Source organism: Anabrus simplex, chromosome 10 (assembly GCF_040414725.1).
Source record: "Anabrus simplex isolate iqAnaSimp1 chromosome 10, ASM4041472v1, whole genome shotgun sequence".
In the NCBI taxonomy this organism is placed as follows: Eukaryota; Metazoa; Arthropoda; class Insecta; order Orthoptera; family Tettigoniidae; genus Anabrus; species Anabrus simplex.
In genome coordinates this window covers 122,571,877-122,716,055 of record NC_090274.1, presented here as the reverse complement: position 1 = coordinate 122,716,055, position 144,179 = coordinate 122,571,877, and the positions used below count along the sequence as shown (strand labels likewise).

Below are 144,179 nucleotides of genomic sequence, written 5' to 3'. Positions count from 1 at the left end.
CACACAAAAATTCCTAAAAGAAGAAAATATGAAAATGCTATGTAAATGAGGTAATGAAATGGACGAAACAGTATCTCATATGCAGAAATCTGTTACTACATTTAAAAAATAAATTGCAACCAAGTCATGTAAATATTATACATATAAACAAATCACTTTGACAAGTACAGTTCTTTTAATATATTTACATATGTACCATATTCATACACAAAATCAAGATCTATATGTTATTTATTAATGACGTTATTGTATGTTTCACACATACTGATAAACGGAGACTGGAGTTACCAACATAATTGAGTCCATAAAGTGTGCTAGCCTGAGAAGAGAAAAGAAAACAAATGATATAGGCGGAAACGAACAATAAGTGGCTGTGCTGAGGTTGCGGACCTCTTAGTCTAAAATTTTTACTTTGATAACAATCCAAAAACAGAATGAAAACACTGTGTTGAAAATTATGGCTGACAGTGTGTTTTTGTAGAAACGCCAACACCATGAATGGCTAGGACGGGAGCAAAATAACTTGAGAAACCAAGTTTGAGAGGAAACAACGTGCCAGGTGAAATGCATGTGATAAGTGATGGGAAAAAGCCGTTGAATTTAAAATTTTTAGATTAGCATCAGTCTTAATTTTTTCCTCAATTTAGCGGCCCCTTTCTCGAAGATTGTTTCTAATGTTGGCTAGGTAATGTACTGATCTAATTTGTCGAAAGCTTTAGAAAAATATGTGTATATTACGTCGACCTGTCCTTGATTATTCAAAACGGCATACACATATTGTATAGATTTCAATAGATTAGTCTAGTTGATCTACCTGTGAAAAAACCATGCTCATTAATATGTATACCGACCCTCACATGATTAAATATACGCGTGTACATTATTTGCTCAAATACTTTAGCCAATGCGCATAAAATACAAACAGGGCGATAGTTTTCAATATTTTGACTGTGGCCACATTTAGAACTGGACACACTTTCGCTATCTTCCATACATTTGGAAAGGTTTGCGTTTTTACCACAATGTTATATAAGACTCGTAAGGGGAAATCTAACGCATTCAAACATGCTTTCAGTAGGTACGGCAGTATTCCATCAACACCACATGGCCTGCTACGTTTTAACTTTTTAATAGCCAACATATATTCCTTTTCATTCCCGAATTCTAGAGATAACGGATAATTAACATATAAATCAGATGTGTCAGGAATATCGTAGGTTGCTGGAGGTTTCGAATATATCGATCCAAATAAGTTTGCAAAGCTATCAGCTATAGTTTTGTTATTATTAAGTAAGATATTGTTAAATTTCATGCCCTGTAGTAAACTTTCCTTTGTGCTTCTTTTGCATTTCATATAGCTCCAGGACTGATTGACATCACTTTGGATATTCTCTTCAAGTCTAGATATATAATTCTTATAGGATTTATTGTTCATATATTTCGTTACTCTCCTTAACTGGCTAAATATCACCCTACTATACTCTGAATATTTCCCTCGCATTCAATAGATTTTCTACAGTTTCAGGTTATTTATTGTGTCTTTAGAAAACCATGGAGTTTTTTCTTTGTGTGAATATTCTTCATTGGCACCGTTTCAAAAAATACGGAGTGTACCTGAGCATAAAAACACTCAACAGCCTGGTCAGCGTTTGTAAATTCTACAATCTTAGACCAATCCATTTGCTCAAACATTTTATACATTTGAAAGAAATTAGCCCTTATAAAGTCAAATAAATGCTTAGATTGTTTAGGTTGTTGTGAAAGATGGCTATGCTCTCTGTTTAATAGTAGTGTGACCACAATTTGAGGATGATAACGATCCTCCTTAACTAAGGGGAACTTATCTCTATGTACTGTTAATGTGTTAACATTCGTAATAATAAGATCAAGTGTATTTCCGTTTGCATTAAAAGTATTATTGACCAAGTGCAACTGATAGAATGATATGAACTCAGCTAGAGATCTATGTCAGGGCCTCTCAAATGCCCAAAATCTCACGCGTGTGAATTAAGGCGCAGAGATCCTGTGCACAGTACATCGGTCCCATTCGGCTTGGCTCGGACCAACGCTTCTTCTCTGGGCTACTCGGCTAAGCTCGGCTCAACTCGGCTCAACTCGGCTGGGATTTGGAGCGCTACAGAGCAAGTGAGGAAGGGGGTGACAGGCGGAGCGAGCGAGACAGGCGTGGGGAAAGAGAGAGACAGCGCTGTTGCTCCAAATCGAGGAGAGAGGGTCTGCACTCTGGGCAACCAAGCGAAGTCGTCTTTTGCACCGTGCACAGTGCATTCACCCATGCGCCAGGTGCATGCACTCTGAGAGGCCCTGATCTATGTGCAGGTCCAAAATTTACAAGATTACTTTGCTCGCCAGGAATTAATGTCAAAGTCACCAGCTATAATAAGATCTAAATTTAAAAATGTCCTTATTAACTTCAAACAGCCTATCGAAGTACAAATATGTTTCCAATTTGGATGCAGGTGAAAAATACACTGACATTATTACATAACTGTGACCATTAAATATAATTTTTACAAAACTGCCTCAGTATCACCAAAATCTAGCGCTATTTTTGTTGATACTATAGAACATTTAACAGCTATTAATGCCCCTCCTTCGTTCTTTGTTCCTATACGATCCTTTCTATACACATTAAAATCCCTACTAAATAGTTCGCTGTTAGCAAAATGAGCTTGTAACCATATTTCCCGTAATCAACATAATGTCGTACTCTCATTCACTATTGTTAATATAAAACTCCAAAATTTTACTGTTTAACCCTCTTACTTTCTGGTAGTAAATATTAATTACATTGAAATCATTTTTCTGAAAATACAACAGCTACACAGTCTCATTTAATCCATTCACATCGTCATGGGGTTTTAGATTAAACACCTGCCGGTCACCCTATCTTTTTGGAGTTTAACATTACCTTCATGATCTAGCCATAGAAAAGTATAATTTCTCTCCTTAATTTTTCGAGCTTGTCCAAGGATCTTTTTTGTAGGGACATCAAACCGGTTTATATACACCGTCTCGTACTCATACAATCCGAGATGAGACGCATTAAAATCCCTTTTAATCGTGTGTTTTTGAATGAGTTCATTCTTGACACTACGGTGTAAAAACTTCACTGCAATGGCACCTGAAGCTTGATGCAATTGCCTCTTCAATCTATGACATGCACCAATCGATTCATTCTTGATCTCCACATTTAATACTCGACCTACAGGTTTAACAATTTCATAAATATCCTCATTAATCCGTTATATACCTAAAATTTCAACAGTGTTACGACGACCATACTGACCGAGTTCATCTAACTGTAGTTGTTTGTCCTTTAGTTGCTTCTTAAGATTTAAATTTTCTTCTCTTAATTTCTCCATGTTCTCCATGCATTGATTTATTACTTCTGACTGTTTTTTTTTTAAAATAATTGTTGCATTCTCATCCAACTTTTCGTGAGCTAACTCCAAACTTTTGCTTAACTCTCGCTCAACCTCTACACTTGATTTCTTAACCTCCGCAATTTCTTCCTTCACCTCAAGTAAGAGCTGATAGATGTACCCAATAGATTGCGTTGTTGCTAGTTCCAAGGTATGTACACTATTTCGAGTTTCCTTTTCACAATGAGCACACTTTCAAACTTGAATTTCAGATTTTAAGAAATTTGATACAACGTCTCGTATACTAACACATTTGCAATGGAACCAACCATGACAGTTACTACTCTGAATGTTAGGATTTATATCTTGCCTAGAAACAGCCTTCTGACATGCTACGCAAGAGCTCATGGTGGTGAGGAATGGTATCACGATCGATATAGAAATCGATTGTGTAGGCTCAGGGTAACTCCACTTCACTACTCTTAGGAAATATGTTCAAGTTTGTAGCACTTCACCTCAGTGTTAATATACACAGATTCGCCCCCAAATGACTTAAAACTAACCGGTAATACATCACTAATTAACATCTAATAACAATCTAATACGTACATCAGTTTTTCACAGTTTCACTTCGTTATTCAATTTATGTACAACCATAATCACAAAATATTGAGAAGCACTACCGTCATACACCCTCTATTCAGCCATAACCATGTTGCCATATCTAGTTTGTATAGAATTAATTAGGCTGAGAAAATGTCATCTAATTCTCAATATCTTACAAACACCCATCCATCTTCCAGATTTGGTAAACTGGCTAGGTGAGGGGTAAGACTGTTGAAAACTGCGTGGTCATCAGCAATGAGCAGTCGGTAATGAGCAAGGGTCAGTTATGCATGACTTAATGAGCAGGGTCTAATAAGCAATTGCAAATGATCAGGGGGCAATTGAACAAGGGCATATTAGCAGTTACTATTGAGTGTGGGCTAATGAGCAGTGACTAAAAAGTGTGTATTAATGAGGTGTGCATTACAAGTTTATTTGTACATTTTATGCATCTATCTCCTTACAACTCAGCCAAGTTTTTATTTATGAGTATTTGTACAAAAGCCTGTACAAAAACTTGAAAACTCAAGATCGACCAAAAATGATTAGAAATGTTACGTTTTACATCTTTAGTTATGTAGCATTTTTCAATAAAAAGACTACTAACGCTGTTATACAAGAATAACATTTTCCCCCCCCTAAACGACCATTTTGCCTAGCCTGCTATTTCGGGTGTCTCTCTTGCTTTATCCAGGCTTGAGACCTGCTCTACAGATAGAGTTGGAGGTAACACCCTAAGAGATGTAGGTTATTGAAGAGTCTGCAACATTATAGTGTACTGTATGCTACAGAAAAAAGAAAGGTACTGTACTGACTGTATGTAAAATCTATTACATTACCCACACAATGTAATTCTTGCTCAATTTTTAGAATCTCTGCTTCATGCTTTGTGTAATGACAATCTTGATCCGCGCTTATCTCTTACAAGCGTTCTACGGGTAGGTTGGGATCTTGCATCTACATACGGAAACAGAGGCTTGTTAATGTTCCGGACTACGTGCAGACACTTGATATGTAGAAAACTGTATTTATCTTGCTTTGTTGATAAAAAGGAGTTGGGACCTTCTCGGACGTCTCGTTTTTCATTGCCTTCTTCATTTTGTACCGCATCCTTTTGCTCTCCTTCTTTAGATGTTTGCACTGCAATACAAAATAAAATTAAAAACTCCGATTGTAAATACCATTCAGATTATCTTTTTCTTCCTCTTCTTTATCTTGCCTCTCTTCCTCCTGAGATGTGAGCATAGGAACGGAACTTGTTGTAAATCTAGACAATGAAGTAGAGTTTGAAATGTTGTTAAAGGTTTACTATTCATAAATAAATAATTATCTGGTAGAATACTTTTGAGATCTTTAAACTTCTTTCTCGTTGGAGTCTCACTACAAACTTCTTCATGATGTGTGCCGTTGGAAGGATTGTAGAAGAGTCTCTTACTGTGTTTGCACCGAAAAATTGCACTACGCGACTTCTTGTTGTAACCCCCCAGAGGAAGGTTCTTCCACAATCTTTGCAAATATAAAATATTTTGAAACCGTATGCCTAGGTGACTAACTGTGGTTGTTACAGCAAGGGGTTTATTATTTAAGGTTAGAAAGTTTTGTAAGTGGGACGGTATCTACATTTACGATTAGGAAAAATATACGTTTTTTGCTGACATTAATTTTGATTTGTCATAGACTGAGCCATTGTTCGAGTTCATTTAAGGTGGTTTTGTGACGGGGTTGCAAGGATCAGTTATTGGATTCCACAGCCAGTATTGCTATTTGTTCAGCAAACTGACACAATGAAAGTGGGGGTATAGGTTGGGTAATATTGATACAAAGGACATATAAAAGTGGTGACTGGGATACCTTGTTGTACTCCTGATTTAATTGGAGAGGTATAGGTAAATGTGTTTTAGATACTGATTTTGGCTAGGAAATTGGTGATTGTCATTGGAACTGGAAGATGATGGAATTTAGTCCGTTGAAAGGCAGTCTCAACATCAAGAATGGTAAGGGCTGCGCATATTTTTGTAGGTAAATATTTTGTGATGGATACATAGATATGAAAGACATGGTCATACATGGAGTGCTGAGGACAGAAACTGGCGTGATACTGAGGTATGAGACGTAGGGGGTCGAGATAGGTGTGTATACAGTGAGCTAAGATGATTTCTAAGATTTTAGAACACTCTATTAGAAGATTCGTGGGTCAATATGAAGTTCATTGTGATAGTAGCTTTTGGGGTTTTCAAAATGACAAATTTTTGGTATGTACCCAATTTGGGGGAGGGGTGGGGAAGATTCCTGTATGGAGAATTATGGTGTATACTTCATTTTGGAGTTGTAGGAAGGGATGTGGAGCTTCTCTCATGTGTCGGTAAGTAATTTGATCCAGTCTAGGGGCAGTGTTCTTTTTGGTCCTGAGTGCGTCTTTTATATCTTAGACTGTAATAGGAGCATTTAGGGGATGTTGGGAGTCAAGAACTGAATATTCCGATATTGCATCGTGGTCAGCGTGGTAGATATTGAGATCGGAAGATGGTGAGAAAATTACTTTATAATGATCTGCAGAAATGTCAGTCATTCTTTTGTTTTCACTGAGTGCAGATTTGTTATGCATTATTAGGTAATAGGGGTAGAATTGCTTTGCTTGTCTGTAAATTGAAGCTATTTTGGTTCCACCTTTTCAAAACTAATTTATTGATGTGAATTATATCATATGCGGTTCATAAAAGAGTGGTACTAGTTTCGACACTAATTACGTGTCATCATCAGCCAGTGATCAATTAAACAAAATACAAACATCCAAAAAGCAGTATCAAACTCAAGGCACACTTACAGTAGTGATTAAAAATTGGTTAAAATTTTGGTACCAAAATTTGGAACGAGATTACGGTAAAAGTAAAATTCTTTAATATGTAAGGTGAGAAACTCAGTTGTTAAGTCCGTACACACAGGAGATATGATTCAGCTTGAAGCATATAAGTCATTAAATGTTTGTACCTTTGTCCTCTTAAAAGAAAATTGCAAAACATATGTCATTCATATGAAGAATAACTCTTGTTTGTATAATGTGTGGCATTCGTCAGTCTTAACTCAGGTGGTTCCACAGAAAATACCATGGTCATATGAAGATCTTATTTTGAAACCATGTTTGATTCCCAGTTCGATATGGGACCATGGAAACCTGATGAAAGAATGAGAAAATGATAGCCAAATTGGTCATGTTGGAATTACAAACGTGGAAGGAAGAGTAGAAAAAGGTTCGAACTCTTCTCTTCCTGAATATTTGGGTCACAAGATCGAAGGTATGCCTTGTAATGTTCATGGGAATATTTTAGTATTTGGAGTGCTTAGGGAGACAGGGGACGTTTGCATAGATGGAAGGTGTGGTGAGGAATGTGGAGTCGATTGACAATAGTTAGTGGGGATTATAATTTCTTAACTTTATCTTGTAATTCATGCTGTGAGGTAGGTGTTACAGTATTGCATATTATGTCTGATATTGTTTGCCTGTATGCTACCCAATAGTTTCGTGTATACCGTATAACATTTGGGGATGTTGGTCATGTTGCTATGGGTTTGTTAGTACATTTTTATGGTTAGAAAGGCAGGGACATGGTCATTTCCCATTGAAGGCAGCATGGTGATGTCACACTTCATTGCTAGGTTAGAGCTGGGGATCAGAAATTCAGGGCTCGTATTTGGTGTAGGGCGGGTTGGGGGAAGGAAAGAGTAAGTATATCATGTAATAGTTGATCGTAAATGGCTCGTTGTGATGTGTATATGAAGTATTCTTAAAATCTGTGATCGTGATGTAAGTACTGTATTTACGATCAGTATTTCCTAAAAATTTCTGAGGTGCGGATAGCCAAAGCTATATAAAATGTAGCTAAAGCCATTAATTGATTTCCAATAGTGATTTCTATTTTTAAGTTTTCAGATAGATATTCCAGACGTGCCAAGTCTCCCGATTTGAGCGGGAGACTCCCGATTTTTCATCGTTCCTCCCGATCTCCCGATCGCCGGGTCCGATCTCCCGATTTTCAGAGCAATATCCGTAATTTTCGTATTATTTTAAACTCCCGCGTATTTCCTCGTTCTATCGATATATGGCTGAGTATGGCTGGTCGATAGTAGTTCTAATAATGAAACCAGATGGCAGTACGGGGCACGGTGGCTAGTCATGTGCTGCTCTTTGATCTATAATACAGTCATTCTCTTTGCAAGCGAGTCAAGCGAGTAACATTCTCTTTGGAGTAACCTAACCTCAGAAGTAGCACACCATAGTTGTTTTACCCGTAGAAGTGCTCGTGTTGTGCCTTAATATTTGTTTTGGCCAAAATGTCAAAAAAGAAATATGATGCAGTGTTTAAAAGTGCTTATAGGGAAGAGTTTCCGTGTTTGAGTGAATCCAGAAAGGGACCAACGTTCACATTCTGTACTGTATGTAGGTGTGAATTTTCAGTTGCACATGGCGGGAAATGCGATATACTCAAGCATATGCAAACGAAAAAACATAAGGAGAGTGTCCAGTGTGTAGAAAGAAACCAGAAACTGAACTTTTCATGTAAAAACCAAGATGTAAATCCTGTGACGAATGCCGAGGCGTTATTTACGTCATTTATAATAGAACATAACCTGCCTGTAAATTGTGCCGATCACGCCGGGCCTTTGTTTCGCAAAATGTTTCCTGATTCGGAAATCGCTAAACGATATGGGTGTGCTAGAACGAAAACAGCGGCTATCATTACAGAAATGTGCATGGAAGAAAGGAAGAAAATTGTATCACATTTGCAGGTGAATGCATTTTCTGTTGCTACTGATGGTAGCAATAAAAGCGACTTGAAGATATATCCCATTGTTGTAACATTTTTTAGGCCTGAACTCAATGAAATTCAGAGTTGTCTACTCTCTGTGCCTAATTTAGAAGGGGATGCTACTGGAGCTAACATTGCCAATCTTTTGCTCTCAACTTTTCGGGAATTCTGCATTCCATTAAAAAAACTGCCTAGCTCTTGGTGCTGATAATGCTCCAGTAATGGTAGGATTAAAGAATGGTGTGGCATGATGTTTGAAGCGGGAAAATGGTAACATAATCATCGTAGGCTGCTCTTGTCACCTAATTAATCTTGCTGCCGAGAAGGGTGCGGCGTGCTTGCCCGTAAATGTAGATGAAAGTATAATTGATATATTTTATTATCTGGAAAGGAGTGCAAAGAGGAAAGAAAAGTTCAGAGAATTTCAGACTTTACACAACACTGAGATCAGGAAAATTCTGAAGCATGTGCCTACTCAATGGTTATCACTAAGAAGGTGTTTAGATAGGATTTTGCTTCAGTGGGACCCTTTGGTTACATTATTCAGGAGCGAAATTGTGAGTAAGGATTCTCAGATGGGAACTTTGAAGATTTACAAAATTCCTAAGCTCAGTTTAAGTGCAGATGTGTCTTGTTTGTCTGAAAACATTAAGGAATGTCATAACATTTCACCTCACTCCTCAGTTAAAAGGAAAACCCAGTCATCAGGTTCACTAAAAAAAATGAAACTACTGATCACACTAAGAGCCATGCATTGTCACGTGAAGAACGACTTTTCATGTTCCTTTCATCAAATTTACATAAATCTTTTTGCCATTTTCTCTCAAGTTTTATGGATATCTTTGAGAATCCAAACGTAGCTCTTCAGTCAAGTATGCCGCACATCCACTTATTGAGGTCAGTTTTGGAGGAACTATTGAAGAATGTGATGGCAAGGTTTGTGAAACCAGACGTTATTAAAAGATCCTCCTCTCTCCTTGATGTAGATTATCATACTCCAGCAAATCAAAAGGATGATTGCGATTTGATGATAGGGAACTCTGCGTTTGTTTTAGTGAACACCTTGAAGTCTGAGGAAAAGTGCGTATTCTTTAAGTCTGTTAGAAAGTGTTTCTCTGCATCGTGTGACTACATGGTTCACAAATTTCCATTCAAAGATGAAGTTTTAATTAATGCAGAAATTGCAAATATTTCTGCTATAAGTAAGGCATCATTTTCTAGCCTTAGATTTTTCATTAACAAGTGTCCGAACATTTTGACTAGTGAAACGGAACATTTGGATAAAGAAACTGATATTCTGCACTCCCAGTTCTGTAACTTTCAGCTCGAAGAAACAGACCTGGCAAAAGGAAGAATTGATGCTCAATGGGCATTGGTAGGTCAGATGAAATCAGCTGATGGTGTACTTAAATATGACAGACTCTCTAAGGTGATGCTTGCTATTTTATCAATTCCACATAGCAATGCAGAATGTGAAAGGATTTTTAGCAGAGTCACAAAGACAAAAACACAGTTCAGATCCTTGCTGTCTGAACAAACTTTGGAGAAACTTTTAACCTTGAAATCAGTTCAGCAAGGCAAGTGCTTTGAGCAAAAATTTAGTTCCGAGTTTCTGAAGAGGGCTAAGTCAGCTACTGGTGTGTTGAACAACAATTAGTCATAATGTGAGTGATCACCATGTTGAAGGATGAGAAGTCACATGTTTCTACAGTTCAGGTATGTCCAGTATTTAGTATTCACATGTAAATGATGAAAAAAATATATATGGGCAAATAGAATTGTTAATGTATTGAATTATAATGAATTTGTACAATTTTGCCATCAGTGATGTGTCGTAATACGTCGCGATTCGCTGCGAAATTTCTCCTGATTTTTCACATTTGAAAGTTGGCATGTCTGATATTCCTTTAAAGAATGATAATGTTGTTCTGAAGGGATGGATTTATGAGTACCAATTGCTACCCCTCCGTGACATCTATTGGGCAGCAGTCACTTGACCCTTAAAAACACACATCAATGTAATAAACATTCATTTACTACAACAGCGGACTAGGATCAAGGAGAAATAACGCACACTGCACTTACGTTCCAGAGAAGTTCCGTCGAAGTGAGTCTGTAAAATCAATTGCGCCGCTAGCTGGATCTGATACAGAACGTCTGGACGTTGGAATGGGACAATATTCTGGAGCTCCATAGTGATGATTTTCAGAATGGTCTCAGTGGAAGTAGGGGATGAGTGGGAGGGGAGGATGGGGCAGGAATGTCAAATGGTGTGATATGTAACACTTTTTCCAGGAGAGTGGGACAGTGTTGATGTTTACCCTCGCATTTAGCTGAGAAAGGTGGATGACCTTCACTGAAAATGTTGCATTTGAGTGATCCCTTTCTCGTGCACGCACTTGAGGTGTGTTGACCACTACAAATCGCACATACATTTTGAAGAAAGCAGTAGTAGGATGATCATAGAATTGGAAGCGATCGCAGTGTCTGTGCTGTGGTCAAGATATCCAAGAGACCTCCACATCATGTCGCTTCACGTAGATCAGGAAACCATCCCTCAGAAGCTGGTTCATTGTTTCCATAATCCGGGACAGTATACGCATCAGCTACTACTCAATGTCCGTATTGAATTGTGATCACTTATATCTTAATGGTCCACATTTCCGATACTATATAGTCTATACACGTTCCTTAATATAGGATTGAATAGGTGGACCGTTAAAACAGAAGCTCAATTGTAATAGTGATACTGATCAAGAGTCGAATCTCATGATGAACCGATTCTCTTTAAAAAGATTATATCAATCCCAGTTTGCTAAGTGAATATGAGTGTAGTTTTTGTTGTAGTTTCTGGGGTTCAAATCTCTATCTCAGAACTCAGAGATTCAGCGTTTTTTCTTAATGGAGGAGGTGAGGAAGGCATTTATTTTTATCTGAATGGATGGAGTATAAATTTTAACAGCAATTCATTTAGGTCTATTCGATAAAGGTATAAGTTTGATTGTCTGTTAAGAGGTTCTAGAGATAAATCTGAGGTTTACTCAGTTTTGTAACAGAAACGAGTACAGAGTAGGAAGAGGTCATACACTATTCTGTCCATAAGGAGGAGGTCAAGCGCTACTTAGTCTTTGAGGAGAAGGAAGAGTCACATTACAGTGGCGTTATGTTAACCAGCTAGCTATGAAAATGTGAAACTACTTTAAAACAATATTCATAACTGCGGATTCAAACTTACCATCTCTCGGGCGGATATTCTTGGCTATAGGATCTAAAAACATGTAGCAAACTCGCTCCGTGGAGGAGGAAAGCACGCCGAATCCGGTTTGCAAATAGACTGATGCAGCATTGAGCGTTGCGACTCGAAAGTTCTCCTAAAGTTCTTTGTAATCCTACCCTGCATAGTGAAGTCATTATAACATTATCAATCGGATCCACTGATTCTTTTGAATTCATGCGAATTTTTCATCATCATTTTATTTAGATTCTTGTCAATGAATATTTATTGAAGTTTTAATTGTTTTATTTTTTTGCACCTCGTACCAATAGGGTCTGGTTACCAAGCGGGCTGGCCCCTTAAACCAGAATTATGATCATCATCATTGATCTAGTCGGTGACCGTGTTAAGTCCGACTATGTGAGGAAAACCATCGGTTTTCATTACTTGTGAGTAGTACTGTAATCTGTGGAACACCATTGGTCTGTGTTACCTGTGAATGGTATCACATGCCATGTGTCTATATTACCTGTGATTAGTACAACCATATGAGGAAAATATGGTTCTGCTTTACCATTAATTAATACTATTGCAAGGTTCAGTGACATGGATTTAGGACCCTTTTGGACAACAAGCATTTTCTCTGAAAATAAGCCATTGTGTGTTGGATCCACTGATTGTCTTTGATTCATGGCCATTTTGTCATTGTCATATGTTTTAGATTTTATTTCACAAAACCAACAACAACAACAATTCCTTTAATTGCAAGTGTTGAAAACTTGATAATCATAGCAATTCTAATTGTAGAAAGTTCAAACAAACATTTATTATCGCCGCAAATTTATAAGGGAAAAATAACCTTTCGTATCTATATTTTTGCTTCTCATTTATCTAAATGGTGTAAGCAACACAAGTGCCCTCGGTACAATGGACCCTACACCTTGTTGGTTTGTAAAAACAAACTATTCCCAATGATATAATTGTTAGAAGGTCTGCAATTGTGCCACCCACTGAAATATTTAATTAAGTACAGCTTGTGTAGCGGTGAAGAACACTTCAGGGGAGGTTGTACTACTACTTAAAGATTGTTTGGACTGGGAGAGTCATTTGTCCTTAGTGTCTTGTAGTTTTTTTTGCTAGGGGCTTTACGTCGCGCCGACACAGATAGGTCTTATGGCGACGAAGGGATAGGAAAGGCCTAGGAGTTGGAAGGAAGCGGCCGTGGCCTTAATTAAGGTACAGCCCCAGCATTTGCCTGGTATGAAAATGGGAAACCACGGAAAACCATTTTCAGGGCTGCCGATAGTGGGATTCGAACCTACTATCTCCCGGATGCAAGCTCACAGCCGCGCGCCTCTACGCGCACGGCTAACTCGCCCGGTGTAGTTTTGTTACAAAGCTTGGCATTTGTACTAAGATTTGATGGCTACCTATATTTGGTATAGGCAATACTGATGAATAGCCTGGATGATCCACATGCAAAATTGTTTTCTTCTCTAATGCGTCAGATTATACATTGATGTTGAACTGTGCAATTGTGAATACAACCACAACCTGACAGAAAATTGATTGTTCCAGTTGGTATATTGCTCGCGATGTCATTTTAAGTGTTAGGATATTTAAGCAGCGTTCTGCTACTTATATCTTGCTAAGAGCTGAAGTCTGCTATGAAATTTTGTCTTCTAGTACCTTGCATAAGAAAGGTTATCTCACCTTGTTAGTTGACCAAATTTGGTTGGGGGTTGTCGGTCACCATCCCTGAGTTTTGTGTTAAGAATTGCGCCACGGTTCGGAGTGCCAGGGGTATAATTCTTGATTCTCTTTACACAAAATTGCAAAGGTTTTGGAAGCTTGAAGGTCTCCATCAACCATTTTTAGTCATGAAGAAAGGGCATGTGAAGAACACGGGTAATTCTACCAGGCTTAATGGCAAATTTCCTATTCGTCCTGAAAGCCACCTGTAGCTCATCCTAAGCATAATGCTGTTAAAATGGATGAACACATTGAAAATACGTTTGCTAGAATACCAGATTTTAAACAGCTGTATTTAATTTTCATGCGTGAATACTGTGAAAAGGGACACACGGAAAATGTACCCCTTGTGACTTCTAACTCATTATGCTTTCATATGCCCCATCATTGTGTGCTAGTCCGACTCCGTATCTAAATGGTTAGCCTGCTGACCTTTGGTCACAGGGGTCCCGGGTTCGATTCCCGGCAGGGTTGGGAATTTTAACCACCCTTGTTTTATTTCTCTGGCACTAGAGCTGGGTGTATGTGTCGTCGTCGTCATCATTTTATCCTCATCATGACGCGCAGGTCGCCACCTGGCGAGCCGAACATATCCTCGGTCGGACACTCGCGGCACTAAAAGCCATACGCCATTTCATTTCATTTTGTGCTCAAAGATTTTAGCATCACAACTAAGCCAAGAGTTGAATTTGACAGATGTTGTGAATATTGAAATAGGATAGCTTTGAACTCTTTGTAAATGGCTGACCCTGAAATTTAGCCTTACTTCCTGTCTTTTGTTTTAAGTTTCATAAGTTATATTGTTACTCATTCAGCTGATATTCCTAAGATACTCAAATTTGTGTTAATACATCCTCACCATGGCATGAATCTTCTGATGAAGAGATCAAGGACTACCACCTTACTACTGTTACAAGTTCTGCCCCATTTGTTGCTCTGAGATTTCTGGTTCAACTTGCTGACGAACACGCAGAATCTCACCCTACTGCATATTCTTATTTTTACGCTGATGTGTTGACAGGTTGAAATTTCTGAGGAACTTTAGTCTCTTCCCGGCTTTAGAGTACACAAGTGTGTCACAGAAATTGGACGTCCAATTGTCCAGAAAACCTGGCCAATGTCCCTGTAGATGATAGGGAAATCTTGCCAACAAGTAACCTCACTAAGGATGAAGCTATTAAAGAATTAGGTGTTAATTGGCATCCTAAATGTGATGAGTCTCATTTAAAATAAAGTTGCAGAATGCACGTAAGGAAATCACTAAGTGAAGCATTCTCACAATAATTGCTCCCATATAGGACCCTCTTGAATTGTTTGGATGTGCTGTGCTAAAGTCCAAACTTATCATATATTCTATTTGCAATTGGAAATTATATGGGCTTATGAGTTAGAGCCTTCATCTGATATTATTGAGATTTGTTCTGCTACGTAATGTGATAAGAAGCAATCATGGTACATATATTGTGTTTACTTCAGTTTATTGTATTTGATTTTGTTATCTTAATCATAATATGTAATAACTTTTTTCTGTTTTCAAGATTTGTGAACGTTGCATTATTGAATGGAGGTCCAGAGGGTACATGTAACAGTCGGTGCAAGGTATTGAAAGAAGGAAGTGAGCTAAAGTGCATTTTGCCCACTCATAATGAATGCAACTTACACATGTTCTCTGACTCTGTTCCCATTAGCCAACGGGCTCTCCGTTGTAATGAATGTGGTTCTAACTTTTCTCGTAAGTCGTATCTTCGGCGTCATATGCTCACACATATTGAGCAGCGTCCGTTTTCTTGTAAACAATGTGGTAAGAAATTTTCTCAGAAGAGGGTACTTGCGCGTCATCTGTTTACACATACCGATCTGCGTCCACACTCATGCGAGCAATGTCGTAAGACGTTCGCAGCGAAGTGGCTTCTCAGGCGCCACCTTGTTATACATAGTGGTGAGCGACCGCATTGTTGTAATCAATGTGGTATGAAGTTTTATGACAAGTCTAGTCTTCGAAAACACCTTCTCACACATACCGAAGAGCGTGCACATTCTTGTAGTCACTGTCATAAGAAGTTTGCCCGAAAGTCGCATCTCCGGAGTCACCTCGATACACATTTTTGTCGCCAATGTGGTGTGATGTTTTCTCAGAAGTCGCATCTTCGGGAACACCGTCTTACTCATGCCCGTGATTGTTCATGTGATCAGTGTGGTGATACAGTCTCTCATTCATCAGGCCTTGTGAAACACCTGTGCACACACAGTGATCAGCGGCCGTATTCCTGTGCTGAGTGTGGTTCTAAGTTTACTCGAAAGTGGGATCTTCGTGAACACCTTGTTAGACATACCGGTGAGCGTCCACATCCCTGCCAGCAATGTGGTAAGAAGTTTTTTCAGAAGTCAAGTCTTCGTCGTCACCTGCTTGCACATACTGGAAGGCAACTACATTCCAAGTGATGAATGTGGTAGAAAGTTTTTTGAGAAGTCGTATCTTCGGCAATACCTACGTATGCATTGTGGTGATTAAGGCAACTATTCAGCAACACATCCGTATGCATACTAAACAGAGTCCACGTTCTGGTAATGACTCTGCGAAGAATTTTTCTGTAGAAGGGATTTCTTCGACAAGAGCCGTTGACCCATACTCGGTAGAGTCAACATTAATATAATCAATGCGATACTTAGCAAGTCCACTCTGCGAGACACAAGATGTATTTCAGCTCATCGACTGTGTTGAGAACGATGTGTGTATAAAAGTTTTGGTCTATATTGTGAGTTGAATTTGCACTTGCTTATGTATATATTACTTTCGTGAAAAAAGAAAGGGTGGTTAGACACGTCCACATCAGTGTGTTCAATGGGGTAATATTTCAACCGAATTGAATATTCTACAACACATTTTAGCACCGGGCGAGTTGGCCGCGCGGTCAGGGGCGCGCAGCTGTGTGCTTGCATCCGGGATATAGTGGGTTCAAATCCCACTGTCGGCAGCCCTGTACATGTTTTTCCGTTGTTTCCCATTTTCACACCAGGCAAATGATGGGGCTGAACCCTAATTAAGGCTACGGCCGTTTCCTTCCAACTCGTACCCTTTTCCTATCCCATCGTCGCCATAAGACCTGTCCGTGTCGGTGCGACGTAAACCAATAGCAAAAAGATACATTTGTGCGATTAATGGATAGCGTCCACATTTTCGTATTGGATGTGGTAAGAAATTTCTTAAGGAGTGCAAATGGGATATACAGTATCTTACACACACACACACACACACACACACTGTAATATATGTGATGAACTAATGAAATCATTGATAACCATTTCCATATGAGTAAAATAATCAAAAAATACTTAAGCGCCTTATGCTGGTCGCTATTTGTAATATAATGGTATTAATTTACCATTACAATATTATTAAAATAAAATCAAATATGAATAAAATAATCACCTCACGCATGGGCATCAAATGAAATCTACTTGAATAAATTATTAACATAATTAAAATAAAATAAATTGATAAAATAATATCTCGAAATGTGCGCATTATAAGCGCCTGAGTTCACCAGAATGGATCCCTCGAATTTTAATAGAGCATGATAATACCTTCTCTCCCAGGGTGTGTACATAAGGCTGTGTACTGGTACATCATCTTCAGGCCTTCTGAAAACGAATTAATAGGTAGGGACTTCAGCCAGCTTCATCAATAACTCAACTGATTCTAAAATAATTAACTATATTCTGACAAATACCGTGATGGGTACCTCACCAACACTCCAAAATATACATAAAATACACTCATAATATAACGTTGGAAGACTCCACATTTACACAATAAGCAACAACAAAAAAGATAGGTAACCAGACGCGAGGACCAAGCATTGAACAAAGCACATATGTAGATAAGTACCCTTCACTGTCTGTGTATGAACACAACTTGCATATTCTCATTATTGGCAGTTGTTATATCACACTGATACTGTGTTCACTGACTTCTTTTGCTAATGGCTTTACATCGCACCGACACACATAGGTCTTATCGCAACGATTTCACTGACTTTAACACTTTGTTTAAAGATACATCACTCGAGCATCACACGCTATTTGTTCCATAACATAAATTGTGGAAATTCTGAAATACAGCACCCCATACCACTCACCAACATATAATACAAAGCTGCCTTAAATGGTACAATACCAGGTGCCTAAGCAATCCACAGTTACTGGTTATTACCATACTTCACAAACACTAAAACCAGGTTCCTACAAGTTACATCTCCTGTCCTCCGCTGTTTAAAGTCAAGTCTTCTCCACCAAAGTTTGAAGTCCAGGCCATTATGAAGCCAAGGCCTGTATGCTTCTCGCCGTTTGATCACATGCCTATATAGACCTCTTACATGATACGTCTAGATTGATCCTGGCAATCCAATCACGTGTAGAATATCTTGTCAAGACCACGCCCCGAAACTCTTCCGGATCTCATGGCATCAACAAGGCCACCTCTTCATACTCAGGGCTATTTACATGACTCAGCAATACTTTCCGACTACAATATCAACAAGGTCACCTCATCGGACTCTGTGATGTTCGCATGACTCATACAAATTTCCGAGATGTAATTAGCACTGTTTCCCATCCGTTTGTACAAAACAGATTACTCGTATCACATGTGGATGTGGATGTGGTAAACGGTTTCGTACTTAATGAACAACTGCTTAAAGACATTTTAGAGCCTCCGTACTCTAGTGGTGAGCGTTTCCCCTGATATCTCGTCTTCAAACACACCTGCCCACGCATATTGCTAGGCAGTTACAAATTTGTGAAGAATGTGTCAGTAAGTAATTCAAGAAATCTAATTTTCGAACGCACAGGGTCACTTATAAGGGGAAACGTTCACACTGGTGTAACCAATGAGCATAAAAGTTTTAGAGAAGAGGCAATTTGGAAAACATCCGGTGAGTCATCTCAAGCAACAGTCACAATGTTGATGTCAATTTGATGGTAAATTTTCTCAAGCGCTCAATGAAACTAAATATGCCGACTTGTGGTGTGAAACGGGGACGCGCTTCTGAAGAATTTGGTGGAACCTCCCTCACTCCTGTAACGAGTGTGGTAATTTTTGTAAACACCTATCTCAGTCTCCAGAATAGATGCTTCTGTATTATAAGTGCGGTAGTGGTCTTCGTACAAGTTTCATCTTAAGAAGAACTCACACGCTAACACTGCAGAACGATCAAGCCATTTTCATAAATGAATTAAAAACGTTTTCCCGCATGACTAATTTACTGACAGACCCGTGTAGCTCACGTTAGTAAGCATCTACATTGATGTTATGTTTGTCGTTTGTTCTTTTTGTAAGTACATTCGTAAAGAACACAAATTTTGACCATATCGGTAACGTCCATGTTCTTATATGGTACTTTTACACGTTATTTTCTGGAATTCTTACATTTAGAGAAGATTTTATAGTACGGCTACACCCTTGTATTCAACGTGCAGATATGTTTATGTCTGAAGTCTGATCTTGTTTGATTATCAAACCCTGACCCAGATTATGTGATAACCGGAAATATTTAATCCAACAGCCTTACATAATTGTTCTGATACCTGGCCCGAATGTTAATGTTACGATGAACGCCCATCCATAGCGATGTATACAATAGTAATTTTTCAGTGGTAAAATCGTCGATGTTTCCAGTCCACTAACGCTCTCTTCTCATGTATACAGTGCCATGTTTTTCTAACAGGTCTTTCCTAAAACAACAGCCGGGATGTGTGGCAAAGTAACATTATTGTTATTATTACATAACAGTCTTATCTCTCTCTGAAGTGTCGTGGAGTTTTGCTGTGCTTGAAAGTTTGTTTGCCCAATAAGTTCTCCTTAGTGCCCTTCTATATACTTACTGTGGAGTATGGCTGTTCAGATGTTTGATTTGTAGAAAGATCTTTAAAAGTGTAATTATGAGAAAACAACAGTGGAAGTAGACCTTTGCTTCGTTGTATGAATAGAATAATATTGTTGCCGCTCAGCGACCTATAGTTCCACACTTTGAGCTCGATGACACTCCAAAATACTGTTATGCACGTGTATTTACGCTATAATAGTGCTCCGTGCACTATTATAGCACCAATTATTAAGTTTTCTGACGTACATTAAATGTGTAGTCACCTGTATTGTTTGTAATTGTGATGTACAATATCATGAGGGGCGGCACGATGGGCACAAGCAGGTAATTCTTGTTTAAAATGTTATGTTTGAAACGACATAAGAGGAGTAAATACCCCCGTACTGCAGTAGATGAGAATTTCAAATATTAGAGATTTGGAATTCATGTGCATAAAAGCAAGACAAATACAACTTGGGATAAATGAGCAATAGAAATTACACACAAGGATATTATTATTTACTTGCCACTAGTCGTACACAATTCATGTATACTACCTGTTACCGCGGACAGACATTTTAAATGTAATATCATGTCACATAAAATTTACATCATTACATCTGTAATTGATGGTAACTTTAAATATCAGGAGGTAAATTGTAATTCTCAAAGTTATCCAACTTATTTTCCATTTTGTATTTGTTTATAAAGAAGTAAATCAGGATATGTGGTGCAATGGCTATTGAATCTTTTATTACCTCCTAACTGTTTCATAATTTATTATTTCCCAAGTAGAGTTACATTAATTTTATAATCTCGAATAATTTTGTCGTTGACAATTATTATTATATTTCCGTTCCATGTAACATTATGTTAGATGTTTACCGCCCTTTTTCTTCAAAATACCCTGCATACCTTTCTGATTACTTGCAAGATGAGGAATGTAGCTTTTAATAGTAAGCTTTCTTACTGTAGTGCTAAGGGTTTTTGTCATACCTTAGTTTTTTCTGGGTAGCTTTCCTTTGGGGAAGAGCTTAAATTAGGTTTAAATACTTCAGTCTTAAAATATTAGTGTGTTTCTGAGTTTCCTTCCACTGAAATTCCTTTTTCTCCTTGATCATCATGAAATGTTTGATTCGGTTAATGTTACCTTGTTGATAGTTGAAGCCTGAGACGTTTTTGATCAGGCAATGAATAGTCTATGACAACATATAAATAACTTTTTCCTTATTAGTTATAATATTTTCTAAACTACAGTAATTTCTAGTCGACTGAACATTAAGCATATACGTCTCTACACTCGCGATTACTAATATTTACTACGCATTAAATAATACTCACTTAGGCAATCCATCAACCATAGGAGGACATGCATTAAACCAATTATATACTAGGTAATTAGGAAACTTAAAATCGCCACAATGAATCATAAGTGATTGATATTTACAGATTTATGTAGACGAAAGTGTGCGGCTACTATTCTCCTATATAAAATAATAATGATTAGTACTTACCTCGTACCTATCTGGTGATGAACATGGGCCTCGTAGTGTCTTTCATTGGTGATTAGTGTTTCATGGCGATAATATTAACTTTAGGGACGTTCATGGGTCCGTTTGTGATATCAACCACCATACCTGTGAGGCGTTATTCTTGATAGGTAGGAAAATGCGCCGCTGCTACATAAAACATTGGGCTATTTAGTAATTGATCACTTACACTTCTCCCAACTAGCAGGCCGCAGGCAAGTTATGGTACACTTTTACCGCGAGACACTCTATCTCAAGAGCTCCAGCTTTGAAAAAATACCAGCTAGTGTTTGGTGTGCTATGTTGCCTCAATGGAATTAGTCCGTCCACTCTTAAGCAGATATTAGATAACACCTAATGGTCAGCTGGGGCCGATTACCTTAAATGTTAAGACCCTCTAAATAACAAGTATCATCACCATCATGGTCTTAGTTCGTACAATCGTAAGTACATATTCCTTAGTACAAATTTTATAAGCTTGTCTAGTTCAGCGCCCACATTAACGGTTGCAATTCTTATTGAATCTATTTATAAATCCACTGTTACCACTGTTAGCGGTTTACATCATTGCCTCTCAAAAATTGACGTGTTTCACAATTTTTATAAAAATTGGTGTGTACGCGAATATTACGCGGTTGTTATAATGTAGAAAAGAGTTATAACTCATAAGGCTAGCCTTTTTAATTACGTAAAGCGACGAATTCCAGAACAGTGATAACTGTTGGAAGTGCTTGCTAAAGTGAATTCACCAGCTGTGGTGTTGTTACAATTCCCTAGGTAGTAGATGCTAAACTTTGACAGAAAAATCTCAAAAATTCGTTTTTTGAGTTGTTACTCTTTCGTTCTCAGCCACCGTAATTGTATCATGGCTGTTTTGCCTTTTTATTTCGCCCATATCTGGTGCCCGTGCTGGATAGAAATCAGTTGGGTGGGTTTTCCAACGTTGAAGCATCTCATATTTTCCCCCTCACAATTCACAATTGTATTTCCCCGAACAAATTGAACAAGCTTGGATTATTAAATTTCTGTGACGGTCTCGCTTGCGCGTTTCTCTCTCACACAGTTGCGGGCCCTGCTTTTCTACCTCGCTTAAGAAACGGAGCCTTCCCTCGTTGTGGGCTACTGGTTCACGGACTGGTAAACGAAATCGGCGCGATCAAAGCACTCCGTATTAAGTCCTTGGATCGTTGTCTGGTAGGGTTCAATAAATTCATTAAACTTCTATAAACATGACGTAATTTTCTCTTGGTGAATAACGAAATTTGCTCTTTGCTTCCATCCAATTTTAATGTCGCTTATTAGTAAGGGCATCCATATTGAATTGTCCGCGTGGCGTGGGGCTCTGATACAACGATGCGAGATACCACCTCATCGTATAGTTACAAGATGAGGCACTTGGTTTGAAGCTAAGTTGTAATAGGCAGAACATATCAGTTAAATCTCACAAGTTGTTCACTGAATGCTGGATATACAGCTGCCATTGCAATCGCACAATAGCTGAGTTCAATCCCAGCGTATCATTAATACATGGAAACGTATGCCTGTTTGTTGTGGAAATATGATGGACGAATTTAAAGATGACATGGAAGATGAAACGAAAGTATTAAAATGTAGGAAAATTTCGAAGAGTATTCATCATCCTGCTCAGCCTGTACTTACTACATGAGGCAATTGAGTTAAAGCTGTCTTGTATTAGGCAGAACATTACAGTAAAATCACGCAAACCATTTATTCATTAACTTTTGAATATCCAGTTGCCTTTACAAAGGTACAACCCATGAGTTCAGAAAATTTGTATGACAAAGATCGATTATGTATATTTGCCATAACCTATAATGCGACTGGAAACGTCTGGAGTTATAATTAACATAATTGAGTTAGCAGTGAAAAAGTAACACGACACCGGATATGAACATATTTTGAAGTGTTGTACAATGTGGTCCGTGAAGTGACTAACTCTTAAATTACGGTAATGGACCTTTCACTTTCATAAATTTAATTTGTCTTGATGTTAACACAGCAGATTTCCTTTGATAACATACCTACGTACGTACTTATAAATCGTAATTCTTCACCATGATGGAGACGATTACAGTGACACAGCTATGAATTCGAGGACCGTGTGTACGAGGACCTTAAGAATGAAATATAAGTGTACTTTATCGAGATATTTCTCCTACTTGCAAAGCTTCTGGAGAGCACTCCCGAGTTCCCTACACTCATCATAGAACACCCAAGTCTCAGTTAACCTGGAATGTTCAGGCATGCTGTCAAGTGATGATTAACAGAGGACGAGTAATTGAACCTTCGATATTTTTCAGTGAAGTTATGAAGGTATCTATCATGTATGTATTAAGCTTTACTATTTAGTTTGGGGTAGCTTTGGGTTGTTGATTATCAATCCATCACTGCGAGTTAATACGTGTTTTAATTCAAACATTTCACGTAGCAAGAAAGCAGATCACTCCATCCCACTATAACAGCCAAAACTGCAATGAGAAAATGAATAAACGTATGTACTTTCTACAGCGGGTGTAAATTCAGGCAACTCGGCGCCTCCGAAAAACCCTAAACATAGTTAGTGTGACGTAAAGCCAATGATATTATTAAATTATTTTACTCGGACAAATTGTAGTTGACTCCGTGGCCCTGAGTTGAGACACCAAGCCTGCGAACATAACAGATCATATCCTAACAGTTGGCGAATCTACCCATAAATATAAACTTTATTCCTGCAATCTTGTGCGAGGAGGTTTGATTACCCGGAAGAACGTATGATTCATCATTTCTCTCATATAGGATTTTGTGTTAAGTTTCAGTGCCGTGTTTAACATTCAAGCTGACAACTATTGGAAATGTAGTCAGATGTCAGAGGAAAGAACATGAGAGTTTCCGTGAGAATGGATAAAATGAACACTCGTTCTTTTCATCTTGGATTTTGGGATAAAAACCTGCCACTGCATGTTTCATACGGCTACTTTGCATTTATGGTGTGACCAGTTTTTACACTGAGAAATAAGTATGCAATTATTGCTGTCTGGAAAGCAATTCCCAGCGTGATCATTTCCTTGTGTCCTAGAATTTTAAGTCTTGTTTCTAATTTGTTGGTATTAGTTATTACATTATTCCCTTTCCAACAGTAATTGATGCAATTTCATTTATTTATATATTTGGGTAAATGGCTCCTCGGAAAAGAAGGCCTGATAGTATCGCTGTCCACAAGAGCTTTCCTCCAGTCGTGATGTATATAGAAAATATGTCTATTTTTAAAATAATTAAACTAGCGTTCAAACTTTTTTGATTTGCAAATTGTAATTTCGGCCCTGTTTCAGCATGCACCTCCACAGTGAGTAATACCTTTTTTGATCGATAAACTTCTTCATGAAGAGATATTTACTTCTTTGCAGACAGCACGATTGTGTAAACACGCTAATACAGTAAGTTGTGTGATGCAGGTTATAGTGTGTCTGTTTCAAACTGAATACAGTCCGCAAACAGCAAGAGAGTTCATTCTGTAAACGTAATCGGTTATTCAGCTTGTTTATCAAGACGTGGAGACCTTGTCTCCCTTGATCCTGTTTCTACGCCTGTAGGCACCACGTTCTATTTTATTATATTGTACTTTGTTGGCTTTGAGAAATGACATACTTGAATTAATGTGGATTCTAAAAACATTCATATTTCGGACAAGCACACGACGGCAGGTGTCTCAAACCAACTGACTCACTTTGGCACTGCTGCTCGGCTATTTTACTCTCCCATCATATCTGTCACGTTCAGTCTTATCAAACTTGCATCTTTGCTACATGCACAGATCAACCGATGTGGTCTTTTTGATCATTAATGTTAGTCTGCCGTGCAGCACCGATGATAATGTGCTGACACTATGTTGAAATCCGCAAACAAACGAACGTCCGCTGCCCCTTCATAGTAAGTGTTTCGATAATAAAGAAATGTATGATTATTACTTTGTCCAGAACTATGTGGGAATGGATAGCTTTAGGGAATGTAGAGAGTAAGTTTACCTACTATCAATAATAATAATAATAATAATAATAATAATAATAATAATAATAATAATAATAATAATAATAATACACTGGCGGAAAACATTTCCAAACACAATGAAGTTAGGAATGTAGCATACGGATATGTTGGCAATATATTTGTCAAGGTAACATATTAAATTGATTTTAGGTACAAGACTATATGTTAATATCCGCGCGAGAAAAGCCATCGCAAATATGCAATGTTGGTCCATTAATAATTGGTGTAATCGCCTGAAACGTGAATGCAGGCATGAAAATGTGCATGCATTGTGTCGTACAGGTGCTGGATGTCAGCTTTTGGGTTGGATTTCCATGCCTTTTGAACATGGTCGATCAATTCAGGGACGGTTATTGCCGGTTGTGGGTGACACTGAAGTTGTCGTCAAGTGATGTCCCACACGTGCTCGATTTGGGGCAGATGGGAGGATCCAGAGGCCAAGGCAACACCTCGACACCTTGTAGAGCACGTTGGGTTACAACAGCAGCCTGGCGGCGTGCATTATCCTGTTGGAAAACACCCCAGGGAATGCAGTTCACGAGCGCCAGCACAACGGGTCGAATCACGATACGGACGGACGTAAAGTCCTCCCCACGTATTACCCTTTCTCCCCTGTAATGTTAAGGTAGTGATTTATAGTTACTTTTCTTGCTGTTGGGCATTTTGCTGTTATTTTTCAGTGTCGGTAACCATACAGTTTAGGGACCCTACTTGTCGATACGACGACTTACATTTACCGTTAATCTGGCACATTGGCAACGTTCAATCACTGTTCTAGCTTGAATTGCGTATTGCCAATGTTTTACTGTTAAAGCCACTAGTGATACATTTGCGAGTACAGTACACTGACTTAGCAAATGTCATGGGATAGTCATCTAATAGAGTGGGGGGCCTCGTCTGGCTCCGCGAACTGCAGTGAGACGCCGTGGAAGTGAGTCGACAAGTCCCTGGTAGCCCTGTGGACGCAGCTGACACCAAATCGTTTGCAGAGCGGCCGCCAATGCTGTTCTGTTCGTGGGTGCAGGATCCATGGCACGGAGCCTGCGTTCCAGGACATCCCAGATGTGCTCGATAGGGTTCATATCGGGGCTCATGGGTGGCCATGGCAGTCGTTGGACCTCCGCTGCATGTTCCTGGAACCATTCCCGGTCGACGTGTGAGCGATGTGGCGGCGCGTTATCATCTTGAAACACCGCAGATTCGTCTGGGCGCTGGAAGGCCACAAAAGAGTTGGGATGTCTCCGAGCAGCTCAACATACCGCGTACCATTCAAAGTCTCTTCCAGAACAACTAGGGGGTCATTCCATACCAGAAAAACGCACCCCAGACCATAACAGAGACACCAGCGCCCTCGACCACACCATCGAGGATGGTGGGATCCATCGCTTCATGTGGTCTGCGCCATACACGGTGCCTCCCATCGGCATGTTGCAGTTGAAATCGTGATTCGTCCGACCATATCACGTTACGCCATTGTTCCAGTGTCCATCACTGGTGACTGGCGACAAATGGGCGTCGTTGTGCCCGGACGTTGGGTTAACAGTGGCACCCGTATGCGGCGCCGGCTCCCATACCCCACAGAACGCATGTTCCTACGGATTGTCCACTGGGAGACGTGTCTAGCACGGCCTGTGTTGAACTGAGCCGTCATTTGTTGCACGGTTTCCCGTCTGTCACTATTGACAATCCGTGTCAGATGTTGCCCGTCACGATCATCGAGGATTGCTGGACGGCCGGTCGTTCGTCTGTTGTGGACGGTGACACCCACATTCAACCATTCACGATGCATCCTGGACACGGTTGATCGTATGAAACCAAATTCCCGCACCACTTCCGAAATCGCACTTCGCATCCGTCGGGCACCTACCACCATACCCCGTTCGAACGGTGTCAGCTCACGACGACGTTCCATGTTACACCTGTCACATGCATATCCACTGCTCACAAGGTCTCCTATACAACTGCCCCTGGCACAGGGGGCGTGTGGTGCGCAGACAACACACCTGCGCATCAGTGCTCCGCTATCACATGACATTTGCTCAGTCAGTGTACAGTATATTTAAAGCATATTTTCTTTTTCTGTGGGATTGTAAATCTATTTGGCTAATGCCAGGTAAGTCGAATAATTGTGATATGTTCGGATAATGCATTTTATAACATAGTTTGTGTGAAATGGTGAACACATCAAGTTTTTAATTACGTTCCTATTTCGTCCCATGCATACGTACAGAATTTGATTGGGATGTCTAAGAAGGAAGAAAAATCTGCAAGAACAGCTCCTAAAAGGACAAGAGTTTCACAATTAATTGGGGGTAAGTGTTTATTTAAATTAAATTTTGTTCCTATGATAAGATTCTGACAGTGGGAATCAGTTGACATTGAAAATATTTCGTTGTGAACCTAACCTAACCTAAACACGTCTTGTCTCGACGTCAATACGATTTACAGACCCAGCCTTCGTGTATTGACATACTGCATACGTGTATGTAATATATTTGCTCATATGTATTAACTTAACGTGGTTTCGTTTCAGATTTCTATTCTGTTTACCAAGTAATATCTGCCACCTGGGTGACTCTCCTAAAGGTAGGTAGGTAGGTAGGTAGGTAGGTAGGTAGGTAGGTAGGTAGGTAGGTAGGTAGGTAGGTAGGTAGGTAGGTAGGTAGGTAGGTAGGTAGGTAGGTAGGTAGGTAGGTAGGTAGGTAGGTAGGTAGGTAGGTAGGTAGGTAGGTAGGTAGGTAGGTAGGTAGGTAGGTAGGTAGGTAGGTAGGTAGGTAGGTAGGTAGGTAGGTAGGTAGGTAGGTAGGTAGGTAGGTAGGTAGGTAGGTAGGTAGGTAGGTAGGTAGGTAGGTAGGTAGGTAGGTAGGTAGGTAGGTAGGTAGGTAGGTAGGTAGGTAGGTAGGTAGGTAGGTAGGTAGGTAGGTAGGTAGGTAGGTAGGTAGGTAGGTAGGTAGGTAGGTAGGTAGGTAGGTAGGTAGGTAGGTAGGTAGGTAGGTAGGTAGGTAGGTAGGTAGGTAGGTAGGTAGGTAGGTAGGTAGGTAGGTAGGTAGGTAGGTAGGTAGGTAGGTAGGTAGGTAGGTAGGTAGGTAGGTAGGTAGGTAGGTAGGTAGGTAGGTAGGTAGGTAGGTAGGTAGGTAGGTAGGTAGGTAGGTAGGTAGGTAGGTAGGTAGGTAGGTAGGTAGGTAGGTAGGTAGGTAGGTAGGTAGGTAGGTAGGTAGGTAGGTAGGTAGGTAGGTAGGTAGGTAGGTAGGTAGGTAGGTAGGTAGGTAGGTAGGTAGGTAGGTAGGTAGGTAGGTAGGTAGGTAGGTAGGTAGGTAGGTAGGTAGGTAGGTAGGTAGGTAGGTAGGTAGGTAGGTAGGTAGGTAGGTAGGTAGGTAGGTAGGTAGGTAGGTAGGTAGGTAGGTAGGTAGGTAGGTAGGTAGGTAGGTAGGTAGGTAGGTAGGTAGGTAGGTAGGTAGGTAGGTAGGTAGGTAGGTAGGTAGGTAGGTAGGTAGGTAGGTAGGTAGGTAGGTAGGTAGGTAGGTAGGTAGGTAGGTAGGTAGGTAGGTAGGTAGGTAGGTAGGTAGGTAGGTAGGTAGGTAGGTAGGTAGGTAGGTAGGTAGGTAGGTAGGTAGGTAGGTAGGTAGGTAGGTAGGTAGGTAGGTAGGTAGGTAGGTAGGTAGGTAGGTAGGTAGGTAGGTAGGTAGGTAGGTAGGTAGGTAGGTAGGTAGGTAGGTAGGTAGGTAGGTAGGTAGGTAGGTAGGTAGGTAGGTAGGTAGGTAGGTAGGTGCATTTTATCTTAGAACTTGAGTCTGCAGTTAGGGCAGTGGCAGATTCCCTGACGTTTTCACTGCGTTCCATTAGTGGTTCTTGAATTTGACTTCTCCACTCTTAAGGGGTCTGTTGGTTATGAAAAAAGACGTGTAGTTATTCACTTTAGGGCAACGATTAACTTTAGAGATGCACTTCAATTGAACCAGTGTATGTTCATGTAATATTACTGGATATTGGTATCAGCAAATTACTTGTATTCTAGGTCTATTTATTAGGTTCATTCTGTATTGACATTATCCACCTGAACCAGTGTATATCTGACTGTTGCACACCTTCTGAGCTTCCTATTTCTTAGTGCTTGATATAGTGTTCGTAGCATTTACATTTCTTCTAAAGTACTAAGCATGAGTGGTTATAGTAATATCATTAATACAAGTGATCATGGACTTATAGTTTACAGGTGCTGATTTGATATTTGCCACAAATTTGAAGAGAAGTCAAGATTATCGTGATGCTAAGAACAGTGAGAAATACATGATAAATTTTAGCATAGAGTAGTGTAAGTAGCAATTCATTAACTTCATTCACTTCATCCTCAGGTGACTGTTGCATTGTAATTGCTTTCACTTCAAATAAGACATCTTTTTCAATCATTCAACAGAAATAACAATTTGTGTTTGTTAATATCCCTGAAGAAGGTGGTTTCATATTTTTTCATGCTAAAACTCAAAATGTTTACAGGTGCTGATTTGATATTTGCCACAAATTTGAAGAGAAGTCAAGATTATCATGATGCTAAGAACAGTGAGAAATACATGATAAATTTTAGCATAGAGTAGTGTAAGTAGCAATTCATTAACTTCATTCACTTCATCCTCAGGTGACTGTTGCATTGTAATTGCTTTCACTTCAAATAAGACATCTTTTTCAATCATTCAACAGAAATAACAATTTGTGTTTGTTAATATCCCTGAAGAAGGTGGTTTCATATTTTTTCATGCTAAAACTCAAAATGTTTACAGGTGCTGATTTGATATTTGCCACAAATTTGAAGAGAAGTCAAGATTATCATGATGCTAAGAACAGTGGTAAATCTCAGATGTGGGTGGAAACACAATTAATCGTAGGATTAAGAAATATAGGACCGTGTGCATTGTGATAGATAATGTAGCATATCTCTGTAAGCTTTTGGAGCATCAACTGACAATGAAATGGAGGAAGGATCAATTAGTGGTAATTATAATAGACTGAATATTTTCTGCTACTGAATTATATTTAATGGTGTTACAGAATTTTATTTTTACTTTTCCTTTAATTTACAATTATGGGTGAGGCACAATTGGGGTGGCTCCACCACAAAACTCAACAAAAGATGACCTGCAAAGGATGTGTCATATGAATCAAAGTCACATAATGAGGTACAGTAGCATCTAAACATAACTTTAAGTAGGCTAATTTTGTTTCATGTATGCATAACAATATTTCTCTTTCTTTAACCATGTATATTGTTCATGAAATTCTGCGCAATGAAGGCCATACTGTGAATGAGAGGAGGACGAACAAGTTGAGGAGTTAGCTGTACCGTTGTAAGAGCTATTTCATGAGATTGAGGGTTTTCCAACTTTGCTGGAAATTAATACATTTCTAATTGCCCTGTCCTTTCGGATATAACAGCGTTACATTTGAGAATTGTAGGGAAATGTTACCTTTTTTGGTAAACACAGCTATTTTATGCTGGTACCCCAGTCAAAGTGTACAGTACGTGCACCGTTTAGTGATACATTCACACCCTAGTGCTGAATCGGTCGACCTCGGTTATCATCGAGATTCGTATTGGCAACCTTTGAAACACAAACTATGAATCGCTTATGATCGCTGTGCGACATCTGGCGTACGCTTTACGTACTAGTACTGCTGTTGTTTGCACAGCAAAGCCAAACTATAGAATTCATGCTAGGAACAAGATTGGCATCGAGAAATGTTTTATAATGTTGTATGTGTGACACAGTTGTTGGCGTAAGATAATAAATGTTTAGAAAATTCATATTGATCGTTCATACTATCGATTCTATTCAGATTTCGTTTCCATTCAGTTGGCAGTATAACGGGAACCGGGAGAGCTCTCTCCTTACTCTTCACTCCGTACAAAGTAATATCGCTAAAAGGTGCGCGGACTATACTACGCCTGGTTCTTATTAAGTGTTATGGTACAGTTACAATAAAAATTAACTTTGTTCCTTTCAGAATAATATTAAATCATGTTTCGTCCTCATTGGAGAAAATCTTCAGCCATCAAAGTTCAAAGAAAAGGAAAAAGAACCGGTCGAGTTGCCCCTGCGGTTAGGAGCACGCAGCTGTGAGCTCGCATCTGGGAGATGATGTAGGTTCGAACCCCACTGTCGGCAGCCCTGAAGATGGTTTTCCGTGGTTTCCCATTTTCACACCAGGCAAATGCTGGGGCTGTAACTTGATTAAGGCCATGGACGCTTCCTTCCGATTCGTAGGCCTTTCCCGTCCCATCGTCGCCATAAAGCAAAATAGGAATAAAAGAAAAGAGAACAAGGTATATTTAAACTTTATCTCTTTCTTTTATTCCTATTTTGCTTTATGGCGACGATGGGACGGGAAAGGCCTTACCGAATCATTACGCATGCATCTAGTTTTTTGTAGCATTTCCCTGGTATGAAAATGGGAAACCACTGAAAGCCACTTTCAGGGCTGCCGACATTGGGTTTCAAACCCACTATCTGGCAGATAGTGGATACTGGCCGTACTTAAGCAACTGCAGCTATCGAGCTCGGTGCGTCTAGAATGGTGGTGCTTGGATCACCCGAAAGATAAATTTACAACTACACAGTCAATACCGTGTAACTAATCTGTTCCTTACCAACCTCTGTGCTCTTCTCGAATCGAATCACTACTGATCTTCGTTTAGGGCAGTCACCCTGGTGGCAGATTCCCTATCTGTAGTACAATTGCACTCTTTTTTTTCAGTAGTCTCCCATGATGCACCCTGTCAAATGCCTTAGGCAGGTCAATCGCAATACAATCCATTTGACCTCCTGAATCCAAGATATCTGCTATATCTTGCTGGAATCCTACAAGTTGAGCTTCAGTGGAATAACCTTTCCTAAACCCGAACTGCCTTCTATCGAACCAGTTATACAAACATATCTGTTATAATCAGAAAGAATGCCTTCCCAAAGCTTACATGCAACACATATCAAACTTACTGGCCTGAAATTTTCAGCTTTATGTCTATCACCCTTTCCTTTATACACAAGTGCTACTATAACAACTCTCCATTCATTTGGTATAGCTCCTTCAAGCAAACAATGATCAAATAAGTATTACAGATATGGTACTATACCGCAACCCACTGTCTTTAGTATATCTCCCAAAACCTTATCATTTCCAGCTGTTTTTCTAGTTTTCAACATTTGTAAATATCATTGTTATCATAGGTAAATGTTATACTTCTTTAGTATTAGTCACCTCCTCTAAACCAATCCAGTCTATTCAAATAACACCATTATAAAAACATACAGCATACATAACGCACATTTTACATGTATAAAAATGCATTGTGGTATTAAATTGATATCTGTCGTTAATGGACTATAGTTGAAAATTCTTAATATTGTATGTAGTAACACATAAAGTATAGGTTAGTGTTTGTTAAATACAGTACAATTATCAATCAATTACCTGAAAATAAGTCATAAAATATATGTTCAACACTTTTGCTGAAGGCTGTGGCTCCTATTAGATTGGGCTAATTTCGAGGGGGAACATTTCTTTGAAGTTTTGAAAGCTGAATGTTGGGCTTGGTTTCATAAAGACGTTAAAAATGACGGAGTATCATCGTTAGTCCAGCATCAGCCTGGTTAGCCTGTGTGCCACCTTGAGTTGAACTGCATGGTGAAAGAAAGATGTACCATGTGCGTTTATCATGATTTAATGCCGTTCTGAAAGGTTAATTTGATTTCCTATCATCTGCATGAACCATGACTTGCCGATACATTTCAGCAGTATCTGCAGTGAAGGCATTCTAAAACTTAGAATGACAGAGTAAAGATCCAACCATTAATATATCATTCTATGAAATATTGTTAGTTATTTTAGCAGATGTAACAAATACAACCCTCGTTTTTGTAAGTGAGCTACTAAGCTTAAAAACTGGATTATGGGGTAGATAATAGCTTCCACCTTCATTCCCTGACCTTAACCATTTGCCCCATGGCCTCTTACTCATGAAGAGAGTTAGTACTCGTGCTTAAGTGAGGGCTATGTACCGAAACCCAGTTCTAGTTGAGTTAGTCTTGATATAGCAAGTTTGAAGGAGTTTCCCAAAACCTCAGGTTTCTGCTTGAGGGGTAAGCGAAGTATAAATCTACTGTAGCATCCCTAGTGGTATTCTCTGTAAAGTGCCTTTCTGTGGCTCTCTCTTTTCTTGTCATGACTACAGAACTCTGTAGCTGGGTATCTAACCTATCCTGTGGCTTCAAGAAACATGTGATTTGAGTAAGACATTTCTCTTACCTCTGGTACTAGTGTCCAGCAATAATCCATCCTAGTTCAGTGTCTTTAAGAATCGGACAATCTGGTGATCGAGTTCTGTGACGAAGTTTCAATAATGAAAATAAATGTTGTGTGCCTATTAACAACTCACTGCGGGAAGAACTTGGGGTCAGCAAGTTCCAATGCTCGTGCTGAATATAGAGCTAACCACTCTACCCCACCAAGTGCCAAAGCCTTTACCTTTCACCCTTCCAATGGCCTTCATAGCTTTACTTACTCCATGGCTCTACGGTCCTTTAAGGACCTTGGCCTCCTTGACCACAGCTCTCCAGTCGTCCCGATCTTCAGCATGCCTACGCCACTGCCTGAATCCAACGGTCCTCAGATCAGACTCCACATCCTCCATCCATCTCATCCAGGGATGACCTCTCCTTCTGCCTCGAGGGTGCCCTGTCAGTGCCTTCCGTGTAAGTCTTCCCTCCTCCATCCGCTGCACATGCCCCAGCCATCCAGTTTATTCTCATTTTGACTGAAGTCACCAAATCCAACTCCTTATACAATAATATAGTTTCTTCATTTGTCCTGATTCTGTATAAATCTCCCTCCTTCACGGGTCCAAATATCTTCCACAGTAATTTCCTTTCCCACACATTTAATCTCACGTCTGTGGCCTCAGTCAATACCCATGCCTCACTCCCATACATAAGTACGGGTTTAATTGGTTTTTTTTGTAGAGAGTCAGTTTTAAAATGTTTACTTCCCAGAAGAGGGTACAGTGTTATGTAGGATCTGTGGGCAGACTTAATACGATGTACAATATCTGTCTCAACTGATGTTATTACTGTGCCTAGACATACTGCTTCCAAGGTGTAATCATCCACTTGGAGTTTTTCGGTGTTCCATCCACTTCTATTCATTACCATATAGGCTATTTAGATTTAGCCTTACTTATCTCTAAACCCAAAGATCTAGCCGCATCTTTCAGCTCCCTTAAGGCAGTTGTAAGTGCCTCGTTACTCCTAGCAATTATCACCACACCATCTGCATAAGCCAAAACTTGGATCAGTCTGTTATAAATATTACCACCCGGATTAGTAGTTATTGATCTTGCAGCTTTCTCCAGCACTATATTAAATAATACCGGTGATAAGGGATCTCCTTGCCTTAGGCCTTCATCGGTTCTGAAAGATCTTTACACACTTCCCTGTACTTTTACCTGACTTCTGCTGTTCTCCAGGTCCATCTTAGTCAATTTTATTAACTTCTGTGGGAATTTAAAATACTTCATTGTTTCCAATAATATCGATCTCTTTACTTTGTCACAGGCTTGTTTAAAAAATATAAAAATATGTCCTAGTCGAACGTTGTATTTGTATATCTTTTCCAGCGTCATTCCGTGGCGAAAATATGGTCCGTCATCGATCTTCGAGGTCTGAAACGAGCTTGGTACTCCCCTATGATTCTTTCTCCTCTACTACCAACTCTATTTGTTATGGCGGTAGAGAGGATTTCGTACTCTATACTCAGTAAAGATATACCTCGATTTATTTATTTATTTATTTATTTGTTTGTTTGTTTGTTTGTTTGTTTGTTTGCTTATTTATTTATTTATTTATTTATGTATTTATTTATTTATTTATTTATTTATTTATTTATTTATTTATTTATTTATTTATTTATTTATTTATTTATTTATTTATTTATTTATTTATTTATTTATTTATTTATTTATTTATTTATTTATTTATTTATTTATTTATTTATTTATTTATTTATTTATTTATTTATTTATTTATTTATTTATTTATTTATTTATTTATTTATTTATTTATTTATTTATTTATTTATTTATTTATTTATTTATTTATTTATTTATTTATTTATTTATTTATTTATTTATTTATTTATTTATTTATTTATTTATTTATTTATTTATTTATTTATTTATTTATTTATTTATTTATTTATTTATTTATTTATTTATTTATTTATTTATCGTATGGCCCATACAATCAAGTTGAGTTCAAATATAAATTATATACATATTTACACAACAAGAAAACAATGAACAAGGAAAGGCTCCCTACAACTGAATGTCAAGATCACTGATCCACTGTATTGCTTCTGGAGTTGCCTTCAGAAAATCCACTTTGCTGCCTGTGTATGCCCGCGTTTCACACTCTCTCACAATATGATGTATGGTTTGTCGTGCAACTCCACAGTCACACGCGGGTGTCAGCAACTTGTTCCATTTAAACAGCATGTCTCTGCATCTGCCATGGCCTGCTCTTATTCTGTTCAGAGCAGACCATGTTTTGCGTGGTAGTTGGAATCCACTTGGAAGTTTGGCATTCGAGAACATACTGTGCAGGTGCGTCTCCGTTGCTGCTTCCCATCGTCTTTTCCACTCTGTACTTGGGTTGAGCCTCTAGCAACCATGTCTAAGGCGTTGCGTAAAGTTGGATGGCGTGAACGTAATCTGTTTTGTTTGATAGTTCGTAGATCTTCATGTACAGGTAGATCGGGGTTCCTTAAGATTTTATTGAATTCCTTGATGAGAGCGGTGGATCTGCGTAAATCAGATGGCATTATTCCAGATAGAAGCGGGAGCCAATGAGTTGGTGTTGATCGAATTGTGCCAGTTATTATGCGCATAGTGGAATTCAATTCAGTATCAGTGAGTCTTGTGTGATGACTCTTCATCCATACTGGAGCACAGTACTCAGCACTTGAATATACCAAGCCTAAAGCTCAAGACCGTAAAACGCTTGTCGAAGAACCCCAGGTAGTTCCACAAAGCTTATGAATGATGATGTTACGTGTTTTCAGTTTCTGTACAGAGCCCGGTCTCTATACTCTTCCTCCTTCTTCTTATCCCTTAACAGCTCTACATTATAGACCTTGCTCTGCTCAGCTCTGTTCCTGGGTTCTAATTGCCAGTCTTTCTTGGAACTTTATCTTCTCTAGTATGTGATCTGACTCACTATCTGCACCACGTATGCTTTTCACATCCGTAATATTGGAGACATGTCTCACATCTATCAGCACAATGTCTATATGGTTCTTTGTCAGACCATCCGGTGATATCCATGTCTCTTTTTGGATCTCCTTATGGGAAAAACATGTGCTCTTAATCACTGCCTGCGTGGCTCCTTCTTATGTATAGGACATGTATTTGCTACTGTACAGTCCTCTGGCATTTTACCTGTTTCCCATACCTTTTTAATTATATTATGTATTCTCCTCACCAACACTTCTCCTCCAGTTTTACCATTTCTGCAGTCATGAGGTAATTTCCTTGGGGCTGTCAGAAAGTATTGTTTCGAAACGTTTGACCATCTTTCCAGAATTTGTTCTTTCCGAACAATCAGTCTATCAGTCTCATCCTTAAGCATATTCACTCTAGGTTGATATCCCCTCTTTACTTGTCCAACCCCTTGGAAGAATTTTCTACCTTGTTTATTTTCAAAATTCTTTTACACTTCATCTAATCTCTTCCTTTCTTCTGTTCTTTTCTTGTTCCTTATCAATGTATTTGCTATTCACAGTTTCTCTTTAAAAACTGCCATATAATTTTGAGTGGGTCTCTGTAGCATTCTTTGTCGGGCCAGATTTCTCTCTTCTAGGAACCTTACCCAATTCTTCGTCATACCATTTAATTCCATTCTGTTTCCTTCTCTCCCCACTTCCTGCGCTGTTGTATTTATTGCTAGCTTGGTTTCTTCCCACATTTTATTGATGTTCGCATTCCCGTTTCTGCCCATCTGAAGTTTTCTTTGTAGCCGGTCTCTATACTCTTCCTCCTTCTTCTCATCTCTTAACAGCTCTACATTATAGACCTTGCTCTACTCAGCTCTGTTCCTGGGTTCTAATTGCCAGTCTTTCTTGGAACTTGATCTTCACTAGTATGTGATCTGACTCACTATCTGCACCACGCATGCTTCTCACATCCGTAATATTGTCACACATCTATCAGCACATTGTCTATATGGTTCTTTGTCAGACCATCCTGTGATATCCATGTCTCTTTTTGGATCTCCTTATGGGGAAAACATGTGCTCTTAATCACCAGCTCCTTGCTAAAGGCAAAAATCAATCAAATTCCATCCGTTCTCATCGGATTCTTGGTGTTTACTGTGATATCCTGCCACTGGGTGGTTTTCTTCCTCTTTGCCTCTTTTGGCATTGTAATCCCCTAGGACAACTTAATATCATATTTGGACAACTTGTCATATACTTCTCACATTCCATGTTCCAGTATATACATATCGTTGCCATTTAGCACGCTTTAGTCATCGAAAGTTTTGGACCGTCTGGTTATCTCTATTTGGTTTCTGAACAATATGTAGTTCTGTAGCGGTGAAGTTGTTAGCCCCACGCACCAACCTGGAGGACCAGGGTATCACTCTTAGCCTGGATCATCACTTTAGACCTGTCCGGCTTGTGTGGCCCTACCAGGAGCATATGCTCCCGCCGGCGAAGCTCTAAGGATCATTTCAACACGCAAGCCTCCAAAATACACGGTCAAGGTGGTGACACCATCGGGAGGACGGAGATGGCTTTGCTTTTTAAACACTAGTACTCATTCATACCCTCTGCTTTGTAATTCAGCTCTTCATGTGTAAATTACTCTATATTTATTTTGTATTCCGTACCTTTGTTGTTGTTATTATTATTACTACATATCCCTTAAAATGTAAATTAACTATTATTTAATCTAGTAAATTATGCTTATTTCATGTATTTCATTGCATATTGATATTGCTATGACAGCATGGTTTCTGTATGATGTAGATACAGTATAAAAGTATTTCTTCCCAAATAGGTTTGTTATACACCCCCATGGATGAGGGACGCAGGTGAAGAATACACCCACGGTATCTCCTGTCGGTTGTAAGAGGTGACTAAAAGCGGCAACGAAGGGATGATTGTATTAGAACCTTGAAACTACTTGTGATTAGTACCATCACGTGGGGAACACCATGGGTCGCCTTTACTTGCGAGTAGTACCACTATGTTGGGTACACAATAGGTTTATGATTAGTAGCAACATAAGGTGAGTGTATAGGTTTTCCAGTACTCGTGATTAGTACCATTGTGAGAAACACCACGTGTTTGGGCGTTGCCTGTGATTAGTACCACTATATCAGCGGCACCGTGGGAGGAACACCATGGGAATACCGGCGCCCGTGATGAGTACACCTATGTGAGAAACACCACAAGTCTGCGTTACTTGTACAAAGTAGAATACTTGTGAGTATTACCATAATGTGTTGAACACTGTGAGTTTACACTATATCTTTTTAGTACCGCAACATGACAAATACCATGGTTCTACTTTACTAGCGATAAGTACCTTAATGAGGGGCCGTTGACCTGAATTTTGGACTCCTTTAGACAACACGCATCCTCAATTCAGGATTGTGCTTTAGAAGCACTCACTTAGTCAGTGATACTATTGCTTATGATAGTTCCTGAACTGGATCCATTGATTGTTTTAAATTCATGTCCATCCATTCATTCTTCATCATCATGTTTCTTTTCATTCTGGTCTTTGGATTTTGAACTTTTAAATTGTCATTACAATTCGTCTCATTTTGTTCCATTAGGGGCTGTTGAACTAGATGTTAGTCCCCTTTAAACAACAAGCATCATCATCATCATCATCATTAGTGTTCTGCCAAACGGCAGGCCTTCACATAGCAGCTCTCCACGCAATCCTGTCTCTTGCTGCCCCTTTTTTCCTCATACTTGTATTCTATATTTATACTGTCCAGCATCTGATATCTTCTCCTTCCCCTTTGTCTTTTTCCATTTACCGTTCCTTCTATAGCATCTATAAGCAAGCAATCTCTCTTCATCCAATGACCAATCAAATTGTGCTTTCTCTTCTTGATTACATTTAATATATTTCTCTCCTCCCAACTCTTCTCAAGACTTCTTCATTCTTTACTTTTTCTATCCATTGTATACTTTCCATTCTCCTCCAAATCCACATCTCAGATGCTTCCAGTCTTCTTTTATCAATGTCCAAGTCTCAGCTCCATACATTCTCTATCCATGCCCCCACAAAAAGTCTGCTCTTCTTATTAAATGCTTCCTTCGCAATCGCAGTACAAGTTTTCACCTCATGTCCTCTGTTATTACACTTCCCAAGTATTTGAAAGCATCCACCTGTTCTATTATTTCCTGCCCTAACTTTATAGTTGTCTTCACCTTTCTTGTTCTTATCACCATACATTTTGTCTTTTTCTTATTATTTGCCATTCCAAATTCTTCACAGACAGCATTTAGATCTGTTAGCATCGCCATCATAGTTCGTTCACTCTCTGCCTTTATGACCATGTCATCAGCAAATCTGATATATTCTATTCTCCTACCACCAACTTTCACTCCTCTTTTTCCATTCATCCATTTCTGGATAATCTCTTCCAAATACATGTTAAAAAGTATGGGGGAGAGACAGCAGCCTTGTCTTTCTCCCCTTCTAATTGTAGTTTCCTCTGTCATCTCATTCCCTATCTGCACTCTTATCTTCTGCTGTAGATACAGATTCTTGATCAGCCTTCTCTCCTTCCAGTCAATTCCGTTCCTGCTTAGAATGTCCATTAACTTTTTCCACTGTACTCTGTCAAAAGCTTTTTCCAGGTCAATGAGCATAGCATATATTTCTCTTCCGCTTTCAATGTATCTCTCTCCTGTTACGAGATCTTTTTTTCTCTTACCTGATGATATTTTCTCCACTCCGATTTTGTGCTCCTTATACTACGCGGCGATACGAACTATCTGCTTGTCAACATGTCTTACTACTGCTCAGACAGTAGCCTTTCCTTGCGCATCCACCGTGACGTCATCGGCCTCTAGTATGTTCTAGATAGCGCTCCCCTGCCATATACACTGACTGACAGTGACAATGCAACACCAAGGAGGAGTGGTTCGAAAGGGATGAAAGTTGGGGAAAATACAGAGTCGGCACGGACGAATAATTGATGTTTATTTCAAACCGATATGCAGGTTACACAATGCGCACGGCATCGACTCAGCAGGATGTAGGACCACCGCGAGCGGCGATGCACGCAGAAACACGTCGAGGTACAGAGTCAATAAGAGTGCGGATGGTGTCCTGAGGGATGGTTCTCCATTCTCTGTCAACCATTTGCCACAGTTGGTCGTCCGTACGAGGCTGGGGCAGAGTTTGCAAACGGCGTCCAATGAGATCCCACACGTGTTCGATTGGTGAGAGATCCGGAGAGTACGCTGGCCACGGAAGCATCTGTACACCTCGTAGAGCCTGTTGGGAGATGCGCGCAGTGTGTGGGCGGGCATTATCCTGCTGAAACAGAGCACTAGGCAGCCCCTGAAGGTACTGGAATGCTGCCGAATTTGACCTTTCTCCATGCCGACGCCACACTCGTCTGCGGTGACTATCACTGACAGAACAGAAGCGTGACTCATCGGAGAACACGACGTTCCGCCATTCCCTCATCCAAGTCGCTCTAGCCCGGCACCATGCCAGGCGTGCACGTCTATGCTGTGGAGTCAATGGTAGTCTTCTGAGCGGACGCCGGGAGTGCAGGCCTCCTTCAACCAATCGACGGGAAATTGTTCTGGTCGATATTGGAACAGCCAGGGTGTCTTGCACATGCTCAAGAATGGCGGTTGACGTGGCGTGCGGGGCTGCCACCGCTTGGCGGCGGATGCGCCGATCCTCGCGTGCTGACGTCACTCGGGCTGCGGCTGGACCCCTCGCACGTGCCACATGTCCCTGCGCCAACCATCTTCGCCACAGGCGCTGCACCGTGGACACATCCCTATGGGTATCGGCTGCGATTTGACGAAGCGACCAACCTGCCCTTCTCAGCCCGATCACCATACCCCTCGTAAAGTCATCTGTCTGCTGGAAATGCCTCCGTTGACGGTGGCCTGGCATTCTTAGCTATACACGTGTCCTGTGGCACACGACAACACGTTCTACAATGACTGTCGGCTGAGAAATCACGGTACGAAGTGGGCCATTCGCAAACGCCGTGTCCCATTTATCGTTCGCTACGTGCGCAGCACAGCGGCGCATTTCACATCATGAGCATACCTCAGTGACGTCAGTCTACCCTTCAATTGGCATAAAGTTCTGACCACTCCTTCTTGGTGTTGCATTTGCTCTGTCAGTCAGTGTATATACTCCCCGTTTACTTCTTTCGCCCATCAGCTGTGATTCAACTTTGTATTAGGCAGTGGGAGCTGGACCCCTGAACACGGCTAGACCGTGTCGATTTTAACTTACTTCGTGCATCAAAACTGACTGGTTGAGCAGATACCTTTTATTTCTATCTCATTTTCATAAAAGGCCTTATTTTCCTGGTTTGTGCTTTGCCACATGGTGTGGATTCGAACATTAATCCCTTCAGGACTTATCATAGCCTTGGCGCACTTAACCTTGCAATTAAGACATTATTATTTGGAATGTGGTGGCCAAAGTGCTCTGGACTGGCAATATAATAGTGCTTCCTGAACCTCACGTGTGGTGTGGTGAACTTTGTTTCGCGTCATTTCGTGCTGGGGACTCGGCAGCCTGATCCCTGCTCGATTTCCCATCCCTTTGTTGTTATTTCATTATTTTTCTTTTCCTGCTTTCCTTACCCCCCACTTTTCCCTTTCCCTTGTTAGTACAACTTAATCAGATTGTATGAGAAACACTGGTATATTTCTGGTCTGCTAAAACTGTTGTATGTCTCTTGTTTACATTTCGAACTTTCTGGTAATTGCCCCTTCCCAGTGCGTGTGCTAATGCTTTGCGGGACAAAATGTTATGCTACCTGTTCGCTCGTTAGTCCAAATGCATCCCTTGTTCCTTTACCTCTCCTGAAGCCATACTGTTCCTCAGAGATACAGTTGTCTAGCCTACCATGAAATCTTCTGTTCAGTACTCTCAGTAATACTTTGGCTGCATGTGTGATCAGACTGATGGTTGTAAAATCTTCATATCTCTTTGAATTATTTTTCTTTTCAATCGGTACCATTACTACTGAAAGAAAATCATCTGGCCATTCGCCGCTTTCATATATCTTATTACAGAGGAATGTTAGCTCTTTCACACCTTTATTTCCAAGACTTAAAAAGCTCTACCGGTAATCCATCAATTCCACTTGCTTTGCGAATCTTCATTTCTTTCAGAGCTTTTCCTACCTCCCCTTCCAGAATGCTGTATCCTTTTTCATCTTCTATTACTCTTGTCTCATCTTCTATTTCTATACCATTTGTTCTTTGATCACACTCTTATAGGCACTCGACATACTCTTTCCACCTTTCCCTTACTTCTTCAGGTTTATACACCAATGTGCCATCATTTCTTTCTATTTCCATACTGGTCTTGCTTTTCCTCCCTTCAAATACCAGTTTTGAAGCTAATTTATACATCATTTCATATTTCCCTTCCTTTTCTAGTTTCTCTATTTCCTCACATCTCTCTTTCATCCATGTCTTCCTTGCTTGATCTGTTTCTCTCCTTAATTCGTTGTTCAGTTTTCTGTACATTCGTTTCCCTTCCTCAGATCCTACATTCTTCCATTTCCTTCTTTCCTCCATCTTGCTCAGCATTGTATTTGTGACCCATTCTTTCCTTATTCTTGCAGATGTCCTTTTCCCAAATACTTCTTCTGCAGAATCCGTGAGGATTTCTCTCATCATCTTCCATGTCTCATTTGCACTTTCTTCAATAGAACCTCTATTCCATTTTGACATAAATATGTCTTCCAGCTCCTTATCTTTACCACATTCCTTTATAATTTCTAAGTCAAAATATTCTCTTGGTTTACCCTTTCTCACTTTTTTCAACCGCACTTGCATATCTCCCAGCACCAAGTTGTGGTCTGAATCTATATCTGCTCCGGGGTACGCTTTGCATTCTTTAGACAGTTTCTGTACCTGTTCTGTATCATAATATAATCAATTTGATACCACTCACCATTCAGCCTGGATGTCCATGTGTAACGCCGTCTCTTGTGATGTTCGAACAAGGTGTTCCGAATCACAAGTGAGTTTTCTTTGCAGAAATTAACCAACATTTCTCCCCTGTTTTTCCTGGTACCCAGTCCGAATTTTCCAACTACTTCTTTTCTTCCTTCACCAACCACAGCATGTAATGGGGGCATTACAATAATGCAGACATTTCCCTTCTCTTTTACCATAAGTTCTTCAATCTTTTCATAGTATTCTTCTACTTCCTCGTCCTTGTGTTGGCTTGTTGGCATGTAAACTTGTATTAGAACTGCATCCTCCTCGTCACCCTTTAATCTAATTATCATCAATCTATCATCTATAAGTTATAATCCACCTTTAATATTTTGTTCTTCAGCCGATTTCCTATCATAATTGCCACGCCATTACTACCACCTGTTTCATTTCCTGAATAAAACAACCTGTAGTCTCCACTTTCTACCTCACCACAGCTTCTCCATCTTACTTCACACATTCCTAAGGCGTCCAGTCGATTTTTCTTCATATCCTGTTTCGCATTTTCCATCTTGCCACCTTTTAGCAGTGTTAGAACATTCTATGTTCCAATCCTTATCTTCTCTTCCTTCTACCTACAGTAACCTGCTTTGATCTTCCTTTCTCATCTTCCTTCAATTTATCTTTCGTTTGTCCCATTGTCTCGTAGATCCGATTGAGGTGAAGTTTTACTTCTTGAATCATTTACACAACGAGCTATACCATGTGTTTCCTGGGAGTTATAATGTGGTAGTATCCCGTTACTTTCCACATAGGCAAGAAGCTGCCCAACCTAATGTGACCGAAGATGTTCACGTCCATTGCAATGGCGCCAACAAGTGCAGATTCCACTTCCTAGGCAACGCTGGTGAGAGCATGCAGAGTGCCCGTCTTTGTCATTGTTTCCATGGCATTGATGGCAAATAAAACAAAATGGGTGGCACTTAGGGCAAATGCAAATACAGTAAATAAATACATCGAGTGTCCCTCTTAGTAGTGTATTCTATGGAATGGAAACAAAACAAGATGACTAACGCCTACGGCATAAAAGGCACATAGACTTATGTTATAAACCAATATAAATAGATCACAAATTCAGCAGACATCAACACACACTCAATATATGCCACAGTGTCACAAACACTACCAGGAAGCCGCTAACTAAGCACAGTTCCCCTCATAAATGGATATATGATGCACTAACATCACACACGATCCTGCGTTTGGCAGCCATCTTAACAGACTAGGGAAGTATATTTTATTAAGATACATAATGTTCTTACATATATGTATAATTGAATGGCCATTTCTTGTAGTGGCATAGCTGTAGAGTAGAATGTATTGTTTCTTTCATAATGAAGTGACGTAAATTTAAACAACTTGAGTGACCTAATGCGACTATCATTTAGTGCCCGGTTACTTGTGATTACGGTTATGTCCGAGGTTATAATATTAAGATCATCTATTATACGTAAGATTTAGCTTATAAATACGTGTCTTACCGCGAGTTACTCGGAATTTTCTTCACGTTTACGGTGAATGGAGGAATGCAGTGTCTTCATTAGTGAACCATAATTGTATTGCACGAATACTTCGTGAGGTGACTTTATTTTAGTATTTATTTGTAGAAGGTCTTATGCATGATAATACAATACGTGTTGATTGCGTAATGGCGAATGTTTCGTGGAATTAGTGTTGCGTTTATTGCGATACATTGGTGATGATAAAAGAGATTCTTTGGGAATGCTTGTGAATTCTCTTGGGTAATTAAGTGTGAATATGTATGATGTGCTTGAATATGGTGAATAATAAGGACAGGGTCGTCCATGAAGTGTTTTATGATGAATTAATGTTGTTATGGTAAGTGGTTCGTTGAAAAATAGATAATAGGAGTGTGATAAATAATTATTGAGATTTAGCGATGGATTTAAACGCTCGTCATACAATTAAGAACCCAAAATAGGCAAGCAATTGTGTCGTTGTTATTTTTGCGGTATAAGATGTCCGAAGGTCGAGAGTAGGGTTGTCATATGATCTTCAAAACACTGTTTCTCGACGAGATACGATGCAGATACCATTTAATTTGAGGAAATGGTCACTAATTAGACGTCTTCAACATTTAATAAGCATATATGTGTGAAGTGGAAGGTCGGATTTATTGAATTATTGTCACCTGGTAGTGGATTGTATTCTTGCGTAGTTGCTTATAGTATGTTTCCTGTAGATAGTGCGCCTTCAAGAGTTTCTTTCAGCAGGGCAGTGCCGATGGAAGCAGTTACTGTTAATCATTCTTTTGGATCATTAATGATTTTGTAGCGGCTAGATATTGTGTTCTATTTAGGTGGCTGATGCGGATTCCTGGGACATGCTGTTGTTGATTGAGTTATGTCGTTATGAGATTCAATTATTATGTGGTTTTTTTTTACACTGTGTGCACTTTATGGATACTTATATTGAAACTTGTCACCATTAGAGAACTCAAGTTGGTTAGCAATTAGGTAATTTCTGAGATAATGGATAAAATGTAGGGTATTTTAAGATGAAATCTTGGATAAGTGAAGATAAAAGCAAGTGTAGTATTTAAAAAATTTTTGAATGAAATTTTATTCGATCCTATTATTTATTGCGCGCGGAAAATTAATGATAAATAATGATGATTTGCCTTCAGCAAGTTCTATATTCGTTTCCATCAAATTAGTATTTTCAATCAAGATTTAAATAATGATGGTTTTTAAGTATTTAGCCAACAGAGACTTTCTTTCGTCCATCTAGCTATTATCTAATCATCATACAATGTATCATTATTGTATTAAGTTAGGTTTTGATTTCATTAAATTGGCAAAAGGTCCTTCCAAGAAACTAACATTCGTTTTTCTTATTTTAATGAGATATATTTAGCCTTGCGTAGTTTATTGAATACTATTATTACTATGATCATGAACGTCTTGCGTCAAATGCTAGTCAAACTGCATAAACAGTAGTTGAATGTCCATGCCCTGGGTGGAGAATTATGCGTCACGACTGACTTTAGCCGAGGCTTATCACAAAAACCTACGAACCTTCTATATCCCCGGGCAATGGACGGGTGTAATGTATATATTTACAGAACACATAAGGAAGAAATGAAAACAGAAGTGTGTTTGTACATTTGAAATGACCAATGGAAGTATAACTTTCACTTACCAAATTCACAGAACAAGATACATAAGATGTCTGCGAATTTCACTAGCTGACGAGTGAAATACATCCACCATTCCGTTGATTTCATTCAGGGAACTTAGGGCCTGCATAAACCAAGAGTCCCTGTGTGATTCCGTTCTGCACCTGGGTAAGTGAGGGGTGACAGCCTGTCGGGTGTTGCGGGAACATGAATTGGTAGCAACTGGAGTAAATTGCGACAGTCAAGGAAATTACTGGTACATTTGTGTATGAATCGTGCGTTCACATACCTGCACTTAGTTCTAAGAGACTCAATACACATTTTTGTCGATGACAGCGTGATACACAAATACTTTTACGGATCCATTTTGAGAATCTGATCTGTACTCGCTCTAAGGCATTAACTAAGTATTGTTGTGAGGGCATCCACACTTCAGCGCAGTACTCGAGACTAGGTCGTATAAGCGAGAAATACAGGGTTTTCAAAGGGACAACATTTAAAACTCCTGCAATTCCTTTTGAGGAAGCTTAACATTTTAAATGCCTTGTTAACGGCATTTAACACATGCGCATTGACATATGGATCATTTTGATCGCTAAAAATAATAGCAATATCGTTAATTTTATTAACACGCTTCACTTCTTGATCTTTTATATGATAATTGAACACATTGACTTGCGATTTTCTGGTCAAGGATATCGCAGTGCACTTTGAAATATTTAGTGTTAAATGCCACTTTTTGCACCAATCACTAATATTATTTATATCAGACTGTAACAATGCACAGTCACACATCTTTTTAATTACCCTGTAAAGTTTAAGGTCATCAGTATAGAGCAGGTAGCTGCTGGAATGGATTTGTGATGGCAGATCATTAACAGATAGAAGGAAACTCTAAGGGCCCAGGAGTGAACCTTACGGAACGCCATACATGCGCTGATAATGACGAGAAATGATACCCTCGTATTTTACTGAATACTTCCTGTCGTAAAGATAGCACTTAAACTATTCAAGCAAGCTTCCATGAATGCCATATCCTGACAACTTAGTCAGAAGAGCATTATGCTTCACAGAGTCGAAAGCCTTTGAAAAGTCCATGTACAAGGCATCAACCTGCTTGCAATTGTCCAGAGCTCTAGATATGAAGTGGGAGTACGCAGCAAGATTGGTGGTAGTTGAGCGTTTCTGGACAAACCGTGCTGGTAATATTAGTTAAACTGCTGACTGCACTGTACAAGGCTTTGTACTTGACTTTCCGCTACTTTGGAAATGAGTGAATGAAGAACTACTGTTCTGTAATTGACAAATACAGGTCTGTCACCTTTCTTAAGGACTGGAATAACATATCCTTTCTTCCATTCGGACAGGTAATTGCCTGTACGAAGAGACCAGTTGATTATCGTGACTAGTGGGGTTGCCAGCTCCTCAGCACACTTATGTAACACAATTCGTGGAATGTGATCTGGACCACATGGCTTCTCGTATGTATCGACTTCAAGATGTTGCAGAGTTCCGATGCCGAAGTTACCACTGATGATAAGTTAATTTCCCCGAATTGTTCGGTGTGAGAATTACAGGGAAAACTGGCAGGATGGAATGTTTTGAAAGTGTGAGCAAAATTATCCAGAATTTATTTCAGTGAGCTAATTTCCTTGTCTCCATTAATCATCATAGAGAGTAGCCGCCTAGATTTTGATTTGCAATTGATAAATTTCAAAATCTTTGAGGATGTCTGATAATACACCCCTCAACAGACCCGACATAATCCCTATACTTTCTCCCCTGCGTTTCTTTGTATTCCCTTCTTAGCGCCGGGAATTCGATATAATCTGGGAGAAGTGAAGACTTTGCAGCTTGTTTCCTTGCTCTTTCCTTTGCCCGCATTTTGTCTGTAAGTTCGGAATTATACCAAGAGGGAAGATGCCTAGTCTTCATTATGCGGGAATGTACGGCGTCCTGAAGAGCGCTGTGCAGTATGTCATAAAACAAGTCAACTGCGGCATCAAGAGATGGACAGGATTCGAGCAAGTTCCACGGACAGCGCGATAAGATATTTCGTAGATGAGAAAAGTCTGCTTTTGTCCATACGAATAATGCTTTTGTAGTCTGCGGTAAACGAGGAAGACGGGAAATATGAAGTCTGAGTTCAAGCGCGGAATGATCTGATTGTACTAATTGTTTTGTAGCTTCACACAGGGGATTATTAATGACTTTTTCAGACACGAAAGCCAGGTCCAATAAGTTATTTACTTGTGTTGAAAAACTGCAAACTTGTCATTTTGTTTTGCTACGCGATTGATTCGAGCTACAGTTTCTCGAAAGTCTGTCAGCCGTACTTTCACCTCGTCCGTGGGCAGGTAACAGCAGACTATGTAAAGCGCTCGCCCAGGGGAAGGGGTTGGCTTTCACAACAACACACTCCCAGTTTCCCGCTAGGTCGGATCGTTGCACTGGCCCGTAAGCAGAGTTCACCTCTATTAAAACCCAACCTCTCTTGCTCCCACTAGTAATGATATTTTGCTTATCTTGGCGGAAAGTAACATAATTGTGGTGCAGTACTTCACTATTGTCGATTGAAGAGTCGAGCAGTCGTAATGCATGTCACTCAGAGCGACGTTAAAGTCCACGAGTGATTTGTTAAGACGACAGACATTCTGGTAGTAGATGTTAAGGCTGGTATTTACCTCACGACAGACATTCTGGTGGTAGATGCTAAGGCTGGTATTTACCTCGCTACAGACATTCTGGTAGTAGATGCTAAGGCTGGTATTTACCTCACTACAGACATTCTGGTAGAAGATGCTAAGGCTGGTATTTACCTCACTACAGACATTCTGGTAGTAGATGCTAAGGCTGGTATTTACCTCACTACAGACATTCTGGTAGAAGATGCTAAGGCTGGTATTTACCTCACTACAGACATTCTGGTAGAAGATGCTAAGGCTGGTATTTACCTCACTACAGACATTCTGGTAGAAGATGCTAAGGCTGGTATTTACCTCACTACAGACATTCTGGTAGAAGATGCTAAGGCTGGTATTTACCTCACGACAGACATTCTGGTAGTAGATGCTAAGGCTGGTATTTACCTCACGACAGACATTCTGGTGGTAGATGCTAAGGCTGTTATTTACCTCACTACAGACATTCTGGTAGTAGATACTAAGGCTGGTATTTACCTCACGACAGACATTCTGGTAGTAGATGCTAAGGCTGGTATTTACCTCACTACAGACATTCTGGTAGAAGATGCTAAGGCTGGTATTTACCTCACTACAGACATTCTGGTAGAAGATGCTAAGGCTGGTATTTACCTCACTACAGACATTCTGGTAGAAGATGCTAAGGCTGGTATTTACCTCACGACAGACATTCTGGTAGTAGATGCTAAGGCTGGTATTTACCTCACGACAGACATTCTGGTGGTAGATGCTAAGGCTGGTATTTACCTCACTACAGACATTCTGGTAGTAGATACTAAGGCTGGTATTTACCTCACGACAGACATTCTGGTAGTACATGCTAAGGCTGGTATTTACCTCACTACAGACATTCTGGTAGTGATGCTAAGGCTGGTATTTACCTCACTACAGACATTCTGGTAGTAGATGCTAAAGCTGGTATTTACCTCACGACAGACATTCTGGTAGTACATGCTAAGGCTGGTATTTACCTCACTACAGACATTCTGGTAGTAGATGCTAAGGCTGGTATTTACCTCACTACAGACATTCTGGTGGTAGATGCTAAGGCTGGTACTTACCTCACGACAGACATTCTGGTAGTAGATGCTAAGGCTGGTATTTACCTCACTGCAGACATTCTGGTAGTAGATGCTAAGGCTGGTACTTACCTCACTACAGACATTCTGGTAGTAGATGCTAAGGCTGGTATTTACCTCACTACAGACATTCTGGTAGTAGATGCTAAGGCTGGTATTTACCTCACTACAGACATTCTGGTAATAGATGCTAAGGCTGGTATTTACCTCACTACAGACATTCTGGTAGTAGATGCTAAGGCTGGCATTTACCTCACTACAGACATTCTGGTAGTAGATGCTAAGGCTGATATTTACCTCACTACAGACATTCTGGTAGTAGATGCTACGGCTGGTATTTAGCTTACTACAGACATGCTGGCGGTAGCGGCTTTTCAGGTGCATGAGGTACAGCCCGGCTGCACTAACATTTCTCAAAACAATTGTCTATCATTTTCTGTATCCCTACATTTTCTGTTTAAAACATATTCGTTGAAAAAACCGAAGAGTGCGCTCTATATGTTGTGATTACTCAACATGCGTAGCGCTCATAGTTAAGCAACCACCGCTGTTCGCTTCACTTACGAGTTCTGCGAACCGAGTGCAGCCCTCTCAATGCTCAAAGCAGAGCGGGCTGACTTGTGACGTGTTACACAACGGTTGCCATGACAACGCTCAAGACTGTCATGAGTACGCATACGGTTGTATTTTGCGTGGTGCAGACCAGCGAGTCTCTGGGATATTCGGCTGCTTGGCCCGAGCTGGGACGATATTATCCGAACCCAACCGAACGTGTAACCCGCCCTCTCTGCTTAGGTTGAACACATGCGGGCTCCTACAGCATTGCTGCCAATATTGGTATCTAAATCTCACGCTAAAACTCAATCAAACAAAGATGCAGTATATTTTGTCGCGAGAGTTATGGCTACTGTTACGCCAGCTGTGAACGTGTGGTGCACGGAGTATTCTTTCATAGTGAAAATAAATGTCCGTTGTTATAATGTGAATCGTGGCCGTGTGGCGGATTAATTGTGAGTGAACTGTAAATAACATAAGCGCATTTGAAGAGCATTTAGTAGCACAGCTCACACGGTGAGCTTTTGGCGTTTTCATAGTTACTATGTGAAGCGTAGAATAATTATTGTCGTATGGATGTTTGGAGAGGAAGTGCGTTTGAAATTCATTAGGGATATAAATATGTAGTATTATAGTATTTAAATATTTTCTTATAGTGTGAAAGAATAGTGTTCCCTCCAAAGCGTGCTTAACATGGAATCCTCTGTGGATTTAGTTTGTATTTTAAGAGAAACTCCGTTTTCGAAATGGAAGAAAGAGGATAACAGAGAAATTTTATCAGTCAATCGTCCCCAGCTAGATTTGACATATCAGAAAATAACAGGTACTGCCTCCGGAAAGATGCACACACGAACTTTCCAAGTACCTTGGTATAGTAGTTATCCGTGGTTATGCGGTAGTCATTATTTGCAGAAACACTTTTGTTGGCCTTGTCTTATTGTTGGAGTGAAACAGGGAGTCTGGAATCACACAGGATTTGAAAATATGTCCTGTGCTACTAGGTCTTTCCAAAAGCACGAAGGTTCCCCGGAGCATATAAAAATGCCGTGGGATTTAAAGAACTTGAGAAGAATCAGAATCAAATTGCTGGTGCTTTAAGAAAAATGCTCGTCTATACATCACAAAATTTAATGAGAATGTGAGGCTTAACAGACTTTTCATGCGATTGCAAATCGATGCAATTTTATTTCTTTCGAAGCAGGAAATGACATTTAGAGGCCATGATGAGAGCGGTGACTCCTTAAATAGAGGGAATTTCAAAGAACTGTTAAAACTTCTAGTTTCCAACAGCTCATTTGAAATGCAGGAGCATTATGCTTCTATAAAGAAAGTTTTTAGCGCAGAATCGAAAACTATACAATGTGAGTTGATAGACTGCATCTATACCTTCATTAGGGATGCTGTGAAAGAAGAAATTTTAGAAACCTCTTTCGTTTCACAGTTCAGGTCGACGATACAACTGATATCAAAAAGAAATCGCAGTGTTCGGTGATACTTCGGTATATTATCCACAAAGGTGCGCTAGTTGAACGCTTTCTTGGTTTTTTGAAGTTAGTTCAAACCGTACGGCGATTACTTTATTCAGCTTGCTGCAGACTGTATTGAGTGAAATTTCCTAGAAAACTAAATTGATTGCTCAGTGTTATGACGGAACTAGTGTCATGGCAGGTCATCTAAATGGTCTTCAAACTTAGGTCAAGGAGGATGCCCCTCAAGCATTATTTGTACATTGTTCGGCACACTGATTAAATCTAGTGGTACAGCAGAGTATTCCCAACATATCAGAGTGCCGTACATTTTTTTGCGAGTCTTGGTGGTATTCTTTCATTTATTAATTTATCAGCCAAAAGAACTTTCGTCGCTGATTCAGTAATTGCGAAGCGAGTACCATCTCGTGTGGATACACGTTGGTCGTCACATGGGAAACTTTTGAGCGTGGTTGTCGAGGAGTGGGAGGGATTGAAATACATCTTTGAAAGACTCATGTACGATCCTCAGTCAGACGAAGAAACCATTCGCCAATCAGAGGGGTTGTTTAATAACTTTAATAGCTTCCAGTTCACATTTTTATCAATAGTATTCAATGACATTTTGAGCTTGCTAATATATTATTTAACGTGATCCAAAAGAAGTCTCTGGACGTTTAGTTCTGCCTCTCAAAAGTAAGACCCACACGGTAACTGATACTAGGTAAAAGGAATGAAGAAACATTTAATACCAGTTTTCGTACGACTGAGAAGGAAACCAAAATTGAACTAAAAAGACATTGTGGTTTAAAAACAGAAAGTGAAATTTTTCTAAACTATCGAGTACTTTATTTTCAGATACTGGAATTAGTCTCCGTAGAGACTGATACAAGATTTCAAGATATGCAGGAGCTCCAATTAAGAGATAGCTCTAAGTTTGAAGAATTTTCTAAAATCCTCCCTCTTGATGGTCTAGAGAACTTAAAAATGTCTTATCCCACGACCTTAGACAAACAAAGGTTAAAAAATGAACTTCAGTATATCTATTCTGATTCCACCTACAAAAATACCAGTTTGGAGGAAATAATTCTGTCGCTCAATAAAAATGAACTCACGGACGTTTTCAAAGAAGCGTATAAATTATTAATTAATACTTAACATACCGTCTACCAGCTCCTCAGTAGAAAGAAGCTTTTCGTGCCTTAAGCGGATAAAAACCTCCTTAAGGAATTCAACATCGCAGGAGAGGTTGACTGCGCTGGCAACCATATCCCTGGAGAAGTCACTGCTCAGCTACTTGATGGATACAATGCCCTTTTACGATGATATCATTGATACGTTCGCTGCTTCAAAGCACCGAAGAATAGATTTCACGTACAAGCAATAGACGTTACCGAATGTAATATTTGTTTTTTAGTTAATGTTATAGTTACATTGTGCTTTTAAAAGTAATTGCATGAAAATTACACAGCGGATATTTGTAAACCATTATCATACCAAAAGATCTCCCCGATCCCTTATTTCCTCCCAGCTAGATTATCCAACACGCCTATTCAAAATGTAGGCTACACATTTACTGCAGATGCGAGTGCTGGGCTGCACCAAACTTACAACCCACGAGCCGCCACTGCATTCTGGTAGTAGATGCTAAGGCTGGTATTTACCTCACGACAGACATTCTGGTAGTAGATGCTAAGGCTGGTATTTACCTCACTACAGATATTCTGGTAGTAGATGCTAAGGCTGGTATTTACCCCACTACAGACATTCTGGTAGTAGATGCTAAGGCTGGTATTTACCCCACTACAAACATTCTGGCAGTAGATGCTAAGGCTGGTATTTATCTCACTACAGACATTCTGGTAGAAGATGCTAAGGCTGGTATTTACCCCACTACAGACATTCTGGTAGTAGATGCTAAGGCTGGTATCTACCTCACGACAGACATTCTGGTAGTAGATGCTAAGGCTGGTATTTACCCCACTACAGACATTCTGGTAGTAGATGCTAAGGCTGGTATTTACCCCACTACAGACATTCTGGTAGTAGATGCTAAGGCTGGTATTTACCTCACCACATACATTCTGGTAGAAGATGCTAAGGCTGGTATTTACCCCACTACAGACATTCTGGTAGTAGATGCTAAGGCTGGTATTTACCTCACTACAGACATTCTGGTAGTAGATGCTAAGGCTGGTATTTACCTCACGACAGATATTCTGGTAGTAGATGCTAAGGCTGGTATTTACCTCACGACAGACATTCTGGTCGTAGATGCTAAGGCTGGTATTTACCTCACTACAGACATTCTGGTAGTAGATGCTAAGGCTGGTATTTACCTCACGACAGACATTCTGGTAGTAGATGCTAAGGCTGGTATTTACCTCACTACAGACATTCTGGTAGTAGATACTAAGGCTGGTATTTACCTCACTACAGACATTCTGGTAGTAGATGCTAAGGCTGGTATTTACCTCACTACAGACATTCTGGTAGAAGATGCTAAGGCTGGTATTTACCTCACTACAGACATTCTGGTAGTAGATGCTAAGGCTGGTATTTACCTAAATACAGACATTCTGGTAGAAGATGCTAAGGCTGGTATTTACCTCACTACAGTCATTCTGGTAGTAGATGCTAAGGCTGGTATTTACCTCACTACAGACATTCTGGTAGAAGATGCTAAGGCTGGTATTTACCTCACTACAGACATTCTGGTAGTATTTGCTAAGGCTGGTATTTACCTCACTACAGACATTCTGGTAGTAGATGCTAAGGCTGGTATTTACCTCACTACAGACCTTCTGGTTGTAGATGCTAAGGCTGGTATTTACCTCACTACAGACATTCTGGTAGTAGATGCTAAGGCTGGTATTTACCTCACGACAGACATTCTGGTTGTAGATGCTAAGGCTGGTATTTACCTCACTACAGACATTCTGGTAGTAGATGCTAAGGCTGGTATTTACCTCACTACAGACATTCTGGTAGTAGATGCTAAGGCTGATATTTACTTCACTACAGACATTCTGGTAGATCGAATCACGAATGAAGAGTTACTGAATCGAATTGGTGAGAGGAGATGGATTTGGCTAAATTTGACGAGAAGAAGAGATAGAATGATAGGACACATCTTAAGACACCCAAGACTTGTGCAGTTGGTTTTTGAAGGAAGTGTAGGTGGTAAGAACGATAGGGGTAGACCAAGGTATGAATATGACAAGCAGATTTGAGCAGATGTAGGATGCAGTAGTTACTTAGAAATGAAAAGGTTAGCACAGGATAGGATGGCATGGAGCGCTGCATCAAATCAGTTTATGGACTGATGACTCAAATAAGATGAATACCAAGGAGGGTTCAGAAAAGGTCGCTCAACAGCTGAACAGATCCAAAATCTGAAAACGATCATCAGATATTGTACACTAAGATCCAAGCAGTATGTGTCTGTCTTTGTGGACTTTAAGAAATCGTACGACTCCATTGACCGGGAAGTCCTGCTAAACATCTTAAATTAATTTGGAGTTGATTTGAAACTGCTGGCATTAATTAGAGCTACCCTGACCGATACAAAATCCAAGGTGAAGTTCCACGGTTGTCTCTCGCATTCCTTTGACATCAAAACAGGAGTCCGACAAGGTGATGGGCTATCCCCGATACTCTTCAACTGTGTTCTTGAAAAGATCATCAGAACCTGGCGGGTGAGATTACAGGAAACCAACTACAGACCATTGAGAATAGGAACCAAATCCAAGGGGATCGCAACAGACTGCTTAGCATTTGCCGATGATATTGCTGTTCTCTCAACCGACATAGAAACCGCTAGAGCTCAAGTTGAAATTTTAAAGGAAATTGCCGAACAAACTGGTTTGCAGATATCGTTCGAGAAAACAGAAGTAATGACTAACATCTAAGAGGCTCCACCAAAACTCCATACTAAATACGGGGACATCACACGAGTAGACAAATTCAAATACCTGGGTGAGATCATCATGAAAAATAGACTGGACAAAGAAGCACTTCAGGAGAGAGTACGCAAACTGGAAATAGCCTACCAAACATCCCGCACAATCTACAACAAAGAATGCCTTTCGCAAAACACCAAGATACGTCACTATGAAACAGTTCTGAAGCCAGTAGTTCTATATGTAGCCGGAACCCTGTCTCTAAATGCCAACAAAGGACTACTTGAAGAACTGGAGAAAAGAGAACGCAAAATTGTGAGAGGAATCTTGGGATCAAAGTACAGAAATGGAATCCATCAAAAGAGATCCAACAAGGAAGTCTACAGCAAAATAGAGAAAATTACTGACACAATCAGGAAAAGACGGGCACGATTTTACGGTCATCTGAAAAGAATGACAGAAGAAAGTTAACTAAAGAAATCTTTCACTTTTTTGATTCAAACCCCAAAACCACAATTCCCTGGTTTGGAAATACCAAAGAAGACCTGCAAATGCTACATATCTCAGCTGAAGACGCCTTTAACAGAAATCTCTTCCGCAAGAAATATTGACGAACGGGCTAAACCGAGACGAGCAACCGAAGAGAAGACACGGTGCCCCTTGGACAGAGGAGCGTAAGCAGGCCCACTCACAAAGAATGAGGGAAATTTGGGCTCTAAAGAAGGCCAAGTTCAGTGTCAAATGCAACAAGACTTAACGTGGTCCTTGATGGCCGCAGCGAATTATATATATATATATATATAATAATAATAATAATAATAATAATAACTGTACGGTTTAATTTCTATTATACGACGAATTGGATCTTTAAATTCAGCCAGTTGATCCCTCCTTCGATGGCTGTCCACATACGTTACGAGTTATGGACCGGCTGTCGTATTATTTTTCTCCCCTGCAGCAACTAATGACGAATTTGTGTATTGTGGTCTGTTTATACACGGAGAGGTTAATTTTCTATTATAGATCCTCTGTGGGCTAGATATAGCCGGACATTATACCCAGTACTTGGGAGTTGTTAGCGGTAATACATCCTTTTGTAAATTCAGCCTATTGTCCTGAATGATAGAAATTAAATTTGTACTACATTAAAATCATCGGTTTTGTTTCGAAGTGTGAGGTAAGTTGTTATATGAGACGCGTATTGGCCAGTTGTACAGCTTATTCCGTTCATTGTGTTACATATTTTCTTTATTGAGGAATCGTGATTTCTATCATTTTACACTGTGTTCACAACCTCTAACGTATTGTCGGTAATGTTGAAGTTTCAATAATTTACTTTTACCGAACATACAGATCTCAGCTGAGAACCGCAATAAGTTAATACTAATCTTTCTGTTTCAGCATTCCAGCCTACATATTTTTATATTTAATACTTTTAATTTTTCTTAAATTTTACGCTTACTTAAGCATTAAAAGTGTATACTTCTGTAACTAGCTTTCTTCTTGAAAACTCCTGGCCGTTGCCTTACAAGTGCCGGCAAGTCATGTGTTGTAACAATGTACCGTGCAATTAAATTTAGAGAAATGAGGAATTTTTCTGAAGAGCTACGCGGATAAGTTTCAGAAAGAAATTACAAGATGTAGTGTATAATTTTAATTATTGTGTTAATGTGTTATTTACCTCTGTGTGCGATTTGAGTTTTACTTTACACTGTCGGCTGCGAAAGATTGTAGTAGGGTTCGAAATCTTGAGATTTGTTCCGTTTAGGATATCTGGAATATTATCTGAATATGTAAAATTCTTGGTATATACCGGTAAGTGTTGTTATGGAGATTCTTCTGTATCACATCATTACTCCACAACACAGCTGTATCCAGTAATTAGTCCTTATGTTTTATTTATCAGTAGAATGTCTCTCCTTCTAAACATATTTCCTGATAATTATTGGTGTGTAAAATATCTTTTTCAGGGGTGAGTGGCGGTGAGATTGCATGGGTTCGAATTCCGCGATGGGTAGCGCAGAAATTGCTTCCGTGGTTACCCCATTTTCTCATTAATTAGCCTTAATTAACTCTTCTATCTTCCTAACACCGAGCTCGATAGCTGCAGTCGCTTAAGTGCGGCCAGTATCCAGTAATCGGGAGATAGTGGGTTCGAACCCCACTGTCGGCAGGCTGAAGGTGGTTTTCCGTGGTTTCCCATTTTCACACCAGGCAAATGCTGGGGCTGTACGCCAATTAAGGCCACGGTCGCTTCCTTCCCATTCCTAGGCCTTTCCTATCCGATCGTCGCCATATTATCTGTGTCAGTGCGACGTAAAGCAAAAAAAAAAATCTTCCTAACCTTAGCCCTTTCCCTTCGATATGTCCGGCTCCATGGCTAAATGGTTAGCGTGCTGGCCTTTGGTCACAGGGGTCCCGGGTTCGATTCCCGGCAGGGTCGGGAATTTTAACCTTAATTGGTTAATTTCGCTGGCACGGGGGCTGGGTGTATGTGTCGTCTTCATCATCATTTCATCCTCATCACGACGCGCAGGTCACCTACGGGTGTCAAATCAAAAGACCTGCATCTGGCGAGCCGAACATGTCCTCGGACACTCCCGGCACTGAAAGCCATACGCCATTTCATTTCCCTTCGATATGTTAGTGCACTAAATTCAGGCTCTGGAAACTGTACAAGGCAGTTACTTGCTAGTAAAACCAGTAATATATTAATAGAATAAACAGTGATGGCCAGAACAAGTAAACGTGGCACACTTTAGTTGTGGCCCCTACGTTGCAATATACAAAGTACAATTGATCATAGTTTCCTCAATAGATGTGAAGTCTGTTTCCTGGTAATGAATAAAAATTTATGCAGTTGGCCACAGGAACGAAGGTTGTATTACATGTGTGAAACATTGTAGTATTCATTGTTAGGGCAGTGTGTTTACTTTTACAGTAAGATATCATTGACTAACAAACATTACTATTGGGTGAAATGAATTTTGTGAGGCATCCCTCAAGGTATTCAACGCAGACAAGTTTTGTACCACCTGGGGAACAAAAACCTGCTAAATATTTAAACCAATTGTTTTGCACAGAACTCCTTTCAAGGGGTGCACTGGTAAGCTCCCCTAGGTCTTAAGACATGACATGCACAGACAAATAATGAAAGGACACTTAAGTAAAGGTTGGTGGCATTATTCAATGAAATGAGCTAATAGCAGTGTTGTATAAATTTGTGTCTTCATTTCAACAGATTCCTTTTCTTCATTTTCCATTTCCAGTCTTCTGGGTAGACTTGTGAATGAAGGACATCCTCAGGTGTGTATCTCTCCTTTACCATGTCCATCCACCTCCTTCTGGGCATTCCCTGATGCCTTTCTCTTATTATTTTCTGTGTAAATACTCGCTTTGGAACACTAGCCTGTTCTATTCTCACCATGTGTCCATACCATTTAAGCTTACTGGTCTCTATCTTGTCTTGCGGTTTAGGGATTCCAATTCTCTCCCTGATTTCTGTGTTTCTGATTTTATCCCTTCACGTCTTCCCTGTTATTCATCCAAGGAATTTCATCTTGGCCTGTTGGATTCTGCCTTCATCATGATTTTTTCTTGTGCATGTGTCTGCAGCATATATCAAAATCGGTGTGTAATACGTATGGTGCAATTTTTTTTTTGCATTCCTCTGGTATGCCCCAGTTTCAGACTATACATCTCACACATTGATAAAACACATTGGCTTGTTCAGTTCTTTTTCCAATTTCATAATTTTTCTCTCCATCTTCTGCTATTTTTCTTCACATATACTTGAAACTTTCCTTAACATCTAATGGTCTTCCATTTACTTCAATATTTCCAATTTCCTTTCTATTACCTCTTGTCACCACTATAACCATGAACTTCTCCCCACTTATTTTATTACCATATTCCTCTATCTCCTGATTCCATACAGTAACTTGTTTTTGTACTTCCATTTCATCTTCTCCCCGTATTACCTTTGCCTCATTGGTTCCCACTTGTGGATTTCATCCATGACTGTAATGAAGTGTAGAGGGGACAATACACATCCTTGTTGAAGTCATGTTTCTACTTTCAACCATTTTGTTTGTCCTATAGTTGTCTTCATATTGATTTCTCATTTTTCATTTTTGGCTTTTATAATTAGTTCTCCTCTCCCTGCCTTCTTTTTTAATAGTGCATTGAAGACAACTTGTGGTACACAGCCATATGCCTCCTCAATATCTGTAAATGTCATCACTAAATCCTGCCTAAACTCGCATCTTTTCTACATCACGTTCTTTAGATTAAACGGAATGAAAACCTTAATAATTATGTTTGCACTGAGGTAAAGGTGAAACATGGAAAATAAATGGTGCCGAGAAAAACAGAGTGGAAGCCTATGAAATGCCGTGTTATCACAAGTTGTTGAAGATCAGATGAATAGAACATGTCTCAAATAAAGAGTTAGTGAATCAGCTTGATGAGAGGAGAATGGTTTGAGAGAATTTATCCTAATAAGGAAAGTTTTGATAGAACAAATCTCAAGGCACTGGAGCACAGTTCAGAGGATAAAAATGGTAGAAAGTTTCCAAGATATGGACCAAGGAGATCAGAGTGATATGCAAACGAATTAGTCACTGAATTCTTCAAGAAATTTTGTGAATTTCAATCACAATCATCGTATGTTGGATTTTTAGAAAGAAAAGTCAACATGCTGTGGTTTCAGTTCCATATGAAACTGTATATTATATAGCTATAAATAAGAAAAGTTTTAAAGTAAAACCAGGGGACTATGATCTCGATATCGACAGATATGTTAAATTAGATATCCTATGGAGGTGATCATTGTATTAGAAGCCATTTAAAACTGGACGTCTTTAGCTATGATCATAACATCCGTCATAGAAAACTTGAAGTCCATAGGTACGATCACGGTCTCAACAATCATTTAAAATTTTGAGTCTTTTTGGTATAATCATATTGTTGACAGTCATATAGAATTACAAGTTTGTTGCTTAGTCTGTTGACAAATAATGTAAGTAGCAATGACAGCAATTAGGAAATATATTTTTCTGGCCTGTGTTTCAGTGTAAGGTCATTGAAAGTAATCAACGATCCCCAGTACCTTCTAACTACTTCAGTGGCAGTGTAAAATGGAGCTGGAAGTAAACATCAAAGAGGAACCAGCCTGGCTTGAAGGAACAAGAAATGCATCACTTGTAAGTCCCATTCCAGATAAATTTATAGAGATCAGAATTTAACCCTTAGTAGCTGAATAAATTTGGTACCACATAATACTGTGTAGTAAAAGGGGAAAGAGCATAGTTGACTATAGCAAAGACTAGACTGCCTCAAGCATCTGTAAATCGCAGTATGTTGTGTGACAATGTTTCATGCTTACTTTGTAACCTTGAAACCTATTGTTGTATCCCATTATATGGCCATCTTGCTGCAATAAATTCTTATTAATAAATTTGGTCAACTCTTAGGAATTACAAACAACAGTAGTCGTGGCATAAGCCCCCAGATTAGAGCCGTTGAGTGGACATTTGGCCTCTAGCATTTACTAGTGGACGGCAGTGCATTCTTTGTTTGATAGTGGCAAAAAGCTGAATTATTGTTGTGGGCTTGATAGTGAAGGAGCCTAGGTTAGGTCCAGGTAGTGACAAATTTGTGATAGGCATTGTCTCAAGATCGAGTCTTCAGTGCATTTCATGTGTTAAGTACCCATTGACTGACTCTGTGTTGTTTAATTGTTTACCTCTGTTGGTTATTGAAATTGATTTCTGAGAGGTGTATGGTTATGAATTTATTCTGCATGGTATGGTAATGAAATCTTTGTGGGATTGACATCATTTCTTGTCATATGTCAGCCAATTGCAGTGCTAGTAGTTGCTGAAGTGATGGAAAATGGTGAGTGCTAGATTGAATTAGGTTATGATCAGTAGATCCCTGGCTCGCATGGTGAACACAATTTTCGCCCAAAAGAATTCCAGATAAGATTTGCATCATTTAAACTTCTGTACAATGTCACTAATGTTTGGTGAGCATGTAGTAAATTCTGCCGTGGCAGTTTGCTGTGAGTATAGCTCGTCTAAAGGAAACACACTGATAAAGGCGGAGATGCCGTGGAATTGTTTTGAGAAGAAGCAAGATATTTTCATCATCTTTCCTTGCTTTGTCTGTTGCTACTCTAATCACAGTCCATTGCTATCCTCTGAGTGTGGATTTCAGTTCAGTGGCTCTTCATCTGATAGCTCAGATGGTAAACTGATGACTTGCTAATTTTGTGTTGGCGAGTGTGATTTGGGTTCTGTCTAGAGGTATGTGAAGAAGCTGTATTATCACAGCACATGCTTGTAGTTGTACTAGCATGAAAGTGAATTCCTGCGCATCATTCTGGCACCTCAGAGTCTTCGAAAACCTTGAAAGTTGGAAGAGAGATGTTCAGTGAATAACTGTGACTTGACGGTGATAATTAAAGTCAAAATTCTTCAGTTAATGCACACTATTGTCAGAATAAATGTGTGTTTGTTGAGTTCTAATTTACAGGCCCTACAGAAGGTAAAGGTGTGAAAATATCAAGGATGTGAGCATTCTGCTTTGTTATGTTCTGTGTCAAACTTGAACCTGGCATATGAGCACACTCCAGATGAAGAACTCTAGGTTTGATAGTTCTTATAATGATACTGCTTCAAAGTTGTACAGATCTCAAAATGATGTTAAAGAATTGTGTGCTATTATCGGAAACTGTTGGTGAGTGTGTTAATGTTTGGGTTGGATTAGTCTGTATTTTTTTCTGTCTGTATCAAATGTACTTTGTTTTAGGGGTCACACCTCTTCTATTTTCCCCTCTGATTAAAATAGAGGATGGTTGGCCCAGTTTCCTTTTTTAAAATAATATCCTCCAATACTACTGCTCCACCATTATCACCACATGGTAAAAATTATTACTCCTGTCTTCATTAGTGTAGTTGAATCACATATCTTTCGTCAGTGTTTTTGAGACTGGATACATCAATCTGCTAAACAGAATGTCAACACAGGTATGATTACTCTGGGTTACCCTCACATCTACAAACTGCTGGAATATATTTGTGTTAAGGAAAAAGGAGATTTGCCTATGGCATATGAGAGTTAAAATCTGAATGTGATTTCTTTCAAAATAAGTATTTTTCTTAGACATTGAATTCATTTAGAAAGGCAGAATAGTAATTAGCTCATTTTATTTCTCAAATACATGTCTGTGTCTATGTTACATAGAGAACCATGTCTAAGGGATCTAGAATATATGATATCTGGGAAAATTCAATTTAATGTGACCCTTCATAGTGGGCTCCAACTCTTTGAGGATTTCTGGCACATTAAAATAACTTTTCTTTCCTCTTTGTAGTTATTTTCCTCCCTACTTTGTGCATGTTTTTCATCCTTTATTTACATCACCTACTGTTCTCTTTCTTCTATATTGAATAGGTTAAGTCAGTATGTTCTAGAATTTTATACTTGAATACACTTTTATTAATAAATTAACTTATATTAGAATGTAAGCTTTTGATGACACTCCCTCCCCCACTTCCTTTCATACCGACGAGGTTTTATGAATCCATGTGAGATTAAAAGGTCTCGTGAGAGTTCATGGAAGATCTGAAATTGCAGATGTACACTACAACACTGCTGATGGTGTTCTCATCCCCACAGTTCTTCACAGAACACTGCATACCATACTAGAAGTAGTAAAATGTTTCATTTGTAGTTGCTTTGAGTTTGGGCTATGTCACATCTTTCCCTGCTATATGACTGTGATGAGCCTTCTTCTTGCATGTTCGTTTTTTATTTTCACACTTGCAAGCATTGAAATATGCTGTTTGAAACAGAATTGTATCAATGCAGCATGTAGCCCCTGTGATCTCAGGAAAACCACAATATTTAGAAAACACTGTAGGGAAAGTTTCCATATTGTCAAGTGAAGGGAACTTAATTTAAAGTGAATAATTTTCTCTTTTCCCGTAATTCAAATGAGTTCAAAAAGAATTTTAAGAACTTTTGAAGGAAGGAAGAGATTGTACTTTCAAATGAAATTCATTTTGGAATCACAGACATTCGCCACAATTAATTTGATATTAAAACTTCAAGACGAAAGTGAGTCCATTTGTTAACATATTTTTCATCCAGCAATTAATAGGTAAAATGCAAGTTTTACTCAATGAAATGAATAAATTTTGTCTTAGAAATCGGCTATTATTTCGATCACCGTATACCTCTCTCTGTACCTGCTCCATAAGGACCGTTAACCCATTGTGGAATCTCATGCCCTTCTTCCTTATTCCATATCTTTTCCTGGTACAGAGAGGGAAGGATATAGTCGGCTCCCAGTGAGTGGCCTCGATTTGTATTGATGTATAGATGGCGCACAAACTTGATTTGGAGCTGCGACATGCAAAGTAATCCAGGTATTAAGTGGAGTTACATGAATAATTATGAACACGAAGTAACATCAACATGGACAGATTTTGTTCCAACACTCGAGCGCAAAATTGATTACACCTTTAGTACTTCGTGCTATTGGAGCTTCATCAAATTTTAAATATTTTAAAGTGGTTAATCCCTTCGCTTTGTTCGCAGCCATTGGAGCACTTAGGCTGAGTATTATTGACCAAAATTCAAAGATAGAATTAACACTCAGATGGTGGTGTCCAGCACACAGTTAAATATTAAAATTGATCAACCAATGCTGAGATGGAAGAATTAGCTATCCAAGAAATTAACACCAGTGAAAAGATGGAGCCTAGGTTTGTGGAAGGTCAATCCGCTCTAGAGAGGAGATTTGCTGAAGCAGACAATACCATTAACAATATGCTCAATGAATCAAATACCAACTTAGAGCAAAGATTCAAGGAAGCAGGTGCATGAATTGAGAAGAGATATTCTGACTCCAGTGGTAAAGTAGAAGCCAAACTCGGTGAATAAAAACCCTATTTCTTGAGAATCTTGAAATTCTCAAGGAAGAAATTAGAGCACAGGATGTAGCGCATATAAGATGGTCTGGCATAACCGCAGGCTTCATAGCCTGAGCCACGCCATATAAAACAAGTCAATAAATCAATAGAGTCTGTAGATTGTGACATTAGAACAGTTCTTCTATCAGTTCAATCGTTCGCTTCCGAATTAAAGGAACTCATATCTGAATTTCAAGAATCGCACAGCCACATATTGCAAGGTCAGATTAAAATGGCCCAAATTCAGGAAAAATTCAGTGAATCATTTAAGTATGATATTAGTAAAATCAATAACGAAATACGGCTTATTAGAACTAGCCAAGGAGAATTTGATAAGCGTTTCACTGGACAGTTAGAAAACACAAATAACAGAAATGTTAATGATCTCTACAAGCTGAAATCTGTATTTCAGTCTAAAGTAAAAAGAGATGACACAAATTAAGCAAAAGGAAAACCTATCATTTTCATCAAGCCGTGCTACTTAAAAGGATATGTCATATACAACAACTCTTATTAAGATCCAAGACGACAAACCAACTAAATTTTCCGGACGAGTTGAGTACACAGCCCGGGAAATTTTACGAAACTTTTGAAGATTATTTACAGACTCTAAGTTACCGGAAGGCAGAGTTCTCTCGTGGTTCATCGCATTTAAGAGTAGTTTTGATACCTACGAGGATTTTAAGAAAGCTGTTCTAAACTGTTTTTTGGATACGGAAACCCAACATCTTGTAAAAGTGCAATTATACTCCAGAAAGTATAATTCTTCAGTCAATACGTCCCGATACTGTGATTATCTTCTCATACAACTTAAGAAAATGCAATTTCTGGATGCTCCACTGCCGGATAAAGAGCTTATCCAGATCATGACTTTGCAATTCCCGTCCCATGTACAGGAGATACTTGTAACTGCTAACATTCGGACCATAGAACACTTGTATGCCACAATAAGGAGACCTGATACTGCTAACAACCAGTTAACTCCTAAAGGGGGCAGGACTAAAGATATTTCTACCAATTCTGCCGAGATTAGGACGCCTGATTGAGAGAACGTAAAACCGAGAGAAGAGAGGCGGAATAACACAACCTCTCTCAGTAGGTATCGTGGATTTCCAAGACGCCAGAATCGTGGTGAAGTTCCCTATAGGAACAGACCTTCTTGGAGAAAACAGGAGGAAGCTCCAGAAGAAAGAAAGTATTATAGAAGAGAAGACCTAGAATGCAGGTGGAAAGAAACGAGAGAATACGCCAGAGAAAGAATCAAACCTAACGATGACCCTGGACAACTTCGTTGGAATACCAGCAGCATATCAGAGCACAAGAGAAGTCTAGTCATGATATTAAATGTAATCACTTTAATTGACTCTGGAGCGCAATCCTCACTTATATCTGACAAACTGATTGAGTCTTTGAAGAATAATAACGACATTTTGCTATTCCAGTTGCATAACTGAAGGTCCAAGGAATAATTCCAGATAAAATATCAAATGTAGGATGCAAGCTTTCGTAGAATTTTACATCAGTGGAAAGTCATTTGAGCATATTTTTCTTGTAATAGCACGTATCAACTGTAATATTACTTTAGGGTCAGACTTTATGATAAAATATAGAAGAACCATAAATTACGACGCCAATCTTGTAAGTTTGAGCAATGCTGATTCTCTTGAGCTACAGCTGGTGGATCATGGGGACATAGAGACTGAAGAGATTGGAACCCCTGCCGGAGAGGTCAGTCGTGACTATGTATTACCCGCTGAATGCGAGGATGCACTAGCCGAAGCAATGGTTGTTACGAAGGGTGAACCAGAATAGGACAAAGAAGAGTCCGTACTTGACGAAAAGTCCATAGCCGGTCCCTAGAATTTTATATCCTTATCCAGTGTGGCTGAAGACCCAGAACTCGTAGCCGAATTAGGGAAAGCTGGACAAGAGGTATTCAATATCTATCGAAGTGTATTTGATGACCAACTCGTTGAAATTAAGGGTTTCGTATATCACCTTATTGTAACTGATCATTCCCCTTATAATAGAAAGCCGTATCCGATTCCAAACAAGTTTAGAGACGAAGCCAAAGTCCTTATCCAGCAAATGAAGGAAGATGACAACATTTCGCCTTGCGTTACGCCTTATATCAACCGACTGGCAATTGTTCGCAAGTCTAACGTTCGTATTAGGTTATATCTTGAGGCTCGCGTCTTCAACGAGAGATGGGTTCTCGAATATGATCGTCCTCCTCTATTGAAAGACATCATCAGACGATAGCAAGGATGGATGTTATCCTAGGGGGTATATACAAGGTCTCCAACCTCAAGATATATGTCCAGAAACAAAAACGAGCAAAAGGAAATCCTTCGAGTTTTCTTTAGCCACTGAGGGAGGAATATGTACTAGGAAGCATTAACGGCCTGGAACATTATTGTGTAATGTCAATTAACTGCAACGATACGGCCCGACGTGCGAAGAACTGCAACGGCACGGCTCAGGCAGGCAAACAGCGAGCTATTAACTTCAGAACTTCCACGTTGGAGATTGACGTCATGATCACGTGAACAACGCATGATTGCTTTAGAACATACGAGAAGTACTTTCACTAACATTTTATCCCGCGGAGATATCAAATAATGACATACACGATCTTGTAGTCCATGATTTAAACATCAACATGTGGAAATTTTATTAAAATTGGCCCTCGGATTTAAAAGTTATTCCACAGTAAAAAATGGAATTTTATCGGAAGGGGAGGTAAGCTAACACAGCTGCACGATATAAAAGAACAGCAATCACGTACTCTGCTTCAATTATCTTCGGACTTGTAGTCCAGTGAACAGTGTCGGTCTTAGAATTTTTTAATTATTACTACAACTTGGTAATCTCATCATTTTTAAAGTGTTCAACAGTGCTGGTGATAGTAACTTACCTTACATTTTGGACTTTAACTCGAGTGAACTGGACTATATAAAACTTATAATTTTCTTCTAGACAGAATAACTTAAAACATTTACAACTGATAAACGTGTGCAAGTTAAGGACATTTTCTTGTAAAATAATGCCTCGTTTACTAAAGCAGGCTATCTCATAATAGTGCTTTAATATACACATCTAATGACAATTTTGAACTATCAACGTATTGAATCTTTCGTCGCGAGTGCGTGATGTAGTACCGCAATCAGGACTTGTAAACAATCGCGAGATACAACATTCCGTCATTTGAATAGACTGTGATCTCAGTGTGAAAACACTTGTACATATCCTCCCACTGCTATTTTAAACGACGATTTTCAGAACAATAATTATCAGCAATTTACTGCTGGTGTGCACTTAAGACGATACTGTGTTCGTAGTCTGAAGCAGGTCAGATAAGACACTCGGTAAGTTTTACTAGTCAGTTGAACTGTTTCGTGTTGTATATCCAGCCAAAAACGCGTTAAAACCTGAGTGTCAATTATATTCATGTCTACCTGTCAATGTGGGATTGATGACATGGGACATGGGACGTGGTCTCAACTAGGGAGTTTAACGTGGTACCATGGGTGATGACATCACGACACCGGCTGTCAAACATGCTATTCGCTGAACCGCATATCTTCACAAACCATTCCTGAATTCCAGATTATTGTTGATATGGGTGTTTTTCGGACTCTTTTTGAATTCCACAAGACTATCTTTTCATTGGTGGAATATTAGAATCAGTGGTTTAGATAGCAGTTCAACAAACAGTTTATTCACTGTTACTGGAAATCATAATATTCCAACAGTATTATCAGAATATTTAAACTTCTATTCGTAAAGAAATTATAAGATCGAACTTTGTAAGACGAATCTCTTTGCGATATCCTTTTAAGTGTTAAATGTTTAAAGAGAGTCTAGTGGAGACTTGCACAATTTTAAGTGTTAATCATTTAGAAAACAGTGTAGGGAAATTTTCCATATTGTCAAGTGAAGGAAACTTAATTTAAATTCAATAATTTTCTCTTTTCCCATAATTCAAACGAGTTCAAGAAATAATTTTATGAATTTTTAAAGGAAGAGGTTGTACTTTGAAATGAAATTCATTTAGGAATGACAGACATTCGCCACAATTAATTTGATATTAAAACTTCAAGACGAAATTGAGTCCGTTTATTAAAGTATTTTTTGATGAAGCAAATAACAGGGAAAATGCAAGTCCTACTCAATGAAATGAATAAATTTTGTCTTCAAAATCAGCTATTATTTCGATCAGCGAATACATCTCTCTGTACCTGCTCCATAAGATCCGTTCACCCCTTTGTTGAATCTCAAGCCCTTATTCCTTATTCCGTATATTTTCCCGATACAATATATACGATTTAGTGTTAATGACTATGGCAGCATCCTTCCAAATTCTGTGCGAGATGGCCCCAATTCCATCTCTTCTAGGATATCTTCTGATATGACTAGAAAATATATCTAATTTTATATTTGGTTTTCAGTCCCATTCTTTCTCTAACATAAGGAGTGAAGAAGCCCATTCTCAGTACAGACTTTGGTATTAACAATCTTCTCTCGCTAGAAATCTTTCTTAAACAGTAGTGAAATTTTGAAAGTAACTGTAACACTGGCAGGTAATGAATTATCATGTTCATTTGTTGGTGACTGTATTTGTAGATACGTGTTATATGCATACCTAATATGCCTTATTTTCCACAGGAAAATATTGAACATGTATCAGATATGGTAGTTCTGAAAAATGAAGTTAAATCAGAGTTAACAGAGCCAGGGTCAACACAGGAAAATACTCTTGAGGTAATGTACATAATTTGATAATCCATCTACAGGTAATGAAAATAGTTTAAAAATGGCTCAACAGATATCAGTTGTTAACCCTTCATTTCAATGCATACGATTGATAGTCCTATGGAAAATATACTTTTTTATGAGATTGACTGTTTACTTCGCTAATTTTCATTTTCCTTCAAGTTGTTCCACGATCTTGCTTTATGTATTGTGTAGCAGTTAGGATTACCCGAAAGACCAGTACCGTGTTATCACTTGTGACCTGCTATCATTCTTACTAATACTTTTGACTTCGTAAATATTTTCGAACACAGAGTTGCTATAAGATACATTTTTTTTACTCTTACTGGACACTTTACTTGTTGCATCCAAATGAAACACATTTTTAATCTTATTGATTATATTAATTATTGATTTCTAGATCATACAATTATTTGTAGGTATAAGTTGCATGGGATATGTTTGCTTACTATGAGCTATCACTTTTATACTACACATATTGTAGCCATCTCGTGGCAAGCAAAAATATTCTTATTCTTCCTAATATGGTCTGTGGTGTTACTAGTGTATTGTGACTTATAGTATTACTTAAACTTGCAATGAATAAATAAACACTTCAGGAATGAGAGCCTTTCTGTTTCATACTTCATAATGGATACTGTTTGTGAATAGTCCTTGTATGTTGACCGTTACTCACCTGAATGAATCCGTCACAACCAGGATCACTGCCATCATCCACTGCATAGCATTTGTGTCATCGTCTTTCAGTATGACTATGTTGTTATGTGGTATTTCAATGGGCCAAGGACACAAATATGAATACAGTAAAACAACAAGAAACAACATCAAAGCACAAAATTACTTATTTGGAGCAGCAGCATATGAACATAAAGCATGGAAGGGGCCCAGGATAATAGACAGTTAAGAGGGCAAGATCTTAAATTACCACTTAACTAGTTGCCAAGTCGAAGTAACCAGCACTACCAAATGAAGTGACACAATTAGAATTGGAGTTAAATATTTTCTTAATGAATAAAGATTTAAATTTCATGAATATCTACAATTGAATTACCATTTTAAATGAATAAAATTACAAGAAATTTGATAACTAATAACTTTAAATAAGTTACTAAATAATATAAAAGTTAACCAATTCTATAAAACAATAAGGATACTGAAAGGTCGATACCTTTCTAGATTATTACTATGAACCTGAGACCATTTAAAAAAATTAATATTTAATTTTAAGATATACTTTTCTAAAATATAGAATACTGGCCAGTAACTAAGTATTAATCTGATTAAATTGAACTTTGTTTCAATTCATTCTTACATGAATGTTTAAGCAATTACGGAAACACAGACACAAGCAAACTCAAAATGTGACTCGAACAGCAAATAAAATCACATGTATAAATAAATCAATTTAAATGACAATAATAAATAGTAGAAAAATTTCCCAAACCAATTACAATATTACAAGGGAAAAACATATTAATGGTCCACAATTAACAGAACAATGTTACACGAACTGAAGCATACAGCTACCCGAGCCAATCTATCATTAATCATTAACAGGCAAGGCCTGCCAAAATTAAAGCATCCACAAGATAAGGGATAAGAACTTAGTGACACAACAAATAAATAATGGAAGGTAAAAAAACAAAACACGGATGTGAATAAGACATGTGAGCATGAACCAAAGGAGAATAAAGAACAGGAGAAACCAATTTCAGTTCCCTAGAATGGCCTAGTTACAGAAGATAAATAAAAATAATTATTAATATATTGATTGATAGTTGGATTTACAGAGTATTTAACAGGTGATCAAAATTGTTATAACATTTAAAGTGAGTGGCTTAGGAAACAGCATGATGTGTATATGAGGGATAATCAAAATTAGGCCCCCAGAACAGCGAAAAGAATGATCCCATAATGATAAATAAACCAACACAGGGCAAAACACAAATTTACAGCACGATTAGAGATCACATATCAAAAACAAGGAAAAATAGAATGAAATACACCGGCCAAAATTTAATAAATATAATAATAATAATAATAATCAAAACCAAGGAAAAATATGGAGGCGAAAATTTAACACAAACAATAATCTCAATGAAACAATTAGAATGACATTAACACTCATAGGCACAAATTACCTCTTGGTTTGGTTTTGATAAAAATCTAGACATGTTAATATGATATTTTTAACCTAATTACAATTGTTTGTTGAGAATATTATTCATCAGGTGGACGTAAAAGTTGTTGCCGAAATTTCCTACGATCGGTAGGCCTAATATTAGTAACGTCACATGATGATCGATGGCTTGTTACTTCAATTTATGGTAATAACTTCAACTAATCCATAGCAGCAGATATTCAGCATGAGTTTGGGAAGTCAAATTGCTTACATTTTTACTGTAGACTATCCAAAATAATGTTATCCAAAATTAACGTATTCTGGTCTCATTCAAAGGTACACACAGACAGCAATTTAGTGCTCACATGGCTTTAAATAAAATAAAAATTGAAAGGTAATAACTGGAAATATAAAAAATTAAGGCTTAACCTTAATCTTCAAGCACATTAACCTGGAGTATTTAAATCCATTCCCCAGATACTCCAATATGTCTTCCAACAAACACGACATGGAGCTCAGCTGAAGCACAATTCAGTGGCTAGCCGGAAGCTCCGCGCGCCAGTATTGATTTTCTATGCAACTGGTTGTGATTATTAATAGTCAGCAATAAAGACAGGAACTGATATTGTTACTAAATAATGTAAATCATACGTACCTAAATATGCTTCAAGCTCTATCAAAGGAATGGGCCTATAGGTTTTCCTTTATCTACAAAAAACCTCTCCATTTCACAATATATTTCCACTCATGTATTTTCCAGCAGTTTCACGGTCTTTACAAGACGTAAATTCAATTAGGCACTTGGGAAAACAAGTCATATCGTTCACACGAAAGTTTATGTTGGTAGGGCACACGTTCATCCTACACGCTTGGAAAATGTCAGTGTTCCAGAAATTGATTCACAAAATACAAGTTCGAATAAGTTCGAAACGCAAGTTCAGTGTGGTACACAACACTCGTGAAAATTCAAAGTCCTTTCAATCCTCGTCGAATAACTAAGTCCCTATGTGGCACTTCCAAAAATAACAAAGTTCCAATGTGTAGAAATAACAAAGTTCCAATGTGTCAAAATACTAAAGTCCCAACACGACACTCGAAGAAAATAAAGTTCCGATGTGTCAAAATATAAAAGTCCCAACACGACACTCGAAGAAAATAAAGTTCCGACAACAATGTTCCAGTATGTCACCTTAAGAAAATAATAAAGTCTTACCGTGACACTTGGCGGAAATAACTACGTTCCAATGAGACGCTTCAGAAAAATAACAAAGTTCCTATATGGCACTTTAAGAAAATATCAAAGTCCAATCACGACACACGAAAAATAACAAAGTTCCAATGTGTCAATATGACTAAGTTCCAACACGATGCTCGCAGAAAATAACAAAGTCCCAATCAGGCACTTCAAGAAGATGATAAAGTCCCGACACAACACTTACAGAAAATACCGAAGTTCCAATACTTGGATTTCGAAGACTGTCAACTAGAAGTTCGACACACACAATACTCCTCCTGTCACCCGTGTCACAGAGACGGCGGAGTGACAGATACTGAATTCGTAGGTCGGGTGGTCCTCCTTTTACACACGTTCGCATGGAAGTGTCTAGAACCCGGGTATTATCTGCCCTTATAACTTCTATAATACTCGGTGGATTTTCTTGAAATCTTGACAGATGACGTCCATTGTAATGGTTTTTAAGATGGCAGTGTCGAAATAGCGATAAAGTAGCGAAAAATGTACTTTTGAGGGTAAGCTGGAACATAACCATATATGGTTGCGGATAGCTGGCTTACGACGGCCACGTCACTCGCTGGGTACGTCACTGCGTTCGGCGGGCTGCCTACCTTCCACCTCGCGCGAAGTTCAACAAACATACTTCGGACTTCTCTCGTAGCGGCGTTCCCGGTACAGTATATTTCCCTTCTTTTATGGAAAATCATGTATAACGCTATAAGGAAAACGTTAAACTGAACCGATTTGCATTTCCTGATAAAAATTTGTGAAATGAAGCACAGACTGTAACTACAATACAGTGTGTAGAATATATAATTATCTCCTTCTTTTATTGCTCTCATTGTGCAAGTAATGTATTGAACCCTTGAACTTACCATTCCATCGTTGGTCGGCCACAGCTGCTACAGTAGACCAATATATAACTCTTAAATCATGGGTCGTTGCGGGAAGAAATTCGGTCACGATCTTAACCAAACGATGGGATTCAGAAGAGAGCCTAACTACTTGAAATGAGGAGCAAATATGTGCTTACTGACTTTTATTAAATTCGAAATGGCACGACAACATTGTTATTTTAATATAAATCCATGAAATAAAAAAAATATAAATCATTTATTATTGAAGTTTCAAACGCAGTCACATTGCATAGCGTTGATTTATTTCTCACAATTATCGAGGAGTTGCTTCGGAGAAAGTAATAAATTAGTGGACAGCGAAACTGAAAAACTGAAAAAGGAAAGACCTGAAAACCGGGCACCTATTACTCCAAACGAGAACTGAGAATTAATCCACACGATCCGTGGAAAATCTGACTTTCAACAAGTAGAACGCCTGATTTCCTCTCAATTAAGGTTATCCACCAGTCGAATACCCTTGCGGATACGGAACACCCGCCGAATAGACCCTTAATCGAACCAAATTGACTATCAGTTGCTTTGGATAGGTTGCGAAATATTATGGGAAAGCATGGTGTTCACTACGAGTTAACAGCATCATTCACAATTGAAATAAAATTCCACCATGTATTTGTCATTCATGACACCCTTAAGTGATAAAATAATCCCGATGCTAAATATGCATCACCCAAACAGCTGTTCGGTAGGAACCAACAACATGATCCGCGAGGATCTTACGTTACGTCATTCTGAAGGAACAAAACTGCGAAATGCAGGAAACACTTATTCATCACGCATTTGGAAGAAATGCTAAACACTGAAGTTAATTAAAAAGTGGTAAATCACTTGGAAAGTATTATTATCGAACCAATTTTCAGGTTAGAAATGATTATGGTACTCTTAATAAAATTACCGGTCCACATTGAAAAATACAACAAACTTAAGGAAATCTTTCCTTTTTCAACAATGACTACCATTACAGATCCATCTACTTATTGTTTGTCCCAACACACTACCTACAAAGTTAGCACTTAATCGAACTCAACTACGTATATAGATGAAAGAACGACAAAGATTGAAAATAAAAATAATATTACTGGCTGACGAATCAAAACCACATTCGCAACTCAAGTCTCACACTAATACATTGAGTGTCAATATGCACACTATCAAAACGAAACATACGTTAGAACGACAAAAGAATTAAGTCCGTAAAATAAAATAAAATATCAAAGTTATTTTAACTCAACACGCATGGAGAATTACAGTAAAATATTTAATCACCATCAGGTCGATATCCAATGTTGGGCAACCCTCATTCGCCGATAACGGTCCCATATCTTAGGGAGCACCTTCCAGCTGTTGGAGTTGCGCACAAGTTGGCCTCATTATTTCCGATCTAACCCTCTTCATATTTCGTATTTTACTGTAGATGCTACCTTCGCCCAGGTCACTTAGCAAAAACAAAAAAACATCTAATCTGAGACTTGAGTATGTACAGCTGACATCCCATACCTATCGTCGGGCTCACTTAAAATCTGTACATCCTAACACTAATCTCTATGTACACGATACCTTCCTAATTATATCGTCGAGCGTGAACTAGGACGTCTCATCATCAGTATACTCCAAGGATAACATGTGACGTCCTAAATCTATTGTCGGGCGGAAAATGGGTCGTATTATGCTTCCCCTGGCACATCAGGCGAACCAGCAATTTCAAACAAACTCTGACATTTCAGTAATAACCTGGTCAGACTAATAACACACAACGGAACAACGTCTCTTACTATTAAAGAAACGCAAGTCGGAAAATGCAGTAAGTCTCTATCTCGTTACAAAAGGTGAACTCGAAAATAAATATACGTGACGAGCAATCCCCCAAATCAAACACGATCTCAGCATGCGCAATGAATTTTTAGGGAAGAAAAAATAATATCCCAACACCCGTCTACAATTTAGTGGATGTTGTCCAAAAATAATAATCATCACTACCGCATTGGAAACCCTCAAATCGTCTACCGTCAATTTCAAATATTTATATCTCTGACTATCCAGTGAAACGAAATTCAATAAATTTATACGGTCACACAACACCAACCGTGTATTCTAAATGCTCTTTTATCCTTGAGGTCACATTATCCTACTATTCATACTGACTTTACGTAACTAGTCACTTGACTTTTACTACCAAGATTTTTAATCTTCACTAGAATCGTTTTTCACTTGGGATCTTACTAGAAATCTACGGTGCCTCACACAGTAGTCGTCTCAAATTTCGGATTGTTAGCGGAATACACTACAGCCTGCCACAATACAGCCTGTCTCACAAATCCTTCCTCGGCAAACATAGCCTGTCTCAAAACTCATTCCCCTCGCCTTATCCCAGCGGTATTACTTAAAATCCAGGCTCCCTTTCACCTTCAGTATTCCTATCACTCTCATCTCCACATGTATAAATTCTTCGCTCTCAATCCATTTTTCTTATATTTCCAAGAACCTTTTCATATTTCGATCCTCTTGTAGAAAGCAATAACCATTATAAAATACACCTCTTTATTTTACTGTTACTACAACTTTCGGACCTCGAGAATACAAGAACACACCGCGATTTTCCGTATCATCGACATACACGATTCACAAAATTTTACTTCCCATGAATAAAACATAACTCTATCGAATTTCACTGGAATTTTCGAAATGCCTGCGATCCTTGTAAAACATACTTGTTAAATGCACTTTTAACATAGGAAAATTTTTATCCCGCGGTAGACATTATTATTATTATTATTATTATTATTATTATTATTATTATTATTATTATTAATATTATTAATTTCGACAAAAATTTCTGAATTCAAATGATACTTGAAATTTAAGACATTCGCCTCGACTACTTTACCATTATCGCTTTCCTAATTTTCCTCACTTTGGACAATATCTCATAGAACATTAACACCAGATTTAAACGTCGCATTTTACAGTTTCTTGACGTGAAATTTTACAAAACTAAAGATTTTCACACGCTGACCAAAATTATAACACTTCTCGCCTGATAATTACAAATATCAACCCGACACACGTCTTAAAAAATTGGTTGGGACAAACAAAAAAGTTTAACCACAACATAATACAAAATATAGACAGACCTACATTGACATCATCTCCAGCATTCTGGCTACATTTTCGCCAGCTGACCTCATGCTTAGGCGCACATTGGTACAAAGAACATCATCTTCTCAAACATATCAATCTTACAAATACTGCCTTTTCACACGTTATTAAGTGACAACACAAATCACGCACTTTCTTCGTTATAATTTGTACAGCACACCTCCTTCGTTCTGCAGTCGACTGCGACTGTCTCCCTTCTCCCCAGAGTCGGCTTTCAGTCACCGTAATACAACAGGTGTTCAACAGATAACGAAATCAGAACTACTCTGACTAGCTTCCCAACTCCCTTAACACTTTCCAACACACACGAGGTGATACAATAAAATCTGCTATGTACTTTAACAGACGCCTGTGCTTTCACAGTTTGTCGGCTAAAGTTCAGAAAATTTCTATCACCTTCCCTTTTTAACAGAAGATGTGGACCACAGCCACGAACATGTACTAAGCTATTTGTAGATCAATCTTATACAATTTTCTGCTGACGACGGGCGTAAGCTTCCACTGCTTCAGAAACCAGACCGACACTGAGAAAAATGCAGAGGGGGGTTTCTTTTATAGTCTTACAGTAGGAGTGACGCTACTCACACCACTACGCTTGATTACGTAATCTGCTAATATCGCGCCCAAGAGACCGATTTTCATGAAACTTGTTCCAGAATTCCGGACAGACTTGTGATTTATTTAGATGTTAACCTCATAATTTTACCACACTCGCAACAGGTGAAATAAATTATTTCTGCCCGGGCGTTTAGCGGGTTTTCTTCATCCATTGACCTTGGCACGTGGAGCTAGTCCACTGATCTGACGCTGATTTGTACTTAGGCTTAACTGCATTTATATTTAACCCTGGGGGTTCTGTCTCCAAGTATGTTTTATGAATAATTTAGACTATTTATTGCTGTATTTACTGTGTTGCCAAAATCTCTCGTTACGCAGAATTCCATGAATTTGAAGAATTGTTCGGTACTCGAAGTCCACCGAGGTGTCACGGTATTTCACGAGCTTACCGCGGGTGAGTTCGTTCCCACGCGACAGCGAGGCTCTGGAAGTGCAACATGGCTGCTCTCAGAAATAAATGTAGCTCGTTATTTGAAATAAATATTGAGAAAAATAAAAAATATGGATGTTAATACACTCAAATATCTCTGGAAACGATATGCTTCCTACTGAAACCTCGATTTAAAGTATACCCCATTTAAGGTTAAAAGAATCAGGTACCTGTAGAAACATTACATAGGGGTTCTACTGTATATGTTGAATGTACCTTACACGTGATTGTCAATAGGGTTATATTCTCCATTCTGTCCTATTTCGAGATATGTACCCATCTTGTTGTACAGTCAACCTCATCTTGTATTTCATTATCAAATACTTTGAGCTCATCATTTTCTTCCCCCTCGAGGGAAACATGATCTTCATCATGAGTTTTTTGGGAAATGAAATATCAGGATCAGAGAATGATCATCAGCTTCCTCTTCATATTCACTCTCACTAATTTCATACATAATTTCTCACATATCCGCTGCTGACCTGCCATATTTGAACACTGAAACAATGAACAGATTATTACTTTCCTTACTGAAGTACTCCATAGTCATGGAGGTAGTTTCTATGGTGACCAGCATGCAGGGAAGTATTGAAATGAATGGATGGGTCCATCAACCCATTCATCATATATTTAATTTATTGAACAAGTAGAGAAGTCATCAACTGAAAAATATTTTAAAGTCATGTCATAACTACTAACGAGATGAACAAATACACAAGGCTTTTTGCATATAGTGTCCACATTTTATCAGCTACACGCAATTGCATATTAAATCTTGTTCGATTCGATCCACTCAGAGTAGAAGGGTTAAACAGCGTAAAGACGAGCCTTACTGAACATGCCCAGATGATGATAATATTATCTAAGCACAGCTTAGTCGTGGATTCAAGAATGTGCTTCACATACTCCGATGCAATCAGCTTAAGTTGTACAGTATGGCGACCTTGGATTCGATCATGGTAATATGTTTTTATGGTTTTCTTTGTCTAAACTTTCAGGGATGAGGTGATATATTGAATTTTTTTTATTTGAATGAGGCTTTAATTTATGGCGGTCATATTTTCGAAAATGCCCTCGATATATAGTCTCGTCGAAACTTGCTAATTTTGTTTTTGGAAGCCAGACCTTTGCCATATTTACCAATTCTCTTGATTTGAACACAGTGGAACCTCGTTAAGACGTTTCTGCAGGGGACAAGGAAAATGAATGTGGTAAGCGAGAAAACGTACTACTGAATTAATGTATAAAAATTATCCAACAGGGATATCAAAACAGTACATACGATTTTCCGACATATTCGGATTTCTCGTCGTATATCCACGGGTACAGCGAAACTCTGTAAGGAGAGACTATTGTGATGTGAAAAAGCACGAGAGAAAACATATGAGACCTTTTCTGCTGTGGCGTATAACATTAAAATTGTACACCGGAAAGTGTTAAGAACAACAAATATGAAAATATTTGAATTTGGCCCATAAAACATCGAAGTATTATTGCATATCTCACTCTTTCTAAAACAAATGCTAGAGAAAGCATTTTATTTCGGACCAGTGGGTGGTCAACTTCACACGATTATGTTGCGGATGTAGGCTACCGCGCGACAAATATTTGCTACCCGTCATTGTGCAACTAAACAGGAAATACATTTCTAACTTTTGAATCGAATGTGAAATACAAGCACAAACAGGCTGATAGTGTTATTCAGCAGTTTCATTGCCGACCGGCAAGCAAAACTGAGCGTTTCTGAGGCTCCTTGAAGGTGAAATTTATTCTGTGAAATTAAAGAATTCAAGACCTTGTCGAGTTATCACGCAACTGCGGGCAGGGCTCTTACCGGAGTTCGAAATCACGTTCCTTCCACAAGGGATGACAAATAACATTTTCAGGGCTAGGAAAATATAATCGTACTAAGCAGTAATAGCAAAAATTAGTGACGTGCTAAGTGACGTATTTTATATGGATTTAATACGATGAGCATTGGGACTTCGAATTTACGTCGTGTTAAGTGAGAAAAGGTGTAAATGAGGAACGCTCTAACGAGGTTTCACTGTAATGCTTTGCTTCAGTTCCATTATTATTTGGTACTGGATTTATGGAGGTTATCATTTTTGCCTCCAGTAAGTCTTAAAGATCTTAGAAGCCTTTTATATATGTCACGTCCATGTACGTGAGACAGCCACTCTTTGAGAGGATGGTTGTGTAGTTGTACTAACTCGTAAAAAATCATTCACCACTACTACCACATTCCTTATTTTAAACCATTAATTCTGAAGTTGCTTAGAAATGTTGTAGTTTTTATATGAATATTCTCATTTTCTTCAAGTAGTTCCTCTGTCTTCCGCATAGTACTGTAATGCACTGCTAGGTATTGTGTGACATCTGGCTTTGTTCCAAGGCCACGCAACAGCTGATAGTGTTCCAAGATTCTTTGCCATATACATAATGTGTGGACGTTGGTATCATTGCTACTTGCGGTATATTGCAGGAATTGCCCATTTCAAACCGTGGCATGTTAGCTGCTTGTTAGGACAGTAGGGTGAATTTTGTACAAGTTCTTTCAGGCTTTGCTGTTACGAATTGAGGGAGTTATCTTTACTATATGAAATTCCTGTACTAATGGGTAATACAAGGACATCCCCATCCATGTTGTCATCTGACAAGGAACAGCTTTGGTGGGACTAGACCGAATGCGATGGAAACTGTTAGGATTATGACTGAAGAGAGTAATCCTGCAAGTACTTGAAAGTAATGTAAACTAGAGTATCAAAGATATCGATTGTATTGAAACTACTGGTCGAGTTGGCCGTCCAATTAGAGGTGCGCAGCTGTGAGCTTGCATCCGGGAGTTAGTGGGTTGGAGCCCCCATGCCGGCAGCCCTGAAGATGGTTTTTCATGGTTTCCGAATTTAACGCCAGGAAAATGCTGGTTCTCTACCTTATTTAAGGGCACAGCCGCTTCTTTCCCACCCCTAGTCCTTTCCTAACCCATCGTCGCCATAAGATCTATCTGTGTCGGTGCGATGTAAAACGAATTGTAAAGAAATATATTAAAACTCAGTAAGGTGCTCGGTGGAGACACCTAGACATCACCTAACTCCTGTAATTGTTACACATTAGTTCACAGCGTGACAAAATGAAAGATTTTGAACACTCTTTGTGTTGTTTGTACTAATAAAATGTTATCTTAATAGCTTGCATGTTTATATATTGCCCCCAAACCTAATTAGTGAAGACAAGGAATCCAGAGGTGGACTGTTTGTGTTGGCAACACTTAAATGTTTGTGGCATATTTAGATGTGACGGGACTTGGAACACGTCTGGCAAATGACACAAAGTATAAGAGGAGACTACATCACTGCTCAGAAATCACAAGAATTACAATAATTAGGTCTCTTGATGTTCAATAATAAAGTCTTTTTTGAATTTTAAATCAACACTCACAAATGTCTACTGTATAAGTATATAATACATTTGAGATATTATTCACTGTCCTTGGAATGTATGGAACGCGGTTTATGTAACACTGAAGGAACAAGATATTAGTAGATACTATTCACAGGTTCGCCAGCCACCGCCACCACATGCTCCTCTGCCTCACGGAATATGCTCAGTAAGAGTGTATGCTTAACCTCACATGACCTTACTTGGCGGGGGATTTAAAAACTAGTTCTTGGCTAAGAGTGCAAGCTTAACCTAACAAACACAGATGCGACTCGACGCCTAACCCCACAGGTCCTGGATTCAACCCTAAGCTTAACCTTGCAATGGCGTTAGCTTTACAGGCTCAAGTTTGACGCCCAGGAGTGCTAGCTGAACCCAACTGCCAATGTGATTAGGGACAAGCATGGATTTGATGCCCACCGTAACCTTACAAAGGCACTACCAACTACTGTTTGAGATTCGATCCCAGGCTTAACCTAACTAGACAATGGAGACATGGTAATGGGGCTTTTGGATCTGATCTTGGAACAAGATAATGGCTATTCAAATTGTTTTAATATTACTGGGGAAATAGTGTAAGGCTAAATACATATGCTTTATTCATTTTGGTCAAAATGTTCGAAGGCGACGTTAGTTCATGGAGCTGAGAAACTGCGAAAGGGTCGAAGGACTAAAGAGAAAATGTGTTAAATTACTAAAGGAATAATTGCCTGCTGTCAAGTTTACATCACTTGGCACCTAACAATAGAGCCATAAAATCCCCAGGCCGTATGGGAATCAAACTCGGCACACTTTCCCTTGAACAAATATAATAACTAAAGGAATGTGCGTTAAATTCGAAACATACATCATTCGAGCTAAAATAAATTAAAAATCACCGATGAGACAAGGAATCGAAACGGTGGCTCCTTTACTTGGGCAAGAAACAAGCATGCTAACTAAATGGGTTTACATTAAAAGCTTGTGTGTTTAACTGAAACACTTCAAGCTCGACTATCGTTTGAGTGGGAAAATTACAATAATCGCTTTACGTCTTACTAACTACACTCCAGTTTGCAAAAAATAATAAATACAATTTTTGAAGGTGCAGGCTGCTTTCATGTCGCACAATCAACATACATGCACACTGTAGCCGTCAGCCATGTTGATTGGAATTCTACAGTCCAATTATCCGTCATCGGCAACTGTTAATTAAACTGCAGTCATTTGTAAAGTAGAATTATATTGGAATCACATTAGTTATATTAGAACATCATTTATTATTTTAGTTATCAGGATAGGAATGTATTATGTGTTGTTGCTATCTGCTTTACGTCGCACCGACACAGATATGTCTTATCATTACGATGGGATAGGAAATGCCTTGGCCTTAATTAAGGTACAGTCCCAGCATTTGCCTGGTGTGAAAATGGGGAAACCACGGAAACCTATCTTCAGGGCTGCCGACAGTGGGGTTCGAACCCACTATCTCCCGATTACTGGATACTGGCCGCACTTAGGCGACTGCAGCTATCGAGCTCGATATATTATGTATTGTAATGTGGTCAATATGTTGAGACATGTGTTATTTCATGTTATGTTTGTGTAAACGGAAAAGTTATTCTTGAAGCTGGGAATTTGCGATGAGTCACTGGATTTAACTCAGGAGTACTTGATTATACAGCGACCCGCGCAAGGCTAGAGCTGCGTGCCTACATCGTAGACACGCCCACTGGTTACCCGTGAAGAAGCAAGAAAGGGAAAGATCTGATATGAGTTCAAGGAATCCGGTGCTTCGATGGAAAAGAGAGCAGTTACCAACGGTGGGGATGTCTCGTGTATATTATTGTGAACGGAGCAGTCCTGACACACACAGTACAGTGAGTTACCATCGATATCGTGATGCTGTCGGAGTTGTACCCTGCGTGCGATTTATTTATTTATTTATTTATTTATTTATTTATTTATTTATTTATTTATTTATTTATTTAATGACTTTAGCAGTGGCGAAGTTAGGGCTCGTGGCCCTCTCTTACACTTAACCACATAATCAATTTACAGATAATACATATATATAGGAAATGTACTATTCTAGTATAAAATCAAAGATAAGCTAAAAATTACAGATATAATGAAGAAAGAAAGCAAAGTTCAACAAATAAAATAGAAAAAAATTCGGAGCGTAAAGACAATAAGAAAGAGACAATGTCTTAATGAAAAAGTAAGATACAAACTCAAAGAATAAGCATTGCATAAAGAGAACACAATAAGTAATAAAGTAAATGGAAATATAAGTATGGCCATAAAAGTGATCTATGTACATGAGTTAGAAGCGAAATATTATGTATATTATACTATAATAATATGTATTTTTACACTATAATAATAATAATGGTCATAATAATAACCACAATCACACAACGTCGTCATACACATGAAATAATCAGCGGTATTCAACAGGTAATCTCTACATGCAGTCCTAACTTTTGATATTGAGTTTGAGTACCTGACAGCAGCTGGGAGTGAATTCCAAAGTCGTGACCCAGCCACAACGAATGATCTGTTATATATTGAAGAGTGGTTGACGGAAATAGCGAGGGAAGTGCCAGGTCTAGTGTTACAATTATGGAATCAGGATATTAAATGGAATTTTGAAGAGATGTACTTGGGTAGATTTTCCTTCTGAGTTCGATATATCAACGTGCGTACGTGGATTTTCCGTCGCCTCTCGAGTTTCAGCCAGAAAATAAATGTGTAACTATGGGTTATGTGAGCATCGTAACTCAAGTTGAAAACAAATAGAAGACCAGAGTTCAATTCTCGTTGATGTTTCATAGTTTGTTCACGGGTCGCATCAACGAGGACAATGTCACAGTAGTCAAGTGTTGGTAGTATCAAAGTATGGAGTAGTTTTATCTTAACGTCTTGTGGCAAAATGTCCTTATGTCGTTTCATAGGGTGTAACGTCGCGTGCATCTTTCTACACGTGTTTCCTATGCGTGCAGGCAAATCAAGAGTTTCAGTCAGGGTCATACCTAGGTTCTTCACTTCCTTACTGAACGGGATTACGGTGGCATTTAATGTCACCGGAGTAAAAGCATAATTTTATACATGATGTTTAATAATTTCTGAGAACAGATTATGATTGAGTTTTTTGGGGGGTTGAGGGGGAGAGAGTTTTCACTGGCGTACACACTGAGTTGTTGAAGGTCGGAGTTAATATCACTTATTGCATTCGATATATCATTTATATTAACGTGGCTGTAAATATGGAGGTCGTCGGCGGAGAGGTAATATCTATTATACTTAATTTTGGAGGAGATGTCATTAATATAGAGGACAATCAAAACGGGACCAAGAACAGAACCTCGGGGGTTCCTGCCTTCCAGAGTCGCCACTGAGCAGCGGTATCTTGTACTATAACACGTTGCATACGGTCTGTAAGATATTTTTAAAGCAACATTACCGAAAAACGATTTGAGCTTCATGAGCAATGTCTGGATGTTTGTCGTGTCAAAAGCACTGCTGAAGTCAAGGAGTGTGAGTGTTGTCACTCGCTTGTCTGGTGTCCTCAGTCACTTTGAGTAAGGCAGTGGCTGTGCTATGACCCTTCTTGAAGCCAGATTGAAGCGAGTCAAGAAGAGTTTGAGCCTGAAGGTATTCCAGTATTTGCGCATGTACCAACCGTTCTAAAGCTTTGGAGAGAGCAGAAAGAATCGAAATGGGACGGTAATCGGATGGGAGTTTCGAATCTGGGTTTCTAGGAAGTGGAATTACATTGGCGTACTTCCAAATTTTCGGTAATGTGCCGTTCTTGAGCCAGTAATTAAAATATGGGTGAGAATGGGTAGAATAGCGCCAATAATGTTATGTATGAGAGTAATAGGAGTTTCATCGACACCACTTGCTTTGGATATAATGGAATACAAGACTTTCTTAACTTCATTAGTGCTGACGGTACGAAAGGCGAAGCAGGGGCGATTTTGTGGGACACGTGCTGAGACGTTATTTACGTGTGGTCTGTTAAGTGGATTAGACTGAGCTCTCTCTTCCGTGAAATACTCATTTAAATCTTCGAGAGGAATGTCAGTTACCTGAAGCTGTTCATGTGTTTTTCCTATGCCCGTGGCTTAGAGATGCCTCCAGACACTAGCCGTATTTAGGCTTTTTATTTACTGATTCGCGAACATATTTAAAATTGAGTTTACGGATGATTTATTTAGTTTTATTCCTAATTATTCTATAGTTTTCATAGTCATTTGGGTCCAGAGTACCCTTGTAATGTCGGTAAAGAGCATCACGTTGAGACATCATATTTTTAAATGCATAGGTTAGCCATGGATTAGGTTTGCGGGATATTCTGATCTGTTTTTCGGTGCATGCTTGTTGTATATATTGTGTATTAACGAATTATATGTATTTATTTTTGCATCAATGTGTCAATATTTTTCATATTCCTGCACGTCATATACCTAGGTTTGTATTTTGGTACGCGAAGTGAGTAGGCAAGAAATATAAGATCGTGGGTGGACACGGCCGGTACTGAAATTTGTCTGTGGGTTACCACTTTGTGAGGGTTGTTGGTCACTTTGAGGTCTATTAAGGTGCGGAAAATGTTGTTTGCAGTATGTACATGTTTTTTAGGGTCAGAGGGAAGGATAGTTAATTCACACGAGGAAAACAAGTCTTCCAATTTCTTAGTATCGTATTTGTTCGTAAGTAGATTAGTATTGAAGTCCCCTGATATAATGATATGTTGCTACGCTGGTAGCAAGTTAAGTAGGTGCGTTTCAAACTCGGTCAAATGAGATACTTTAGGTGGTCGGTAAATCACTACAGTAAGTATTTTCTCTCCACTAGCAACTACTTCGACGAACATAAACTCCGTCCTCAGCAGTTCACCGGTCGATGAGGTACAAATGATACGGCTCTTCACGTCATCTCTACAGCAGAGAACATGTACGATCATGGCGGTAGAAGTTATATCCGTCAAGGCGAACCATATTGTTCGGAATGGATGGCGATAACCACCTTTCACTAATAGCTATCAAATGGACGCTATTTTCGTTAAATATAGCTGAATTTCGTCAATGTATGCTGGCAAACTTAGGCTGTTCAAGTGACAACACTGGAGAGTATGAGGATATAGTGAAAGCTCTTGTTTCAAAAGGTTGCCGGCATCTATGTTCTGGGAAGGAGTGAGGGGTGTGCTATTCTTAGAGTGGTCAATGTCATGAGGAAATGTCGTAGCTACCTGACTAAAGGGCATACTCTAACTGAGACCTAAAATTTCTTACCTGTATTTCCTGAAGAAATGGACTGCTGACTGCTTAAGGCACCACATACACCCACACACACACACACACACACACACACACACACACACGTAAACCTAATGATAATAATAATAATTTGTATGCACATCACAATGGTCATATCACACTGATGATCTACCTAACCGCCTCATATGTAAGTTCATGAGGTGAGTTAATGTAGAGCTTTATTCCGTCTTCTAAATGAACGATAATTCGGCCGTCCTGCGTCGAAACCCGCCGCAAATCCCAGAAGTCCCGAGCCTTACGCAATACTTCTTTCCTTGTGGAAGTCAGAGATTCGGTGATTAATAATTTAGTACCTTTAAGAGCTTGCTTGCCGCGCCAGATGCGGTCTCTTTCATTCTACCTGAGGAATTTAATGCTGATCGGCCTATTATCTGCGGACACCACCTCAGCTGCTGTCCTCTTCACACGGCCCAGTCTATGACATAGATCTATACTGTCTGTAGAAAATTCGATGTTCCGTCTGTTTTTTAATTTACCCAGCGCCACAGCGTACGTGTCCTCGTCGGCGGTCTCACCGACACCATGAAGGAGCAGGCAGTTCCTTCGGCTCTGCCTCGTCAATCAGGACGTCCTGCTTGTCGATACGTTCCTGTAGATGACTTACCTCCTTCTTCATTTCACTTAATTCCTCTGAAATTATTTCCCGAAACTCCTGCAACTCTGAAGCGAGGCCGCTTAGTGTTTCGCCTGGGTTGGCAGCACTGGTCGCACCAGCAGCCATGGCTTCCTCCAAGCGTGCTTGGAATTCTGTCATTCGCTTCTCGAACTTCGAAAGACTTTAAGATGCTATACATGGACAACAGAGATTGTGTACGTTGCGCTCTCAGCTTCTCAGTGGAGCTTGGTGTACAGCAAGGTTCCGCTCTGTCCTCAGCATGAACACACTCACATGGGACCTGCAAAGGAGTGTTCCTACGACTCCCTTATATGCACGTGATGTTGCACTTGCTGATAGACCCACAACGGGACTGCGGCTTCAAGGTGAAGTTTGGAATATCTGTTTATAAAAATATCACCTTAGAATGAACTTATTGACTGGTAGATACTGCTGGAATGCCTACGTTCAGTTCAGTACTGGAGTTTTAATCCAGGTACCTATGCAGGGGCACCACAGGCAGGGACATCTGTAAGTAAAGTTGATACTTCTGACACGAATAAAGAAAAAGGATGAGCATAAACAAGAGTGAATACCTGGACTCTTGGCTCCATCCAAGTTGATTCAGGTATCTAGGATCTCGCCTACAGTCTGATAGTAGGATAGTTGTTGAAGTGCGAATTATGATAAAGTCGCCATGGATCACATGAAGAAGTCACAGGCATACTGTGTGACTGGAGGATTCCACTAATCTGAAGTCCACAATATGTCCTGTTGCTGTGTGTACAGTGCTGAATGTCGACGAACTGAGAAAGGTATGGAGTACCAATTTTGCAACATGGGAATGTGTATACTCCATTAGTCGATGGGTATCGCAGTCCTGCATCACGTAAAAAAGACACCATTCGCCAGCAAATGGGCATCGTACCCATCACTCGCGAGGCATAGGACATGTCACCAATGTATGGTCATGTCCTTTTGCTGCACCTGACGCAGTTGAGAATTTCACTTAATCCTTTGAAATTAATTTGCAATGTCCACATGGATCTACAATGTTTAAAAAGATTGAAAATGATCTACAAAAATTTAACACTAGAAATGCTGCTGGGATTGGTAAACTTTCTGGGGATATACTAAAGTCAGTTGGTTCAGATATAGAACCGTATCTGTAGTGTTTATTTGATAAGTGTATGTATGAAGCAGCTATACCAAATGAATGAAGAATTGCAGTAGTAGCATCCTGTGTATAAAGAAATGTGATAAACATAAAGCCAATAATCACACACTAGTCATCTTGGCTGGTGTTGCATGCAAGCTCCTGGAATGCATTCTTTCTGATTATATTATACACATTTACAAAATTAATAACTGGTTCGATAGATGGTAGTTCAGGATTAGGAAACATTATTCCACTGAAGCTCATCTTGTAGATTCCAGCAAGATATAGCAGATATTTTAGATTCAAGAGGTCAAATGTTTCATGATGTACATACCTAAGGCTTTTGATAGGATAGATATTTGGAGACTACTGAAAAAATTAAGTGCAGTTGGGCTAGGTAAAATTGTGACTAACTAGGTGGCTATATTTCTAGAAAATAGGACTGGGAAAAAGGTCAAAAGTCTGTCCCAGTCGATAAAGCACATGTATTAAGCCTTACACCACTCTTCCTAAGCTATTAGTAAAATGTGTAGCCGCTATGTCCCTATGGATAAAGCATAAGTATTAAATCTTCCACCATATTCTTCCTAGTCCCGCTCCGAGTTCAATTTCTAAACCCTTTTGCCATTCAGATGAGGAAGAGGAGCCCTTTTGCCAGCCAAATGAGGCGGAGCCCTTTTGCCTTAAGGGTGAGTAGGGGTCCATTTTCCAGGCAAATAAGGAGGAGCCCTTTTGCCATTGGGATTAGGAGGACGAGCCCTTTTGCCAGGCAGTGGGGAGGAGCCGTTTGCCCTTTTGCCATACGGATAAGGAAGAGAAGCCCTTTTGCCAGGAAAATGAGGAGGAGCCCTTATGTTTAAAAGTGAGCCCTGGGTTCCATTCACTATCATGTGTGTAGCACGAAATGTTCTGGTTCTTAACACAAAGTTTTAACTCATGACCATTAGCACGGTGAACTTTTCGTTTTTAGGACAAAACAGTTTCCCGTGCACTTGTAGTAGGAATTATACAAATGTTAAGCAGCTTAGGTTGTAACTGTTCATAGTAGAAGGGCTATAACAAAACTGTAAGTCTGGTAGACCATTCAATGCAGTTTTTCGTTGAATAAAAAACACATTTATATACAGCTATACAGTACTGTTGGACCTTTACGTTTTCTTATATATATAAATGATATGATTAAAGGAGTGGAATTAGAGGTAAGGTTTTTGCGGATGATGTTATTCTGTATAGAGTAATAAATAAGTTACAAGATTGTGAGCAACTGCAACGTGACCTCGATAATGTTGTGAGATGGACAGCAGGCAATGGTATGATGATAAACGGGGTTAAAAGTTAGGTTGTGAGTTTCACAAATAGGAAAAGTCCTCTCAGTTTTAATTACTGCGTTGATGGGGTGAAAGTTCCATTTGGGGTTCATTAGTGTTAATATAAGGATAGATATTCATTGGGGTAATCACATAAATGGGATTGTAAATAAAGGGTACAGATCTCTGCACATGGTTATGAGGGTTTGTAGGGGTTGTCGTAAGGATGTAAAGAAGAGGGCAATATAAGTCTCTGGTAAGACCCCAACTACAGTATGGTTCCACTGTATGGGACCCTCACCAGGATTACCTCATTCAAGAATTGGAAAGAATCCAAAGAAAAGCAGCCCGATTTGTTCTGCGTGATATCCGACAAAAGAGTAGCGTTACAAAAATGTTGCAAAGTTTGGGCTGGGGAGAATTGAGAGAAATAAGAAGAGCTGCTCGACTAAGTGGTATGTTCCGAGCTGTCAGCGGAGAGATGGCGTGGAATGATATTAGTAGATGAATAAGTTCGAGTGGCGTTTATAAAAGTAGGAAAGATCAAAATATGAAGATAAAGTTGGAATTCAAGAGGACAAACTGGGGCAAATATTCATTTATAGGAAGGGGAGTTACGGATTGGAATAACTTACCAAGGGAGATGTTCAATAAATTTCAAATTTCTTAGAAATCATTTAGGGAAAGGCTAGGAAAACAACTGATAGGGAATCTGCCACCTGAGATATAGTACAAATCCTGGGCTCTCGGAAGTAATTTTAAGGCATTCCCTAATCTAATAGGGGCTGAGCTTCTGGAAGGAGAATTTTGTGACTCAGCCCGTGACACTAGTCACTTCCTATCACATGGAGTCGTAGAGGCAGCACTAGAATTTGAAAAGATGGTGTGCTGTTACTTAAGGTGCAATTCTTAGCAAGATGGGAAAATGACCCGCACTTGAAGCAACCTTGAGACGGACCAGCTCCGTTCCTGGTTCAACTAGATTTTATCAAGGGACATTTGTTTCTAAGATGTTCCCTTGATACACATGCGCAACACTTGCGTGTAGGAAATGTTCGGTGAGGTGGTGGCCGAGAAGAGTTAGATGGCGAATGGGGCTCCTTGGCGACTCGTAAGGTGTCAGCGTACCTTACTCCTTCGGCTGACACTGCCATTGCTTCTAATTCCGAGAAGGTTTGGGGCCGAAATGCGAAACATATGTACGTGTTATAGGGCGGAGAGATTCCTTCTACTGTAGTTTGGACAATTTGATCTTCTGGGAAATGAAGAGCGAATACCCTCGTATGAAACTTTATATCTTAGATAAAGTCAACAAGGTTCTCGTCCAACCTCTCTACTCTGAAATAGTACTTCTGGATTAAAGATGACATAGCTCTAGCATGAATGAAGTTAGCCAAAAGATGGACATGGAAATCTTCTACTGAAGATCTATCAGCTATTGCTCTTACAGTTTTGTCCGAGAAGACACCTGCAGAAGAGGGGTAAATTATTTGAAGTATTTGGGAGTGAGAGATGGCAAACAATAAAGCATGGTCTTGAAATTCGACTAAAAATCTTAAAGACGCAATGACTTCAATAGTTGAGTTAATGGATAACTTGGATATTCCTTTAAGCAACATGGCTAAGTGGTGGGGCAAGCTGCTGAAGCCGTGCGACATAACAGGTGACGGCATTGGAGGTTGGTAGGTTCAAACACTGCGTTTCTCAGAAAGAAGGGTGGAAGTTGTCTTAGATGGTCCGACACTTGTTCCGATGGGGTAGATGGTTGTTGAGCATCAACAGATTTCCTACTCTCAATCGCTCTACTAGATTCTTCCTCCGTCGACAAATTTACCATAGGAACCTTGTCGCTTTTAGGAGTAGCTTCCCCGGACAACAATTGACTAACTCTATTCGACATTTCAAACAAGTGTTCCACTAGATTACTCGCCTCCTTAGCATGATCATCCTTCAATTTCAGAGAAAATAGATCTCTAACCCTATTATAGAAGTGAAACAGTCTAGCCTGAACTCCTTTAAGTTGATGACCAGAAGTACCGCTTACTTCAAAAACACTAAATACAGAAACTAGCTCGGTGGTATTATCCGTGATAGTGGATAGAGCCTCATCAATCTCTTTTTTCCCCCCAAATACCGGGAAACAAATAGGAAGTACTAAGGATTCCTTAAGTTTGGCAATATCTACCTCAACCGTGCCTCCAGACTGGACCTTCCCAATTAGAAGTTCATACATCAATACCTCCTTGCGCAAATACCCGCTTGCAAGGACTACTCGAGGACCAGACATGTTGATAGAAAATGATAGGAATTTTGAAAATTTCCAGTAACCAAGAACATTTTTAGAGTTCTATGTACATTTCTATTAGTAGCCGTCAAAATTGGCTTTATCTAGACCCATTCAACCACGCTCTGCTAGCACTTGTTTGCGTGGAACAGAGGGGTGAAAAAGGTGCAGGCATGAATGGGTCTATCTCCGTCAATCATAAGATTAATTAAAAGCTTTAAAATCAAGGTTATATTTCCTTTTGGCTGTTTTCTTATTTTTTCAAATGTCCAATTTTAACAAAAACGTGAATCAGCGACAGAACAAGATTTCAGGTACATAACTAGCACGTTAGCTTAGATACAAGGAGGGGAAGTTAGAAAATCAACAAAATGTGTCAATCATCTGAGCTTTAAGCTCCCAATTTTACAAATGTTTTGGAGCACTGTGGCTCCATCCACTTAACATAAATGGTTGAATTTTACAGGAGTATCGAAAACTCATTCTACCGGGCCTTTGTGTGGGAAAAACCACAGGTTAAAGTTACTGGCCCAAAAATGAAAATGATGCCCAGGCGGACACTTGAACTCCTTGGAACTTACATTTAGAAGCTTAAAACCCTAGTAGGGCTCATTAATCCTATACTACTGAGGTGACTAGAGGGAGAAATTTTTAGTTCCAGATAGAAAACGGTTACAAAATCATAGTCTCCTCGAAGTCAAGTTGATAGAGAACTCGGGAGGGTTTCATACTCTCTCTTCCCGAATTTAAGCTAAGTGATTTTCGGATGGTTTGAAATTCATAGTGGAAATCTACATTTTTGATTATTGGAAATGTATGGTTACATTATTAGAGATGGGAAACCTTCCCCTTGAGCTAGCTTTCAGAGGCTATCACATAGATATTAAATAGCTGCCATTATCTTAATCTGCTGTAAAGTTCGATGAAGGGCGAGACGCCTCCGCCTCCTCAATTAGCACACACTCAGTAAACTTGACGATCAGTAGGACAAGAGAGCTTGAAAAAGTGCCAGCTTTTATACCCAAGGGGATGGTTCTGGTGAACTCTGGGCTAACGCCCGTCACACCTGCAAATTTTATTTGATAATCAAATGTATACAAGACGGTTCCTGTTGGCTAATTAAATAGGTAGAAGATGATTGTTACTGGTGAAAAAATACATATTCAAAATTTCCTATTGCTCAGTTTTGAGGTTGGTGGGGCGTATTTTAAGTTTTGACAATCTTGACACACAAGAAACAATCAACTCAGTGTAGTAAACTCAAAATAAAGAATGTCTTTAGGAGTTTAATAGTTCGTCTTCACACTAGAGGGCATAATGCAAGTTTTTCTTGGTAGAGACATCTCTAGTTGTTGCAATCACTATATTGAAGATGGCATTCTTCAAGGCGCTTCATTGTGAGTGACTGCAAAAGACCTTGACAATATTGTGAGATGGATATCGGGCAATGGTATGATGGTAAACAGGGCGAAAGGTCAGGTTGTGTGTTTCACAAATGAAGAGAGTCCTCTCTGTTTTAATTATTTTAATTATAATATTTTGTTGAAGGGGTGAATGTTCCTCATGGGGATCTCTGTAAGTCCCTAGGTATTCATAATAAAGATAGAACTCCATTGTGATAATCACATAAACAGAATTCAAAATAAAATTTTCGGATCTCTTAATATGATTATGAGTTCATTTAGGGGTTTTAAAGGATAGGACATATAAATCTCCAGCAATGCCACAATTAGAGTATGAGACCGTCACCAGAATTACTTCATTAGAGAACAGGAAATAATCTACAGAAACAATTCAATTTCTTGTGGGTGATTTCACACAAAATATTTGTGTTACACAGATGTTGCAAAGTTTGGGCTGGGAAGACTTGGGGAAAGGAGACAAGCTGTTCGACTAAGCAGTATATTCTGAGATGTCATTGGAGAGATGCATTGGAATTCAAAAGGACATACATTGGCAAATGTTTGCTTATACAAAGATGATTTAATGATAGAAATAATTTACTAAAGGAGTTGTTTCATGAATTTCAACAACCTTCTTCTACATAAACAACTGAGAATCAATCTTCCACCTGATTGACAGCCCTAAATGCTGATCAATGGTGATTGATCAATTTTATGGTTGATTGATTGATTGATTGATTGATTGATTGATTGATTGATTGATTGATTGATTGATTGATTGATTGATTGATTGTCTTAATGTGATGTACAGAGAAGGATGATCGATATTTCTGTCATTACTTAAGCTATTCGAGGACGGTTATAAACTCAAACGATATTCCGCCAATATCCCGCAGAATTGCCGATTGATGTCTCTCTTGTTTTCTACCAAAGGAACAACCACGAATTTACAGGAATGATGACGAAAATGGCAATACGGCACTTCCCTGCTGGCAAGCAGTCAGAGACGTTGCCATGGTAACCTGTAGAATCGTTGTCGGTCTGTCGGTCACTCATTACAGAGCATGATACCCGCAGAAAATAGTAAATCTTCCCGTCATTTGAAGAGTAAGATAAATTATGAACATAACAAAAGTTGTTTATAATGAAGAGACGTTTCACATACAGTCCACGGAGTTTACAGGAAATCAATAATGTAAGAGAAAATGGAGGAAAACCGTTTTGGTTTTCCTATAAATCCTCCATCTATTTAAAGATTTTAAAATGATATGCATATAAAAAGCTACCCCGGGATGAGTATACACTAAAAATGACGTTTGGTCAAATTCTATAAAGCCGTCTCACCGTTATAGTGGAACAGACAAACGGATAATTATCTGAAAAATCGGCAAAACAAACGAACTTTAATTATATAGATGTAGGAGCATGGAAAGTAACAAAGAGATGACAAGTTAATTCATGTATAGAATGATGGGAACAGGGGAACGTGAATATAAGAGGATAAGGATAATAGGTAGTCAGTTTGGAAATAGGGATCAGCAGAAAGAGAAAGAGCATGGTGTTGGGTAAGGATTTGGAGATTATATTTATCCTTTCATGTTCCTCCCTTCTATCGCTACCTTGTCTACTGCTATACTATTCTACGTACTTTTCATGTTCTTATTTCTCTTATCACTTATCTGAAAAGCAGTGGCTCTGGTTATGACGTAGCAGGTCGTTATGCTAGTTAGGTTCCAAAAATGGTAATAAATAAATAAATAAATAAATAAATAAATAAATAAATAAATAAATAAATAAATAAATAAATAAATAAATAAATAAATAAATCCATTGTAAATTTTAATCTTGTAGCAGTTGTATAGTATTATTTTAAGTCATTCCACGTACTGTATATGAGTTGATTATATTTGTATGTGCAGAAGATGTTATGAGTAGAATTTTTTAAATGATATAAATTTATGAAATATGAGCTTTGTAATTAATAAAAAAATTGTTAGTGTAAATTGTATAACACTGTATTTTAGGAAAATATCTTCTTTTCTTGTCAATTTAAAATTTAGTGCTTGATAATAATGCAGTTTAGTGTGCCATTTGCCACCGAGGTAGACACCTCTTTTCCAAATAATGTGATTTTAATTTGATTGTTACTTTCCATTCTTAAATGTTTATATTTTAAATTGGGAGATAAATTAATTATACTCTTATTTTGCCAATATGAAATTTATATTCTCACCCGATTCTTGTTTAGGACTATATACTCTTTTTTTATTCCTTTACTTCTTTATTCTACTCTTCTTATTTATAGCAGTCCGAAGATATTAAGAAGGAAATATTCATAGAACAATATACTGATGATCAGCTGCTGGCATACATCAAAGAAGAAACAAGGTACGTACACACAAACCCTATACAATATGGAATATGTTGTACCTATTCCCAGTTGTGTTGAGCAGTGGTTGTTTTATCTTTGAAACTTACCATTTTTATCAGTTTAATCTTGTCTTTACAAAGTTACATTTAAAATACTTATATCTTAAAATTCTATTTGTTAAAATTATCTGACACCGAGCTCGATAGCTGCAGTCGCTTAAGTGCGGGCAGTATCCAGTATTCGGGAGATAGTAGGTTCGAACCCCACTGTCGGCAGCTCTGAAAATGGTTTTCCGTGGTTTCCCATTTTCACACCAGGCAAATGCTGGGGCTGTACCTTAATTAAGGCCACGGCCGCTTCCTTCCCACTCCTAGCCCTTTCCTGTCCCATCGTCGCCATAAGACCTATCTGTGTTGGTGCGACGTAAAGCAACTAGCAAAAAAAAAATATCTGAAATATTAAGAAATTTTGAGATCAAATTTTTTGTTCCTTCATGTAGTTTTGTTGAATATATATGTACAAAAAATCTCTAGAACTAGATATTTTTGTGTCAGCATGACGTAAAGCAACTAGCAGAAAAACAATACCTCTAAGCAACTGTGAAAAATGTATTCTTTCTTTCACTGTCACTGCTTCATTTGTTCATCACATGCTTATCATCTGAAATGCCATCTGCCACTATTGCCTCCAGATATTCTCAGTAATTTTTTACGTATGTATCAACAGTGACACACAGAAAAATGCATGTTTGTAGATTATAAACTAAATCCACAAATTGAAATGTTTTTATGTACATTGTAAACAATGTAATAATTTCGGACTAATGTAATTTAGTTTCATTAATCAGTTCAATAGTGTTATAACTCAAATATTGTCAGTTTTCGAATTATTTATTTGGTTAGATTCCTCTTTTATGATCTTTCCGGTTCTATTTTGTGTTAAGTAATTTCACCACTTGTTCCAGTGTTGTGGTCACTCTTGCTGATTGCCGCCATTTCCCACTTTTCACTTCAGTACTCATTGTCAGTCATGTGCTTGTACTTTGTTGTTTGCAAACGTATTTACACAGTTATTATAAACTAATAACTAGAAGAGAAGTTTTAAATTTGTGCAGGTTGCCTAAAGAACATTCCAGAATTCTTCAAGTAGGTGAATTTATTATCTGGCAGGAGTAGTTAAATAATGATGTAATCATAGAATATTATTTCCGAATTGTTATTTTTATCAGTGACATAACAGAGTATTGCTAGTGTGTATCCTGTTTTAAAATTTTTAATGCAGTAGTGTTTTTGAACTGTAGTTGTGCCATTGGACTACTTGCTAATTCATTTTTGGCTGTCACACCTTTCTTGGTTACTGTGTAGAATGATCTTTGATAATCCCTGGGGAACCATTGTATAAGGTCGAGTTTGTGCTCTTAGCTTCACTCTTGTATGAGCACGTTCTGGAATGCCTAGTCATAGCCTAATATTTGACTTCAAACCTGATTGATGGAAACTACGAACGGTTTATTTGATTTTGTTAGTGATTAGAGTCCTCTCATGTGTTATGTGATGCTTTGAATTGTTCCTTCTGTACATTCACAACTAGTGGCAAGAAATATTCATTTCAGTCCTCAGAAATGCCCTGTATCAGCTTACACTCTCTCATTAGTCAGAGTAGAACCATGCATACAACTAAAGAACGCAAAATACGTCATCTCTTCTAGGTTGAAATTCTGCTGTTTCTTTGTAATTCTTGTGTTACAGGACACAATGGGTCACGTTAGAGAACAATTTTGTAATATGGCCACCAATAAAAATATTGCTTATGAATACTTTTCACACACAAAATGAATATTACTATTTTTGAATGGAGTTTAATTTAGCTTTGTTCTTAAACGTATCTTGTGCAGGGGCACTCTCGAACCAGCAAAGTGACACGCCTTTTGTGTATTATTTTATATCTCACCTCTGGCGCTGTGTTATCCGGACTGTCATTTCAGCAGTTTACAAATATCATGCAGCAATGATTTCTTTCAAAATGTCTAAGAGGTTTGCCATGTCAGTTTGGAACTGAATTACATAAGAACAGGTTTTAAGATTCATGAAATTTCCTAATTGCTGACTTGTGGAAGGACACATATTCCTGAGCTTACCAGTTAGTGATGAGGTTAACTTCCATTTGTGAAGAGACACATCGCCACGAGATAAATAATTAGTGAAGAGGTTAACTTCCGTTTGTGTAGGAGCAAATGGCCTTGAGCTGAACACTTTGTGCCACTCCTCCATCGTTTTCATATTTATAGACTTGATCAGGGTGAAAATAAATTGACTGATCTGATCATCTGCTATCTTTAACGGATGTAAGCAGAAACATGAATTGTGAAATTCCATTCAGACACTCTTGTTGGTACCCATACCATTTCGCTGGATATACAAACTGTCACTCCCGATTAATACAGATAATACTGAATTTTTTATTTGGTTGAGTTATATATTTTTGTATAAAATACATTTAGTGCAGTCACTTAAACACGAAATCCAAAAGCGTTCTATCATTCAAACAGTATTTTGTGAAATTAAGTCATTTATAGAGATTGGACATAAGGCTTTAGGGGTGAGAATTGGAACTTATTAAGTGGAATGCTACAATGTGTAACATATACATTGTATCCGATTTTTCACAATAGAATATCCATCAATCTGCTTCTTGTTATTCTACTTCTTTAGTGTTAGTCCTGCGTCGTGTTGTGGTACGTTTTTTCCAGTTAGATCGGTCTCGGACCATGTCTGTATGTACTTTCGCAGATTTCGGGTCGCTGTGCACTGTATCTCTGCTTTGCTGTCTAGTTCGTCCCTTGCGCCTCTTTCCGCTTACTTCCTGTGTATATACTGACTCTCACAATATATTACCCTATGCACGCAACAATTGCCCAAATCAGCGCACACGCCTTTCCTCAATTTTCTTCTGGATCTGTGCAATGCCAAGACATTTGCTAATAACATTATTTGAAATGCGATCCACTCTAGTTATTCTAGCCTTCCACTTAAACATCTTCGTATCCATGACGCTTAATTGTCGTTCTACCTCCTTGGTAGCTGGAACACGAGAGGACAGATAACACTTCGGTCGATTTAAGATTGTTCTTCATCCGACTGTCGCAAGGGTGCCCTTTGTCATTCTCCACATCAGCCAGGCTTTGTATATCTTAAGTTGAATTCATCAGAGATTGTGGAGCCAAGATACTTAAATTTCACCACTCGTGCTATATCTTCACCGTGAACATGCATGGTTCCAACTTCTCGACGATGTATTGTCATGCATTCTGCCTTCTTTTTGTTGAGGCGCGGGACATATTGCGCTAGTCGATTGTTCCAACCTTCTGTTTGGCGCTGCAGATCAAGCTTATTCTCTGCAGCCAAAATGACATAAGCATAGAGAAGTGTCCGTGGCATTTGCTTGTGCAGGTCTGATATAATGTTTTCCATCACAAGAATGTACAGCAGTGGTAATGCAACACGGCCTTGGTGGACTCCTAGAGTTATGCGAAAGTCATCAGATGCCCCTGCGGCAGCTTGGACATAACTGCTTCATTCTACGTAGAGCAATTGCACCCTCTCTGCAAGGTGCTCTGGAATGCCACGTTCTTGTAGCGCTGACCAGATAAGGTCACGAGGTACCCAATGGAAGGCTCTCTTAAGGTCCAGAATGTCGAGATGAAGCCTCTTATTCTTTTCACAGTGTCTCTCAGCTAACAGCCGTGCGGTGTGATTTGCTCCGATTGGCTCTTTGTAATTTTGGCTAAATCGCTAATCCTATTATTGAGGATTTGTTCGAAAACTGTCATTGCGTAGCTCAGAAGTGTGATATGGCGGTAATTATAAAAATCGACAGGGTTTCCCTTATTTTTGAGCGGATGTGATTGGTACTGGTAGATACGGAAATCCCAAGATTGAAACTTTGTCGAAGTAGTTCCGCCAGCGTTCTCGCGCTTCCCGCCAGTCGAATGGCAAATCGTCTGTTCCCTTATTGATGCTGTAAAAATGTTTGATTTGTTCCGTTTCATGATGCCTCGATTTGACTAGCTGTTAAATATCCCGCTCGTATTCGCGCATGTCTAGTTTCACATGTAGACCTGCATACTACTGGCTGCTTTGTAGGCATTCCAATGAACTAGAAACTTGTCGAACAGCTGTTCCTTCCACGTTAATGCATCCTGAACATTGTAATTCCGAAGCCACGTGTCATTGCCAATCCGTCGTCGTCGCCCTCAGTTAGTTGTTCCAAGAATAGGGCGTGCAGCGTCTTACAGTTTAGCCCGGCCTACTTCAACTGTGGTGATTGGTGGCAGTGTAATTTTTGCAACGTCAGCCTCCTTTAGGTGCCACAATTCGATCCATTTTGGTCCATTTCCTGTGAATTTGTCTGCGACATCTCTGAGATTATACATTGTGAGTCGGATGTTAGCCACTGCAGCAATTGCCTAGATGAGTATCACGCTCTTTAGTTTGTGCATTATCGGGAATTCGTTGGTCGTGGTCATCGCTCTTCTGACCGCAGTGAGCTCTGTGCTCTTGTTTCCTCCGTCTGACGTCCATTCAGATCGCAGGCAACAACGGTATTCTTGTCAAGCACTGCCCAGAAGGCACCTTTGCTTTCCGTGCCCAGGCCAGTTTGTGGAGCGTTGCACTGAAAAATGGGATTTTCCTTCTATCCCGAACGTAGACATGTTACATAAAGCGATTGTCATACATTTGCACCTCAGAGACTAAACAGTCTAAATTTTGCTGATAAAACAATGCCAACAAAATTAGTTGTTCTTCAGTTTCCGTTGTACATCATTTAGTATCTGCACCCCATTTCGCATGACTTTTCTCCACTCCATCTTTTTTCCTGCACCTGCAGATGCCTATATGCATTCTGTCAAGTGCTACTTCGTCCAGACGTAGTTCAGTGATGCGATACAAATGGGGGTTCTCGCTTGTTTAGCCCTTCCAGGGGACGCCCTAGGCTTGGTTCCGATTCCATGACACGTATTTCCATTATTCCGTTATATGACGGCCGGCTTATTATGAAGAGTTTTAGAGCTCAAGACAGCAGGTAGTTACGCCTCTCCGGACATGAACAGACGCCTTTTGCAGCCCTCCTCTAGAGAAGGAACGCTACGCTCGTTTCTGTATTAACTTCGAAGAAGGAAGAGTACCTCGTCTGCGAACCGCTCCGTACTGAACGTCTCCATCTCCGCCAAAGTTGTCATTAAGAACTTTGTGTGTGTTCGGTCTACGAGAGCAAATACAGTTTATTTCGCTCAAGACTACCGACAGGCCGATTGGGAACCCGTATCCGTTACCTGCGACTAGCCATGTGTTATTGCAATGCACAAGGTAGTTGCCTCTGTGGGTCCGTGGTAGAGTGTCGGCCTCCGGATCCCAAGATAGCGGGTTCAAACCCGGCAGAGGTAGTCGGATTTTTGAAGGGCGGAAAAAAGTCCATTCGACACTCCATGTCGTACGATGTCGGCATGTAAAAGATCTCTGGTGATATATTTGGTATTTACCCGACAAAATTAATTAAATCTCAGCCATAGACGTCCAAGAGAGATCCGGTTTACTCTAGGTCCGCTAGATGGCAGACAGTGTAAACCGGAACGTCGAAATTGACGAGCAGACAGCCGGATGGCGTCAAATCGAAATGTCTGCAAACGGTAGCTGAGGCCATACGATTATTATTATTAATGCACAAGGTTCGTGGAGGATATTCATCAATACAAAATGAAATACCATTTTACTGAAAAAACTAATTGAGAACCTGATAAAACACTTGTAACGTAATCACGTAAAGAAGAATTGCCGCACAGTAATGCACCTTTTCCTTGCTGTGATATGACACAAAACGTGTGACATACAAACCAGTGTCGTATTTTCTGCCACGTGTTGTCTTGTGGTGGCCATATCAATATATTGTGTGATGATCAAGTGGTCTAGCCTGTCTCGTCTGGAATCATTGCCCTCTTTTTTGTTTGTCCACTTATTTTCTCCTAAGAGTGCAATAACAACAAATAGTCGAGCCTCCCAGTACTTTGCTTGTGAGGAAGTCATGCATTCCTCTGGTAGATGTGAATTCAGTGCATACAGCATGAATTGGGAAGTCCCACTTCACGTTACGATGCATTTTGTCCTGTGTGATCGACTTTTCCCATGTGCCTGTTGCAGGCAGATGTCACATTTAGCCAAGATATTTGTATTTCTCTCTCTTCTTTCCTAGGATATATAGAACCACCCTGCGGGGAGGACACAGGTATAGATTTGGATGCTATTCAGCGATGTTATCATTCTACTAAAAATAACACTTGGTCCATGAAGTTATTGAAATAAAATGAAATTCATTCTTTCCGTTACATAACAGCAGTATGGAAAATTCTAAATTCCCATGGAGGGAATTAGATATTTTTCACCAATAGAGCTTGTCAAAAACATATCAGATGTAAGGCTTTTCTGGCGTTTGCTCTATTAACCAGCGTTTCGTCTTAGGTCTGACACTAGACTCGTCAGAGCAAACACCTGAAAAGCCTTACGTCTGATATATAGCAGCAGTATCCCCTACGTGCAATTCAATGTCGTGTCATCTCGAATTCTGGCTCAAGTTTTGATTTTCATGCTCCTTTTAGGTGTAGTGTTAAAGGAACACTCGTAAGAATATTTAAGGACATGATTGCTTGCATTTGCGTTCAAATATTCCAGGATATCAGAACATTGTAATAAAACGCTACAACCTGAGCCATATTCTTTGTCGCCATCATAATATCTATGACAGCAGTATCTGTAGGTGAAATGAAAGCACCGGGGTTGGGGAAAGAGCCATCATCTGCACGTTATCTTTCAGCTTTCTGAGCATTTCATCAGGAATTCATCAGGAATAGTTGTTTCTAGATTGCCAATGGCCTCTGTTAAAGACAGCAATTAAGGGGAAATTGAAATCCCTTTTGATGAAAATATGACTTTTATTTGCCTCAAGTTGTAGCGGGGTCTTTTCTGCTCATTTTGGTGCATCATTTGTTAAATTATGATGGTCCTAAATATGTTTAAAGTAATATAAGAAATATGGCTTACATACCGCAACACTTTCTTCTAAAGCTTGTCTCAGAAATTATTTTATGTGTAAGGACGTGGCATATTCATTTGTTTTAGTTTGGCACGATTGCCAAAACAGATGACATGGTATATTCATTTATTTTAGGTTGGCAGGATTGCCAAAATAATAATGCAGGACATTTGTTTATATTTATCGTAAAGAGTGTGCATTATCCCAGTATTTTTACTTTCAGTATTACTTAGTTGTGGTGTGAAATATTCATAAGTTACTTAGATTCGTATATTCTATTGCAGTGGTGACAAAAAAGCTGTCCATCAATCAGCTAGTAAACAAAACTATGAAGGTACAAGCAGGGGCCTGTTGACAGCTGCAGTAAAAGCTATTTTCAATTGCTCTGAACAAGCTCGAGGGGCTCGCTGTGTCCAATACCTGGGACATGGAGACTCTAAGACAAAGTGCTGTGGTGATACTGTTATTACTATGTTGGAATGTGTAGGCTACTTCCAAAAGAGAATGGGGACACATCTTCGCAAACTGAAAGCACAATATGTGGACAAAAAGGTGTCAGATGGTACAACCAAAAAACATTCTGGAAGGCTCACTGAGAAGATGAACTACAAAACTACTACGGCAAAGTAGTCAGAGAGAATAGCAATGTTTTTACAGGCTATGAGAAGAGCAGTTTGGGCCACGTATTTTCATAAGGGTTCTTCTAATGAGAAATTAGTTCACCATCTGTGCCCTTCTCCTCCAGAAACCTGGTGCAAATATAGGAGAGCTGAGGCAGCTGGAACTGCTGACACTTACCACGACCAGAATGCATTGCCAGAAGCTGTTATGGAAGCAATAAAGCCAATATACCGTGATCTGGCAGCAACGGAACTGTTAAGGAAGTGCTTACATGGGAAGACTCAGAATCCCTACATGTCATTTAACAATTTTGTGTGGTTTCGTTTTCCTAAAAATGTTTTTGTTGGGAAGAAAACATTACATTTGGGTGTATGGGATGCAGTAGTAAAATTTAATGGTGGCAATGTTGGAAGGCTGAGGGTCCTACAGGAACTTGGTGTCAGGATACTCTCAGATGTTTCGATCACGGATAAAAAAGGCAGGAACTGCAGCTCAAAACATGATCAAGAAAGATTAGAGAGAAAGAAGAAACTTGGTGTGGAAGATAAGGAACAGGATCCAGACTGTGGACCAGGGTGCTTCTAGTAATTGCATAAACATTTATTATAATAATCATATGTTTTTCTTGTACAAATAACCTATTATCTCAGAAACGATAACAGATAGACACTTGGAGTCTTCAGATATAGGTAAGTAACATTTGTTAGTGCAATTGCATTTATATCTTGAGAGTTTTGTTAATAAACGTTCCAAAATTTTGAAAAAAAGGTCATTTGTAAAAAAATTGAAACACATTTCCCAACTAAGCTGTCTTCTTTTTTTTATTCAATAATTTCTCGAAATACTGGACCCATGTACTATAACTTATATTGGTCCCCCCAGAGCCCGACTTCTTCTTGGTTATTTGATTTATTTTATCCCATACTTTCCTACTGCCATTGTCCTTGCACTTTTTATTTATATCTGCAGCCAACTTTTGTTGCCATTCCAACTTCGTCTTTCTTAACAATTCTCTGTATTCTTTCCTTTTTTTACAAAATTCGTTTTTAGCTACTTGACCACCATCCACCCTGTATAACCTAAGTGCCTTCATAACTTGTGACTTTTTCTTTACACATTCTGTATTATACCATCCACCTCTTATTTGCGTTTTACTTAGATTTTGCCTCATACCTTTTCCTGCCATTCCTATTAAATTTTCTATCCTGGTTAGGGCTTCCTCCACTCTATTCTCTTCTATCAATTTTACAATACCTATTTTCCAAATCTCAAAATTTTCTCCATTGAAGTACTCTCTGAATTCATTTCCTAATTCTTCTCTCCAACGATACCTAGCTATTTTCCTCTCCTGTACGCTATCGTAAACGATCTCTTGCTCTCCTATCTCTTGAATAATTAATTTTATAGATACTGGCATATGATTTGCCTCTGCCCAAGCCTTAATGCTTATCTCTTTGATAATTTGCAAACTATCCCTACAGCATACAACTAGGTCAATAGTACTACCCCCATTTTCTACTATATAGGTTAGTTTTCCATTCTCATTTCCTAATTCTTCTCTCCAACGATACCTAGCTATTTTCCTCTCCTGTACGCTATCGTAAACGATCTCTTGCGCTCCTATCTCTTGAATAATTAATTTTATAGATACTGGCATATGATTTGCCTCTGCCCAATCCTTAATGCTTATCTCTTTGATAATTTGCAAACTATCCCTACAGCATACAACTAGGTCAATAGTACTACCCCCATTTTCTACTATATAGGTTAGTTTTCCACTCTCATCTCCAAGCTCCTCTACCGCGCATAACTCTAGTAGTTTTTCTCCATTTCTGTTACATTCTTTATCCTGGCTATTTCTATTAACTAGTAATACCCCGTCCACAAGTTGACTATAAACTGGTTTCTTGTCCCCTATCCTCGCGTTAAGATCGCCCATAATAATAATAATGCTTGCCTGATCATACGTACTTCTCATTCGTCTGATTTCTGTCGCTAAATTCTCAAAAAAATCATTCTGCGCAAATGGAGAGCTCAAAGATGGATTATATATAAAAGCTATACATATTTCATTCCTCCAATTAACCCTATCTAATATTCTTATCCAGATTAATTCCTTAAACTCAGATTCTAACCGCTGTATTCTATCTTTTAAGTTGTTTTTGATAACCACTTTAATTCCGCCCGATATCCTTCCTCTATTGGATCTCCTTGATCCATATTGACTCCATACGATACACCCTTCTATCTTTAAGTCTTTCTTGTAATCAGCCCAAGTTTCTACAAGCCCAAGGATGTTCATTTCTTCTTGTAGCTCTTTAAAGTCTTCGTTACCTATTTTGCTCCATACTCCTTCAATGTTAACACATGATACCTTTAACTCTAGTTATTTTTTACTTCTATGTTCTAAACTCCCTGACTTACTTCTAGTTATTCTAGATCTTTCCACTTCCATTATACTTTCCTCCGGAGAGCAAATAACGTCCTTCTCAGATAGTTCTTCTGTGAGTTTTAATCTACTACCTGAACCCATCCCCTTCTTCTGAAAAAAGTCTTTTAGACTCACTGACCTACGCCTGAATGTATCCTCAGCTCCTCCACGCGGCGCCGCTGTTGACATCCGGGTCGCCTCGTCGTTCCTCCCACTGTTATTTAACTCCGCTGGAAGATCTTTCCCAGCCAGAGTCTTGGTTCTGTCATCAGGTGTGCCGCTACTTCCTGGATTCGTGTCGACTCAACTGTCAGCTGTTTGTCCATCCTCCTCCACTAGGTGTTCGTCCCTCTGCCGTCTTCTGTTCCTCTGTAGAGTATGCAGATCGCTGTTGTCATCAGATTGTACGTTATCAGCCACTGTGCAGGCAGCTGACTGACACATTCCTTCCTCTACAGGCCGTTGCACTTCCTGGTGTGATGAACTCAACTGTCTATCCATTTCTCGTAGCTGTGCAATTGACCAGATACGCGGCCAGTTACTGTCACCTACTATAAGACGTTTGCCTCTTATGTATGCTTTTAGTCCATAGTCCCTAGCTTTTACTAGGTGAAATCGCAAGACTCTCTGTTCCATGATTGTCTCTTTATCCATATCTCTTCTTACCCAAATCCTTTCTTCTTTCAAGTTCTTCCCATTGAGGATAATTTTGTTCGCCTTCAAAGCAGAAATCAACTTAACCTTAATAGGTCTTTTCCCTTTGACTCTCCCCAGCCTATATATTTCATCAATATCTTCTTCTTTACAATTTATCTTGATATGGTTATTTATAATATCCAACACTTTCGTTAGATCATTCGAATCCTCCTTTTCCTTCTCTGGAATGCCGTATATGAAAATATTTTTCCTCTTTGCGTCCTGGATAGTCATTTTCAGTTGCCACTTTAATTTATCAGTTTCTCCTTCAATCTCCTTCATATTCGACTTCAATAATTCTATTTCCCTAGAGTTTTCCACCACCTTTTCTGTCATAATTATTCTCTCTTCTTTTATACAGTCTTTCATTTCTGTCATGTCATTTCTCAGCTCGCGAATTAACTCCCTCGTTTGCTCACACTGGCAAGCATCTCTGACTATTTCCCTAATCTTATCTATGTCCTCCCAGCTCAATGAACCCGTTGGTCTAGGGTTCATTTCTATGCCTCCTATTATCAGAAGAATTGCCACCACTGCTGCTACCATCATAGTTCCCTCAAGCCCAGATTTTCGTAAATGCACCTTATCACTTGGCGTACACACACACTTCACTCGCCCGTGCCATCGACCTATGGCCGCGCGATATTGCTCTAAAGCAATATTCATACTTCTCACTCAGCACTCACTGCACAATACAACCTCTCGCTTCGCTAGCTCGATTACAACTGATGAACTAAGCTGTCGTATTGAGTGTAGATCAGTGTACATTATGGGTACTCAATAACCTTCAGTAAAAATTTCAAGTCTCTACTTGAAATAATTTATGAGAAAATGGGTCATCAGTATGGTGAATATCTATATATATATATATATATATATATATATATATATATATATATATATATATATATAATAAGAGTTTTGTCTGTACATTGCTCAGAATTTGAGAAGGATGGTATTTTTGTATCGGTCATGTCTACAGTAACAAGGAAATGCATTTTTTACTTTTCCGTAATGTCTGTCTGTCTGTCTGTCTGTATGTACACGCATCACGAGGAAACGGCTGAAGATAATTTAATGAAAATCGGAATGTAAAATCGGGTGATGAACCGCTTTAATCTAGGCTATAACTTATTTTATTCACGCTGAGTGAAATGGTAGTTTAGGGGAAGGCCTGAAATTTAATTCTCAAATATTTATGTATTTGTGTTCCTATCTTAATGAAAATCGGTATGCAAAGTCGGGGTAATAAGTTGATATAATCTAGGCCATAAATAATTGTATTCACGCTGAGTGATGGCAGTTTAGGGAATGCCTAAAATTTAATTTTCAAATATTTATATTGTTAGTGGTCGTATCTTAATGGAAATCGGTAGACAGAGATGGGAAATAAGTCGCTACAATATAGGTTATACATAATTGTATTCACACTGAGAAAATGGTAGTTTAGGGGAAGGCCTAAAATTTAATTCTGACATATTTATTATATTTGTGGTCGTATCTTAACGAAAATTGGTATACAAAGTCGGGGAATAAGTCGCTATAATCTATGCCATCAATAATTGTATTCGCACTGAGTGAAATGTTAGTTTCGGGGAAGGCATGAAAGGTAATTCTAAAATAAGTTATTTATGTTATTAGTGGTCGTATCGATGAATACTACATAACTAACATAACTTTAGTTATGTCGTAAGTTAGTAGTAGTTATGTAAGAAGTTATTAAATTTCCGATCACTTATGTCTCACATTGTTACCGTACCGCATATAATCACGGAGATATTCATGAATTTGGATTTTTTGTTACTAAGCCCATATCAGCGCCGAGTCACGAGAAAATGGGTAAACAGAATTTAGTGAATATAGGTATGTACGATCTGAGAATAAGGAACTACAGTCTACGATATAAATAATTTTTAAGACGCCCTAATATCATAGAGTCGAAAGATAACTAACGTGAAGGCCTGCAATATAGAAAGCACAGAAACTTTATCAACAATAACATTACATTGACCATTGTTTGTTGTGATGTGCTTTTTGTCTTCTGTTTCCACTCATCCCCGATAGATATGATTACTGCAGCGTACCGAAGTTTTTTAATTTGCTTTACGTTGCACCGACACAGGTAGGTCTTGTAGCGATGATGGGATAGGAAAGGAATAAGGGTGTGAAGGAAGCGGCCTAGGCTTTAATTAAGGTACAGTCTGGTGTGACTGGAGCGAAAATGGAAAACCACGGAAAACCATATTCAGGGATGCTGGCAGTGGGGTTCGAATCCACTATCTCCCGGATGCAGGCTCACATTTGCGCGCCTCTTACCGCACGGCCAACTCGCTTCGTCGTACCGAGTGTAACAGCCTGCCTGTATATTGGCGGGAAGAACCTGGGGAGTTAAATAACTTTCTTCTTTAGCATGCTATTCCTCTGGTTCATACATTTTCTGATATTACTGGTACGTAACACACTGGTTCATCATAGCAATCGAGCTATTCAATCTCTCCTGAGGCACTGATTGGAATGAGTAGTGTGCATATTTAACGGAATAATGAGAGGGGAGTGTTCACGGCAGTCTGCGACCTGGTTATTCCAGCTCTGAAACTTTGGACTGTTAGATCGGCACCGTAATACTGTTCGTTGAAAGTGAGAAAATGTGCGGTTTTTCATTTGATCGAGTATTTTATATGATAACATTGCTTTCAATCGCTACATTCCTACTTACGTTTTTGTAATGACCTATGTTTAATTCAGTTAAGAAAATCACCAAGTCAGTATTTCTGAGAATCCCGTAGCGAAGCACGGGTATATCAGCTAGTAACATTATAAGCATAGGGCTTTTAGTCTCCACTTAAAACGTAGACTGATGTAATACATGGTAGTAGTACGAACTTCCTTGTATGAACCTACTGTCCTTCATTTACAGTATGTCGGATCTGATTGCACATCAAAGCTATATAATTAGAAATTGCCACACTGATATTTTATAATGCTGCACTGGTATGAATACAATGTACAAATACAATAAGTATATTTTCGGGAGAGTAAATAATATTTATAAATGATTTGCCATGGTTCAGCAGATCTTGCAGACTGTCGGCAAACAATGTTCTCGACTTTATTAATATCTACAAGACTGAGATTCTTTGAAACAATCGCAAAAAGGGCTTTTACAAAATTATTACTCGCCTGCCACAAACTGCAGTGTGGTTGAACAAGATCAAATCATATGCCGTCCTTTATCTAGGAGGACAGACGTATACGGATTTAAATACATACATATTTACCGGATTAAAGACCTTGTACTTTTTTTAATGGACCATTTCTGATGAGGGCTACAAGCTCGTGCATTCCTATATCGTCAGGAGTTTCTTGCGCATAATAATGTCATTCGAGAGAAAGGTCGCAATATGTCCTCGTAACAAGTGACAGATTTTCAAATTTATTACACCCTGAATTTGACCTCACATGATGTTTACTCTCAGGAATGTGATGTTCATGAGTAACATGTGATGTCAGTGAGTGGAATGTTCAGTAGCTTTTCCTTAGTGTGAGAGTTGTAGCGGAGTTGACTGTTATATAATTCTTAACATCGTTTTCATCTTTTCACTGTAGGTCGAAACAAGAGGTGAGCTGCGCAGATCATCAACCTCCGGATAACGGAGGAACTTATTTCAGGTGCAATATCTGTGGAGAATTCTTCAGCCACAAAGTCAATCTGAATCGTCACATGCGGACACACACGCGCGATAATAAACATTGGTGCAATGTCTGTGACAAATCCTTCAGAGAGGAAGTCCATTTAATACTCCACATGCGGACTCACACAGGCGAGAAGCCACACTTTTGCAATGTCTGTAGTAAATCGTACAGCGTCAAATGTGTTCTGACGCGTCACATGCGGAATCACACGGGCCAAAAGCCGCATTGCTGCGATGTCTGTGGTAAATCCTTCAGCCAGAAATACCATTTAGGAGAACACATGCGGACTCACACAGGCGAGAAGCCACACTTGTGCAATGTCTGTAGTAAATCGTACAGCCTCAAAGGTACTCTGACACGTCACATGCGGATTCACACGGGCCAAAAGCCGCATTGGTGCAATGTCTGTGGCAAATTCTTCATCCAGAAAAACCATTTAGGAGATCACATGCGAACTCACACAGGCGAGAAGCCACACTTGTGCAATGTCTGTAGTAAATCGTTTAGCCTCAAAGGTACCCTGACATGTCATATGCGGACTCACATGGGCCAAAAGCCGCATCGCTGCGATGTCTGTGGTAAATCTTTCAGCCAGAAAATCTATTTGAGAGATCATATGCGCATTCACACAGGTGAGAAGCCGCATTGTTGCAATGTCTGTGGCAAATCCTTCAGCCAGAAAATCTATTTGAGAGATCATATGCGCATTCACACAGGTGAGAAGCCGCATTGTTGCAATGTCTGTGGCAAATCCTTCAGCCAGAAAATCTATTTGAGAGATCATATGCGCATTCACACAGGTGAGAAGCCGCATTGTTGCAATGTCTGTGGCAAAGTCTTCAGACAGAAAAACCATTTAAGTTATCACATGCGGACTCACACAGGCGAGAAGTCATTTTCCTGCAATCTCTGTGGTAAATCTTTCAGCATGAAAAACAATTTAAGCGATCACATGCGGACTCACACAGGCGAGAAGCCATTTTCTTGCAATATCTGTGGAAAATCCTTCAGCCTCAAAATCAATGTGAATCGCCACATGCGCAATCACACGGGTGTTAGCCACAATGATGCTGTGCCTATGGCGAATCCTCCAGCCCGAAAGTCCGTTTAATAATTCACATGCGCACTCACACGGACGAGAAGCCGCATTGCTGTAATGTCCGTGTCAAATCCTTCATCTAAAAAGTCCATTTAAGACTCCACATGCGGACTCACACAAGCGAGAAGCCACACTGGTGTAATCTCTGTAGTAAATCGTTCAGCCCCAAAGTTAATCTGAATCGTCACATGCGGAATCCCACGGGCGATAAGCCACAATCCTGCAATGTCTGTGGCAAATCCTTCAGCCAGAAAATCTATTTCAGAGATCACATGCGGACTCACATAGGCGGGAAGCCATATTGTTGCAATATGTGAGGTAAATCCTTCAGCCTCAAAGTCGACCTGAATTGTCAAATGCAGACTCAAACGGGCGATAAGCCATAATGCTACCATGTCTGTCGCAAATCCTTCAGCCAGAAAATCCATTTAAGAGATCACATGCGCACTCACACAGGCGAGAAGCCATATTGCTGCAATATCTATGGTAAATCCTTCAGCTTCAAAGTCCATCTGACACGTCACATGCGGACTCACACAGGAGAGAAGTCACATCGCTCTAATGTCCTTGGGAAGTCGTGCAGCTAGGAAGTCCATTTAAGATTTCACCTGTGGACTCACACGGGCGAGAAGTCACAACGTTGGTCACGATTTCCTGGATCTCTTAGGGTCTGAGTTACTTATCGTTCTAGAAAACTACGTTGGCTGAAAGGGATAAAGCTAGAATAGGCATCAATAGTTTTAACTTCGGAAGTTGTGTGGCACTCGAATTGGATCACCATCTTCCATGGGTATAAAATCTTCCCAACATAAATTTGGTGTCAAATTATTAATGCACACAACGGTATGAGTCCACATGAGATCTGTTAGACCGACTCTGTGGCCTGCTGCAGTGTCGGTGGCAAATCCTGCAGCCACGACGCTATTAGGCCTACCATTTGGTTCGAAGTTTTCCATATGAATGCATTTGACAGTAATAGAGCAACACGGGTTCTAAAATGGGAGCTACGTCGGAATTGTCTCACGAGGTCATTGTCCCCTTGCAAGGTCATTGACCCCCATGACGTCACGGTCACGTGCTCACGTCGTCACGGCCACGAATTATTGTTTACAAACAAGGCCACGTGCTCGTGTTTTGACAGCTGTCATCTTGACGGGTCCTAAAATCATTTTTTTGAGCTAGTAGTTAAACATTTTCTTCAATCAGGGAAAGCTCTCCCCACCTGGAAGTGAACCGGTACTTACAGTATAAAAGCAATCTTAGACTAAAATGAACAATAGAAGGACCACTAGGAAATGTTTACTTCATTATATTGAATGTAATTGGTGAGAAACTGTACTGTTTTAATTTTTGAATCCTTTGTGGACGAACGTACTAAGTGCTTTCATACTGTGATACGGAGTTCGTTTCTTCCCAATGACAAAGCTCTTGTTTTCGTTTATACAGTAACGTGTACGTACATATTTTATGCTGTTTACTGAAAATCTCCTGAAAAAATTTCTCTGCATGTGAATTTTAGATTTACAAGGTTTCCATGTACTTAAACATTTAAGTGGAATAAATGATACGAAACGAACTGTTATGTTGGTTAGAGCTTCCGAGGTACCCGTTTTATATACCTACAATTTTTAATTGTCACCAACTGATTACATTACACTAAAATATAGGTAATATGTACAGTATTTGTAGTCTTCACTGTGTTTTTTCCTTTACAGCTGTTCATTATGATACACACGGAAGCAGATCGTGTTACATACCCTCCTCGGTTTCACATAATTCGTGTGATTCGATTCTGGAACGCGATCGTTTTCTTGGTATGTAAACTTTCCACCCTAGGCACCCTTTCCGTAACAAGGAGTTCTCATCAACTGAGACGATGCCATCAGTGGTAAAAGCTTCCAAAAATTTTGATACCACGGGGTCATGTACTGGCTCTATCTTTTATACTTTGGGAGGAATTTGTTCATTATACGCCTCATTGTCAGATAAATGTGAAAAGATGTGGAGGAATATCTAATAATATTAATAATGGCTTTACGTTTCACTAACTAATTTTGTGCTTTTCGTAGACGCTGAGGTGCTGGAATTTAGTCAAGAACTTATATTCCGTGCCAGTAAATCTACTGATACGGAGCTGATGTATTCGTGCACCTTGAAATACCACCGGACTGAGCCAGGTTCGAACATGCCAAGCTGGGGTCTGAGGCCGGCCAGCGCCTCAACCGTCTGAGCCACTCAGCCTGGCAAGATAAAATGACTTCCGTTTCACCCGCTCATAGGAAATAGGAGTTGGTAGTCAACCAGCAATTGCAAGAAATGTAATGACCTTATTTAGTTTTCTGTACAATCCCTCGTGGCAACAATATGCCCATAAGAATCTTTATTTCGTCCCTATTTGTACGGACACGGTCTTGACTTCTACCCCTTCGTTTTTTCCTACTAAACTGAGTTTTATATGCGATTTTCTTCTGGGTACCTTTTGTATGTTCTGGCATAATTCGTGATGAAAAAAATCAAATATTTCGCTCGGTTTTGCTTTCCCTAAACTCTCGACCTTTTTGTATCATGATGGAATTTTGGGTCAAAGTGGGGCCTTCCTTGTCCTTTTTAGGTCCAGGTTGACGAAGAAGTTACACTGATTGGACTGTTATCAGTATTATCGTCACCGTCACTGTCATGATCGCTACTTGAACAAGAATCGATCACGTGTTATCTCTTTACTGCAAAATTTTCGCATTAGCTGGGCCCGAACTCTGTACATTCCAGGCTGCAGTACTTATTCCATGTACATTCGTGTCACGAATTCCCCTGCGGCAGAATTGCCTTCACTAAGATCACTATCGCCCACACTAAATATCAACATTTCGTTTATGATGATCCATAAATCATCTTCCTCTAACGGTGGGGACTGATGATTTCTTTCAGACATTTTAGCGGAAGAAATGTAAGAAAAGGAAATGAATAGAACCCTTGTCTCAGCAGTTGGGAGGAAATTAATGAATTGAATTACAGAACACATGCGTACGATAATAAATGTTGTGCAACTCGCAGTAAACGCACACTCCAATCGTGAAAAATGAACCCAACCCAAGAACTCAAAGTCACAGTTCTAAAGTATCACCAGAGAGGTCTCTTGATTATCACGATCTCCAGAAATACCTTCTAAGGCAATATAATTTCATCCAAGAGACGATTAGGCTTCGGCGCGAGGGTATTGGGCTTCAGGCCGTTCTTGCCCAGACGTAAGTTGCGTTCTGTATGATACATTGGAATTGAGGGAATATAGTTTAAAAAATCACATCAGAGTGCAGACTCATCCAGGATACGCTACTGAAAAAGAAATTAACTTCTGCAGGCAGGTAACTGAGAAAAATATATTAATTATGGGCGGATACTTTTTATGGCGATAAAGGATGGAAAAGAACGTGGTTTCTGTTGGGGTATAGCAACAGCATTTGCCTAATTTCAAATGTTAAACCACGGAAATCAGACTTCAGAGCTGCCGACAATGGGGCTCAAACCCACTATCCCCCGAACGCAAGCCCACTAGTCACCGAAAACTTAACGGAATTGATTGCACATCATCTTGTAATTTATAAAAAAACGTAGTCCACATTCTCACTCACGAGAAATGGGGTTATGTTTGGTTTACGCACCTCCGCTCTAAAACACTGAGAACTATTACTTAAATCTTACATCATTCTTGCACCATCACTTAAAATCATTTTCGTCTCTCAATCATAACTCTTGGTCACGATTTCCTCGATCTCTTAGGGACTGAGTTACTTATCGTTCTAGTAAGCTACGTTGGCTGAAAGGGATAAAGGCAGAATATGCATCAATAGTTTTAACTTCGGAAGTTGTGTGGCACTCGAATTTGATCACCACCTTCCATGCTTATAAAATCTTCCTAACATAAATTTGGTATCTAATTATTGATGCACACAACGCTATTAGGCCTATCATTTGGTTCGAAGTTTTCCATATGAATGCGCTTGACAGTAGTAGAGCAACACGGTTCTAAAACAATGGGAGCTACGTCAGCATTTTCTCACGAGGTCATTGTCCCCTCCCAAGGTCATTGACCCCCATGACGACACAGCCACGAATTATTGTTTACAAACAAGGCCACGTGCTCGTGTTTCGACAGCTGTCATCTTGACGGGTCCTAAAATCACTTTTGAACACGTGCTTGTGTTTTGGCGCGGGATTTGATTAAGTTAGTGACCCTAACCTTACAAACGTCATCTTGAGAGCTTCTAACCTCACCCCATGTTCTTTTGACAGGTGTGAGGAGCGGAATTTGAATAAGTGTGTGACCCTAACCTCACTGCTGTCGTCTTGACGGGACTTAGAAGCACACCACGTGCTATCGACAAGGGTGAGGTGCGGAATTTTAAAAAAGAGAAGCACTCCCACCTCACAGCTCTCATCTAGACGGGACTTAGCCAAACACCACGTGCTTTTGGCAAGGGAGATGTGGGATATTTTGAAAAGTAGAACGATCCTAACCTCACAGCTGTTATCCTGACGGGACTTAGCCACACACCACCTGCTTTTAGCAGGTATGTGGCGCGGAATTTTGAAAAAGAGAAGGACTCTAACCTCACAGCTGTCACCTTGACGGGACATAGCCACACACCACGTGCTTTTTTGTTTGACAGCTGTTAACACGACCGCGTGCTGTGGCATGAGTGCAAGGCTAACCACACAGACGCTACACAGGTCCTCTTGCTAGATCTACCTTCCCCGACACCATCTTCGAGGGGCCTAAACTTACAGGGCCCGATTTTTAAGGCCAGATGCACTTCAGACGCCATCTTGCCAGATTCCCCTTCCCGACAACATCTTGGAGGGGTCTAACATTACAGTGCCTTAGTTTTAAGGCTAGATGCCCTTCCCTTCGCCATCCTGCTAGGACTTAGCCACACACCACTTGCTTTTGGCAAGTATGAGGCGCAGAATTTTCAAGAAGTGAAGGACCCTAACCTCACAACTGTCATCTTGATGGGACTTAGCCACACACCACGTGCTTTTGGCAAGTATGAGGCGCAGAATTTTCAAGAAGTGAAGGACCCTAACCTCACAACTGTCATCTTGATGGGACTTAGCCTCACACCACGTGCTTTTGGAAGGTGTTGGGCGCGGACACACCACGTGCTGTTGACAAGGGTGAGGTGCGAAATTTTAAATAATAGACGCCACCTCCCTTATGTCATCTTGGAGGGTTCTATTCTTACAAGGCCCTAGTTTTACGGCAATATGCCCTTCCCGACATCATCCCGCCAGTTCCCCATTCCGACCCTATCTTGGTAGATTTACGTCTCCATCCGATGGACAAATAACTATGATCACACCTCCTCTTCCTTTACCTAAAACGCATCTCTACTTAGTTGCACACCTGCGTTATCGTAAGGTCTGATTGAGGCTTTACGTCTCCATCCGACACATAGACGGCCTCCTCATCGTCTGACCCACTCCCTTCTTCTCCCTATCGTCTCTCCCTAGGTGCCTTCCCTCCTCCGATGCCTTTTATAACGCAGGGATGAAAATAATATAAAATGAATAATGTAAGCCACCAGCGCAGTTAAGTCACCACACTAGCGGTTAGCAAACAAACACCGGTCGGTACAGCCTATGAATCGGTGTGAAATAGACAGTTACCAAAAGCAAAATGAAAGTCAGAAACAAGATAGGAAAATTACACCAATCAAGTACTTACCATGCGGCCCATAAAATCACCCAGAGGAAAAAAAGGCTAGATCCCTTGTTTTGGCGTTGAACCACTTAGATAATGAAAGAAAACTCTTGATTAACTTTTCAAAAACTTTAATCAAGGAATGAAAACTTATCATTTAACCAAAACTAACATCGTCTCATCTGAGAGAATAAAAATGGTTTCGTTTGAAAATAAACAGTGAAAAATAGAGAATAACACAGACTGAAAACGCAGGCCTATCAGGTAATAACACTGATGGAAATCATTAACTAAAAAGAAATGGCTCTAATTTATAACACCAAATTCATTACAAGAAAAGGTTCGGATTGATAACCTTACTATTACAGACAATTATACGAATAAAAACTTAAATTGACTACAGAAAGTGTACACGGGCCCGTTTGTTAACGTAAATAAAATGAAATTAAAACTAAAGCTTAAACCTTGGGAAAACCCACTCATTTGATCAGTTTAATTGAAATAGTTAAGAATATGAGGGTTCGCAGAAACATAAAACTCTAGCCCAATTAATAAACTGCGAGGACAAAAATCCAATCCACGAGCGATAATCACACAGGAAAACAGGAGGAAAACAAGAAGAGACCAAGCGAGGATAGGGAAATCTTTCACTTCAGTCGAAAATACATCAGTAATCTTAAGTCACACAACCAACACGCAAAACCTACCGGCAACAATCAACAATCACGCCCAAAAAGAAAAGCGTTGCCATGACAACCCAAAAAACACGCCGCGTCCCACAATAAGGTACAAGGCACAACGAAGGCGAGAAACCCAAAAAAAACTAGAAATTCACTAAACATAAAATACCGGAAAAATAGAAGCATGATTTCCTTAAAAAGAACAAGGAAACTAGAATTATATGCTACTGCAAAACCTCGCACAGAATAAAGGCAACAGAGTGCCGCGACACAATTTGAATTTACATGATTAATTAACGGGTGAAAATGATGGTTAATAAGTAAAATCTCCTTATTTTCATAGTCTTTACATGCCTATAAGCTTGATATTTTAGTAGAAATAACCAAACGACCGTCCGGTATGTAGTTTCCAAAAAAATTAATTTCACGAACTTCCACCATGAAATAGTTAATTTCAAAACACGGATCACATGAATTTCCTCGCAGTTTCATAATCACAGGATATAACTGGCCAAATGATGAACCACTTACTTGGGTGAAGCAGACGCTCAGCGAAGATGAGTTATATCCTCACATACTTACAGACGCTTACTGAAGAGTTTGGTTTCCCAGGTCAGAATTAGTTAAAACCATTTACTAATAGGGCGATGCAGAAGATGAAGTAAAACGGGTTTCAAACCCATATCTCAAGTCCCTCAGCCGGGGTCTATTCTCCAACATGACGCCAACATCTTGAGAATCCCATTAACGCAACTGCACGCCATGACTCGCAGCAACGAATTGTTATAGTACAAAATGGCGAGGTTTGCTCCCTCGGGCAGTAGCCGCGCTCCGATAGGTAGAAGAGCGCGCGGGGAGGGGAACTCTATTGTGGGTGATTGACGGAAGATAGCAGCACATATTAGACGAGGAATGAAACAGTCCGCACCATACAGAAATGCGAGAATGTATTGACGTTGTCATTAGTCCACAATAAGGCATATAAATAATGTTCAATAGGTATCACTAAAACACTTAGTATACGAGGGAAACCATACGCTTAGTCGTATAGAATAATTAAGTTTTTTTACGGCGATGTTGCCAGTTCAAAATAGGTTCTCAGGGTAGGGTAAATTGCGTTACACCGTAACAGCCCTCCCCCCCCCCCCCGAAGCCTAGTGTATTCACTGAAATAGCTTCCAGTTCAGTTTAGTGGTCAAGAAGTAAGCTAAATTTCAAATCATGTCCACATTAGATAGAGACCACAAATGACGACTTCATGTATGCATAACAATAACACGCCGACCTTGAGTCATTTTAATGTCACAATCCTCACTTCAGTTCAAGTTTGTGGTGGCAAGAGTTTAGTAAACAAATCACGCTTCCCTCAAACAGGGTTCCATTTACCTAACGTTCATACCCATTAGATTTAATTGAATTTTCGCACTCTAGGCGGTGCGCCTCTAGTTAAGCCAGTTACATATTCCTATTCACCCGTTTAAAGAAAATTAAGATTAAGTTCATAATTACAGTTTAGAGAATAAATATTCTCTAGGTTACCAAGAAATGCACTATCTCGCCCATTTCCTTTTGACATAATAGTCAAACATGTAAGCAAAAGAAAAGAAAAAATCACAAGGAGAGAAACAAGTCCGGTGATACATACAGTAAAGAAAATTAAAAAAATCAATAATAAATCACACATAGCTTAACTTAGTAGAAGGCGGACTCAAGACTAAATCGTACCAATTGACCCACCAAACTATATTACACAAGGAAACAAATTAGGTTTAACTAAAGTAGGTACGAACCAAATAATCTACCAGCACCCAAAAATCACAAGATTACTACACATAATAGATAGACACAGGCAAAGGTAATTTTAACCCACCCTACTCCAAAGGTGGAACATAAATGTCAAGCTTACAGTACTTACCTCAATGTACCAAATGGTTCAATACACTAAACTTAAACGTTGGAGGTGAATGAGAATAATGGATGTAACGTCCACTAAGGTTCCCTACCTATACAGGGAGCCACAGCGAGAATAATCAATTCACGTGCTCCACCGGAGAACCCTTACCACTATAAGAAAAATCCCCAAAACCAGCAATATACCAAGATACAATCTCCAAAACACAGCTTTACTTAAACACCCACAGACGGATAAGATGAGTAAGAACCCCCTTTTAAAAAAACAGACTGAGATCTACAGAACAGTGAGCCACTGGTTCATTAATTTTTAAGAACCCACCATAATTCAACCCAAATAACTAATTAGACCATAAAGAATGGCAGATTTTAAATCATAAGTAATTGACCCCGCATAACCCAGAAGGACACATCAAGCAGAGCAACTACCGACCAGAGCACAAACATTGTGAAGCCATAACTGCCTTTCCAAGCAAAGGAAACCCTGGGTAGAATGAGTTGGAGACCTCTGTGTAGGGAGCGCAACAGTCATTCCGCGGGGGTACACTAAGCAAGGAACAAACTAGCACAGAGGTAAGTACCATTCAAGAATTGATGGATAAGGCTTAAGGAGGACATAACACGGAGTCACATAACCAACCCACATTGGAAGAGGAAAAACTGGAACACCTTCCACAATAGTACACTCAATTAAAACAGAAAAGGTAATGAGATACCTCAATTAGATGACTACTGGGGACGTGATGGGCAATAACCCAACATCGCACATAACTGATAGCCCAAAGAACCTCGCCACTACACGGTTATTTAAAAATAGGTTATATCCGTAGATACACACTGCTGCCCATGAGCAAACAGGACCACTTCCCCACCAACAGGAGAGTGGAAATATTATATATACACTGACTGACAGAGCAAATGCAACACCAAGAAGGAGTGGTCAGAACTTTATGCCAATTGCAGGGTAGACTGACGTCACTGAGGTATGCTCATGATGTGAAATGCGCCGCTGTGCTGCGCACGTAGCGAACGATAAATGGGACACGGCGCTGGCGAATGGCCCACTTCGTACCGTGATTTCTCAGCCGACAGTCATTGTAGAACGTGTTGTCGTGTGCCACAGGACACGTGTATAGCTAAGAATGCCAGGCCGCCGTCAACGGAGGCATTTCCAGCAGACAGACGACTTTACGAGGGGTATGGTGATCGGGCTGAGAAGGGCAGGTTGGTCGCTTCGTCAAATCGCAGCCGATACCCATAGGGATGTGTCCACGGTGCAGCGCCTGTGGCGAAGATGGTTGGCGCAGGGACATGTGGCACGTGCGAGGGGTCCAGCCGCAGCCCGAGTGACGTCAGCACGCGAGGATCGGCGCATCCGCCGCCAAGCGGTGGCAGCCCCGCACGCCACGTCAACCGCCATTCTTCAGCATGTGCAAGACACCCTGGCTGTTCCAATATCGACCAGAACAATTTCGCGTCGATTGGTTGAAGGAGGCCTGCACTCCCGCCGTCCGCTCAGAAGACTACCATTGACTCCACAGCATAGATGTGCACGCCTGGCATGGTGCCGGGCTAGAGCGACTTGGATGAGGGAATGGCGGAACGTCGTGTTCTCCGATGAGTCACGCTTCTGTTCTGTCAGTGATAGTCACCGCAGACGAGTGTGGCGTCGGCGTGGAGAAAGGTCAAATACGGCAGTAACTATGGAGCGCCCTACCGCTAGACAACGCGGCATCATGGTTTGGGGCGCTATTGCCTATGATTCCACATCACCTCTAGTGCGTATTCAAGGCACGTTAAATGCCCACCGCTACGTGCAGCATGTGCTGCGGCCGGTGGCACTCCCGTACCTTCAGGGGCTGCCCAATGCTCTGTTTCAGCAGGATAATGCCCGCCCACACACTGCTCGCATCTCCCAACAGGCTCTACGAGGTGTACAGATGCTTCCGTGGCCAGCGTACTCCCTGGATCTCTCACCAATCGAACACGTGTGGGATCTCATTGGACGCCGTTTGCAAACTCTGCCCCAGCCTCGTACGGACGACCAACTGTGGCAAATGGTTGACAGAGAATGGAGAACCATCCCTCAGGACACCATCCGCACTCTTATTGACTCTGTACCTCGACGTGTTTCTGCGTGCATCGCCGCTCGCGGTGGTCCTACATCCTACTGAGTCGATGCCGTGCGCATTGTGTAACCTGCATATCGGTTTGAAATAAACATCAATTATTCATCCGTGCCGTCTCTGTTTTTTCCCCAATTTTCATCCCTTTCGAACCACTCCTCCTTGGTGTTGCATTGTCACTGTCAGTCAGTGTACATAGTAGGCAACGATGTTGGTGATAATAATTTACTAGACAACATGCAGAAGAAAGGATAAATTCCACTAAGGGATCATCAAATTAATAGGCAGGATGACTCCAAAAGGTGATAGCACATAGGTAAGCAATAACACGCTCAACAATCCAGAATGCAGAACGGTAAGCAGACAAATCAACAATAACTACTAATGTTAGCAAATTAACCAAAGGAAAAATAACCATAGAAGGTAGGATTAACAAAATTGAACTTTACAATATTATAAGTGGAAATAAGGATGACATCAGGGCAATAGGTTTTGCGGGTAATTACAATTTTCACTCACCAAGTCCATAACATACCATACGAGTTGCAGGCACAAACTGCCTAATTAATTTCCATCTTCACAAAGACACAATGGTTCAATCAAAGGTGCTTAAACACCCACCAGAGTGCAATAACACAACTAATATTGACTCACAGAATCCTTACAGGAGCAATGGTAACCAGCACTAAGAGACAATATAACAGGGTCCCTCTACCACCACATGCCACACAGCATCTTAACCAATTCATGGTGCAAAACCACACCACCACCAAATTCAGGACTAGGAAACCAAGCACAAAGGTAAAAGAAGATAACTTCTCAGGCTTCAAGTCCATGTATTGACTTCTCTACTCAACATAATATCAATAGATGGAAGATGGTACTGTCAACACCCCAACATACACTCCACAACTCGCACAGAACGATAAGATCAACAAGAAGATAGTAAATTCAAGAAAATATTTCAGTAGTGTGGCGATAATAGTAATGCGTGGAATAAAATACCACAAGATCCATGAACATCATAAAGGACAACCTAATATCACCCATAGAGGAAGAGTAGTTTTAAAACAGGACAAAATTTCAAAACAATGGGATAATATATTCAACCAAAGGAAAACCATAAGCCAAGTAAGGAATAAATTGAGATTACTAAGAATAGAGGTACTACTGTCAGTTCTCAGAATAATTATCAAAGGGCAACGCAGCACTAGAAATGAAGAGGGACTGAAACCAAAAGCTACAGATGGAAAAACCATAAAGATCCAAGATCCATGCACGAAGCAAACAGTCTACCAACTCCGACACAGGTTAACAGACCACCCCAAAGGATTTCACCAAAACAAAAGGATTGCAGAAACTGATCAGCGGTAAGTAACTGTGTTAATCTTCGAAGCTTAAACAAATGGCACTCAGGGACAGTTATTATTGACAATCGATAGTAGCCCACAAATAAGATACAGAATAAGATATTAAACCTAATTTCAAAGAGATAAATAATGATAACATCACCAACACCAGAAACAAGTCTAGGATATGAACAAAATATTCCATGATTAAATCAACCACCAGATAGTTAAAACTCAACCAATTTTTTTAAAATATATTTTAGAACAATCACCTAAGGTGACCAAATTAAAACGAGCAACCAATAGTTCAGAAGGCTACCAAATACATACCCTGCACAGGAGGATAAATACATATCAACAGGACACGGTCATAACATTTTTGCTATACCACAGTATGAGCAGCAAGGATGACGAAAGGCAGACTCGAAGAATTCATTATCAAATCCTACTCACAGCCAAGGCAGATTTGACATGATAAATAAAAATTTAAACCCAGAAAAGGTAAGACATTAGGTGTACAGCTCAGGAAACTTATTGGTAACAAACCCCAAGAAACAGACATGTGACCACCAAACCACCACGTTCACCTCTGAAACATCGGCAGTCCCAAAACAAATAGAAACATAACAGACTTAGGTTCAAAAGTCACAGAAACATGTACCTAAATGAACCTGACAAGTACACTTACAATAAACAGTAACGTGTTAACGGTTTAATTAGCTCACTGAAATGCAGGTTCTCTGTTGTATGTTGATTCCAGCACCCCAGGTGCTTGACAAAACAGAAACCCAAAGGAAGGGAAACAGTAGAACAGTACTGTACATCAACCAGGTTTAATTTGAGACAGATGGACACGCCTAATTCTTTTAGCAACCGGGTCACTCACTAACATAGATACCGGGGACAGAAACAATACGGTGCAAGGACCTTGATACCTAGGCGCCAGCTTGGCAGAAAATTTATTAACAGCTTTACTGATGGGATAACATTTAATGAAGACTGTATCGCCAACCTTCACTCTAGTTGATTTCCTACCCAAATTGTACCTTATCTTGGCTTTCTCATAATACACGGACAGGTTTTTCTTTGCTTCGTCCCAAACCTTCCGAACACCATGTGGCTTAGAGAGATCAGGCAAAAGATCATCAATAGCAAGCACATTTGACATTGGGGAATATGGAATGTAAGAAAACATAAGGGACATGGGCGTTTTTCCATGAGACTCATGGATCGCAGAGTTGAAAGCATGGGCTAACCAATGCAAACAGGAGTCGCACTTAGATTGATTATTGTGATGATAGGCTATCAACGCAAACTTCAAATTTCTATTTACTCTTTCAGCATAAGATGGGTTTGGATAATAAGGAGTGGTTGTGACATGTGAGATACACAACTCGAAAAGGTACCCTTTAAACTGATGACTAGTGAAAGCACTGGCATTATCAGAAACAAGGAACTTGGGAGGGCCGAAAGGAGCAAAGATATAATTTAGACAGTTAATAGTAGTCCGAGAAGTGGTAGACCTAGTAGGAAAGATCCAAGTGAACCGTGAGAACGCATCGACACACACAAAGATATGAGTGTTCCCCTGAGAAGATCGAACCATTGGTCCCACGTAGTCGATGAATAGTCGCTCCATCGGGCGAGAGGCTTGTGAGGATGATAACAAACCTACACGGTTGTTCAAACTAGGTTTACTGATGGCACAAATTTTACATGACTTAATCATGTTTCTGATGTCACAGTCCATCCTTTTCCAAATGAAAAACTGCCTAATTTTGTGCCTTGTCTTCAACATACCTAAATGACCTCCAATTGGACAGTAGTGATAATACTTGAAGATAATCGGTATTAGCACCTTGGGCACAACAATTTTGAAACTATGGTCTCCTCGACCCTTACAACACAGAACACCCTTGACAAGAGAGTAAGGCTTCACTAGAGTTCCATTATTAATTTTGTCGATGATCTCACTTAATTCAGGGTCAGATTTCTGATGATCTTCAAATTCATGGTAAAGTAAAGGTAGATTAGTAAGGATGGCACTAACTCCAACGACATTACTTTCATCAAAATTTACAACATCAGATTTTTCCTTAGGACAAGGTTCCCCATCAAACATTCTGCTTAGACTATCGGCGATGACATTATCAGTACCTCTGATATGCTTAACTTGAAAATTAAAGGCAGAAATCCTAAGTGCCCGTCGAGTGATCCTCCCAGTTCTTTTGGGCCGGTTCAAAACCCACGACAAAGCCTGATTATCTGTCTCCAGGTCAAAATTTACATGTTCAACAAATGGCCGAAACTTTTCGAGGGCAAACAGGACTGCAAGGCACTCCAACTCGTAAACAGAGTATTTACTCTCAAGATCAGTTAGGACACGGGAGGCATATGCAACAGGTCTGCGTCCATCCTCGTACTCTTGCATGAGTACACCAGCAATAGCCTTTCCAGATGCGTCGGTCTGAACAATAAAGCGTTTAGAAAAATCAGGTATGGCCAAAACAGGGGCGTTCGACAGAGCAAGTTTCAATTTCTCAAAAGCTTCTTGTTGAAGAGGACCCCAGAAACACATCTTTCCGCCTTAAATGATTGAGAGGAGCAGCTACCTCAGCGAAATTGGGAATAAATTTCCTGAAAAAGTTAACCATTCCCACAAAACGGGCAATGCCTTTGACATCTTTAGGAGGCTGGAACTCACGAATGGCCTGTGTCCTGGATAGGTCAATGAAAACTCCATTTGAAGAGACAACGTGTCCAAGAAAGGACATACTCGGTTGGGCAAAGGCTACCGTAGATAGCTTAACGGTGAGACCAGCTTTCCTCAAGCGCTCAAGAACTTCCCGAACATGGGTCACATGTTCTTCAAAGGTTTTCGAATATATAACGACATCATCAAGATAGTTAAGAACGCATTTAAATTTGATATCAGAGAAGATAAAATCAAGCAAACGAGTGAGAACACCAGCACCAGAATTCAAACCGAACGGGAGCCGGAGAAATTCATACAAATTCCAGTCAGTAATGAAGGCAGTAAGAGGTATCGACCGCTTAGATAAAGGAATTTGATAGTAGGCCTGGTTAAAGTCCAGTACTGTGAAAAACTTTGCCCCAGAAAACCACCCAAAGCAGGTGTGCAGGTCCGGTAACGGATAAGACTGAAGAACCACTTTCTGGTTTAATTTCCTATAGTCCAGAACAGCACGGAAGCCACCAGAGGGCTTGGGTACAAGGAAAACTGGAGAGGCATATGGAGAGGTAGAAGGTCAGATAACCCCTTCCGCAAGCATTTTCTCAATAATCCTTTTTAATTCCAACATACGCGGAGGAGAGAGTCTATACGGGGGAGACCTCACAGGTTTGGTATCAGTTAGTTCGATATCATATTCAAGAACATCAGTTAGCCCTAATTTACTGGTGAATACTTCAGGAAATTCACTACAGAGAGCACGGATTACCTCAGCCTTTTCTTTACTTAAATGATCAAATTTTAAGTTTCCAATACCACTATTTTCATCTGGTACAGACCCAGATACACAAGAGACTTTAAGGGTACCCCTAGAACTCTCAATCAATTTAAATTTACAGGTGGGAGAAAATTTAAAAAAGAACATTTTGTCCTGAAGATCAAGAACTAATCCCGTTTTTGACAAGAATCCAGATCCTAAAATTACAATGCAGGATAGTTGGGATGCCACTAGGAAGGTAATTTTCCAAGTGAAATTTCCTATTCTTAGTTTTACTCTCACAGTTACCAAAATATCCAATTTGTTACCATTAGCTGCAACACATTTAATGCCAACGGGTTGCAATTCAGAAAATTTACAGGCACTCTTAAGACAATTATACCAATCAAAATCAATCAAATTCACCATACTACCATAATCCACCACTGCAAGGACAGGTTCATTATTTACTTCCACCTTAGTGAAAGTACCATGGGAAGAAACGAGCCCATATATTTTATTACATTCAAGAGGACAGAGAACTTCATTCACATCGTTTGAATTCACGGAATTTTGAAATGCAGATAGTTTACCATTACCCTTTTGTCATTTGCTACGTCTATGGAAGGAGTTAGGGCAGGAATTTTTGGAATGTTGACGAGAACCACACAAATAGCAACAAATATCCAGTTTTCTGTTCTTGGAAAGGCAAGAATTCCTAAGATGCTCGACAGAACCACATACAAAACATGTTTTAAGATTAGAACCATTACCAGTTTTAGAACCCATTGGATAACTGGGATTAATAGGGGGAGGTAGGTGTACCGATCTGGACGCATCTCCGTGCTTTACATCTTCTGCGAAGGAACACGCGGCCTCAAGTTCACTGAAATTAGTAGGACACCTCATAAGGGAAAGGTAAGACCGATAGGCAGGAGATATCCATTTTAGTATACGAGTTACCATTTCTTCTTCAGGGACCGTAATTCGGAACACCTTACAAAAGAATTTCACATCAACAATGTATGTTAGCAAATTTTCATGAAGGTACTGAGTCCTGAAGCAATGCTGTGGAATGAGACTCTGAAGGGCTAAGGAGGGAATAAATTTATCAAAAATTAGTTCATGAAAATCATCAATTTTACACTTCTGAGAAATAGCCTCAGAAATTTCTCTCTTTAAAATACCCTCGCAATGGGAAAATAAGGCCCTATACATGTCCAGATCGTCAATAGAGTATACACAAGCGGATTCCTTGATTTCTACAAGGAATCTTAGGAATCTTAAAGTTTCTTCGATTGAATTCACAGAAAAATTCATAACTCCGTTAAACAGTTCCTTAAGGGAATTATGAGAAGGGGTAACGTTTAACCTAGAGATGAGGCTTTCTAACACAGAAGTAGGAACACAGGTAGACTCTTGTTCATTAGTATTGGAAGCAACTCGGTTAGGATGGTTATTAGGGTTAGGACACAAAGGACCTTGTCTGTCAACCACAGATAACTTTTCTACCTCTCTACACGCTAACATCAGGTCTAACTCAGTTGAGATACTAGAGGCGAGACATAACAAACGTGTTAACTTACTAACATTTTCTGCAGCAGGTTTAATGGTTAAAATGTCTTGAATCCGCCCACAATAGTGGAATGATCTAGCCTTGAGCCGATCTACTTGGGCCTTGGTAGCCGTCACCTCAATAAATTCATTTCTGAAGGATTGAATCTCCTCTACGTTACTTTTAATCTCAAGAATGGACTCACCGGAGTTGTTAACTTCTACCTTAGATAGATCAACCGGAACCTGGAGATGGGATGACAAACGAGCTGCACATTCAGTAGCAGTGCCGTCATTCTCCAAGCCACGAACCTGAAGCTCATACAGGAGTTTGGCTTTCCGCAAATGATATGGAAACAACACCGCTCGGGACATGATGAATGAACATGAAACAGAGTTCAAAAAAATTAGGAAAGATACTTGCACTTCTTTTCACAATTATGCATATAGTTATCATACATAGTCCTCCTTCATAATCCAGCCATTCAACGCCGTCACAAGTACAATTACCCAGGGAAAAAAGGGGAAAAGAGGACAATGGTTAGCAGCGCCCTCAAGAAAAAGAAGGCAACCAGAGCTTTCTGCTACCACTTTACTAAACCACCAGCGCAGTTAAGTCACCACACTAGCGGTTAGCAAACAAACACCGGTCGGTATGAAATAGACAGTTACCAAAAGCAAAATGAAAGTCAGAAACAAGATAGGAAAATTACACCAATCAAGTACTTACCATGCGGCCCATAAAATCACCCAGAGGAAAAAAAAGGCTAGATCCCTTGTTTTGGCGTTGAACCACTTAGATAATGAAAGAAAACTCTTGATTAACTTTTCAAAAACTTTAATCAAGGAATGAAAACTTATCATTTAACCAAAACTAACATCGTCCCATCTGAGAGAATAAAAATTGTTTCGTTCGAAAATAAACAGTGAAAAATAGAGAATAACACAGACTGAAAACGCAGGCCTATCAGGTAATAACACTGATGGAAATCATTAACTAAAAAGAAATGGCTCTAATTTATAACACCAAATTCATTACAAGAAAAGGTTCGGATTGATAACATTACTATTACAGACAATTATACGAATAAAAACTTAAATTGACTACAGGAAGTGTACCCGGGCCCGTTTGTTAACGTAACTAAAATGAAATTAAAACTAAAGCTTAAACCTTGGGAAAACCCACTCATTTGATCAGTTTAATTGAAATAGTTAAGAATATGAGGGTTCGCAGAAACATAAAACTCTAGCCCAATTAATAAACTGCGAGGACAAAAATCCAATCCACGAGCGATAATCACACAGGAAAACAGGAGAAAAACAAGAAACGACCAAGCGAGGATAGGGAAATCTTTCACATCAGTCGAAAATACATCAGTAATCTTAGGTCACACAACCAACACGCAAAACCCACCGGCAACAATCAACAATCACGCCCCAAAAAGAAAAGCGTTGCCATGGCAACCCAAAAAACACGCCGCGTCCCACAATAAGGTACAAGGCACAACGAAGGCGAGAAACCCTAAAAAAAACACTAGAAATTCAGTAAACATAAAATACCGGAAAAAACAGAAGAAGCAAGATTTCCTTAAAAAGAACAAAGAAACTAGAATTATATGCTACTGCAAAACCTCGCACAGAATAAAGGCAACAGAGTGCCGCGACACAATTTGAATGTACATGATTAATTAACGGGTGAAAATGATGGTTAATAAGTAAAATCTCCTTATTTTCATAGTCTTTACATGCTTATAAGCTTGATATTTTAGTAGAAATAACCACACGACCGTCCGGTTTGTAGTTTCCAAAAAAAAATTAATTTCATAAACTTCCACCATGAAATAGTTAATTTCAAAACACGGATCACATGAATTTCCTCGCAGTTTCATAATCACAGGATATAACTTGCCAAATGATGAACCACTTACTTGGGTGAAGCAGACGCTCAGCGAAGATGAGTTATATCCTCACATACTTACAGACGCTTACTGAAGAGTTTGGTTTCCCAGGTCAGAATTAGTTAAAACCATTTACTAATAGGACGATGCAGAAGATGAAGTAAAACGGGTTTCAAACCCATATCTCAAGTCCCTCAGCCGGGGTCTATTCTCCAACATGACGCCAACATCTTGAGAATCCCATTAACGCAACTGCACGCCATGACTCGCAGCAACGAACTGTTTATAGTACAAAATGGCGAGGTTTTGCTCCCTCGGGCAGTAGCCGCGCTCCGATAGGTAGAAGAGCGCGCGGGGAGGGGAACTCTATTGTGGGTGATTGACGGAAGATAGCAGCACATATTAGACGAGGAATGAAACAGTCCACACCATACAGAAATGCGAGAATGTATTGACGTTGTCATTAGTCCACAATAAGGCATATAAATAATGTTCAATAAGTATCACTAAAACACTTAGTGTACGAGGGAAACCATACGCTTAGTCGTATAGAATAATTAAGGATTTTTTACGGCGATGTTGCCAGTTCAAAATAGGTTCTCAGGGTAGGGTAAATTGCGTTACACCGTAACAAATGTAATGAACAATAATTTACATCTAATTTTACGGTTTTTGAAAATACGAACATCATAATTTTTTATTAATAACAATTCAGGAGCAATCTGATGTCGATGCCCGGTCTAGTTTGCAAAGAATAACGGATGAGATGATTAGACTGAAAAATTTAGTAAATTATCATTACATGTTAACTATACATTAATAGCACCTATTATCCCGTTTTTCTGCAGGTATACTTACGTTACTGTTATGAAATTAACGCGGAAGCACGGTGTAGAGTACCGTCGCCATCTTGCTTAAGGCTTTACGTCTCCATCCAACGACGTCATAGCGTGACCTCCCTCTCCTTATCAAACTAAACCTGTCGACAAGCAATCTCTACAGGTTCAATCCTGTTACAGTAGAGTGGAAATGTGCCCTCTACTAAGAGCAAGATGGCAACAACTTTGTGTTTAGAACATGCTGTTGCTATATTACCTTACTCATAAATTACAAATATACATGTATGTTTGTAACAAACAATTAAATGCATGGACTCGAACTCAGAAGGTGAACGTCAAACTACCTCTGGCCTTATTCTTCTAGCTCACAAACACATAGTGTCCGTAACAGGGCAAAATATCTCTATGACAGGCATGGATTCGATGCCTGACATCTCTGTTTAACGCCAAAATCAAAAATCACTATTACATGCATTATATGGTTACCGTAACAGAGAAAAAATCTCTACTATAGATATGGATTCGAACCCTGATCCCTCTGCTTAATGCTTGAGTAAAGAAATTACTAAAACTACCTCACTCCTTATTTCATGAACTGTCTGCACATGATTCATGGCACAAACGCGTAGTCAATGTGACAGAATAAAAAAAAGTTACTAACACATACATAGAATCGAAGACTGAAGCTCTCTGTCGTATACTTGAAAACAATGTGTAATTAATGTGTGAGATAACAACAGACTATACATGATGACAAACGCACTGCATTAGGTGAGAAAACTACACCACTTCTTATTTTCGTTAGTACACTTCTTTAGTGTAATACGCGCACGCAGATATTTAATTTTGCTTGCATTCTCTAACGTAAAAAACACGAGGCACAAAATACGGATTGTGCGACAAGCAAATGCTGTGAGGTAGCCCTTACACACGGACATATTTTAATACTGCACGCAGTAAAAATAAGTTAGATATAGCATACACACGAGATTAATTCTTCATTCACATTTTTTGTCTACCTGAGATTACCAATATCTACTTACATGTGAAGGAAAGGGGAATGTCAAATAAATTTTTAAAATATTTTATGTGTGTGTGCGCTTTATGTGAAGCCATCAAAAGATATGAACGAGATACTGCGCTTACCCGTGTCTGCCTGCATGTCGTTCGAGGCTAGACCGGTTGTATGACTCGGCATACACATGCAAGTACAGCACCTTTCACTGACCTACAGTACCGATTACATACAGTACTGAGAATTATATTAAAATGATTATCACATTCGCGTCGCGGTGTTATCGAAAAAATGTGAAAAACATCAAAATTAACAATATGACTACCTGTTGTGTTGTTAATCGACTCTGACACTGTTCAATTTCGATTACCTCTCTATCGGATATCCTGACCTGCCCAGGGAATTAAACCCCGAGACCTGACCGGAGTCGCTATTTTACTATCGGTGGATAAATCTATAGCTGAATAGTTTCTGTTATGTACAGTCTCTAGTCCCTTCAAGCAATCAATCAATCACTACTGATCTGCATTTAGGGCAGTCGCCCAGGTGGCAGATTCCCTACCTGTTGTTTTCCTAGCTTTTTCTTAAATGATCGCAAAGAAATTGGAAAATTATTGAACATTTCCCTTGGTAAGTTATTCCAATCCGTAACTCCCCTTCCTATAAACGAATATTTGCCCCAATTTTTCCTCTTGAATTCCAAATTTGTCTTCATATTGTGATCTTTCCTACTTTTAAAGACACCACTCAAACTTACTCGTTTACTTATGTCCTCCCACGCCATCTCTCCACTGACAGCTCGGAACATACCACTTAATCGAGCAGCTCGTCCCCTTTCTCCCAAATTTTCCCAGCCCAAACTTTGCAACAATTTTGTAACACTACTCTTTTGTCGGAAATCACCCAGAACAAATCGAGCTGCTTTACTTTTGATTTTTTCCAGTTCTTGAATCAAGTAATCCTGGTGAGGGTCCCATACACTGGAACCATACTCTAGTTGGGGTCTTACCAGAGACTTATATGCCCTCTCCTTTACATCCTTACTACAACCCCTAAATACCCTCATAACCATGTGCAGAGATCTGTACCCTTTATTAACAATCATATTTATGTGATTACCCCAAAGAAGGTCCTTTCTTATATTAAAACCTAGGTACTTACAATGATCCCCAAAAGGAACTTTCACCCCGTCAACGCAGTAATTAAAAGTGAGAGGACTCTTCCTATTTGTGAAACTCACAACCTGACTTTTAACCCCGTTTATCATCATACCATTGCCCACCGTCCATCTCACAACACTATCGAGGTCACCCTGCAGCCGCTCACAATCTTGTAACTTATTTATTACTCTGTACAGAATAACATCATCTGCAAACAGCCTTATCTCTGATTCCACGAGACCGCATGCTATTATTATTTAGAAAAACTCTTTTCGTTATAAGAATAATTGTAAACCCTCTAATTACGAGCCGTTTTCAAACTCACTTGCAACGGAATCTTTATAAATCAGCGGGCATGTTCTCCATCTGTAGGCGACCTGCGCGTTGTAATGCCCATTACCATACTCCATAGCACTTTACCCTTGAATGGCCTTTGGCCTACCAAGCGGACGCCGCACAGCCTCCGAAGGCCTGCAGATTACTAGGTGTCGTGTGGTCAGGATGATATATCCTCTCGCCACGTAGCACTTAGCCGCTGCAGTGCCCCCTGAAGGCCTGCAAAATTACGAGGTGTGCTATGGTCTGCACGACGAATCCTCTCGCCCTCATAGCACTTGGTCGCTGCAATCGACTCTGACACCGCTGGATTCCATCGTTCGAATTCCTAGTTACTCTACGAGAGATTTGTGTGGAGGCGAGGATAGATACTCCCTGTAATCTTCCATCTTCGATTTATGTTCGATCCCGACAAGGTCAGGAATTTTCACCTGTAACTATAGGGCTGCTTATTCTCTGATTGTGAGATAGTGGCTCCGGTCTAGAAAGCAAAGAATAACAATCGTCGTGCTGACCACAGTTAAGTGCTGACCCCGGTCGAAAACGGTTGCTAACATGGGGTTTTATGGCGTAATCGTTAGCGTGGTTGTTGAATCAACCTCAACATGGCATGCTAGCTACCTACTCGGGCGTTAAAGAAAACAGACCAGGCCTTCTCCGAGAGGAGGCTACATGCTGTTATTATTTAGAAATTGCATCACGATACGACTGTAGTGAACACAGGAAACAACGGGAATCCTTCTTTTGAGCTAACACCCCGGATGTTGCTGGGCAGTGATTATTGACTGGCATGTTATTGGAGAGTGTTGCTGGAATGAAAGATGATAGAGAAAACTGGAGAAAAACCGTCGTGGCTCCGCTTTTGTCCAGCACATTCCGTAACCAGGATTAGAGCCACGGAACCCAGCGGTAAGAGGCTGGCGCGCTGCCGCCTGAGCCACGCAGTCTGGTTTAAAAAACGTAGTACGCTGCAAATATTAGGTTTTAATACAAAGGCCTATTGCTCCATAACTGAATGGTTAGCGTGCTGATCTTTAGTTCATCGGGTCCCGGTTTCGATTCTCCCAGCCAGACCTTTCTTGGTCAATTCTAATGGCTCTAGGACTAGGTGTGTGTGCTGTCTTCATCATTAGAATACATTACAGGTAGGCCCATCATCACAGACGCGCATTTCGCATATATGGCGTCAACTCGAAAGACCTGCGCCACACACCATTCAATTATTTACCTACAAAGGCAGAGTTATCGCATAACCAGTTTTCTTCGTACTGTACATTTTACATGTTACAAGACGAGAGAGCGAGCAGCCTTTGACTCCAGCCACAGGGAAGATAAAACGTAAGAAGAGTGCAAAAGAATGGCAAGGCTTATGAATTGTAAGAAATTAAAGGACATTCTAGGCTTGACAAATATTATAATTATCATTATTACCGTTATTAATATTGTCTGCCTCTTACCCGGAGGCCCCAGGTTTGATGCCTGGCGAGGTCAGGAATTTTTGTCTGCACCTGAGGGCTGGTTCCAGGTCTACTCAGCCTACGTGATTAGAATTAAGGAACTATCTGAGTGTCAGATAGCGGCCCCGGTCTGCCGTTACACGACACCTCGTAATCTGCAGGCCTTCGAGCGGAGACGCGTTCCCTTTGTACAGCAGGTGTGTATTTAATATTATTAATTTATAGACCCGAATTTAATACACAGGTATTCTGGTAGTTTTGTACAGCGTGCTGAGCACACAGTAGCAGCAAGCAGGAAGAGGGCATGCTGGCTTTGCAAATGACTTTGGTATGGCCGACCGGATGTGACTCTCTTAGGGGCGCACAAAACTGCATTGGTTTGACGACTGCACGCGTGTCTGTAAAGCCAGAAAAAAAAACAATAAATTTAGTTAGTTATTTTTCGAGTGTGTGCAGACCCTTAAGCGGAATATATAAATTATATAGATAGTCTCCTTGCCTGTAGACGTTATGCATGTTGTAATAAGATGAAATAAACAGGAGGGACATCTAACCGTAAAACCTGCGCACAAGGTACCGTAGTAATTGTGTATAGTTGGACTACTATATCAGTGCAGATCTTTTTATTTAACGTCTCGTAGTTGTCGTGCGTAATAAGGATAACTCGGAACGCTGGATACCTATCCGTAAAACTGTGCCCACAAAATATTTGATAGTGCGCGTTGTTAGACCCCTATTGAGTTGGCTGTGCGAATAGTGTAGATCTGTAAGCTTGCATTCAGGTTTTAAACCGTACTGTTAGCAGCCATCAAAATAGATTTCCGTTGTTTTCTGTTTTCACTACGGACAGAATGTAATGATAATTAAGGAGCAATTGCATGTTGTAAATAAAGATAACCCCAACAGATACTTTTCTAAAATAGTGCGCCTAAAATGATAATTGAGTGCAGTTAGGCCCAGGTCTTTTGAATTGACTCCCGCTGGCGTCCTGCGTGTCGTAATAAGGTTAGGCTGGTTATCTACCCACAAAATTATGCCCCTCCCAAGATCGTGAATTTTGCTTGTAGGTAGGTTCACCCTATAAATTTCCGTGGTTTACTGTTTTCACTGCAGCCATATGAAAATTGCGCTAAAAATGGTAATTGAGTATAGTTAGGCCCAGGTCTTTTGAATTGAATTGAAGGATTACATGGGCGAGTTGTCCATGCGGTTATGGGCGCACGGCTGTAAGCTTGCATTCGGGAGAATGTGGGCTCGAATCCCACTGTCGGCAGCCCTGAAGTTGGTTTTCCGTAGTGTAAGTTTAAAAACGGCTCGTAAGTTGTTGTGCATCCTAGCATCGAATTAGAGAGTTAACAATTATTTTTATAACTATAAGTTCAATTTCTAAATAATAATAATAATAATAATAATAATAATAATAATAATAATAATAATAATAATAATAATAATAATAATAGAATGTGGCTCGGAGAGACCGTACATAACAGAAACTACTCGGCTAGAGATTTATCCATCGATAGTGAGATAGCGACGCCGGGGTTTAATTCCCTGGGCAGGTCAGGATATCCGACAGGGAATTAATCGAAATTGAACAGTGTCAGAATCGATTAACCATACAACAGGTAGTCATATTGTTAATTTTTATGGTTTCCACATTTTTCTATAACACCAGGACGCAAATGTGATAATTATTTTAATATAATTGTCAGAACTGTATGGTATTGGTCATGTAGGTAAGTTACAGGTAATGTACTTGCATGTGTATACTGAGTCTAGCCTCTAGTGACATGCAGGCAGACACGGGTAAACGCAGTATCTTGTTCATTTCTTTTTTTTTAGTGTGATTATTTTATTATTGTAAAATATTTGTGTAGTACTGGTGTAGTAGAGGTATCCGTAGAAACTCTTACTAAAATACTGTTGTTGTAATTAGAATAGGCTTAATTGCAGTTTGGAATTGTGTAGTTCTTGTGTAGGCTATTACTTTCGATATTCAGTAATTAGCAGTTTTTATCCTGTCAGGGGTTGTAGGATAAAAAAAAATAGAGCACGACTAAGTAGTATTGTAGTGTAGTCGTATATTAATTACCTTATTGTTGTGTACTATCCCAGGCAATATATCCCTCCGTTCATTTATTTTTGCAAATAAGTTATTTTATTTTTAATTTCATTTTTTCCCGTAAAGAATGGCTAAGGAGCGCGAGTGTACTTTCTGTGGATGTGGCGAGGCATTGAGGGGTATGAGGGAGGAGTTGGAAAGTTTGAGGGAGATAATTAGGATTCTCACAGAAGACAGGAAGGAAGATAGAACTCACTCAAACAATGTACAGGTTACAGTAGGTGTACAAGAGGGAGGGGAAGGAAAGGGAGGAGTTGTAGAAGACAGGTGGTCTAATGTTCTAAGGGGAAGGAGATTGCAGGCTAAGGGCTCTATTCAGGATCAGAATTCAGGACAGGTGTCTGTGCGAAATCGGTACGAGTCACTCCAGGTAGAACAACAGAGGGAAGATGAGGGACAGGGAACTGTTGCTGAGATGTGTGGAAGTAGGAGGAAGGGAAAAGGTAGGAAAGGAAAATGTAGAGTAGAGGATAGGAAAAGACAGGTGGAACAGGGTCATGGGAAGGAGAAAAGGGAGGAGGAAGTAGCTTCTGCAGCTATCAGGAAAGATAGGTCTGACCAGGAGGGGAGGGGATCAAATGAGGTGGGTAGGGTTGAGGCTCTGGTCATGGGGGATTCCATCGTTAGACACGTGGGGAAAGTGTGTGGAGGAAAGGGTACCAGGGTAGAGTGTTATCCAGGAATTAGGTTGAGGCAGATGTTGAGGAAAGTAGAAGAGAGGGAGGAGGGGAAGGAGAAGGTGGTAGTGTTTCACGTTGGTACCAACAATGTAAGGCAAGCTGATATAAGTACCAACATAGTTGGAGATGTGTGGGATCTGGTAAATGCAGCACAGGTGAAGTCTAAGAAAGCGGAAATTGTTATTAGTGGAATACTGTGTAGAAAGGATACTGACTGGAGGGTGATTGGGGATTTAAATGAGACTATGGAGTGGGTATGTGGGAAACTGGGAGTGAAATTTCTAGATCCTAATGGGTGGGTAGGAGATAGGGATCTGCGCTCAGATGGCCTTCATTTAAACCGCAGTGGTACGTATAAGTTAGGAAATTTGTTTGGAAGGGTAATAGGGAGGTACATTCAGGGAAACGGGATGGCCTAGGGAGCGGTGATAAGGGAACAGGGAACTGGAAATCAAGTAGGGATGACATAAAATTGTTAGTGTTGAACTGTAGAAGTATTGTAAGGAAAGGAATAGAATTAAGTAATTTAATAGATATATATTTACCAGATATTGTAATAGGAGTTGAATCATGGCTGAGAAATGATATAATGGATGCAGAAATTTTCTCACGGCACTGGAGTGTGTATCGTAGAGATAGGATAGGAAGGGTGGGAGGGGGAGTGTTCATTCTGGTGAAAGAAGAATTTGTAAGCTACGAAAAAGTTAAAGATGAGACACATGAAATTCTAGGTGTAAGGCTCATTTCTAAAGATAATAGGCAACTTGATATATTTGGAGTGTACAGATCGGGGAAGGGTAGTACTGACGCGGATTCGGAATTATTTGATAGGATAGTCAGCTATGTGGGAAACGACATGGAAAGAAATGTGATTGTAGCTGGAGATCTGAATTTGCCAGATGTCAATTGGGAAGGAAATGCGAACGACAGAAACCATGACCAACAAATGGCAAATAAGTTAATGTGGGAAGGACAGCTGATTCAGAAAGTGATGGAACCAACCAGAGGGAAAAATATCCTGGATGTGGTGCTGATAAAACCAGATGAGCTCTATAGGAAAACTGAAGTAATAGATGGTATTAGTGATCATGAAGCTGTTTTTGTGGTAGTTAAAAATAAATGTGATAGAAAGGAAGGTCTTAAAAGTAGGACTGTTAGGCAGTACCATATGGCTGATAAAGCAGGCATGAGGCAGTTTCTAAAAAGTAGCTATGATCGGTGGAAAACGGTAAATAAAAATGTAAACAGACTCTGGGATGGGTTTAAAGAAATTGTTGAGGAATGCGAAAACAGGTTTGTACCATTAAGGCTGGTAAGGAATGGTAAAGACCCACCTTATTATAATAGAGAAATAAAGAGACTAAGAAGGAGGTGCAGACTGGAAAGAAATAGAGTTAGAAATGGCTGTGGAAGTAAGGAGAAATTGAAGGAACTTACTAGAAAATTGAATCTAGCAAAGAAGGCAGCTAAGGATAACATGATGGCAAGCATAATTTGCAGTCATACGAATTTTAGTGAAAAATGGAAGGGTATGTATAGGTATTTTAAGGCAGAAACAGGTTCCAAGAAGGACATTCCAGGAATAATTAATGAACAAGGGGAGTGTGTATGTGATGATCTTCAAAAGGCAGAAGTATTCAGTCAGCAGGATGTAAAGATTGTTGGTAACAAGGATGATGTCGAGATAGAGGAGGAGACTAAGGCCAAAGAAGTAATAAAATTTACGTATGATAACAATGACATTTACAATAAGATACAAAAGTTGAAAACTAGAAAAGCGGCTGGAATTGATCAGATTTCTGGGGATATACTAAAGACAATGGGTTGGGATATAGTACCATATCTGAAGTACTTATTTGATTATTGTTTGGTCGGAGGAGCTATACCAGATGAATGGAGAGTTGCTATTGTAGCCCCGGTGTATAAAGGAAAGGGTGATAGACATAAAGCTGAAAATTACAGGCCAGTAAGTTTGACATGCATTGTATGTAAGCTTTGGGAAGGCATTCTTTCTGATTATATTAGACATGTTTGTGAAATTAATAACTGGTTCGATAGAAGGCAATTCGGTTTTAGGAAGGGTTATTCCACTGAAGCTCAACTTGTAGGATTCCAGCAAGATATAGCAGATATCTTGGATTCTGGAGGTCAAATGGACTGTATCGCGATTGACCTGTCTAAAGCATTTGATAGGGTGGATCATGGGAGACTACTGGCAAAAATGAGTGCAATTGGACTAGACAAAAGAGTGACTGAATGGATTGCTATATTTCTAGAAAATAGATCTCAGAGAATTAGAGTAGGCAAAGCTTTATCTGACCTTGTAATAATTAAGAGGGGAATTCCTCAAGGCAGTATTATTGGACCTTTATGTTTTCTTATATATATAAATGATATGAGTAAAGGAGTGGAATCGGAGGTAAGGCTTTTTGCGGATGATGTTATTCTCTGTAGAGTGATAAATAAGTTACAAGATTGTGAGCAACTGCAACGTGACCTCGAAAATGTTGTGAGATGGACAGCAGGCAATGGTATGATGATAAACGGGGTTAAAAGTCAGGTTGTGAGTTTCACAAATAGGAAAAATCCTCTCAGTTTTAATTACTGCGTTGATGGGGTGAAAGTTCCTTTTGGGGATCATTGTAAGTATCTAGGTGTTAATATAAGGAAAGATCTTCATTGGGGTAATCACATAAATGAGATTGTAAATAAAGGGTACAGATCTCTGCACATGGTTATGAGGGTGTTTAGGGGTTGTAGTAAGGATGTAAAGGAGAGTGCATATAAGTCTCTGGTAAGACCCCAACTAGAGTATGGTTCCAGTGTATGGGACCCTCACCAGGATTACCTGATTCAAGAACTGGAAAAAATCCAAAGAAAAGCAGCTCGATTTGTTCTGGGTGATTTCCGACAAAAGAGTAGTATTACAAAAATGTTGCAATGTTTGGGTTGGGAAGAATTGAGAGAAAGAAGAAGAGCTGCTCGACTAAGTGGTATGTTCCGAGCTGTCAGCGGAGAGATGGCGTGGAATGACATTAGTAGACGAATAAGTTTGAATGGCGTTTATAAAAGTAGGAAAGATCACAATATGAAGATAAAGTTGGAATTCAAGAGGACAAACTGGGGCAAATATTCATTTATAGGAAGGGGAGTTAGGGATTGGAATAACTTACCAAGGGAGATGTTCAATAAATTTCCAATTTCTTTGAAATCATTTCGGAAAAGCCTAGGAAAGCAACAGATAGGGAATCTGCCACCTGGGCGACTGCCCTAAATGCAGATCAGTATTGATTGATTGATTGATTAATTGATTGATTTGATGGCTTCACACAAAGCACACACCCGCATACAAAAGTATTAAATTATTAAATATCAAAATATTAATGTATGATTTAAAATTTCCCTTATTTTTTCCATATGTAAGTATATATTGGTAATCTCAGGTAAACAAAACATATGAATGAAGAATTAATCTCTTGTGTTTGCTGTATCTAAGATTTTTACTGCGCGCAGTAATAAAGTGTGTACTTGTGTAAGGGCCAGCTCACAGCATTTGCTTGTCGCACATTCTCTTCTATATAACAATCAATTCCGTATTTTGTGTGTTGTGTTTTTACGTTAGAGAGTGCAAGCAAATTAAATGTCTGCGTGTGCGTATAACACTAAAGAAGTGTACTAACGAAAATCAGAGGTTGTGTAGTTATCTCACCTAATGCAGTGTGTAGTCTGTTGTTATATTTCACATCGTTTTTCACTACACAACAGAGAGTTTCTATTCCATGCATGTAATAGTAATTTTTTCTTCAGTCACGTTGACTATGTTTTTGTGCCATGAATCTTGTTTAGACAGGTAGTTTCAGAGATTTTTCTCTAGCATTAAACGGAGAGATCAGCGTTCGAATCCCATGTCTGTAATAGAGATATTTTCTGTGTTACGGTGACAATGTTTTGCATGGAATAGAGATTTTTATTTTGCCACTTAACAAAGAGGAAAGGGATCGAATCCATAATTATAATAGAGATTATTTTTTATTCAGTTACAGTGACTATGTGTTTCTGAGGTCGCGAAATAAGGAGAGAGGTAGTTTGCCGCTCAGTTTCAGTGTTCGAATCTATGCATGTAATTGTTTATTGCAAAATACACTGACTGACAGAGCAAATGCAACACCAAGAAGGAGTGGTCAGAACTTTATGCCAATTGCAAGGTAGACTGACGTCACTGAGGTATGCTCATGATGTGAAATGCGCCGCTGTGCTGCGCACATAGCGAACGATAAATGGGACACGGCGTTGGCGAATGGCCCACTTCGTACCGTGATTTCTCAGCCGACAGTCATTGTAGAACGTGTTGTCGTGTGTCACAGGACACGTGTATAGCTAAGAATGCCAGGCCGCCGTCAACGGAGGCATTTCCAGCAGACAGACGACTTTACGAGGGGTATGGTGATTGGGCTGAGAAGGGCAGGTTGGTCGCTTCGTCAAATCGCAGCCGATACCCATAGGGATGTGTCCACGGTGCAGCGCCTGTGGCGAAGATGGTTGGCGCAGGGACATGTGGCACGTGCGAGGGGTCCAGGCGCAGCCCGAGTGACGTCAGCACGCGAGGATCGGCGCATCCGCCGCCAAGCGGTGGCAGCCCCCCATGCCACGTCAACCGCCAATCTTCAGCATGTGCAAGACACCCTAGCTGTTCCAATATCGACCAGAACAATTTCCCGTCGATTGGTTGAAGGAGGCCTGCACTCCCGGCGTCCGCTCAGAAGACTACCACTGACTCCACAGCATAGACGTGCACGCCTGGCATGGTGCCGGGCTAGAGCGACTTGGATGAGGGAATGGCGGAACGTCGTGTTCTCCGATGAGTCACGCTTCTGTTCTGTCAGTGATAGTCACCGCAGACGAGTGTGGCGTCGGCGTGGAGAAAGGTCAAATCCGGTAGTAACTGTGGAGCGCCCTACCGCTAGACAACGCGGCATCATGGTTTGGCGCGCTATTGCGTATGATTCCACGTCACCTCTAGTGCGTATTCAAGGCACGTTAAATGCTCACCGCTACGTGCAGCATGTGCTGCGGCCGGTGGCACTCCCGTACCTTCAGGGGCTGCCCAATGCTCTGTTTCAGCAGGATAATGCCCGCCCACACACTGCTCGCATCTCCCAAAAGGCTCTACGAGGTGTACAGATGCTTCCGTGGCCAGCGTACTCTCCGGATCTCTCACCAATCGAACACGTGTGGGATCTCATTGGACGCCGTTAGCAAACTCTGCCCCAGCCTCGTACGGACGACCAACTGTGGCAAATGGTTGACAGAGAATGGAGAACCATCCCTCAGGACACCATCCGCACTCTTATTGACTCTGTACCTCGACGTGTTTCTGCGTGCATCGCCGCTCGCGGTGGTCCTACATCCTACTGAGTCGATGCCGTGCGCATTGTGTAACCTGTATATCGGTTTGAAATAAACATCAATTATTCATCCGTGCCGTCTCTGTTTTTGTCCCCAACTTTCATCCCTTTCGAACCACTCCTCCTTGGTGGTGCATTGTCACTGTCAGTCAGTGTACATGTATATTTGTAGTTTATAATTAAGGTAAGATAACAACAGACTACGTATGTTCTAAACACGAAATTGTTGCCATCATGTTCTCAGTAGAGGGCACAGCACAACGCATTTCCTCTCCTCTGTAACAGGGTTGTACCTGTACAGATTGCTTGCGCTCTGCCGACATGTTTTGGAGAGGGAGGTCACGCCATGACGTCGGCAGATGGAGACGTAAAGCCTTGAGCAAGATGGCGGCGGTACTTTACACCATGCTTACGCGTTCTGCAGCCAAATGGGGTAATAG

At 39.6% G+C, this 144,179-nt stretch overlaps 1 protein-coding gene across 5 annotated transcripts; it reads left to right on the top strand.

The window, feature by feature from the left end:
• Positions 1-30,058: 30,058 nt before the first annotated feature.
• Positions 30,059-112,122, top strand: LOC136881893 (zinc finger protein 83-like). Of its 5 annotated transcripts, none has more exons than XM_068229459.1 (5): positions 30,059-30,186; positions 61,399-61,529; positions 69,975-70,070; positions 96,375-96,454; positions 110,875-112,122. In XM_068229459.1, the coding sequence occupies exons 2-5, from the start codon at positions 61,464-61,466 to the stop codon at positions 112,070-112,072; spliced, it is 1,440 nt and encodes a 479-aa protein (XP_068085560.1). In that variant the 5' UTR covers positions 30,059-30,186; positions 61,399-61,463; the 3' UTR covers positions 112,073-112,122. The 5 variants fall into 5 exon arrangements, with proteins under 5 accessions (XP_068085560.1, XP_068085556.1, XP_068085561.1 ...); XM_068229455.1 differs by having other exon boundaries at positions 96,372-96,454; XM_068229456.1 differs by lacking the exon at positions 30,059-30,186 and adding an exon at positions 57,546-57,635 and having other exon boundaries at positions 96,372-96,454.
• The last annotated feature ends 32,057 nt before the right edge of the window (positions 112,123-144,179 follow it).

What these genes read in the sequence shown, in the direction of transcription:
- LOC136881893 (XM_068229455.1), top strand. Translation starts at nt 61,464, where the DNA reads ATGGAGCTGGAAGTAAACATCAAAGAGGAACCAGCCTGGCTTGAAGGA. An exon ending in CACAGGAAAATACTCTTGAG is followed by an intron (nt 70,071 to 96,371) that starts GTAATGTACATA and finishes TCTTATTTATAG; the next exon opens with CAGTCCGAAGATATTAAGAA. An exon ending in TACATCAAAGAAGAAACAAG is followed by an intron (nt 96,455 to 110,874) that starts GTACGTACACAC and finishes TTTTCACTGTAG; the next exon opens with GTCGAAACAAGAGGTGAGCT.